Here is a 144179-nt window from a genome sequence, read left to right as displayed (position 1 = left end):
GAGGAAGTACTGATCATGGGGTTAGTGGTTCGCTAGTTAGGTCTCTAGTATAAATAAGTGTTTCCAAGTCGGAAAATGGGCCACAAATCATTTATAGAATTCTACAACACTCAAACTACTGGCGTCTAAGGAAACCAGTTATAAATAATGTATGTAAACTGATTTGTAGACCACCTTTATTTTTAATGCAATGCATTTTATCTTTTCCTTTGAGTTTATGTGCGTAAACTTTTTACCTTTTCTTTGTTTTATTTAACTTTATATTTCCTTTGCCTGCAATCTCAAACCTGTCGAGAGACAGTGCCCTTTTGATTCTAAACCTGTCCTACTCTTTAAGCAACCTGAGTGCATCTCGTGGCCCTTTTTTCAAACTCTTTTTTCGATAAAAAAAAAACCTTTGCACAACGTGTCCTGAGATTTCTAGTTCGATCTCGCTTGTAATAATCAGAACTAGCCCCCGTTTGCCGAAAACACAGGCAAATAAATTGGCACGCCCGGTGGGACCCAGTTTGTGCAATTGATTTTCAAAAACTTTTTCAAGATCAAAAAACCGTTTTCAAAAACTTTTTCAAAATCCATCTCCTTGAGAGATCCGTTGTTAGGATTTCGTTACTATTTCCTGGTAACATTATTGCTAAAAACACCAAGTTGTTTGTGTATTCATTTGAGATTTGGTAAATCTAAGGCTCGTGCCAGTTCATCTTCTTCACAATCATCTTCACAAGTACAACTTTTACAAGCGACCTCTCCTTTGGGAGATTTAAATGTGTCGACCCCTGTGGGGGCAACTATGGCTATGCCAGTTTCGACGGAAATGGGAGTAACCGCTTCCTCAACCGTTTCTACGTCCGTCCCAATGACACGACCAGAAATAGGAACCGTTATACCCCCATTCACTGCTGGTGTTCCTTCAACTACCAACATTTCAAGTTCTTCGTTAGTCAGGTCTAGGCTTGGTGATCGAAGTATAAACATGTAAAACATTTTTAGGGAACAATCGTATGGTATGCCAACTTCAATGATGGCAAATGTACATAATAGTGCGTCTGCTTTTGCAGATCAAGCAAATCCGTTCACAATGCACAATGCACATAGTCCCTTAAGTCCTAGCATATTTGGACAAAATAGTCTACCACAGTTGACAACATATTCGATGAATTTGTTAAAACAACAAATGGATGAGAGTAATCACGAAATGGTTAATTTGTTAACACAACAAATTGGTACTGTGTTTAATCCTTTAATAAGGGACACAACCCGGAGTTACCAAGCCTTAACCACTCAAATGGGGAGGATAGCAGATTTCTTTGCACCCCCATAATTGGTTTACCAACCGATTACACAAATCCAAAATCAACAACTGTTGCGGTTGATTAAACCAATGGTTCAGAGGCCAAATCATGTGCCTCAACCCGAACCAATCGAACTAGTAATTCAAGGTCAACTTGAGGGGATCTTAGTAAATCAAAATGATAATGCCGATGAAGTTGTTCGGAATGTCCAACAACAAAACGTAGGAGCAGATAACAATATAGCCAATTTGGTTGAAAATATAATGGCTCAAAATGGTTTAAATATTGGCCTACATAGGCCAAATATTGTTCCTAGGGATTATAAAATTCCTAAGTTCACCAAGTTTGCAGAAGATACCAGCGAGTCCACTGTCGAACATATCGCAAGGTATTTGACGGAGGCAGGAGATCTAGCAAATGATGTGAATTTGAGGTTGAAATACTTTCCAAATTCTCTAACAAGGAATGCCTTCACATGGTTTACTACTCTTACACCGCATTCGATCCAAAGTTGGACTGAATTAGAAAGGTTATTCCATGAACAATTCTACATGGGCCAATCTAAGATAAGTCTAAAAGAATTGACGAGTGTCAAGAGGAACTCCATTGAATCCATTGATGATTATCTCAGTAGATTCAGATTGTTAAAGGCAAGATGTTTCACTCAAGTGCCTGAACATGAGTTAGTCGAAATGGCCATTGGCGGCCTAGATTATTCCATCAGGAAGAAACTAGACACTCAACACTTGAGAGATATGGCCCAATTGGCCGACAGAGTTCGACATGTCGAAAGACTAAAGGCTGAAAAAGCCAGAACTCAGAAACATTACAAAAGAGAAAAGGTTGCTTATATCGGATCAGAGGAAAGCAACCAAGAATTCGGCATAGCTTTTGGAGATGTCGAAACAAAGGAGGTTGACATTGCTGAACTAAGACCAGGGCCCCCTTATACGTGTAAATCGTTAAAGCCGTCCTATGGGAATAATCCTGTCGAACAAAGCAATAAAAGATATGTCCCCAAGACTTATACGTTCGACGTAATCAAATACGACGAGATTTATGATCTCCTAGTTGTTGATGGTCAAGTGGTAGCACCTAAAAATGTAAAAATCCCACCGCTAGAGCAACGTCAAAAAAGAGGTTTTTGTAAATACCATAATTTTTTGGGACACAACACCTCACGATGTTCCCTTTTCAGGGATTTGGTTCAAAAAAGGTCTCAACGAAGGCATATTGAAATTTGGAAATAAGCCAAAGCTTCAAATGCAAGTAGACCCTGATCCTTTGAAAGATGCGAGTATGATGTACACTAACATTACAAGCTGCAATATGGTCGAAGAAATCATTGATGTTGTCAAAAATCTGTATGTTGAAGCAAAAGTGGAAGTAGAAGTTGATATTGCAGAATGTCAAATGATACACATCACCAAAGACGTGGAACACATCGAAGAGACTTTTCTAGAGCCTCAGTTCGACGAGAAGTTAAAGACAGCCTATCCTACAAGTGAAGAAGAATTGATTAACTTCCTCAATCGATGCAGGCTGAAGAATTCTGAGGTAATGCTCTGCCCTAGATGTAGCGCTGTATTTGACAAAGAGGCAACTAAAGGCATCAAAAGTGCTATCCCAAAACCTAAGAAAATAGGGAAACGGTCTGGTGATCGTAGACCTAAGTTTCCTTTTACAAAGAGTTATATTTCTTTCATCAATAACTCTTCAACCACCAATTATGTCAATGAAAGTTGTCAAGGAAAAGTTTTGGTTCCTTATGCACCCAACCAGAAATGGGTTCAATCGACCCATAAGAATGTACAATATGGGAAAAACAATGTTGTGAAAAGAAGCACCAATAATGTTGAGAACAACAAAGATGGTACTTCCTTTGAGTCGAAGAGGTATGCTTACAACAACAACTACAAGGGAAAGAATCCCATGACAAGAACTCAATGGAGAAGGTACAAGAGGTCTAAAAAAGGCATTGTTACAAGCCTTGAAAAAATATTGTTTTATCAAGCATACAAGTTTATTTCATAACTCTTTATTTCATGGTGATCTGAATTGAAGATATCAAGAATTTCAAAGTTTTATCTACTTTTCTTTTCTGGATCGTTTTTTCAAGCAATATATGTTTGTTTTCAAACTATTGGTTTTACTTCTTCATAATTAGATAATCGAGATATGCATTTAACCATTTTTCAGTAGGCGGAATTTTGAAAAACTTGAACATTTTGCAATTCTTGACTCAACAGATTTGAGAAAGGATTTTGGGAGAAGGAAGAAGATTCGATTTTGGAGTGAGATTCAGTGAAGATCTGTGTCGTGATAACATGAGCACTGTGAAGAATCTACAAATTGAACACATAAATTGGAAAATTTAGATTAAAATTCAGAAGAAATTGATGAGAGTGGGAAGAAATTTCAAACTGAAACCCTAAGGAATGGAAGAAATCACTAAAACTGCCCAAGAGAGCTTGGGATTCCGAGAGATGAGCTTGCGTTTCAGTTTTAAAGATGAGAGCTTGCGATTCCGTGAGAAGAGCTTGCAATTCAGTTTTAAGGGGATATGAATCGGTTTTAGAAATCAGCTTTGCGGAAAGAGCTTTTATCTGAGAGTGATCGAGGGATTGGAGAAAATTTTGGGTTAATTGTATTTTAGGGTTTGTGAGTTCATCTTGGGTTTGTGAGTATTGAGTTCATCTGCGGTTTGTGAGTATGGAGTTTGTGGAAAAATTATTTTAGAGTTTTGTGAGCCGAAAAAAAAAGGTGGAAACCTTTTAGTATGAGAGAAGGGAAACCAAAACATGAAAATAAACGAGGGGAAAATATTCAGTTTTCTCACTATTAGTAATTAATTAATCTATAAAATTTTTTTGTGATGGAATATTTCCCTACCAAACTATGTAATCGATATTAGTGAGGGTTTTTAGTGAGGGATACATTAGATAGAGATATGTAATTGATATTAGTGAGGGTTTTAGTGAGGGATATATTAGATAGAGCTATGTATTTGATATTAGTGGGTTTTTAGAGAGGGTTTTAGTGAGAGATACATTAGATAGAGATAAAGTTCGTGTCAAATTCCGTAACAAACATTCGGCTAATGATTTTAGTGAGGGATTTAGTCACAAAATTTTTGTGACGGAAATTTTATGAAGGATATTTAGACAATTCCATTACTAATCTTTGGTAACTCAACTTTTGTGGGAAATTCAAAAATCCATCCCTAAATCCATCACAATAAGTGAGAGATTATTTTCCCTCCCTAAAACCCGTCTCTGAATTCCATTTTTCTAGTAGTAACTCACAAGCAACTATGAAGCCGAAATGCTCCCTGTCAGAAATCTTAAACAAGATAGACTCGAAGATTCACTTGATACTGAGCTGCAAGAGTTTTCCTTGTTAGATGTCTTTAACAAGACCAACAAAAATAATTACTAGATCAACTAACGAGCATGAAAGGTTCGTGTCAGAAGTCTTCGACAAGACCGACAAGTAGACCAATAACAAACATTATAGCAAGAGGTGAAAAAATTTACTACCATGGTGGAGGTTACACTGTCAAATTGATTAAGTATGAAGAGTATTAATGGACGAGGAGATGATATATATTTGAGCAACTGCATTCTATGTTTGGAGTTTTCAAAATATATATGTATCAAGGAGGAGTGTTGAAAGAATAGCTTGAAGTTGTTACATGCTTTTTGATTGTTCTATTAATGTCTAGATTATGTTGTAGGCTAAAAACATCTATAATAATGTAATGTAGAAAAGACATAAAAAAGGCCTAGATTAATCTAGTTCTAGAAACATCTTCAAACACTTATAAATTGACTTATATAGGTGCAATTGTATTAAAGTCTTTGAGATAAAATGTCAATAATTTTGAAGGATTCTCTATAGAACATTCTCTACTCCTACAATGAGATATCTACCAATGTGTGTCCTCTTGTCCCATATTACTAAACACTCCACCACCACCACTAGCTCTCACACTATATTTTCTAACAAAACTAGTCGGACTATTTCAGAAAATTATATTTCTATGATGGATGTAAAAATCATTATTCCACTCAAAGGCTTAGGCTTTCTTATATCCCCTTCACTTACTACTATATTTTTGTCTCCCACTCATTACTCTCCATGCTCCAAGAAGTACAAAATTCATGATAAAAATGACCAGCCATATTCCTAAATTATTGATCACATGAAACATACAAAACCATGTGTCTTATAGGCCGGAAAAGTTAAAATACTGCTAAACACACAAGATAATTTTTTTTTGAAGGAAAAACACACAAGATAATTGTTATCAAATCATAACAGAGGGATTAATACTAAGTGCCAATACCACCAAGTTTTTTTTTTTTTATATTTTTTTTACTATGATCTTGGTGTTTTTTCAGAATTTAAAAAGAATTAATGATATCAAAAAATGAAACTATTTTCCTACAATTTACTGACCTTGCCTTATTTTTCTCACATGATAAACGGTTTTTATGCAAGTAATGCTGAATGTTTCAACAGCTGAATTTTTAAGGAAATATTAGAATAGGCATTTCCCTATATTTATGCTTTGAGTGACTCATTCAAAAGCAGCAGCAGGCATGCGCATAGTCACATAATTCGCGGTTCGTTCCGGTACGCGGTACGGGTACGGGTTCGCGGTACGCGACAGGAGAAGAATTCGGTACGTATAGGGGTATACAACTTCGGTACGCTTCGGTTCGTAGTACTAATAATACCTAAATAAATATAGTGAGTTATAAAAAAAAAAGTATTTTTTTACTAAAACTTTTAATTACAAAAAATATATTTATAGATTTTCTAAAAAAAAGTAGTTTAGTTAAAAAAAAGAAAAGAGTTTACTTCTTAAAGAAATCACTAGGTCATACACTTATATTATTATTTTCTGCAGAGTCAGCAATTCAAAATTCTTTGGGTCAAATGCAGCAAAGTCCAATATAAAAAAATGGTTCAACAAGAGAAAAGCCCAATTTCCACAATAACCCAAATTTTATCATCTTCCTCATCTGCTCAAACATGAAACAGCCGCAACCACTGTACCAGACCTAATTTCTTCTACCAAGTTTCTCACTCTCCACTCTTTGTTCCTGTTCTTCTCACTCAGTCCTCAACTCACGGTGATTCATTTTATATTTATTTCGTAGTCTAAACCTTTTTTTCAACCAATCAGCGGTAACCATGCTTTGGTACTCTTGGTTCGCTGGTTTGTGCGTACCAATACGCCGAAGTACCCGAATTCGGTACTCACGTACCAATTCGCAATTCTCCCTTGATTACAAGAATTATGTGACTATGGGCATGCGATAGGTGATTGATTTTTGTTTTTGTGGTTACCTGAGGAGAAGTGTGGTGGTTAGGTGTTGACTATGATTTTGGTGGTTAGATTACTTATTGGTGTTGGTGGTAGTCCTTAATTTAGGAGATGATTGTCGGTGTTGTTATGGTTTTGTTTTGGATTTTCCGCCTGTTTACGACGCCTTTGCTTGTAGTTTCCGTCTTCCGATCCTTGTTCGTTTTGTGCAGGGATCTGATTATTAATAAAATTTTGCTTTTTAAAAAAAAAACTGAATTGTGTATGCAAAAGACAAAATTTCCGAACCTTCCTTTATTTTTGTCACCTTCTTGTGCCTGTAAAAATAATATAAGCAACACATTCCAATTAGAGAAAAAAGATACACCCACAACAAACAAGAAAACTATTACCTCTTCAAATTTTCCATTCTTGGTTACATCTCCTATGATCTCTGAGATAAATTCGACTTGTTCTGTAATCTTAGGATTATGTGAGTGATTCATTATTTTGAATGTTTTATATTAGTTATTGCCGGTAGATCTTATTGGAGATGTTATTTCGTGCCCTAATTGCTAAAACAGTTTCTTTATGTGTCTTCTTCATCTAACAAAACGTGACTCATGGAACTTGTGGTAAAATTTATTAACAGATGCGGCAATTGTTGATTATTGGTCCTCAGAGTCAAGTTCGAAAGGGCTGTTCTTTACAAAGAGGTATAAATGCTACAATAACATAATATAAGGAGCCAAGTAAGTTATCTTTATATTTACTTTTATTTTAATGCTATAATTTGATGGAGTGTTGGCATCACATATTTGCATTTTTTCTGACAAAGAGTTTGATTTTAAAAGTCTTATGATATTGAACAATTAAAATAATGTTCTACATCAAAACCAAATTGAGAATTTAAAAAATAATTGTGTTAAGCGGAAATGAAGTATTTTGCACATGCATAAGTAGTAAAGATTTCGCATAAAGATTTCACATAGTATTTACACAATTTTCAAAAGTGTTTCCTTTTATAATTTCTTAATAGCGTCCCTGGGGTACTTGTTACCATTTTCCTTAATTTAATGTTGAACTACAATAATGTTTTATCCTTTCGATATCCATCCGGTGGGATTCCTAAAAATAATGGATTTGATACCTTTGGGATCAATGCAACAAAATATGAAATAAAGGATTTTGGCAATTTTCCATTAGATGACCTATGCCTTGAACACTTCCCAAAAGATTTGAAGAAATTCAAATCATATCCATTCTAACCCAGACTTTTATTTCCATCTGACAACATCACCACCTCCTTTATCTCTTCTATCAAAAAAGCTCTTGTAAGACAAGAATTTTGTTTTATGGATGGAGTAGGGAACACAATACCATCTAGTGTTGGCCTCTCTGAAGAAGTTTCTTGAAAATAATAGGAAAAGAAGAAACAAACCACCTCATTATGCACTTTCGTCGCTCTCGTAAGCCATCGTCCTATCTACATAGAGCCACCGAAGAATTTGAACTCCTCGTACTTTTCACATGTGCATGAAAATACCATGTATTCTCTCTTACCATCTTGATCGAGCTCTTTGTACCATTATGTTATCACTACTTTTTTGATGAATCCAAATCTCAAAAAAACTACTCTTTCGTTCTGTCTCCTCACCCCATGTCAACCCCCACATCCTCGCTCCTATCATCTAGCAAGAGCAACCAACCAATTAAAGACCTAAACATTTTCATATTGCCATAGAATTTTTTATTCCATCCTTTAAAACCCCATTTACTGCCTTCAAATTTTCTTCGGACATAAAATCTATCAAACCCGCCAAAGATCTACCTCTCCAAGTCCCCACCATCACCATGTATTAAAAACTCTAGTTGGAGAGCCAGTGGTTATTAAAACGAAAAGGTTTAGGGCCCCTATCCAAATCTTCATATCAAATGACATTATGAGAGTGGTATGAAACATCCCTATGGAGAGCCCACAAGCGACCTACTCCCCAAGTGCCTTCTTAATTATGTGATATAAGCATTTCCAAACGACACATGCATTTGTTATTTGGTTAGACCCAAATAAATTTCCATCCAAAAAGTGGTAAATCCATAATCCCTAGCATTTGAATAAAGAAGTTAAAAAGACACGCTTATTTTTTTCCATTAATAATGATAGCAAAGTCGACTAGTATAGGTTCAGATACTATCAACATTCAAAGAAATTATTGTAAAGCAAGTGTCAAAAACATATGGTTTTCTCACTAGTCATTGTTCATATAATTCTTTACGCTTATGTCTTGCTGTGTCTAAACTTCCTTTTTCAATACAATTTTCTCTTTCTTCAAAATTACATTCAACACCCAAAAAATGGTCACATTATTCATCCTTTGTATTCTGTATATATGTTTAGGAAACATATCATCACTTAACTGTTCAACCCAACAGTTTAGGGAATTCTACCCAAACTGTATTGACCTTACGACCTTTGATTCCTCGCTCCATTACAATTTAAACGCTAAAAACCCAACCTCTCGACCGTCTTTACAGCTGTACTGCCAGCTTCAACTGGTTAGATTTCCTAGGATATAAACTCTGCCGACCAAGGAATGGTCGGGGTGTAGGTCATCATGGCATTTAAAAATAAGAAAATTATGGTAACTAAAACATTTAATCTTAGATCTCCCACTGTTATTGTTCGTGGTTACAATAATAGTATGAGATCTAAGGTAAAATGTTTTGGTGACCAAAATTTTATTTTTTAAATGATGTGATGACCTACGCCTCAACCCTTCATTGACCGGTTTGGTTTATACCCTAGAAGATTCAACCAGGTAGAGTTGGCAGGGCCTATAAAGACAATTGTGAGGGGGGTGTTTTTAGGGTTTAAAGAGTAATGGAGCGTAGAATTGAATGTGGTATGTTCAATGCAGTTTGAGTAGACCTCCTCAAGCCAAATTGTAGGTTAGAACAATTAACTGATGATATGTTTCCTAAAAACGATATAATAAAAAGGATGAATAGTATATTGTAGCCATATTTAGGGTGTTGAATGTATTTTTAAAGAAAGAGTTAATTGTCCATGTGAGCTTAGCTCAGTTGGTAGGGATAATTAACATATACAAGGTCTGTTGTTCGAATCCCAGACACAAAAAAAAAAAGGGTTAATTGTATTGACAGAGAAAAATGACTAATTGACAGAGAAAAATGACTAACAAGGAAGAGACGAAAAGAATTTATACGAAAAAATACCTGTGAGAGTTCCTAATATTAGAGGAAGTAATTTTGGAAAATTAGAAAACGATTACATTTTTTGTTTACATTTTTTTAATAATAAGAGGAAACATACAACTTTTATGTACCTAAAAGTCACATGATTAGGGTAGGACCCAAAGAGAAGAATAATTAGCATAATAAAAATCAAACAAGTAGGGTAGAAAATAGGGAAGAAAATAAAACGCCAAAACTAAAACAAAAAATAGTGATGTCATGTGTTATTTTTAATAAGCCAAGAGAGATCAGGTGGGGCATCAAGGAGAGTCAGAAATATTCGAACTAGTTTGGCACCTAATCAGTGGCGGAGCCCTTCATGAGCTGAGGTGGGCCACGGTCCACCTCGAAAAATTAAAAAATCAATCATTATAAGTCTATTTTGCGGGATTTTATACAATTTTATGTCGGTTTTAGGTTTCGGTTGATCCAAATTCCCGCAAAGCGATGTAGTGGCCCACCCAAAAAATTTAAATAATTCAATTATAGGTCTATTTTGCTAGGCTTTGAACAATTTTTCAACGGTTAATTTTAATGGCCCACCCTAACTTTCTTTTTCTAGCTCCGCCGCTGCACCTAATTAAAACTCTCATCTTCTACCATCTACTCAATATATATTATTCAAAAAGAGAAATAATATATAAAAGAGGGGGATTAAGCGAAAACCTTAAAACAGCCAAAAAGAACAGCAAAGTGATGTCATGCGTGGTGTTGGAACCCAAGAGAGTGTCTTTCTAGATAAGATAGTGGGTGCTTATAGGTGTTGGATTGCTCTGTTGTTTTTGTTTTGTGGGGTTTAGGTGCTGCTGTTGCCGTGTTGTTCTGTTTAGGCTGGCTGGTTTTTCTTTTTTGGGGTGCTGGGGCAGCTGTAGCGCTCCCCTTGTAATTGTTCCGTGAGTTCTTTCGGAAAATACTTGGGTGACATAATGTCACCGTGACATTAAATCTAGGTCACACAAATGTACTCATGGATGTGTTGTGTGGCCCAGATGCAAATGGCAATGTGTGTTGTGTGGCCCAGATTTAATGTCACGGTGACATTATGTCACCCAAGTGTTGTCCGAGTTCTTTCCATGTTTTGTTGACAGCTCTCTTTCATACTCCCTCCGTCTCACAATAATTGTCTCTTTACCCATTTTTCTTTTTCTCAAAATAATTGTCACTTTAGAATACCAATGTAGCATTTATTATTTTTTTCCATTATAATACCCTTATTTATTGAACTTCATCCAACTTAACTACTCCACTAACTACAATTAATAAGGGTGTTTTAGTAAATGATACTAATTTTACCATCAAAATCAACACAATTAATCATTTCCTTAATAATCGTGCATCAACCTTAAACGACTATTATTTAGAGACGGAGGAAGTATATATTATTGCTGATTAAAAAAAAAAAGTGATGTCATGCGTTAGATAAAGTGGGTCCCCAAATAAATGCAAAGTGATTTCTTTTTTGATACACAAATGTAAAAGTGAATCGAGCAATTCATATTAGTTCAAGAAACACATTTAAAAAAAAAATACTCCCTCCATTTTTTATTATGGCTTAATTAATGATTTGGTCCCTTAAGTTATTTGTTGGTTACATTTTGGTCTCATAAGTTATTAACGTTACAATTTGGTCCCTTAAGTTAATATCTATTAGCCAAATAAATCTTCACCGTCAGTCTTTTGTCAAAATGTTAAATAAGCACATGTGAACGGTGACTTGACAACGGTGGAGATTTATTTGGATGCACGGAGATGACTTAATGGGTCCAAATCGTAACATTAATAACTTATGAGACTAAAATGTAACCACCAAATAACCATGTCATTAATTAAGCCTTTTTTTATTTATCACTTTTTTAATTTTTTACATATGCCAAACTTCATAAATATTTTTTCAAGAGAACAAATTGACACAACACTTTTCAAAAAAATCCAATCAATCGGATTTGTTGATTTTTCAAGTCTATGTTGATGATATCATATTTTTTCTCAACACATGAAAATAGTGTAAGGAATCTTCAAAAGTTATAAAAAATGAATCTTGTTTGCTCAACAAATGAAAATATGTGTAAGGAATCTTCTAACCTTATGAAAAATGAATTTGAAATTGGCATGATGGGATAATGAAGATTTTTTCTTGCCTTGCAAAATCAAGTAACAAACTTTTGGAATGTTCAAGAAAAATATGTCAAAGATATGCTTAAGAATTTCAAAATGAGTGAAGCAAAATCAAGACAACTCCCATGGACTTAACAACTAGTCTTGACAAAGATGAGAATGGGAAACATTTATCTCAAAAGGAATTTAGAGTCATGATTAGATCATAGCTATATTTGACTGCAGCTAGGCATGATATAGTCTCTACACTAGGGTTATGTTCAAGATTACAATCTTGTCCTAAAGAATCTTATCACACAACTATGAAGAGAATTTTCAGACGCTTGGTAGGTACGACTAATCTTGGCTTTGTGTATATCAAGGGTTCACTTGTTGATTTTGTAGCCTACTGTGATGCTAACTACGATGGGGATACTCCTGAATGAAATAGAACAAGTATAGCATTCCCATTTTTGGAAAATATGGTATAAGTTGTCATTCAGTGAGCAAAACATCATTGCTTTATCAATTACAAACATAAAATATGTGTCTGTTGCTAGTTGTTGTTCTTGAGTATTCTAGGTAAAAAGTCAGCTAGATGATTACTCCCTAAGGTACAATTCTATCCCTATCATATGTGATGATACAAGTTTCATCAATCTTTCTAATAATCCTATTCAGTATTCTAGGTCTAAATATATTGAGATTTAACATCACCTAATTTGAGATCATGTTAGAACAAAGATGTGAAATTAAAGTTTTTTGAAACCAAGCTTTATCGTCCAAAATCCTAACTTATGTAGACTGCCAAATCAATATCAAATTGAGTCTTAAGTATTAAGAGTCATTAGTTAGGAGTGAATCTCTTCCTAGAACTTTTCGGATATGCCTTTGAAGTTCCCAAAACAGGTCATTTTTCATGTGGATCGAATTTCCCCATTTTTCATTTAAATGAAAAATGATCCACAATGGCATAACTGGAGTTAAGAAAGGTAACAAATAGGTTTGCATATCTTCTTTCTCTCTCTCTTTACAACGGCTAGTAAAAAATTACTAGCAACATGGCTAACAAACTTCTTTTCAACTCATACGATCATCTCAATATCTACTCATCTCTTTCATCTTCTTATCTCTAATACTTCAATCTTTTTTTTCCTTTAACATTTCGATAACCATAAATGTCAAGAACAAAAGGTGTAAACATCAATACACGCCTAGTTAATTATGAACCATCTAATTCGAGTTCAAATATCTCAGAATCATCTAAAAAATCTAAGCCTTCACGTCACATTGAAAGTACCGTACAAAAACAACCATCTACAAAAACCAAACATTCTACTTCCATCTCCTCCAGAAAGTCATCTAGACTTCAAACATTAAAGTCTAAGGATCGTAAAGGTGTAGTTGTTCATATTTTTGTTGATTCGAATGATGACAAAGAGAAAGTCTCTCCTGCAAAGTCTTCGAAATCATCAAAAGACATTGCTTACGAAGATTCTAAAGCTAAGGTTAAACCTTCATCTTCCAAGAAGAGAAAGGTCCCTCAACATGCTTCTATTTAAGTTAAAAAGAAAAAACCATTTTCTTCAAGGCCAAAGAAAACATTTGCAATCCTATATTCTTAAGTTCAGAAGATGAAGCAAACATCAACACCTATTGGGCTAGCTAACAATGCCATAATTGTAGGAAAAGTCTATGACTTTTAGAGCTTTCTTATTGATGCAAATCAAGAAACCTTACTATCCAACACTTTTGAGAGTATTCTATGGGAATGTTGTGGTAAATGTAGAAGAAAATACACTCACAACAAACCTGAAAGGAATTGATATAGAAATTAATTTGGAGGTGCTAACCTAAATTTCAAAGCCTACCAAAAACCTAGAAGGAAAGAATAATTCCTCCAACCTTCAATATGTGCCAAAGATTCTTCACAACATGTACTTGCATTCTCGACTTCCAAGGTCAGGAAGCTTTGAGAACATTGTAGATGTTAATCTCTGCATTATTCACCATTTAATGAACAAGCTACCTCTGAGCCTCAACCACTTCATTATGTTGCGCACATGATTGAGGCTATAGCAAAGAAGAAGAGAAGCTCTTCTATTCCCTATAAAATGCTTCTAACTCTCATTTTCAAGCAACTTAACGTGCCTAAATGTAGGATTTGTGGAAGACTACAACGTGCTTGACAAAAGAAACCTCATAAGTCTGAGAATTTTTAATGTTGCACCTTTGAAGAATGTTTGAAATACTAAAGGAAAGAATGCAAGAAATAAATCCTCTACTCCTCCCCAACTTATCAAGAAAGAAACGAGAACCAGTTCAGAAGAGAAATATGAAAAATAAGTCGCCTTTTTTATCTTGTTGATAACAAATTGGCGATTGTTTTAGATATGTTCTCTTTAGGTTGGGGGTAGGGTGGTAAGGCATGGAAGTGTTATTCTCTTGTTGATGGCTTGGGAGGAATATATAGTTAGGGAGTGTTGTGTGTCTTTACATTCTATTGTTTTGCAGAAAGATATGAGTGACATATGAACTTGACAACTTCATGCATCTTTAAAATACAATGTTACTAGTGTTTACAACTATACCTGACATCGTTGCGTAATAATATAAACAATGAAGACACCATCTTTTCTTGGCACAAGGAGATACCATTTTAATCTTTTCTCTTGACATTTACTACAAAATCGTGAAAATCTTAGTCTTTCTGAACAAGAAGTGCCGAAAGAGAACTAAGAGATAAAATAAAAGATATGTTACAAAAACAATTCAAAAAAGATGATAAAGAGCCATAATACAAGTTCGCTGAAAAACATTAAATGAAACTAAATAGTAACTCCTAAACACAAAAAGGTTTAATTAAACAATAAAAAAAAAAAACGATAAGGAGTGTTTTTTTTTAGTCACCAAAATGATTGAAGCTTAATTTTCTCAAGAAAATGTTGTAGAGAATCCCCTTTTATTGAAAAACTATTGCATTCCTTTAACGCCAAACGATCCAAACACAAGACATCCAAATCAACTTATGGACGGAACAAATATTTTTTAGAAGCCACCCAAATATCCGGATGAACTAAAACCAAACCAAGGAAATTTTAAATATCAAACCAAATTCTACCGCATAATTCACAAAAAAAAAAAAAAAAAAGATGATCTATATCCTCCCGAAGGCCATAGCCACCCGAACAAAGTTGAATATTCGGCTGAAGCACCCTTCTCTTAATTAAATCATTAAATGGTTTCTCCACATGAATGAATGAAAAGCCATGAATGCAAGAAACATACGAGCGTGAGTTAACTCACGCGGCGTGACTTTTTTTTTAAGAGACATGCGGCGTAACTTAAGTCACGCATGTGCAAAAACTAAGTTACGTGTTTTTTACACTTGCGTTAGTTAATTAACGCAGGGGTATTTTAGTCAATTTGGCTGGGTGGGAGCGAAACTTACTGGGAGAAGAGCAGAAATCGAAATACATTGGTAATTAAATAAAATCGTATTTTGACTGAGTAACAAAAACAAAAGGTTTATTGAAATGACTTCTTCTCATGCCCTTTGTCACTACTAGAATAATATGAATTAGCGACATATTTTAAGGAGGGAATAGAATCTGTCATTAATAACGATGGAATTTTGTGTTCTGTGTTCATCACAAATATTGAGTGGAGACAATTTTTTGTGACGGGGAATTTGGTGTTCATCACAAATATTGAGTGGAGACAATTTTTTGTGACGGGAATTGTATAAAATCTCGGTTTTAGACCCACCAAAGATGGGCGACTAATCTGGCTCTTGCGTAGAGGCATGCGCACTGGCCAAGCGTTGTTCCCCCTGGGAATCGAACTCAGTATTCCCCGGGTACGTTCTCGGAAGGAGCTCCTTGCCATTGGAGCCCAAACAACTTGGTTTGTCACATACTATTTAGTTAAAAATTTGTTGCTTCACCATTAACTATCAATTATTTCAATAATGACTGAATAATTCATTACATTTGCAAAAGGGATTTGTTATTTTTCTCTCGTAACTATTTGATACATTTATAAAATGTGAGAATTTTCCGTTCACAGGAGAGCACGCTATATCAGCTCTTGGAAAATGTCTAGCTTCTTTCTTTTTGGTGGTATAAAGCACAATTTGTTGTTTATCATTATAAGTTTCACGAATGGTGTCAGAACCAATTTTTATGATGTTTTTACTTTCTGTTTGAAACTCTGATGTAATTATTGGCTATCCTCTTTGGCACACCTTGTGCTGGAGGGATAACCCGTTGGTTTCAATATATTTCATTTTGATTTGTTAAAAAAAAAAAAAAAAACTATTTGATACAATTTATGTGAGAGTTTGTGCACAATCCAGCTTTCCAATTTCTTCATCAATAATATATTCCTCCTCGCAAATGCAACATGGTTCATTATCTTTTTGAAGTCCCTTTAAATGTGACCACAAATATTTCACATGTTATACACTTTCTTATGTCCGTCTCAATAAGCATGCATTCACATTGCCTTTTCATAGCAATATGTAACAAAAGTTCGGTGACGACAACCATATCTCATAATCTTAATATTTGACTAGTTTGTAGATGTTCAAATGCATCTTGAATGGTAATTTTAATTATGAGTCTGCACCAATAGTGCTTTTATCATTTGAGGATCGTGAGTTGGTACAAAAAGTAGTTGTTTGTACCACCAACATGAAACGGGTTACCTATTGTAAACATCAGGAACTGTCCGATCTTTATCGATAGCCTGAATTCAATCTTTGAATTTAAAATTATAATATAAAAATCAAATCGGCCTTTCTTTAGAACTGTCCCATCAAGATCACAGATTGTTCCAAATGCGTGACTTCATGCTATTGTTGACAGTACAGTTTCACATGAAGCATAGTTGTTGCCCTTGAACTATGCTGGTTTTATGTTTTTGCCCTCGATTCTAAGAAAGTCATCTAAAGAGTGAGTAGTTGTACAACTTATATGGTATGTAATATTTCTTTGCAATATTGGCCACTATTATTTGATGTTTCAACGTTCAAAAAGTAATATTTTTTTTGATATTTGGTGTTTATAATTAGCTCGCTTTAACTCACTTACAAACGTAACAAAAGAAAATATATTTTTGAAGGGAAAATAAAGTTTCTTTTACTCCTGGAATTCAACGATCACAATCTAGTATATCTTAACAAATGATTCCTTTCTTCAATGATTTAAAATATTCAATAAATAAAATATCAAATAAAAATAATAATTGAACCTATAAATTCCAATGAAATATTAGATATTACACCTCAAGATAAAGATAATAATTTAAAATGAGTAACAATAGTAATTATACTAATGAATATATATTTTGCATAACAATTACCTTCTTCAATGCATCCAAAATCCTTTATTTTGAATCAAAAAATTACAATCATCAAAGATTTATACATAGTGTGTACAAAAGAGTTCATCAAACCTCAACTGATAGTCCATGAACCAAGTGTTTCTACCTGGTCGTGGATCTATTGGAAAGAATGTCACAAGATTAAATAGAAAAGAAAAAAAAAACAAGCATTTGTGAACGCAGTCACATCCCCAAAAGAATAGTGGTCTTAGTATTTTTTGGTGTCATGTGGCATTAATACCCACATAAACGTGACAAGTTTATTGAGTCTAAATTTTTGAATTTTCCTTATATCACATCTTATAAGGTGAGCTTGCTTCCTTGCATATATAGACACATAGGAGCCTTATTAACAATCAAATAAAGTGAACTTATTGTGACCACTACATTAAAATGGGAAAAACAACACATATTTACTAAAGAAGCTTCCTTTGAAATCTTCATATACCTTCTTGTTCAGCATTTCTAACACAAACCTAAAATCTAATACCTTGTAAGAAAACACCTGCGGATGACTATATATGCAGGCACTGAGCTATTTGAATGCGGAGATGTTGGTCATTCCATCAGCGCTACAAGTGCTCCGACGCGTTCCAAATATTTTATGTTTAATCAAAGAAATTACACTCGTTGGAGTTTTTTTGCATAGCAACATGGATAAAATATTTGATCCTGTCAAAAATCATGATCCATTTGCTAAGTTTTTCCACAACGTTAGCGGATCTAAAGAAGAAATATCACAAGATTTAACTGAGGAAAGGCAAAAAAAAAAAACAATTATTACCGATGATTTGCTATCTTTCTGGTATAACGGAGTTGTCGTTGATTAGAGTAAGATAAATCACAATGATTCCCGATCTCTAACATTAGATTATACTCAATCCAATCAAGCGCAAGATGAGTGTTATATATATATATATATATATATAGAGAGAGAGAGAGAGAGAGAGAGAGAGATAGAGAGAGAGAGAGAGAGAGAGAGAGAGAGAGTGAGAGAGAAAGAGAGAGAGATGTTTTTTCTGAAAGCGGCCGCGGCCGCCGATGGTACTTTCAGAATGATTTCCAACCCTGATTTATAAGCAAATCAAAATAGGTGATTTTTTTAGGTTAAGCTTTCAGTGGGGATGATAATATGGGTTGATCTGCACATTTAGGCCCATCTCACTATTAGCCCGCAAAAAATGAGGTGGGGACGGGCCAACCTGAGGTGGTGGACACAAAGGCAAATCCAGCCCATCCTAGAGGCGAGTTGGCTGCCCAATCCGCCTAACTTTTTTTTTCAAAATTAATTTTTTATAATTGTTATTAAAAAAAGATGTTGTCGTATTTTTTTCCTTAAAGATCACTGTATTCTAATTCTAATCATATATAAACGGAAAATTATATTAATATTATTGTTATTGCGACAAAAATAAGTATTGTATTTCTAAAACGTTATACATTCCATCCACAAAATAAGTCCCCTGCAAAGAAATACTAACTAGAGAAACAATTATGCAATTATGATATGAATATCCTGTTGTCTCTTACTTTTTAAATAAATCAATTACATATGGTGTTATTTCATACTAAAATTGAGTTATATTTTCTGTCAAAGGAAAATATTTAACTAGAAACTAATGGAATATATGTTTCGTGTCTTCAATTTTTGTATGAATAAAAGAAATCTCTTCCAACTATTTTTAAGTGAAAAAACAATAGTCCGAAAATAACATTCCAATCGTTGTGTGCCTCAAAGAATGATCTAAATATTTTTAGGAAAAAAATTAAATGTTGTGTCACTTGTTATTGAGTAGTACAATATAAGTAAAGAAACAATTTTTCATCAGCCTAATGGGCTAACTCACTTTGACATGTGCATAGGACCTCTTTCTCCGTGCAACCAAGTGATGTCGGCCACCTAGAGAGAGTTTACATAAAACCTCAACACAACCCGCGTAAAATGGAATATTAAACGGAGCAGCCCAATGGGTCGGGCTCGTTTTGCTACACGTAGGTTTCATGTAACCTACGTTTATAATATTAAAAATAAACATAAATATATATCAAAAAAATGACACAATATTATGAAAATTATATTTAATTGGTTCCTCTTTAAAATTATAGAGATAAATAAATATTACACTAATTTTAAAGTAATTAATTGAAATCACACACCCAAAAGGGCGTTTCTTCAACCGCCACTACCGGTGGTGACCTCTACACCGAGTTTTGCTTTCTTAGTTGGTTTCTTCAGAGGCTTCAGTTCTGTTCATGATGGGTTTGGTTGTTGGTGTCATTGTCGTTAATTTTTTTGGGAGATATTTCACATGTTATACACTTTCTTATGTCCGTCTCAATAAGCTTGCATTCACATTGCCTTTTCATAGCAATATGTAACAAAAGTTGGGTGACGACAACCACAATATCACGTAATCTTAGTATTTGACTAGTTTGTAGACGTTCCAGTGCATCTTGAATTGTAATTTAATGATGAGCCTGCACCAATAGTGCTTTTATCATTTGAGGATCGTGCGTTGGTCCAAAAAGTAGTTGTTGTTACCACCAACATGATACGGGTCGGGGTTACCTGATGTAAACATCAAGAACTGTTCGATCTTAATCGATAGTCCACGAACCATGTGTTGCTACCTGCTCGTGGATCTATTGGAAAGAACGTCTCAAGATTAAATAGAAAGAAAAAAAAACAAGCATTTGTGAACGCGGTCACATCCACAAAAGAATAGTGGTCTTAATATTTTTTGGTGTCATGTGGCATTAATACCCACATAAACATGACAAGTTTATTGAGTCTAAATTTTTGAAATTTCCTTATATCACATCTTATAAGGTGAGCTTGCTTCCTTGCATAGACACATAGGAGCCTTATTAACAATCAAATAAAGTGTACTTATTGTGACCACTACATTAAAATTGGAAAAACAACACATATTTTCTAAAGAAGCTTCCTTTGAAACCCCAAAAGTGGAATTATTAACCTTGGTCAATTCCTAATCTTCATATACCTTCTTGTTGAGCATTTCTGACACAAACATAAAATCTAATACCTTGTAAGAAAACACATGCGGATGAATATATATGCCGGCACTGAGCTATTTGAATGTGGAGATGCTGGTCATTCCATCAGCGCTACAAGTACTACAAACTAGGACTTCTTCTTTTGGATTTGAGCAAGTTGACATGAATACAAAAGAATTATTGATGAACAAAAATGTGGTGCAATTCGTCGTAGTGTTAAAAACAATTTGAAAGAGCATTTTCATAGAAAGCAAGCCGCTAAGGATTTGAGCATTTTCAACGCCGACTTCAACAAGTGCTCCAATGCGTTCCAAATATTTTATGTTTAATCAAAGAAATCACACTCGTTGGAGTTTTTTGCAGAGCAACATTGATAAAATATGTGATCCTGTCATAAATCATGATCCATTCACCAAGTTTTTCCACCACGCTAACGGATCTAAAGAAGAAATATCACAAGATTTAATTGAAAAAATCAATCAACAAAAAATAGCTGTAATTAAAAAGGCAAAAAAAAATTATTACCGATGATTTACTATGTCTCTAGTATAACGGAGTTGTCGTTGATTAAAGTAAGATAAATCTCAATGATTCCCGATCTCTAACATTAGATTATACTCAATCCAATCAAACGCAAGATGAGATATATATATATATATATATATATATATATATATATATATATATATATATATATATAGAGAGAGAGAGAGAGAGAGAGAGAGAGATGTTATTTTCTGAAAGCGGTCGCGGTCGCCGATGGTACTTGCCAAGTGATTCCTAACCCTGATTTATAAGCAAATCAAAATAGGAGAGTTTTTTTAGGTTAATATTTCAGTAGGGATGATAATATGGGCGGATCTGCATGTTTAGGCCCATCTCTCTATTAGCTCGCAAAATAAGAGGTGGGGACTGGCCAACTTGAGGTGGTGGACACAAAGGCAAATCCAGCCCAGCCAAGAGGCGAGTTGGCGGCCCGGCCCGCCTACCTTTTTTTCAAAATTAATTTTTTTATAATTGTTATTAAAAAAAGATGTTGTTTTAATTTTTTTCTGCAAAATCATTGTATTATAATTCTGATCCCATATAAACAAAAAATTATATTAATATTATTCTTGTTGCGTCAAAAATAAGTATTGTATTTCTAAAACGTTACACATTCCATCCACAAAATAAGTCCCCTGCAAAGAAATACTAACTAGAGAAACAATTATGCAATTATGATATGAATTTCATGTTGTCGTTTACTTTTTAAATTAATCAATTCCATATGATGTTCTTTTATACTAAAATTGAGTTAGATTTTCTATCAAAGAAAGAAACTTTTACATTCTTCTTAGATATGTACAAGAAAAGCTAAATATTTACATTCTCCATAAGAGTTTCCAACGCTGACTTCAACAAGTGCTCCAACGCGTTCCAAATATTTTATGTATAATCAAAGAAATCACACTCGTTGGTAATATTTCATCTCAAAACACAATAGACATACCTTCCTCGTCATCTTTTCAGCCTATTCTTGACCAAGAGTTATCACTTGCATCTCTAACCACAAATGTCTCATCCCCTACTACCCTTTTACTAGATTCTATTATATTAAAAGAGGTATGTAAAAACATATTTGAGGATCTGAACAAGATAGAGAAGGCTATAAATGATTTCATTGACACAGAGAAGTATGAAGATAAGTGGACTGCTCTAAGAGAAAGAGTAGACACATTTATGTGTGAACTTCAAAAGCTGTCAATTGAAGCTCAGAATCAATCTCTCAAGAACTGGTTCAAGGAAGTTGTTAACAACATGAAAGAAGTGGAAGTCAATAGAACCAACATCAGATTGTATATCTCAGACTCTCCTTTCTTTCTGGATGCTTCAACTATCATTACTTCTGGTGTTCAGGAGAATCTTAAATTATCTTGGTTAACAAGATTGAAGATTCAAGCTAAAACTCCAATTCTTGAGAAGCTGAAACATGATTCTGAACAAGAACAGAAGATCAAGAAGCTGGAAAGGGAACTCTTTGAGCAGAAGATGCTTGTTGAATCTTTGAAGAGAAATATGGTTGTTCAGAATGAAGAATTCAGAGCAAGAGAATAAGCTCAAGCCAGAAGATCAGATGGTTTAGAAGAAGCTTTGAAGAAGCAGTCTGAAGATATGACATCTATGATGAGAGAAATGATGGAGATGATGAAGAAACAAGCCCAACCATAGATTGCACAAACTTTAACTTGTTTTCAAATAATTTCTTATGTTTCTTATGTTTAGCTTCTGATATTTGTTTCTCTACATTGTTTCTCTGATACTTTGTTATATTGCTTCTGACAATCTAATGTTTGGTTATTATGTGTTGTTCTTAACCATATAGACTCTGATATACTTTTAAAATTATATCATGTTTTTCTTACTTCCCTATTTTTTTTGGTCTTTATTTTATCTATTTGTTGATGACAAAAGGGGGAGTAGATATAGTATTTAGGCTCTGAGCCCCTTTAATTTAATTCTAAAATTGAATTAGGAGAACCTGCTTCTCATCTCTTAGTCTTTAATTACATGTGAGATTATTCTGAGTGATTTTTTTATATTTTAAAATGAATTTAATTAACATTGGATAAAACTCAGGGGGAGCTTACAAAACTCACCTTAAAGAACTATCAGACTTGGGGGGAGCTTACAAACCTCAGACCCTAAAAGTCAACTTGTTAATTAGATTAACACCAATTGAGAATTTTAATACTAGTGTTTGTCATCATCAAAAAGGGGGAGATGGTTGGAACAAAATGTGTTTAACAATACCACTTTAAGTTTTGATGATAACAAGATATTAAAAATGTCAATTGGATATGCTAATATTTGTTCAAGTGTGCAGAACCATAGACAAAAATTTAAATCAAATATAGGTTCTGGATGAACAAATGAGAGCAATGGAATTTACAAAAAGGAAGCTTGTGTTGCAAGATAGCGTCTGAAGAAAAGAGCATCTGAAGATCATCAGAAGCTGTCTACCAGAAGTGGACGTCATCAGAGGCTGAAGATCATCAGAAGCTGAAGTTCATCAGAGGCTGAAGACTGAAATCTTTAGTTTGTTAGAAGTTGTTATTCTGAATGCTTATGATTGCATAAGGAATGGAAGCCTGGAGCAACGACTAATTCAGAGGAATTTGAAGGCATTGGATGCTTATCCACTGAAGAGCGCGAGAAAAGGACAATAGTACAATTGTACATCCACTACTCCACTCTTCATGTCTGCGATAGTACAAGAATACAGTTGCACCTACACTGGTTATTCTCTATGCAAGGAATGGATTTGAAATTTTTCCATCAAAGGACAATAACCAAATCAAGCAACAGATCATTGGTGATTTGATCAAGCTTCACAATGACTCTTTTGATGTGTTGACAATTTCCAACGTATCTTTCACACCTCTATATAAAGGAGTGAAGACCTGAAGATTGGCAAGACTCTTACAATAATTTTACAAGTGCCAAAAATCTTCTGAAATTGGTTCATATCAAAGTTCACTTAGAATTTCTTCACAACTTTCATATCTTAGAAATTCTAGAGTCTTAAGAGTCTTATCTGATATGTATTGTGAACACCACTGATTGTATATCAAGTGTTCAACCTCAAACATTTTCTTTGTAATTCTGTTTGATTAGAAGTATCTTGCTTTTGTGCTTGAGCATAGGAAATCTATTGCAGTTGGGCTTGAGCATAGGAAACCTCTTGCTTTTGTGCTTGAGTTAGTTTGAAGTCTCTTGCTTTTGTGCTTGAGCAATTGTAATCAGAAATTGATTTCAGTGAACTCTCCTTGGAAGTGCAAGGGGGACATGACTACTTCCGAATTGTGGATGGAACCTGTGTAATTGCTTTATGTCTCTCTCTCTCTCTCTCTCTCTCTCTCTCTCTCTCTCTCTCTCTCTACCTAACTGCTGCATTGAGACTCTGAAGATTGCATGAGAACCTGAACTCTGTTAGCTTCTGATCAGTGAATTCAGTTTTAGGAGAAGAAAAAGCTAACACAATTCAACCCCCACCCCCTTCTTGTGTTTTTCTCACCTTCAGTTTCGTTTTCAAATTCTAAAACCGCCTCCCACTTCTTATCCCACCTTTTCCACTTTCCATAAATTGTTATTTTCTCTCCCTTCTATCACACACATCATTTTTTGTTCTCAAATAGTTATTTTGGTGTGTTAATTGCTGTTAGAACTCTGGTTGCACCCCTCATTTCTTATCCCACCTTTTCCACTTCTTTTTAACCACTCCTTATACCACCTTTTCCATTGCTCAAAAACTGTCATTTTCTTTCCCTTTAGTTACGCGTATCGTTTTTGGTTCTTAAATATTTGTTCAAACAATTATTTTGATGAATTGAAATTAAATAGTTATTTTGGTGTATTAATTGTTGTTAGAACTTTGGTTGCACAGGTTGAATGACTTATGTGGAAATACATAATTTGAAGTGATCTGAAGATTCGCAATGATTTTTAGATTATTTTTATACTCTCTAAATTCTGTGAATTGATTTTTTTTTCTTTTTCTCTTTTTCTCTTTTTCTCTCCCTTCTATGTTACTGAATTTCAAATACATATGAATTAACAAAAAAACCCATGCACGGCACGGGTTATATATATGGTTTTGCTAAAAGACACCTTTTATGAAGGTGTCTTTTAGCAAGTTATAACTAAAAAGTGGATAATCATACCTCGAGGTGTGGATTGCTAAAAGACACCTTCATAAAAACTAAAGGGTGTCTTCTAGCAAAAGCCATATATATATATATATATATATATATATATATATATATATATATATATATATATATATAAAGATTGGAGAATAGAGTGAAGACCCTATTCTTATCCCTACTTGCCTAAAAGTACTATATTTCCCTCAATTTTTGTTAAAATATTGTTGCTTCCAAAAAACAGGCATGTAGGGAATGAAACTAGGAATCACATGACAATACTTCACAACTCTTGTCACTAGATCACTCATATTTATGTTGAAATAAATGTATCAAAATAAGTTGATGATGACTAATGATTTCTTTCAACAATTTGATACTTATATTATTATTGGTGTAAATGAAACGCCTAATTCACCTATCAAATTGAAACGACGCATAAAATTTAAATTGCTGATGGCACTACTTTAAAAAAAATATACCTCACCACAATCAAAATTAAAATGAAATGCATTGGAAAAGGTTGATGATTGCTTTCAATAATTTGAAACTCCTATTGATTCATCGTTAAAACTGAAAGGACGCATGAAATTCAGGTTGGTGATGGAAATGTTATAAAAAAACATACAATAAAAATTAATATGTAACGTACCAAATAAATTAATAATGGCTAATGAATGTTAAAATGAAACGCACCAAAAATAATAATAATGGCTAATGAATTCTTACAATAATTTTGCACACAAAGTCCTTCAGAAGCTGGAAAATTCTTACGCCTAATTCATATTATAATAGATCACTTCATCATTGATACTCCTCTTACAGAAGTTAAATTTTTCAACTTTGATATAACATTTAAATTACAATTCAATCATATCGTTTACTTCAATTTCTGATATAGTTGCAGGGAAACCAAATATGGAATTGAAGGTTCGCTTACTTCGTATGAGGGATGTGACACGAGAAAAAATCTTCAGAAGTTAGCTATATGAATATGTTGTTTGTTGATGAAAATGTACTACAATGTTAATTATACATCTTTCTAATTGGCCTTTACTTTTATGCATATTTTTTGCTATTCGCTATCATTTTCTTTCTTTCGTGTAAAAGTGTGACAGATTCATGCTACCGGGAGAAAAATTTGGTGCCAAAGATAACATAGGATGTTGAAGAAGGGTCGGCATATGTGGTTGAAAAGATACTAGCACCCAGAAATGATACTAAGACAAAATCATACCACACAAGTATAAGCTAAATTGCATGTTTTCTACAAACTTTATCAACATTAAAGATGATCATATTCCAATCAACCATTTTAATTTTGTGTCGTTCAAATAAAATCATCTTATCACCAAATGAGGATAGGATAATTCACTAACTGACACAATTATAAGTAATATTGGCCGATGTTTTAATTTAAAAAATTCAGATAATGTTTATTTCTTTCGATTGTAAATTTAAAGTTTTTAGTGTTCGTATGTTTTTAATGAAATATTTATTTATTTTAACAAATATTAAACCATAAAACCCGTGCGTCGCACGGGTCGACCGACTAGTTATTAATAAGTACTAGTACTGCTACTAGAGGGGACATTAATGTGTTCTTCCTTCCTCTTTTATTTTTTTTTGCTTTCTAAGGTCTTTCCTATTTTCCACAGTGTAACGCCCTCCATGTTATTTAATTATTTTCTTGAGATAGAGTCGAATTATATGATTTATTTAATTATGTGATATGTTGATATTTTATTCAGTGGCTTTATTTTATTATTTATTAGAGTATATTTAGTGGAAGAATATATTTAGTGGGAGAATATATTTAGTGGGAGAATATATTTATTTAGAATAATGAGGCTTTGGGGCAGAATTGGAAATAAGGGGAAATAAATAGGTTAAGGTTTATATAAAGAGGAGAATCAGAGTTAGAAAATAAGGATTACGTGCAAACTGTTTTTGGGAGAAAGAGGAGAAACCTAGAGAAAGAGGAGAAACCTAGAGAAGAGAAGAACCAGAGAAGAGAAGTCTGTAGAATCCTTGCAATCAATCAAAGGTAAGGGTGGGACTATCATCCAATAATCTTGAGTCTATGATTCTGAAAATTTCATTTAACATGTTGTAGGTTTAGTTTTTGAGAATTGGAGAATTAGGGTTAAGAGTGATAATTGATGATTTATGTTATGTTGTTGTTGATTTGTGGTTGTTGATGATTGTTGTTGTTAATGTCATATTATGAATTGAGTATGAATTATGTTGAGTTGTTGTTGTTGATTGTGATGATTTTGAATGAATGTAAAGTTTGAATAATATAAGTTGCTTTTCCTGATTTTTTCTTATCTCTGTCCCGAATTTTGAAATAAAAACTGGTATTGATCGGTACAGAATTGGTCTTAGGTGTAAACACGAAAGTTGTAGGTATGGATGTTAGTTTTCTATTGTCGTTGGTCTGATGTCAAAATGATTTATAGAACTTGAGTTATGGTTAAATTACTGCAAGTAGGTCACAGTGAATTTTTATGGACTTTCTGCACAACTTTTCCGAATTTGAAATGAAAACTGGTATTGATCGGTACAAAATTGGTCTTAGGTGTAAACACGAAAGTTGTAGGTATGGATGTCAGTTTTCTAATGTCGTTGGTCTGATGTCAAAATGATTTATAGAACTTGAGTTATGGTCGAATTACTGCACGTAGGTTGTAACACCCCGTTTTCCCAACATAAAAATTTCATTTAAAATCAGAGTATTTAATTCATAACGGAATGCCACACACTACTTTAACATCTCAAAACAGATAAAAATAATTATCCTTCAAAATCAACATCATGAAAAATATTAAACTGTTGCAGCGGAAAATAGTTCATCATTTAAAAGTCTTGGCACGCAGGCCTTATTGGAAAATCTCATAAATTAGTTCATAAAAGAGACACGTAAGGAATAGAAGTAAAAGCAAGCCCCCATCCCGTTACGTATCAGAGCACCTAGACACCAAGTGAGGAGTCCACTCACGAACGCCTCTAATCTTTATTACCTGCACATTACCCACGGTCGTGGCAACATATACGCAGAAGGGGTGAGATTTCATAATCAATACATTAAGCATATAATCCAATAAAATGCATTTAACAACTTAAACATTAGTAACATATCAACAATTAACAATTAGCATATTTTTCATTTCATAACAAATACAATCATCGAATATCATTACTAATTTTCATCACAAATCATAGTCAACTTAACACTCAACTTGACGACACAACTCATCTTTGACCATGCAACTCTATCAACTCAACAACAACTTGACAACACAACTCATCTTAGACCATGCAACTCTATCAACTCAACAACAACTTGACAACTTAAACATCATGAAACTTCTTGATATGCAAATGCATGTGGTACCAATCAACAACAAAATGAGCATAATAGGCTCCTCAACGTGTGAGCACAAAGGCTGCCGGGCCTAAAGCCCCCAACTTTAATGAGCACAAAGGCTGCCGGGCCTAAAGCCCCCAACTTTAATGAGCACAAAGGCTGCCGGGCCTATAGCCCCCAACTTTAATGAGCACAAAGGCTGCCGGGCCTAAAGCCCCCAACTTTAATGAGCACAAAGGCTGCCGGGCCTAAAGCCCCCAACTTTAACGAGTATGCAATGAACTCAACTTCTAACAACTTAGACAACAACATAAACAACTCATACGACTCATGATCATGGACCACTCCTTGAATTCTACAACATAGACTGACTCATGCAACTTCAAGACACTAACAGTCAAAAGCAGGGAACAGCAGCAAGATACAACACTTAATAACATTTGAATGCGTTAACATCATCTAAGGTATGAATTACATCAACATAAATACCATAAAGCATCAATATAACATTCATGCAACCACACTTCTAATCTCAGTCACCTGAACAGACTGCAGGGTCTATAAAAACATCCTAAACAGCTCTCTTACTTAATTCTAAGGTCAACTCAAGACTACGCGTGCGAAGGGATCGCATCGGGACAATTTTGGGCAACTAACAGCCTAACTCGCAGTGGCGAGTAACTCTGCTCGCAATGGCGAGCAAAGCGTGCATTCTGAGTTCCTAAGTCCTTACTCGCAGTGGCGAGTTATTCTGCTCGCAGTTGCGAGCATACGGGTTCTAGCTCGCCGTTGCGAGTGTTCTTGCTCGCAGATGCGAGCGATGAATGTCAGTACGGCCAGAAACCTAAAAATCACAACCTTTCACCTATATTCATGATTCCTTCATCCAAATAGCATCTAATTATCATCTTAAGTCATATCTAAGGTCTGTACACTAATTTTGCATCAATCTAACATCTGTTCTTGATTCATTCATCAAAATTGATCCTAAACCTAATTCTCAATTCTCACCAAAACTTAACCTAATCATGCTAAATTCATCCTATAGAATTATACCCTTAATAATATTGAAAATTAGTCTCACCCTTACCTGATAATAGCAGAATCGCAGCCCTCCTTTGGTTCTTCTCTCTTTTTGACTTTTCTCCCTTTTTCTCCAAAAACGTACGTACTACTTTTCCTAACTTATGTCTGTCTATTTATCTCTCCTTTTTACTCTTCTCACTACTAATTGCTCATCTCACCACGCAGCCCAATCTTTAATATTTTTATTTTATTTCTCATATCTTATTTTATTTAATAATAAAATAAGTCACACCAACATAACAACTTCACAACATCAATATACTTCACGTCATTCTAGAAAATCACATAATTTATCTATAAATCATGCAAACTACTTAAATTCTTAAATCATATAAATATATACATAAATAAATATATAAATCCTCATTAAATTAAGTAAATAATTAAGACGGGCGTTACAACTCTCCCCAACTTATAGAATTTTCGTCCTCGAAAATTTACCTCAAGCAAACAACTCTGGGTAAGACTCCATCATCTTACTCTCCAGCTCCCACGTCAAGCTTTCACCAGTAGTGCCGCTCCAAACAACTCTCACTAGAGGTATTTCTTTGCCTCTCAACGTCTTCATTTTGCGATCATCAATCCTCAAAGGTAAAGTCTCCACCGTAAGGTTGTCTCTAACTTGCACGTCATCACTCTGAATCACATGGGACAGGTCTGGAACATACTTCCTCAGCTGCGACACATGAAACACATCGTGCAAATTCGATAAATGCGGTGGTAAGCCAACTCTATAAGCCACCGTGCCAATTCTCTCAGATATCTAATAAGGACCAATAAACTTTGGAGTCAACTTCTTTGACTTCAATGCACGACCAACACCGGTCGTTGGGGTAACTCTCAAGAACACATGGTCTCCCTCTTGAAACTCAAGGTCTTTCTTACGCTTATCATGGTAACTCTTCTGTCGACTCTGCGACGCTTTCATCTTCTCTTGAATCATTTTCACCTTCTCAGTAGTCTGTTGAACAATTTCTGGTCCTAGAACCACACTTTCACCGGTCTCAAACCAACACAACGGAGTCCTACACCTCCGACCATACAAAGCCTCGAAAGGTGCCATCCCAATACTTGAATGATAGCTGTTATTATAAGTGAACTCTATCAACGGAAGATGACTATCCCAAGTTCCACCTTGCTCAAGTACACAAACTCTCAACAAGTCTTCGAGTGACTGAATTGTTCTTTCCGACTGACCATCTGTCTGAGGATGATAAGCCGAACTCAATCTCAACTTAGAGCCTAAAGCCTCTTGCAAACTCTTCCAAAATCTAGAAGTAAATCGTGGGTCTCTATCTAACACAATGCTCGAAGGAACACCATGCAGCTTCACAATGTCTCGAATATAAATATCTGCCAACTGAGCCACAGGAAAACTAATATTAATCGGAAGGAAATGTGCCGACTTCGTCAATCTGTCAACAATCACCCAAATTGCGTCATTCCCTTTAGGAGTATTTGGCAAACTCGTCACAAAATCCATGGATATACTATCCCATTTCCATTCTGGTACATCTAACTGTGTCATCAACCCAGCAGGTTTCTGATGCTCTACCTTCGACTTCTGACAAATCAAACAAGAGTACACAAATTGTGCCACATCACGTTTCAATCCTGACCACCAAAACAGCTTCTTTAAATCATGGTACATCTTTGTAGCTCCCAGATGAATGCTCAAGCTACTCCTATGACTCTCTTCCAGAATCATCCTTTTTATCTCATCATTGTCTGGAATACAAATCCTACCTCGGAACCTCAACACACCTTGATCATCGACTTTAAAGTGACCATCTTCAGTTTGATTACTAGCAACCAACAAGTCCACAAACTTAACATCAACCTTCTGTGCATCTCTAATACTTTTCAAGAAATCGTTATCAATTTTCAGCATTCCTAACTTAACGCTCCGAGACGACATTTCACAAACTAAGCTCATATCTCTAAACTGTTCAAGTAATTCAAATTCCTTCACCATCATAGCAGACATATGTAAACTCTTCCTACTTAAGGCATCCGCAACAACATTAGCTTTACCCGGATGGTAATTCAAACTAAAGTCATAATCCTTCAACAATTCGAGCCACCGTCGCTGTCGCATATTCAATTCTTTCTGATCAAACAAATACTTCAAGCTCTTGTGATCACTAAACACCTCGAATCTCGAACCATACAAGTAGTGTCTCCAAATCTTAAGGACAAATACGACTGCAGCTAATTCAAGGTCATGAGTAGGATAGTTTCGTTCATGAGTTCTCAACTGTCTTGATGCATAAGCAACAACTTTACCATCTTGCATAAACACACCGCCTAAACCCAATTTGGACGCGTCACAATACACCGCAAAAGGTTCATCAGGTTTTGGCAAAATCAAAACTGGAGCCGTCGTCAAACGTTTCTTCAATTCATTAAAACTGTTCTCACAATGAACATCCCACACAAAGGTTTTACTTTTACACGTCAACTGAGTTAACGGAAGTGCCAACTTAGAAAATCCTTCTATAAATCTTCGATAGTATCCTGCCAAACCCAAAAAGCTTCTAATCTCTGTAACTGACTTAGGAGTCTCCCATTGTGATACTGCTTTAACTTTAGATGGATCGACTGCAATACCACTACCGGAAATAACATGGCCCAGAAAACTTACCTCGTTCAACCAGAATTCACACTTAGACAATTTAGCATACAACTTCTTCTCTTTCAGCACTTGCAAAACGATTTTCAAATGTTCTGCATGTTCTTCTTCTGTCTTAGAGTAAATCAAAATATCATCGATGAACACAACCACAAAGCGATCCAAAAATGCATGGAAAATGCAATTCATATACTCCATAAACACGCCAGGCGCATTACTCACACCAAAAGGCATCACCTTATATTCATAATGACCATATCGCGTCCTAAAGGCCGTCTTCTGCATGTCTTCATCTTTTACTTTAATCTGATGATAACCCGACCTTAAATCAATCTTGCTGAACACACGTGCACCCACCAGCTGGTCCATCAAATCATCAATTCTAGGAAGTGGATATCTATTCTTTATAGTTACTTTATTCAGTTGTCGATAATCAATGCACAACCTCATACTTCCATCTTTCTTCTTAACCAACAATACCGGCGCTCCCCAAGGTGAAACACTCGGTCTAATGAACTTCTTATCTAGCAATTCCTCCAACTGTTTCTTCAACTCAGCCAACTCAGAAGCTGACATACGATAAGGTGTCATAGACACAGGCTTCGTTCCCGGAACAAGGTCAATAGAAAATTCAACTTCTCTCTCCGGTGGTACATCAGGGATTTCATCAGGGAAAACTTCAGGAAAATCACACACCACCTGCAACTTATCAATCACTGCTTGATTCTCCAAAGACAAGGATGCCATCAAGGAAAACATCAAGATCCCATCGCGTTCTAATTGCTTCAGCTGCTTAGTAGACAAAAATTCTGCTCCATTTTCCTCTTCAGCAGAAGAGAAATGCACCGACTTACTAAAACAATTAATGTGAACATGGTTGTACTCCAACCAGTTCATACTAAGGGTTAAACAACAAACAACAAACAAGACAACTTAAATACAGTACAAAACTGTAAAACGACACAACGCGACTCAACTACTTGGCCGGACGGACCGACCTGCTCTGATACCAATTGTAACACCCCGTTTTCCCAACATAAAAATTTCATTTAAAATCAGAGTATTTAATTCATAACGGAATGCCACACACTACTTTAACATCTCAAAACAGATAAAAATAATTATCCTTCAAAATCAACATCATGAAAAATATTAAACTGTTGCAGCGGAAAATAGTTCATCATTTAAAAGTCTTGGCACGCAGGTCTTATTGGAAAATCTCATAAATTAGTTCATAAAAGAGACACGTAAGGAATAGAAGTAAAAGCAAGCCCCCATCCCGTTACGTATCAGAGCACCTAGACACCAAGTGAGGAGTCCACTCACGAACGCCTCTAATCTTTATTACCTGCACATTACCCACGGTCGAGGCAACATATACGCAGAAGGGGTGAGATTTCATAATCAATACATTAAGCATATAATCCAATAAAATGCATTTAACAACTTAAACATTAGTAACATATCAACAATTAACAATTAGCATATTTTTCATTTCATAACAAATACAATCATCGAATATCATTACTAATTTTCATCACAAATCATAGTCAACTTAACACTCAACTTGACGACACACTCAACAACAACTTGACAACACAACTCATCTTAGACCATGCAACTCTATCAACTCAACAACAACTTGACAACTTAAACATCATGAAACTTCTTGATATGCAAATGCATATGGTACCAATCAACAACAAAATGAGCCTAATAGGCTCCTCAACGTGTGAGCACAAAGGCTGCCGGGCCTAAAGCCCCCAACTTTAATGAGCACAAAGACTGCCGAGCCTAAAGCCCCCAAATGAGCACAAAGGCTGCCGGGCCTAAAGCCCCCAACTTTAATGAGCACAAAGGCTGCCGGGCCTAAAGCCCCCAACTTTAATGAGTATGCAATGAACTCAACTTCTAACAACTTAGACAACAACATAAACAACTCATACGACTCATGATCATGGACCACTCCTTGAATTCTACAACATAGACCGACTCATGCAACTTCAAGACACTAACAGTCAAAAGCAGGGAACAGCAGCAAGATACAACACTTAATAACATTTGAATGCGTTAACATCATCTAAGGTATGAATTACATCAACATAAATACCATAAAGCATCATTATAACATTCATGCAACCACACTTCTAATCTCAGTCACCTGAACAGACTGCAGGGTCTATAAAAACAACCTAAACAGCTCTCTTACTTAATTCTAAGGTCAACTCAAGACTACGCGTGCGAAGGGATCGCATCGGGACAATTTTGGGCAACTAACAGCCTAACTCGCAGTGGCGAGTAACTCTGCTCGCAATGGCGAGCAAAGCGTGCATTCTGGGTTCCTAAGTCCTTACTCGCAGTGGCGAGTTATTCTGCTCGCAGTTGCGAGATTACGGGTTCTAGCTCGCCGTTGCGAGTGTTCTTGCTCGCAGATGCGAGCGATGAATGTCAGTACGGCCAGAAACCTAAAAATCACAACCTTTCACCTATATTCATGATTCCTTCATCCAAATAGCATCTAATTATCATCTTAAGTCATATCTAAGGTCTGTACACTAATTTTGCATCAATCTAACATCTGTTCTTGATTCATTCATCAAAATTGATCCTAAACCTAATTCTCAATTCTCACCAAAACTTAACCTAATCATGCTAAATTCATCCTATAGAATTATACCCTTAATAATATTGAAAATTAGTCTCACCCTTACTTGATAATAGCAGAATCGCAGCCCTCCTTTGGTTCTTCTCTCTTTCTGACTTTTCTCCCTTTTTCTCCAAAAACGTACGTACTACTTTTCCTAACTTATGTCTGTCTATTTATCTCTCCTTTTTACTCTTCTCACTACTAATTGCTCATCTCACCACGCAGCCCAATCTTTAATATTTTTATTTTATTTCTCATATCTTATTTTATTTAATAATAAAATAAGTCACACCAACATAACAACTTCACAACATCAATATACTTCACGTCATTCTAGAAAATCACATAATTTATCTATAAATCATGCAAACTACTTAAATTCTTAAATCATATAAATATATACATAAATAAATATATAAATCCTCATTAAATTAAGTAAATAATTAAGACGGGCGTTACATAGGTCACAGTGAATTTTTATGGACTTTCTGCACAACTTTTTCGAATTTGAAACGAAAACCGGTATTGATCGATACAGAATTGGCCTTGGGTTAGATAATTTTGTTAGCTTTCCAGTAGCTTTGGTTTGACGTGAAAATGACTTTTAGTTTTTGAGTTATGATGAAAATACTCCGAGGAGGTCTTAGCGAAATTGTACGGTGACAACATTCTCTGTTTCATGTTTTTGCATCTTTTTCACACGACTCTGTTTTAATTTGGTCTTTGGTATAAACATGAAAGTTGTTGATAATTGTGATATCTTTCTAGTAGCGTTGGTTTGACATGAAAATTTGTTGTGTATAATTTATTACGTTTTTACAAAGATGTTATATGATGAATTCTTGATGTTTGAATACGATGTTATATGATGAATTGTTGACGTTTAAATACGATGTTATATGACGTTGTTTATGATTGATGAATATGAAATTATGATGTGAAGTCGCTGTCGTTGTCGTTACCACAGTTGTCGTCAATGTTGTTTAAGTTGTAAGTTGTCTGTCAATGTCGTTGAAGTTGTTGGTCGTCAAAGTATTGTTGTTGAGTCCATGCATCATCATTAAAGAAGAGGGCTTATGCCCTGGAATGCATTGTCATTCACCCTAAAGACGAGGGCTTATGCCCTAGGAGCTTTTGCTTAATAAAGACAAGGGCTCATGCCCTAGGAACTTTTGCTCCATAGCGACGAGGGCTCATGCCCTAGGAGTATATTTATCCTCAAAAGCGACGAGGGCTTATGCCCTAGAATGGTACCACATGCATGAATAAAATGATAGAGTTGCATAGTCGAGTTAAGTTGCATTGTCGAGTCAAGTTGTTAAGTTGATTTATGAAGTTTATATTGATGTTGATTATGAAGATGATAATGATGCTACATGACTATTGTTATGATATGTTGATGATGTTTATGTTGTTAAATATAATTGTTGAATTATATGCTTAACATTATTGTTTGTGAATCTCACCCCTTCTGCTTAACTTCCAGGTGATCGAGAATAAGTAGTTGTTGATTGCTGTCGTGAGTGGCTATCTTTCATTGTGTCTTTAGGTGCTCTGATACATAACGGAATGAGAACTTTTGTGGCTATTTTCTATTCCTTACGTACTGCTTATGATTTTACATGACTATGATTTAGTATTTGGATTATTACGAGATGTTTTGATGAGACCTTTGTGCCAAGACTAATTATGTTGTTGAATTAAAATCCGCTGCGAAGTTTTTGAATATTTATGTTGACCAATTTATGAAGGATGAATTGTTATTTATTCCATTTATGATTTTTAAGAAGTGTAGCATTCCGTTTATATTGAATGACTCTGATTTATATGTGAAATTTTTATGTTGGGAAAACGGGGTGTTACACACAGTGCTTACTTTTTTCCTTATATTATTGTATATGCTTATATTATCATATATGGATTTCACATATATATTGTTGTTGTAGTGGAATTGTATATATTATAATGTGACCTTAACCCTTCGTATAACGATTTTTCCAATCAGGACCAATTGCTGAATTTAGAGACTTAGTCAAGGTCTGCTTTTTTTTATACACAAACATGCTTTGAGTTTTTTTACGCACAAACTAAAAATACATTTATTCTTTATTTCATTTGCATAATTTGTGTTAGGATACATACTGCATCCCTATCGGGAAAACAACTAAATTCAATCCTAACTAGTCTGGATGGTATTATGAGAGTTGCACCAAATGTCCCAAGGAATCAAAGTCAAATGGTGCTAGCTATAGATGTATATGCGGACAGGATGTTGATGCTCCATTGACTAGGTTACGTATTTAAAATTTCATGTGGTGGATTAGTGCTTTTTTGTTTGGCACATTTCTGATATGTTTTTAAATCTATCCATTTTATCAAATACAAGGTAGCTTGGCAAGTTGTTCATGATGGTCACAAGGCTGAATTTGTGTTTTTGGATAGTGAATGTTTTCAGGTTATTGGTATTACTACCCAAGCTCCTAGGAAAATTATGCAAGAGGTATCCCTAATTTAGTTTTTATCTTATTTTCCGCATGGTTGATAGGTATTATATAACTTGTGTAATTGCATAGATTGAATACATAGAAATCTAAATAAATTGTTATATGTTTACATAGGTTCAAATGTCGTAAAATGGTTAAGTTGGAAGTTTTTATATAAATATGTCGGTGAGGATGATCCTAAAATATATCCAAAACATCTAAATAAACTACTCGTCCTTGAGTTTGTGTTACGAGTCAAGTATCAGCCATACTATCATCACTCATCCATTTTAGGTGTTTCCCGTGATCCTGCTATCATCAAGAAAATTAAGTCTCATCTTCAGCCCAATGAAATTTAGCTAGAGGAGCAACAACTTGATGACGTTCTTTGTGCATGCCCTGTTCATTTTTTTATAATTGATTTGACTGTTTCTTTTTCTTTCACTTATATTTGGTTTTCAATTTTGTTATTGTTGAATATTATCTATGATAAACCAACCCAGTCATTCATTCTCGAGAAGAACAATGCTTCAACTGAGTGCTCAGATTCCCTTAACATTCCCACGGTATAATAAACGCGTTGAATTTCTGTGTGATTTTACCCTTATTGTGACAACAATCCTTCTCTGCTTGTGGTGAAAATGATTTGGAATAAGTTGGGAATTGTACTCCTGCAAAGCGTTCGTCCGTTGAGAAATACCAAGATGACATTGCATCTGATAAAAATGATGTTACAAACTGACATTGCATCTAATAAAGATTAAAATGTTTATAGCATTCCATAGAAGCATATTTGTAGAAACAATGATGTTACAAACTACATGATACAACTTTCATGCAATGGTGCCTAATCTTAATCATTGAAAAGCATGAGAATGTTTACCATATAGTTGCACCAGTTTCTCTTGATCAGAATGAAAGAGGCGCTTTTTATGCAGCAAAGCTTGCTTTGTGTCAACCCTTTAATGAGTAGAATAAAAAGGTGCTACATTGTCGTCGAGTGCAGTTTCAAAACATGTCTTTGGCAAAATCAGAAGTTTAGAATTCAAGCAATTATGCGTTTATAAGATATAGCGCATTGCATCTAAAAAAAATACACATTAGTAAACATACATTTGAATTAATCAATTGACAACATATTAACTTTATTAAAACATATAACAAAGATTTTCAATTCGCACGGGTTCTTAACTAGTTATAGAATGAAATATCGCACAGGTTTTTAACTAGTTATATAACGAAATAAAAATGGGTTGTTTAAGGAGACCATACGTGTCCTTGGGTAGGTGCACTCACGGTTTTGGATCTTAGTTTCCCTTGCATTTACCGTCTAAATGTGTTGTTTAAGGAGACAATTTCTAGCGTTTCAAATATATAATTAATAAATGCTATATCCCATATCTTTTACCGGCAACATGTGCAAGAAGATTAGTTGATTGCCTTAGTCATTCTTTACTATATACTAGTATGCCGACCCGTGCGCCGCACGGGTCTGATAAGCTGTGCGATTTCACATTAAATTGCATGATAACTAAATTGAATTTAGACAGAATGTAAGTCATACATGTTTAGTTAAAAATTGTACATTGGTTTAGTTAAAATGATCAAAACCACTTACTCCAAAAGACCATATTCATAAGAAGTTTGTAAATCATTACACATTCATAAAAATAAACTAACTTCAACATAACATCAATCAAAAGATGATTACAATCATGACAACATCAAGTATTAGCAAGTTAAATCTTAGGATACAAACTATCATTCGGCTGGTTAAATTCCACTGAGAACAACCACTGTATAGTCCTCCAAACCATTCACCATGGGAATAAATTAATCCTCCAAAGCATGTACTACAGAAATAAATTAATCCACTATGGGAATAAGTTACTTAAAAACTGAGGAAAAAAATTAAACACAACGTGAACTTTTTGAAGACTTTTATGACCTCTACCATTGTTGGCATCTTTAAACATAAAATCAGCCAACTCAAATATTTAGGTTTACGATGAAGAATTAGCAAGAAGAATTGTGATCAAGAGAGTGGTAGTAGGATGCTCAATATAGAGCCTATTTTAGAAATTTAGGACATGATGGGGTTGATATGCTATGTGTGGAGCCAATAATTAAACAATCTAACTAAAAAGCACCATTTCAATCATTTGAGAAAAGTAAGTAACAAACATTAACAATGAAAAATTATCTCTGCATTTCAGCAGTACTCTCTCTGGTCACATTTATAAGAAGAAAATTACTTTTTAGGTTAATTGAATAACTAATGTATCCGGTCATAATTATAGGCCAAATACATTAGTTGTTCAATGTACCTAAAAATTTGTTTTTTGCTTATAAATGTGACCGGAAGGAGTATATATACTTTGATGCTGTTTGTAAACTAAGTGCAGACAGTACTGAAGTTAACATTTGACCAGATAAGCACATTAATAGTCCATCAACTCATTTGTTTAATTTTATCAAAAAAAAAAAAAAACTTATTTGTCTAATTTGTATTCTTCACTATCTATCCATAATGTGTTATGATACAAAAGGTAAAGGGATAGCTCTAGTCGTAACCTTGATGGAAGAAAAAAGAAAAAACTATATTAGCCTCATTTACATATAGACCTTTCCTCTGAGGGAAATTCCTTAGTAGAAAAGCCAAACAAAAATCAGGGTTCGGTTGAGAGACGGAGAGAGGGTCGTAAAAGCAAGTGCTCGCTCTCCCTTACATGATGATTCCAGCGTGAATCACCATTTTCAGCCCTATGTTTCTAGAATTATCGAATTTACTCAAAGAAAAATGAGGAAGTTACTCTTAAAAAATAACCAATCCCTTGTCCCCTTACCTCCTTTTATCTTTCTTTATCCTCAGAACTGTCCCTTTCAATTCACTGCAGATCTATTTGCAATAATCAACGTAGCTTCCAATTAAGTCAATGTCTTCAATGTTTGTAACGTACTGTATGGTGCATAAGCTACCGTTACATCTTCTTTGTAGCTACATGTATGATGAAGTGCCAAGCATGTTTGCTGTCTGATATGTACAGTGATGTTTCACATTCTATACAAAAAAGGTTTGAGCTTATTGAACAATATCATATAATCAGGCCACATCAATTTGCTATAACGGGTTTCAGCTGAATCCAAATTAGTTAGAAATGCTCCTTGTGGAACTCAAATTTTGTTGGACCCTTTTCATTGAACTCGAAGCCTAGTTTATTAAGTTCTTCGGCCAAAACCAGCGCACCAAAATAAAATACACCTGATACGAATTAAGACAGCAATAATGTCAGAGCAAGGAAAACAGAAAAAAGTCTACCATACTACCATGTATGAAGTACCAACATATACTTGATGGAGACTAACCTATTCGTCCAGTATAGTGCTTGGAACACATTTTAGAGAAAACCTTTTTCCAATTAGGCCTAGCAAAATGTGTCCGTACCTGATAATTAGAATTTCAAAAGAAGCTATTTTAATTTACTCAATCCGGACTTAGAAATTAAAAGAGCATCAAGGATAGTGTACTCAAATGCATCGTATAAAACAAAAATAGAATGCTTACCCTGGTTCCAGAAACAATATCAACTCCATTTTTGGCATGGTTAAGTGCTTGAACTATGGTGATAAGGGCAGATCTAGCATCTCCTTCCTCGCTAGTTAAGTAGTTGTGCATCTCAATGACACCCTGAAGTCCATAATTTGACGATCAATATTAGCCAATTGCAAGTAATCCTTATTGCAGAAGGGAAAAGGAATACTTATAATTCTTAAGTAGCAAATATCTATAACATAAATAAATCTTCTGCGTTAACCAATGTACCCTTTGATCAAGCTCAGCTACTTCATTCATGACTCCTTTGAACCAATCAAAAGAGCCTTGCTCTCTTGTAACCCTATAAATCACACACAACTAAAGTAATGATCATAGAATTGCAAGCAGATGAAAAGAAATCTAAGTAGATTAAAAAAAATACATGAACCTTATAATAGAACCCTTATTGAATTTGATAAAAAGGAGCAGAAATCTTGTGCAATTTATCCAACTTGTGAGATCTTCATTGTCTGTCATCTTTGACTGCATGAAAAATCAATTGCTATTCAAAATAGAATCAAAACTAAAAATGAACAGAAAAAATAGGAGAATAAATGAATAAAAACCTATATGGAAAGTATAATCTGGCAGTGAGAGAGTGTAGATGGGTCAGTGATTATGATCATTGGAAATGCAAAATGGTTTCCATATGGCAAAGGAATTAATTATCTAGTATGGGAAATGTTTCTATTGGGACAGAGAATAAGAGGCAAATAAATTCATGGGAAAATGAGGTGCTTGCATGGGGAAGGCACACAGAGTATGGGGAAAATAACAATTGTCAAGCCAAAGTTTGAAATACAAATTTAACATGTAAAAGGAGGGAAATATTTTAGGGTTAAGTTGATTAGCAATTAATGACATGTAGGGCTGGCAATGAACCGAACCAACTCAACAATAATTCGGAACTCGATTCGACAAATAACTCGTTGAACTTGGTTCATGAACCAAATGAGCTGAACTTGAGCTGAAAATTAAGTTCGTTAAATAAATGAGCTGAACTTGAGCTGTATATAGTTCGACTCGGTTGGTTCACGAGTTGGCTCGATAATATATATATATATATATATATGTGTGTGTGTGTGTGTGTGTGTGTGTGTGTGTGTGTGTGTGTGTGTGCGCGCGCGTGCAATTGAGGAGTTTTTTGAATGCTAAAATATGCAAAAGGACGTAACATACTATCTCTAGTTTAAGTTTAAGCTCTCAAATTCACATTTTAATATGTCCCACATCGGACATTTCAAAAGAACCTAGAGGAACATCACTTTATAAATTAAGTTCATATGCGCGTTAATGAAGTCACCAATGCAAAGCAAATGTATAATGCAAATTAAGCATTAATTACAGCTTCCATTGGTTGGTAGTTTAAGCTTTAAGGTGTAATTAAAAACTTCTTTCTTTTTAATTTAATATCAGCCTTATAACAAATTAAAAAGGTAAAAAAAAAATCTAAAATTGAGTTTTGAATCATTTTATTTGAGCTAATGAACTGAACCTAACGAGCCGAACCGAATTGTTCGCGAACTTTAAACCAGCCGAACTCGAGCTACGATAAAGGTTCGTGTCGAACTCGAGTCGAGTTTCGAGCCGAATCAATTCTTATCGAGTCGAGTCGAGCTCAGACAAGTTCGACTCGGCTCGACTCATTTCCAGCCCTAATGACATGGATTTAGAGGGAAAAAATAAGGTTAACTAATAGCATGACCTAATAAGCTTTAATAGTAAGTGATTGAGAAAGTTGGATTTAACATATAATTATATCGCAGACTTATAAATGAATGTGTTGTTTAAGTAATGGTAGATTCTTTCACGGAGATGGATCTTAATCTCTCTTGCATTCATCTGTTTAAATCTAAACAAGTTGCAAATATAATGAAAGATTTTTGAAGTGTACATTATTAATACTAGCGAAAAGAAGGGTACGTACACTAACATTTAAAAATTAAAAACTTCTTTTTTTTTTATGAAATTTTGATTTTGATTAAAACTAAAAATATAAATGTTTGTTGTTTTCAAGTTATAGCAAAGCAAACTAATCATGATTATCTATTTCAATGACACCAACAATATAACAAAAAATATAATCTAAATTCTTTTTTTAATGACACCAACAAAAATCTTTATTATAGAAAAAGTTGTTTGAGGGTATAATTGGGATAATGAAAAAGTAAGTATAAATATACTCATCTAGTTTGTTACACTTATTAAATGATAAAGGAAAAATAACTAAACATATATATTCTTATCGTGTTTGTTACATTTTTTTTAATATTTAAATTTATTCTTATCTATTTGTTACATGTGTTATTTGTATTGAAAATTGAAGGTATTTTTGGAAAGAGAAAAAGTCAACCAAAAAAGAGCTGATAGGAGCTGTTTTCTTTATATATAATATAGAATATAGATAAGATTAAAATTAAAACTTTTATGAATATCATGAATACACTATTTTGTCATCGTAATTTTTCAAATATTCACATCATCAACTAATGAATTTGTAATCATTTACTCTCACTAATAAATACACTCGGTGGTGATGGCGCAACAGTTGCTTGCATTGCAAGCTAGGGTTTTCTAAGAAAAATAGAATTAAAAAGAAGAGTTTTTCTATCATGTACAAATTTGCACATGTTAAAAAGTTTAATGTAGTAATTTTGACTTGGAATTTGTGTTCTTTATATTAAATATGTAACTTTTTAATAAATAATTGTTGATTTTCAATGAAAGGTTACTACTTTTGGTTGCCCTAACTTGTGCAATATTGCACATGTTAGACAAACCCTTAAAGGAATTTAGAGAAGAATGAAAATATTAATTGTTGTAAATTGTGATTCTCATTAAGTGTCGAAAAAGTGTTAGCAACTAGCTTATAGACAGCTTATTCATATAACTTGCTTAATAAGCAATCAAACAAACTAACTAACTAATTTGCTAACAAATAGCGAAGTCTCTAACAAACTTTGTAACAACTTTCTAAACTTTGGTTAATCTCAACTAACTTGAATGAAAACTAACATCCTCCATTGCTTAAAGTTGTCTAACTTCACCATTCCAATTCTGCCTCTTAATTTAACAAATTTGCATTTCAGTGGAACAATGTATGACTTTGAGAACCTCTTAGTTCGCTCGGTCTTTGATAAAGTTGAATCTTGTTTCAATGTGCTTGCTTCTTCCATGCAACACTGGATTTTTAGTTAAATCTATAGCAGATTTATTGTTTATGAACAATGGAATAGGCTTGCAAACTTCTATCTGTAATATACTCAGTCACAAGTTGAGAGGGCTACCATAGGTAGATTCTTTGTACAAGTAGATGAGAGCTCTATTGACATCTTTAGGGAACAACAACATAAGAGCATCTAGCTTCACTCATGAACCTGCTGATTATACCAACAACATAAGCTATATATGGCCTGATATTGCATAGATATCTCAAGGATCCTACATTTTGCTTGAACAATGTATGATCAACTAGCTCCTCAACTTCATTCTTTACAAGTTTCATATTCACTTTCGCAGGTGAAGATGCAGGATTGCAGCTCATCATATTGAACATCTTCATAATATCAGTAGCATATTTCTTCTAATGCATCACTAAACCTTCGGAAGTTTCAGTAAATTCCATACCAAGGAAGTATGTTAACTTTCCTAGATCAAACATATTAAATTATCTTGTCATCTGACCTTTAAATGCTTATATCTCAGCTAGATTGCTACTAGTTACCATTAAATCATCAACATATAAGCAGAGGAGTATCAGATTACTACCTTTGCTATTAATCACATACATACCAATTCAGCTTTCCATTTGACAAATTCTTTTTTAACTATAAAGTTGTCACGCACGCCAATGATTTATGGTGAGGATTTAACCTGTCAAGAAAATCGAACAAAAGAGTGGTAAAATCATTAACTGTAAGGAGCATATCACCAATGGTTGTATCTATGAGTGTTTATTTTTAGGCCCCCCAATATAACTATGAGTGTTTATTTTTAGGCCCCCCAATATCATCTATAGGACCCCCTAATACACATCTGATAGTTATTTACTGTATGTACGTTTTTTCTTGTCAAACATACCACCGGGGGAATTAAGGCTCCAAACATACGCATACATTTGTTAAATAACTACATGTTGTGTATTTAGGTGGCTTTAGAAATATTATGGGTCTAAAGAGAAACATTCTATAGCTATCATAAAGCCCAATTTCTCGTAAAAAAAAATTAAGCCCAACTTTGTAAAAAGCGTCCAATGCTATCTTTCCAGAGACTTCCACATATTTTGTTAATAATAAGAAAATTGCTCTTCTCCCATCAAGTTTTTCTCATTCCCATAGAACTTTCAAGTATTGCTATCTATCTTTCTCATGTTGGGTTCTGTTATAAAAACAGAACAACACCATAGGATATCTTTCTCATGTTGGGTTCTGTTATAAAAACAGAACAACACCATAGGAATTTCCAAAACTTCATTGTTGCGCTTGTGATCTCTATTGTTGCGATTTTCTCAAAGCTTAAGTCATTCAATGCCAATTACAATCCCAAAATCAAGTATGTATTTATTATCCTATTGTATTGGCTTTTTTTTATTGAATTTGTTAGATTTTTTGGATAAACTCAAGTCAAAGAAAAAAGCTCTAAGAAGGATCTAGGTCAGATTCATTGTTGCGCTTTTGATGCAGGATCTAGGTCAGATTCTGTTGATGATGATGATGATGATGAGGTATTTTCTAAACTCACTCATGAAGAGTTCGTTGATACTATTAAAGAACTTCCTAGACATTGTCCGAGCAAATCAAAAGAATTTAGAAATTTGAAGAAAAAGTTTGATTTGCTGAAAAACAGTATCATGTTCATGGAGAAATAGAATGAAAGCCTTTCGATCAGAAATGATAAATGAAATCACAAATGAAATTAAGTTGTCTGAAAGCTGACTTGTATTGCAAGCCAAGTAACTTGTGCTTCAAGTATTGTTTGTTCTTCCTCTTTTCTATTTACTGTTGTACCTTTTATTATAATAATTTTCTAGTGTCAAAACATATCATGGTTTTGTAACCAAAATGCATGTGAACGGTACTGAAACCTTCCTGATTTGTCAAAACTTTCTTTATACCATTAACCCAGTTAAGATTTAGAGCATGAGTTCGTTAGTTTTCAATGCAATAAAAATGTTTGCAAATAATAACGTTTCAAATCAATTGAATAAAAAATTTTTTTAAAGGAATGAAACTTATTATATTATTAACGTTTAATATAATCATCAACTTGAGTTTTTCACCAAGTTTGCGAACCGTTCTCAACATGTCTTTTATTTGTGAAAATAAATGGAGGTTTTTTCTTTCACTTAGGTAGTCAAATAAATATGACTTAACATATACCAAGATAAAAAATAAAAAATAAAAATTATATGAATAACTATGGCAAAGAGTGAGATAAATTTTTTTATTATGACTATGGTCATGATTATGGCAATGACTGTGTTTGTTTTTGCAAAAAAAGATAAGTCACCTACAATGCTCGGCTGTGCTGCCAATTGTTTCATATTCAAATGTGATAATGGCGCCCTTCCATTGATAATTCCAATAAATTATGTGAAATGTCTTTCTTCGTGCAAGTGCCGTTAGTGTCTTTTGAATTAATAATATTTTTCTTCTTCTCCATTTTTAAAAAAATTTGTATTTATAACTTGTCTAGCGCCAATGTGAGGTACGAGTTACTTGACCAGAGGATAGGAAGATCTATTGTGAGGCGAAGTGATCCATGGATAAATGTCAGGCGCCGTTGGTAGGTCGCGATTGCATAAGGACTTGAAGGAAGGAAGCAAGACGTGTGATAGGAATGGGATTAGAGGAACAATAATGCTAACAACACTCTCTTTTGGACACTCTTCTTAATGTTGGTTTAAATCACAGTGAGTCTACACTTTGATAATTGAATCCACACAAAGAAGTGTGACATACATTGATTTCATCCTATAAAAGAGTGAGTGTTAGAGAGAATTGAAAAGTGAGTATCGCTAACATTCCTCTTAAAAGAAATACACCAACATAATGGGTTTAAAGGAATACTCCAACATAGGCCACGTGAAGATACATATGGGTGTGGAAATTTTCTACTTGATGTTGACATTGCATCAAGTACGTGGAATTCTTGTGGATGCTATACCTCACTCAGAATACACTAAGATTGTGGATAAATCTACTGTCAAGTCTATTTTTGAATCTTTGTGCTCTACCTATGAAGGAAACAACTGGTTAAAGAAGCTAAAGCTAACTAATTGGTTCATCAGTATAATCTTTATTAAGGAGGATAAAGATATTGAAACCATGTATTCAAGGCTTCAAACTCTATGTTGTTCTTGATCATGTAAAGAAGATTCTTAGGAGTCTCCTTGCCAGATTAAGACCAAAGGTTACAACCATTCAGAAAGCAAAGGACATGAACAAGCTAAGCTTGGAACATCTGATAAGTTCTCTCAAAAGACGTGAGATTAAGTTTGTTGGAGATAAACATGATAAGAAGTCCAAGTCTATTGCTATGACATCAAAGGGAAAATTTGTTGAAGTTCTTCAAGCTAATGAGTTCAGAAGAAGAAACTCCTGATGGAGGTTCTGACATTGATTCAGATGTTGAAGAGATGTCATATTTGACCAAGAGATACCCGACCAAGAAGAAAAGGTTTTCAGGTAGAATCAATGGTTCAAAAAGATCATGTTTCATGAACAAGAAGGAATATCATAATGGATGCTTCAACTGCAAGAAACCTGATCACTTTACTGTCCCGAGTAGCATAGGGACAATCAAAGAAAAAAAGCTCTAAGAAGGAGAGCTACAAAAGCAAGCTCAAGTAAAGTATTGTGTCAACATGGGACAAGTTTGATGAGGAGTCAGAATCTAACAATGATGATGAATAAGCTAATTTTGGTCTGATGACCACAACAACTTCTGATGCATAATCTATATCATATTCTGGTGATGATGATGATGTATTTTCTAAACTCACTCATGAAGAGTTAGTTGATGTTGTTAAAGAACTTGCTAGAAGTTGCCTGAGCAAATCAAAAGAATTTAGAAATTTAAAGAAAAAGTTTGATTTGCTGAAAAACAGTAGCATGTTCATGGAGAAATAGAATGAAAGCCTTTTGATCAAAAATGATAAATAACTACATTTAGGTTAAATGTAAATGAAATCACAAGAAATTAAGCTGTCTAAAAGTTGACTTGTAATGCAAACCAAGTAACTTGTGCTTTTTTTTATATAAACAATGAGAGTGGACATGCATCAAGAGGCGTCGACATCCCAACTAGGTTGGCACCCCGAGAGACATCCATCCTATGCCGCCAAACTCAAAATAGATTATTAAAAAAAGGGGGGAAATAATTACAAAAGGAGGGGAGACTAAACCGAAACCCTCAAAAAACAGAAAAGAAAGGAAACAATGAAACAACAGAAACCATCCAAAAAAAAAAAACAGATCCATCAAGGGAAGCTGTAGTTAGGAAGTCAACATCTATCCCGAAAGAAATCAAGCCTCAAATCATTAGGAAGATTGTCAAGCCAAACCGCACCAACAATGGAGTGACCCATAGAAGCCAATTTATCCGCGCAACAGTTGCCTTCATGGAAAATATGAGAAAAAATAACATGAATTCCAAGTCGTCGAGCGTTATGCCAACAGTTACGTAACATAATAGGAACCAACAGAGAGTTTGAAAAAATCGAAAGAGCACTGGTGGAGTCGCTCTCAAGCCATATGTGCTTCAAGTATTGTTTTTCTCCTCTTTTCTATTTACTGTTGTACCATTTATTCTAATAATTTTCTACTGTCAAAACATATCATGGTTTTGTAACCAAAATGCATGTGAACGGTAACTGAAACCTTCCTGATTTGTCAAAACTTTCTTTATACCATAAACCCAATTAAGATTTAGACCATGAGTTCGTTACTTTTCAATGCAATAAAAATGTTTGCAAATAATAACGTTTCAAATCAATTGAATAAAACTTTTTTTTTTAAAGGAATATGAAACTTATTATATTATTAACGTTTAATATAATCATCAACTTGAGTTTTTCACTAAGTTGGCGAACCGTTCTCAACATGTCTTTTATTTGTGAAAATAAATGGAGGTTGTTTCTTTCACTTAGATAGTCAAATAAATATGACTGAACATATACAAGATAAAAATAAATATATATTTATATGAATAACCATGGCAAAGAGTGAGATAAATTTTTTTATTATGACTATGGTCATGATTATGGCAATGACTGTGTTTGTTTTTGCAAAAAAAGATAACCCTCCTACAATGGTAGGCTGTGTTGTCAATTGTTTCATATACGAATGTGATAATGGCCCCTTTCCAATGGTAAATCCAATAAATTATGTGAAATGTCTTTCTTCGTGCAAGTGCCGTTAGTGTCTTTTGAATTAATTAATAATATTTTTCTTCTTCTTCTCCAATCTTTTCAAATTTTTATTTATAACTTGTCTAGCGCCAATGTGAGGCGTGTTAGGAATGGGGATTAAAGGAATACACCAACATAGATCACGTGAAGATACATAATGGCGTCGAAATTTTCTACTTGATGTTGGCACTATAGGTTGCCAAGATAATGGAAGTAGAATTGAGGAGGGGTTGTCAAAATTCGTGATGTTGATAATCTGGATAAAGCTCTTAATACTGTTTATTTTTGGGATCATCGGTTGTTTGCGAATGTGGCAAAAATTGACAGGTTTGATATGCTTGATGGAGGTAGGTTTGTTGACGGTGAGGGAGAACAAAAATGTAGAAGGAAAAAAAATGGTAGAGATGTGGAAGGAAAAAACCCGAGGGAGGAGGAGTTGAGAGAGATGGGAAGAGAGGAGAGGAGGAAGAATAATTGAAGATAGTGAAGGAGGAAGCTTTACGGAGTGAGGAGGAAAGGGCGAAGATGAGGGAGGTTAAGGTTTTTTTTTTTTTTTGGGGGGGGGGGGGGGGGGGGGGGGTATAGGTGAACGAGGAAAGGTAGATGCGGAGATTGGTGGCAAGGTGAAGGGGGTGGTGAACGATAAGTTGGTCATGAGAAAGGACAAGTCGAAGGTCACTTATATGGAAAAGTCGCAAAAAAATTATCCTTATGAGATAGGCCTTTTAGTGAAGCAACTGAATTTCTTGGAAAATCTTTGTATGACTATCGGCCTTTGGTTGAAGGATTGTATTATTACTTATGAGATAGGGACTTGGGTGAGATGTTATGTTATTCTTCTCATCCATGTATAGAATAGTGTTATCCTTGTGGAACTTGCTTCATTACAAAATAGGCCACTGGAAATTGATGAAGTGACACTCAACAAAGACAAATTGGATTAAGCGCAGTTGTTGCTTTCTACATCTAATTTGAAAGAATTGAATGTGGTTGAAGAGGTTTGGATTGATGTGAGGAAGTATCATATTCGAATTATTGAGGATCTTGAATTTGGCTTAGCTGATGATGCTTGTTTGACTAAGTATGAGGATGATAACAAGTCGGTTTGTTCAACACGAATGTGTATGCAGGATAATGAGCCCCTTGTGGAGTCACTCGTTAATCAACTGCATGATTGTTGGTCTATAGGGCAAGGTAAAACGCGCTAGAGAGGGGTGAATACCGATTTAAAAGTTTATCGAGTTATATATAGAGAAAGCGATTTTTGCAAACAATTAACGACATATTGGATTTATGCTTGATTCAATGGCAATGACAAAATTATTAAAACTATGTTCAAATAATAAGTGATGATAGTCTGTCATTTCATATCTTTAGAGTACTTTCAATTAAGATTTTGGTCTATTTTGATTAATTTAGTATTTAGTTTATAGTGGTTATTTGTCGTTTTTAATTTATTGAGTCAAGTAGTATATTGTTGTTATTAGTATTGTTTTTGTTATTGTAAGTGTGAATTATGACATGGAGGATAATGCAGCATGCATATGGCTTATGGATGACTCATTAGGAGAATTAGGTGTGGATGGATTAAAAATATAAAAGCAAAGGATGGTTAAAATAAGTAACCATGGGGAGTGGGAGTTAATAAATGAATTGGACTTTGACCAAACATTAACCCAAAAAGAAAAGATGCAAGTCTGATGCTTCCAATGAAGAAAGGAAAAGGTCCACACGAGGCAATTATAAGAAGAAGCCACACTAAGGGTGTGTTTGGTTGTGAGAAGAAATCGAGAAAAGAGAAATAGATGAGAGAAAATATAGTAATAGAGAAAGATAAGAGAAATAGAGTAGATTTGAGGTGTTGTTTGGTTTAAAAGAGAGAGAAGAGAAATAGAGGAGAGAGAAGTGTTGATTATGTTTAAAAATACTAAACTACCCTTTCATTAAAAAACTTATCAACCTCACATTTTTATTATACTTTAATTTTTTTTTGGTAGGGTCAAAAAAAAAATTTGGTAGGGATACTTTAATTAATTTGGGTTAATTAATTAAGTCATCGGTTTTTTTATTTGGTAATCTAAAATATAATCAAATTAATTAAGTTATTCAAAGGGATTTAGGTAATTTATTTTGTTAAAAAAATTAATTAATTAAGAGTTAAATTAATATTTAATTAACCAAAAATGGAGGATGTATACGAAGGAACAACTATTTATGTGTGTTACTCTCCGTGTTTGAAAATAAAATGTGAGTTACAATCCTTTAAAAAGAAACTATTTATGTGTTATTGAAGAAAACCATATTTACCGTAAAAAAAAAAAAAAAAACCATATATATGTGTGAAATAAGGAATGTCACTGATCACCAAAAAAAAAAAAAGGCATGTCACTATACACAGAACAAAAGTGTAGTAAGAAAAAATGAATACAATTATTTTGCAAAATGTTGTTAAAACAAAAAATATATTTTGCAAAATAAACAAAAATGAGGAAAGGGTGGGACAAGGGTATATAGTGGAAAGTCAAAATAAAATGAGTCTTCCCCTGGATCTCTTCTTCCCATTTCAGCGAAGAAAGGGAAAAGTGGTGGATCCCACCATAATTCTTTCTCTCTTCCTTATTTCTAGGCATTCCAAACAGGAGAAGTTTGATCTCTCTTTCCTATTTCTCTCTCAGCAATCTCTCCCTCCCTTATTTCACTGCAACCAAACACGGGCTTAGAAAAGCATCATGTTTTGGCACGATCACGGTTTTGGGAGTTGAAAGAAAAGGCTGCGCACAGTAACGGAAGGGCATCACGACACATGGGAACTCAACTGCAACTATTTGAATTAAATTGAGAAGCAACGCCGACATCGAAGGAATTCGATCGTTTTATTTTTTATTTACTAATTTCTATATTCCTTTGATCATGTGTAGCTAATTTCCTTTGATTAGGTCTGAGATGATTCTAATTTACTGTGAAACTTTATTATTTTTCATGAATATCAATCTCGTTTTGTTCAATTCAATTGTTTTCAATGCTTTTTATATATTAACATTATATAAGTTGATTTTATAAGATTGAATGACTACTGGCCCTAACTTTCGACTTATACCTAATTGAATTGTTCAAATAAACAGGGTTAATCTAGGAATGGATAATCGTTTATTTGTGATAATAGGTTAACGTTCTTAAAACCTTCAAATAATATTAATTCACCTAAGGAATTAGGGACAGTAATCTGACTAGAGGGTCTTAAGTCAAGGGATTGATTAAAGACTATTTTAGTTAATAACCATCGTGAAACTAGAGAAATATTCATAGGGAATAGGTGCAGTGTACCAAACGGAAGTAATCAGAGGATTTGAATGACCTAATCTCATCTCTCCTTATATTTTCTAAACAAATTTTACTTTCCGTTTATTTACTGTTTATGCAATCAAACTTACTGCCTAGTGCACTTATAAAATTTATACATCCTAATTAATAACCTTATTGTTAATTTCTTATTACTTCGATAGAATTCGTACACTTTCTAGAGAGAGAGAGAGAGAGAGAGGGAGAGGGGGAGATAAGCTTATCTCTCATGATGAGAGATATTTCATGTCAGGTGGAGGACAGTTCCAGTGAGCAGAGCACCTTCTATTGAGTAGAGCACCTTGCATGTGATCCTTCCTTAACCATAAAATTTGCCCACATATTTTGTTCCTAAAGAACATGCACCAATGTTGTATTTTCATTTCGTTGTAGAACATCTTTAATATGAAAGATGTCAGTAGCATGAGTGTGCAAGGGATGATCCCCGACAATAATCAGGATTAGCACAGATCTCTACACTAGTTGTTGTAATTTTTATAGTTAAGGCTATCCTCTTTTTAAAAAAAAAAAAGTGCAGTATAAAAAAAGTCAAGGCATTCCTCCTTAAAAAAAAAGTTAAGGCTATCAAAAAATGAATCTTTTACACGTTTTATTTTTTCCAAACTCTACGAACCTTGCCTCATTTTTCTCACCTAAAAAACGGTTTTTACGCAAGTTACTCGTTCAAAATCTGAATTTTTGAAAAGCTGAATTTTAACGAAATATTAGGATAAGCCTTTGCCCTATATTTATGCTTTTGAGTGACTCATTCAAAAGCATAATTTTTCACGTGTATGCAAAACACAAAATATCCAAACCTTCCTTTATTTCTATCACCTGCTTGTGCCTATAAAAGAAGGGTCCTGCTAACCGGTGCCCCGGGGCACTGGTTAAGCATACCATAAAAGGGAATTATTACCATAAAAGGAAATTGCTTTTGACTTTATTATAAATTAATTATACAATTTCAATGCATTAATTACTATATAATTTCCTTTTTCATATCCTTGACCAGTGCCCCGGGGCACCGGTTAGCATTTCCCATAAAAGAAATAAGCAACACACTGAGTAAAAAGATACACCCACAAAAAACAACAATACTATTTCCTCTTCCAATTTTCCTTTCTATGTTACATCTCCCATTATAAGATATGGATGGCTTATTTTGTTGTAAAACTACAGGGTGACAGGGCAAAATTCGCATTATAAGATCACATCTTCTTTTAATAAAGAAGTTAAATAAAAATATCACCTCGTTGATGATCAAATCAAATTGAAAATTGTTAAAGATAAACACTTTTCAACTTCATTTGATCATCAACGAGGTGATGATATATTGATTTAACTTCTATGTTGAAAGATGTAATCTTGATCTCCGAGATAAATTCGAGTTGTCCTATAATCTTAGGTTTATGTGATGATTTCTGTTGAGCACATATAAATTTACTAGATTTGTCTCTTATTTATTTTCATTATCATTCAATTGAAGTTTATATTTATGTGTTGATAATTATTTGAAGATAATTGTATGCCTAATTTCTACTATAATTTTAATGATTTATTCATTGTTTTTTGCGTTCATTATGTGTCTTGTTCATCTAACGAAATGTGACTTATCGAATTTGTGGTGTAGTTGCAATAATTTGATTATTGATCATGAGAATCAAGGTTCTGTCAAAAGGGCCCTTTTTAACAAAGAGGTATTTTAATGCTATAATTTGATGTGGCATTGGCATCATAAATTTAGTAAATTTTCATATTTGCAGGGAAAAAAGAAATGGTATCGGTGGATTTTGTTTATTTAAGTAAATTAGTACAAATTAGTGAAAAAACAATGGTTAATAAACTGACTCGTTTCTCCAAATTATACATGATTTGAATTTCTTTTCTCTCTTTTCAGCGTCACTTGTTGGACAACAACCATGAAATTCTTTGCTTCACCGCCTTTTTCGTTTCACGGATTTGTTATGTCACGTTGAATTAAGGTGACATAACAAGTTCGCAAAACAAAAAAGTTGGTGCGCCTAGCATTTTGTGGTCGTCCTCAACAAGCGAAGCCAAAGAGTGATGAGAGAAAATCAAAACATGTGACAAATTATCCATCTTGCATTATTAGCACATGGCATACAACAAGAAGAAACCAAATCTTAGTCCACTTAGTAGGGTTGGCTATTAGCACATGGCATAATGACAAATTAAACATCACTTCTCAAAAGAAAAAATAATATAGCTTCATTTTCTTAAAGAGAGAATAATAATAATAATAATAATAATAATAATAATAATAATAATAATAATAATAATAATAATAATAATAATAATAATAATAATAATAATAATAATAATAATAATAATAATAATAAGATTGGTTTGGGACCTGGGAGTGTGGTCCTCCTTGAGGTCTCAGTCTCAGGTTCGATTCTATCTGTGCCAATTTGAGTGGGCTAATTTAGCTTATTCAAAAAAAAAATTAATAATAATTCTTTAATTGAAAATAGAAATTAAGAAGAAAAGAAAACATGTGCAATCATATGAAGAAAAGAAAACATGTGCAATCATATGAAATCCAGCTGATATGAGTTTGTTAAATCTTTCTGTATAATATATTTTTTTTTCAAATAAGATTAGTGAATGTTTATGGCATATGGAAAATCAAAACCTCAACAATTATTCAAAGTTTAAACTCTAACAAATGAAATGATATAACTAGCACTTCTATGTTCTATTCCTTCACTCAATCCCAAAATCCAAATGAAAGGGGTTACAAAGATATAAATATTTTTTGTAAAGATAGTAAAAAAATTCCATCACACATTTTTAGTTATATATTCTTTACATATATACTCATGCCTCTTGATATCATTAACATATCAAGCTAAACTTTACTAAGAAACATATAAGATGTAATTATGCCAGTAAAGTAGGCTTCTTTAATTGGTATTGCTTAAACCTCTGCCTTGAGTACTCCTTGTAGTCAAAGTCAATTGTATTGACATAACTCTGCAACACACAAAGGAACAAAAAATTGAATTATGATTACCAAGTCATGATTTAAATCGTTAGTCGAATCTTATTATGAATCGTAGAATACATTACTGATAAAAATATAACAACCTAAGAAAAATAGTTAGTGACGGTAACATTATAAGTTTTTTTTTTTTTTTTTTTCTGAGGAAAGGTAACATTATAAGTTGATATGTTGTATACGAACTTCAAAATAATTCATGGCTCGTGTCATAAATCAATCAACAAAAGAAAAGTGCTATACAAAGTTGACAAAAAAAAAAGTAGTTAGCTACGCTAAATTTATGTAGTATTAGAATGAATCGAGATTCCAATAGGGTTCATCTCGATTAGATTCAATCTTTGTAAGGAATTGAGATACGACTCACATGTATCGTAATATACTGAACACATGCATTAAGCTGACATATGTGAGATCTAGAGTAACCATCAAAGTGAAAAAAAGAAAAGAAAAAAAAAACTTACTGAAATAAGTCCCTACAAGCCCCAAAATAGATGTTTTGCAAGAGTGTACTTCTCCACAAGATTCGCTAACTGGTCCACTTCAGCATCACTTGGCTTTTTTTCCTGTGTACAAATTTACAATTAAAAATTTTGAAGGCTTGAATGTGATCTAATTTTAATTAATTTAAAGAGTGCATAAACATCTTGGAAAAATTAGCATGTATTTTTTGAAGTGGCCATTTTCAAGAGTTTCCGAGGATATTTGAACTCAGTTCCTTGAAGTTACAAGGTCAAACTCTTACCGTTGAGCTATGAAGCACAGACACTACTCGGATTAGGTGTGTCATGTCCGACACCGACACATATAAAATTATGTGATTTTCTCAAATTATTAGTGGTGTCGGCGTGTCAGTGTCTGTGTTGAGTTATAAATTAGAATATAAATTGAACAGACGAATGCTAGCTAGCTTCACATCAGATAATAAGGAAGGATAATCGATAGTCTAAACTGTGTTACAATTCTGATTGTCTAGGCCAACCTAAATTTAAGGTAGCAGGGTTCTTACATTATTCGATCACATATATGCATGCTAGTGAAACAACTATTAGAAAAATGGCGTGAATTTTTGTGAGAATATATGAATATAAATTATAAAATATCCAATACCGGATCTCTAACAATCAAATAATGTATTGTCAGAGTGAATTTGTTAGTGAAATGGACTAACCTTCAGAACTCAAGTATGTATGTCTCAGCAATACAGAATGATCTCAAATTTTTTATTGAAAATAGAGGCTGTAAAATGTATGAGCAATTCATTTACCAGGATATTTACTGTAGTCAAGAACATGAGGCGTGTCAGTGTGGTAATTTGCGGCCATTTCACAGAAATGATTTGCAAGGTCATACGCAACAGGATTGTAACTCGAGTACTCGTTGTCCTATATCATTAATAAGTAGAAAAAACATGAATGAAAAGTAAGTTCTAGATCACTATGATGCATGGACACGGACACGGACGAGGGACACGACACGGACACGGGACACGGCTAATTTAGAAAAACGTAGGACACGGACACGGACACGGCTAATCTAATAAAATAAAGTATTTTGTGAGAATAATTTATAAAAAGTCTAAAACGAGAGGCATAATTCATGTTTATTTAAACTTTCAATCAACCAAACAAAGACAAAAATTAACCAAAATAATTTTCAGCCAACAAATACACTATTAGGCTATGTTTGGACGGTGAGAGGAAAGAAACTAAAAGGAAATAATGATTAAGGAATGAAAGTGAAAGGAAAGTAAGATGATTTTTAGGTTGTTTGGAATAAATGAAAAAGTGAAAGGAAAGAAAGATGTAAATTTAGTAAATGACATAAATACCCTTATATAAAGATGGTAATTTACATGCATATCAACATGTAGAAATATATGTTTATTTAATAAAATCAGATATAAAATTAGGTACTTTGAAGAATAACTATGACGGCATGTTAATTGCACAAAGGAATGTTTGTCATTTTCAGAAAAATAATAGTGTATATATTAGAAAAAATAACATGGGACTATACATGATAAAATAAGGGCTATATTGTCTTTTTGGGCTAAAAATTTGTCCACTCCTACTTTCTTCACAAATTTGAGCGGAAAGAATCTTTTTGTGGGGCCCATGTATAAGTTTCTTTCCTTTGTCATGTTCCTTTGTTCCAAACCAAGGAAACTCTTTCTTTCCCTCAACTTTCCCACCCCCTTCACTTTCTTTCCTTAGAAACAAACACCCCCTTAGTGTGCCCACAATAGTCTTTCATGACCAACTCATATAGGACATAAAGTTTGACATATGTATATATAATAAATCATATAGGACAAAACGTGTTGACCAGGTCTTGTGACTTGTGTAAAGGGAACATAGTATTAAATATATATCACCATGTGATAAAAGTTCATACTTGTGTTATTATTATTATATACTTTATACAGGAAAACTTGTGGTCATAAAGTTCAGACACAGTTTTCTATCAAAATGTGTGGTGGTCAAAATTTTAGCAAAACATGAAGCTGCTGACAGATAACGAAAACGATAACGATAGCGATAGAACTTGCATAGCAGCAAAGTGAAAAGTGAAAACCCATGAAATTATAAACAAGAAAATAAGAAAGCAAATTGATAGAAACCTGGAGTAGACGACGACGACATGGAGAGATGACGGGAAGGAAGCAGACGGCGGCGCCAGAAAAGGTGCGGTGGTGTACATGGAGCAGCGAAAACAGGATTAGAGATGTGTGAGTTGGGTTTTATAGTTTCTAAATTGATAGCCCATCCTTGAAACCTAGTTCTCTTCATTTTTTTTTGTTTTTTTTTATTTATTTTATTTTTGTCATGGGCCGTGTCGTACTCAACTGAGCGGTGTCGCATCCGCTGCAATTTTTTTTTGTTGGATACGGCTAGATCCGCGTTTGACGCGAATCGTACATGTGTCGTACAGGCGTCCGTGTCGAAACCGCGCCGGACACGGCGACACAGCGGATCTCAACCGCGTCTATGCATCAGAGGTTCTAGAAAATGATATGACAAATGAAAATTGAAAAGAGCATAGAATGTGGTACTGTAAATCGTTCACAATTTTCCCAACCAAGGTATCAACATTATTACAAGCTTCCAGATCAACATGAATATCCTCATTTTCAAACTGATCATTATGTCCCTCATGCTCCTAAAAAAGAAGGGCATCCTCCCCAATATTGAATCCCCATTCCTCTAAAAAATTACTTCGACCAACACACCGTCAATTACTAACTTGTCAACTAAGGAAACAATCTCCAGAGATGACGTCGCCACCAACACATAGGCATCTTCAAAACACTCTTTTTCCAAGGAACAGATGTCTGTACGTAAATAATGACCATAATCAAGCACACACACTGTTGAGACAAAATCCTTATTTGATGTTTTAAAGATTACAAACATATTATATTTATTTAATCTTGTTATCTACTAATTCATTTTGTGAGAATTTGTTTCATGAGAACAATCTGAGAACGTTCTGGCAAATACGATGAAAATGAAACAGTACATCAAAAGTGAACAAGTCTGCACAGCAAGAAAGCATGGCAAAATAGCATTTAATAAATGTCTCTTGGGCCTTAGGAAAAAGGTTCGACCCATTTGGATCCAAGAAGCCCATTAAAGAATAAATGCACATGGCTTAAAGCATGACATCACTAAAGCAAAGGACAATGACATCATCTGCATTGGGCAACAAGTTATACAGCTCATAACAGCTGGTTATCTCATGCGCAAGCAAGCAACAGTGCTGTAAAAGCCAAGTTGTTCATACAGAACATTCTGAGAACGTTCCGGCTATTTTAAAGAAGAAAAGAGAAATCAATTGAGTCTTTGGACAGCTATCAAAAACGTGTCCAACAGCTCTATTTTCTCCCTTGATCACCAAGACACTCCTCACCTATAAATACAAGGGCCTTTGAAGGTTATAAGCAAGAGTTTTGAAAGCTAATATCTCTCTAAGTGAAAATCATCACTACAAACAAAGCTCTTCGCAAACAAAGCAAATTCCAAGCTCTCTCACTATATCACTTGGATCTTCTCTTTTGAATTTGCTATTGTAAAACTCAAACTACGAGTTGAGTATTTTATTTGATCCACACAAATCTCATTATACAAAGTGTGTTGTATTCTTCTCAAGTCTATTGGGCTTAATAGTTTGAGGTAGAAAATTCCAACCTTTCTTTTGCTAGTGCGCAAAGAATTGTAGAAGCCTGCTGAGGTTGATAATACTGGTGTAAACGGACTGATCTGGTGTGATCAAGATCTTATAGTGCTAGTCAGAAGTTTCTGTTAGCAAGAAAACTATAGTGGATAATCTCACACGAGGTGTGGGGACTGGAAGTAGCCGGGTTTGGTGAACCAGGAAAACTCTCCTGTGTTATTCTTCTTTCTCTCTCTCTCTCTTTATTTAAAGTTACACAACACACACACACTTTATCACACTTACATTAATCTCCACAACATTCTGGTCCAAGATAAAACAATTACTTAAATATTTGACTAAGGTTTAAAATCAGCATATAATATTGTTTTATCATTCTGTCATCATTCTCCAGAACATTCTGGTCTTTGTTAAAATAAACTTATATTTTAACTGAACATCATTTTTCTCATTCTGCTTATAATCATTCTTTAGAACATTCTATTTTGATTAAATTGTTATATACTCTAAACTTGTTGAACTAACGTACACCAAGAACATTCTTGAGTATATAAATCTAAACTTAACTTTCAGGAATAATTTTTAAAAGGGTCACAATTCAAACCCCCCCTTTCTTGTGACGTTTATTGCTTACTTCAATTGGCATCAGAGCCCGGGCTCTACAAAAACACCTAACAAGTGTTGGAGGAAAAGATTCAGGAAGAAGGTAATGTCAAAAGAAAAGTATATACCAGAAGGTCTATCATGCACAAGGCCACCATTCTTCAATGGAAAAAACTATTATTTCTGGAAAGGAAAAATGGAACTATTCCTCAGATCCCAAGATGTGGATATGTGGAAAATAATCACAAATGGGAATCATGTACCCATGACAACTGATGCAACAACAAAGGTGGAAACAATTACACCAGAAGCATCATGGTCAAAAGAAGATAAAGAAAAAATACTCCTAAACTCTAAACCTCGACTCTTTCTATCATGCGCACTAAGCATGGAAGAAAGTGAAAGAGTTGATGAATGTGATACTGCAAAAAAGGTTTGGGACACTCTAAAAATCCATCATGAAGGAACTAGTCACGTAAAAGAAACAAGAATAGACATCGGTGTAAGAAAATTTGAAATCTTTGAAATGAACGAAGATGAGAACATTGATGAAATGTACTCCAGATTCACATCCATTGTGAATGAATTAAGATCACTTGGAAAAACTTATACCACTCATGATCGGATAAGAAAAATATTAAGATGTCTTCCAAGCACATGGAGACCCATGGTTACTGCAATCACACAAGCTAAAGACTTAAACTCTTTAGCCCTTGAAGATCTCATTGGATCATTAAAGGCTCATGAGACGTTACTTCAAGATGATAAACCATAAAGGAAAGGAAAGATGGTTGCTCTAAAAGCATCTCAAAGCGAACAAGAAGATGCCATTACACAAAGCGAAGGAATCAAAGAATCCAATGAAGAAGAAAACATCCAAGGAGAAGCAGAAGACGAACTAGCTCTCATCACAAAGAAGATTCAAAGAATGATGAGAAGAAGAGATCAGATAAAGAAATACTTTCCTAACAAGAAAGACAACTCAAAAGGAGAAATTGACAAAAGTCAAGTAACCTGCTTCGGATGCAGCAAACTAGGGCATTACAAAAATGAATATCCATTAAACAAGAAGACTCAGAAGAAATCTCCCTACTCAAAATCGATGTTTACATGGGATGATCTTGAAGAACCAAAAGATGAAGACACTGAAGCCAACATGGTTCTAATGGCGAATTCAGAAAACGAAGAGGTAATTCTTTTTGACCAACCTCAAGTATACAAAAAGTTAGAAAATAAATTTGATAGTCTTCTATTTGATTCAAACTTTTTAACAAACAAATGTCACTCTTTACAAAAAGAAATTTCTGATTTAAAGGAAGAAAAAGAAAAGCTTCAAACTTTGAATAATGATCAAAAGAAAACTATTCAAAGTCTACAAGATTCTTATTTTCAAGCAACTGAAAAAATAAAAGCCTTTGGAAAAACCAAACTTCCTGAAAACTCTAGGAATGAAAATATTGTTCTTAAAAGAGAAGTCAAAGAACTTAGAAATGATCTTTCACAATTTATAAAATCAACAGAAACATTTCAAAAAATTGTAGGTTCACAAATGGCAGAATTTGACAAAACTGGTTTAGGTTTTAATCAAATTTATGAAAAGTGTCTTATACCACAAAAATTAAAATGTTCATTCTGTAAGAAACAAGGACATCATGAATCTATTTGTTTTCATAAAAAGAGAAAACAAGAAATAAAAGTAGATCAGACTATCTCAGAACATTCTCAAGAACATTCTTTTTCATTAAAAAGAAAAGAATGCTCATATTGCAAAAGATTAGGTCATCTAGAAGTAAACTGTTTTCTCAAGATTAAACACCTTGAGATTTGTGAAGCTAACCAATAAGGACCCACATTTTCATGGGTACCTAAGGAACCACTAACTCAAAATGCAGGGATCCTCACAAGATGCAAGAACAAAGCCATGGTACTTGGACAGTGGCTGTTCTAGACACATGACTGGGGATAAACAATGCTTCATCTCCTTCGTAAAAAAGGAAGGAGGTCTAGTAACCTTTGGAAATAATGACAAAGGACAAATTAAAGGTAAAGGTATTATTGGTAAGAAAGACTCTGCAAAAATTGAGGATGTTCAATATGTTGAAGGTTTAAAACACAATCTATTAAGCATAAGTCAATTATGTGATAGTGGATTTGAAGTTGTTTTTAAACCTAACATATGTATAGTAAAACATACATCCTCAGGTAAGATTTTCTTTACTGCATCTAGAAAGAAAAACCTATATGCTTTATACTTAGATGATATTCCAGCTGAAACCTGTTTTATGACTCTTGAAAAAGATAAATGGATTTGGCACAAAAGAGCTGGACATATAAGTATGAAAACTATTTCTCTAAACTGGATCTTGTAAGAGGACTTCCAAAAATTGATTTTGAAAAAGATAGGATATGCGAAGCTTGTACATGAGGTAAACAAGTTAAAAGTAGTTTTAAAACAAATGATTTTATTTCAACCAAAAGACCTCTTGAACTACTTCACATAGATCTATTTGGTCCTGTTAGAACCGCCAGTTTAAGCGGAAAACAATATGGTTTTGTTATTGTTGATGATTTTTCCAGATATACTTGGGTTCTATTTTTAAAACATAAAGATGAAGCATTTGAAGCATTCAAAACTTTTTGTACATTAGTTCAAAATGAAAAAGAATCCAAAATCATTTCACTAAGAAGTGATCATGGAGGAGAATTTGAAAATGCATTCTTTAAAGACTTCTTTGATGAAAAAGGAATTTTTCATAATTTCTCATGTGCAAGAACTCCACAACAAAATGGAGTTGTTGAAAGAAAAAATAGAACTCTTCAGGAAATGGCAAGAACAATGCTAAATGAGTCCAACGTAGAAAAATACTTTTGAGCTGAAGCCATAAATACTTCTTGCTATATCATAAACAGGGTTTCAATTAGAAAAATTCTAAACAAAACCCCATATGAACTCTGGAAAAATATAAAACCTAACATTTCATATTTCCACATTTTTGGATGTTATTGTTATATTTTAAATGATAAAGAAAATCTAGGAAAGTTTGATTCAAAATCAGATAAAGGAATATTTTTGGGATATGCAACAAATTCCAAAGGATATAGAATTTATAATTTGAAAAATCAAACCATGGAAATTAGCATGCATGTTATTTTTGATGAGTTCGATGATTTAATAATCAACAAAGAAGATGAAGAAGAAATCTCTCAAAAGGAAGATGATAACATTCAAGAACATTCTCCACAAGTTCTTCCAAGAAGCTGGAGAACCATTGGTGATCACCCTCCTGAACAAATCATTGGAGATACATCTGATGGAATAAGAACAAGACGATCATTCATAAATAATGATGTCAACATGGCAATGATCTCTCACATTGAACCAAAGAATATACAAGAGGCAATATGTGAAGAATCATGGGTAAAAGCCATGGAAGAAGAACTCTCTCAATTTGAGAAAAATGAAGTATGGAACCTTGTTCCTAAACCTCAAAATCAATCCATCATTGGAACAAGATGGGTATTTAGAAATAAACTAAATGAAGAAGGAAAAGTTATCAGAAATAAAGCTAGATTGGTAGCACAAGGGTATAATCAACAAGAAGGTATTGATTACGATGAAACTTTTGCTCCGGTAGCCAGGTTAGAAGCAATTAGAATTCTTCTTGCATATGCATCTCATAAAAATATTAAGTTATTTCAAATGGATGTCAAAAGTGCCTTTTTAAATGGATTTTTAAATGAGGAAGTTTATGTTCATCAACCTCCTGGTTTTGAGAACGCAAATAAACCTAATCATGTGTTTAAACTCACAAAAGCACTATATGGTCTCAAACAAGCTCCTCGAGCTTGGTATGAAAGGTTAAGTACATTCTTAATCAAAAATAATTTTTCTAGAGGAAAAATAAATACAACTCTTTTTAGAAAAGATGACAACACAAATTTTTTAATTGTTCAAATTTATGTTGATGACATCATATTTGGTTCAACAAATGAAAAAAATATGCGATGATTTTTCCAATCTCATGCAAAGTGAATTTGAAATGAGTATGATGGGAGAATTAAGATTCTTTCTTGGCTTACAAATTAAGCAAGAATCAAATGGCATTTTTATTTGTCAAGAAAAATATATAAAAGATCTTCTCAAAAAATATAAAATGAATGAAGCCAAAATAATGGCAACTCCCATGCATCCAACATCTAACCTAGATAAGGATGAAAATGGAAAAACTATTTCTGAAAGAGAATACAGAGGAATGATTGAATCTCTGTTGTACTTAACTGCCAGTAGACCAGATATTGTTTTTGCTGTTGGTTTATGTGCACGTTTTCAAACTTCTCCAAGAGAATCCCATTTAACTGCTGTAAAAAGAATTTTTAGATACCTAGTAGGTACTACTGATCTTGGCCTTTGGTATAGCAAAGGTTCTTGTTTTGATCTTATAGCATACTGTGATGTTGACTATGCTGGAGACAAAATAGAAAGAAAAAGCACAAGTGGAGCATGTCAGTTTCTTGGGAATGCACTTATAAGTTGGTCATGCAGAAAGCAAAACACTATTGCTCTGTCAACTACAGAAGCAGAATATGTGTCAGCAGCCAACTGTTGTTCTCAAGTTCTTTGGATTAAAAATCAACTTGAGGATTTCTCTATAAGGTACACAAATATTCCAGTATTTTGTGACAATACAAGTGCAATAAATTTATCAAAGAATCCCATTCAACATTCAAGATCAAAACATATTGAAATTAAACATCATTTCATTAGAGATCATGTTAATAAAAAGGAACTTGAATTAATTTTTGTTGATACAAAAAATCAATTAGCTGATATCTTTACTAAACCTTTAGTTGAGGATCACTTTAATTTTATTAAAGAAAAATTACACATTATTCAAAATCCTTGCAAAAGGTCCAAATAGGAAGAGTCTTCTCTTCATCAGAATATTCTGAAAACATTCTTGAAAGAAACACCCTCCAAGACAGACTTGAGGGACACGTCTCAACCATGTCCTTTCAAAAAAGTTTCTTCTACTTAACCTAGTCTCTAGGTAGAAAAGAAATTACCAATATAAAGAAAAATTACAACTCATTAATGCTCTTGTTCCCTCTCTCATCATTAAACCACTAAAAGTCACTTCTCACCTTTTTCCTCTCCCAAAACCGGTTTCTACTTTCTCTCTCTAAAACTTCCCACTCTCTTCTTTCTCTGAACCGTCTCATCTTTTTCTCTCAAACCACCACTGTACACCACTTCCTTCACCACACATGGCTCGAACCAAAGGTGCCGGAAGCACTAACCATGACAACTCATCTCCACTTATACCATCTCCAACTCGTTCTCCTTCTCCACCGTCTCCTCCGACGAAACCACCATCATTCCCCACATCACCACGTTTCGATTTAACTCCACCACCAACCAAAGAAACTACTCCATTCGAAACTCCACCACAATCTCCGCTCAAAAACACTGTTGAACAGACCATGCAAGATGGTTATCTCACCACCGAAACCACACCAGAAAAAACTCCATCGAAGAATGATGAAGAACTTCCTTTCATCCCTGACCCAGAATCTTTCCATCCTCTTCCGATGGTTGTGTATGTTGAACCACAACCAACATTTGTCAACCTCAATCTCAACCCACCAACAGAAGCTGTTGATTGATGTAGTTTTTCTACATGTCATATAACTATGTACACATGAGTATATATAGGATCGTTTTCCACAGGGAGTTGCGGTATATCATAAGCGTGTTCACAATCTTTCACATTAAGGTATCATTTATAAAATGTTTGTTTGTAACACTATATCCATAGATGACAAAAGTAAAAACGAGAAGAGATCGAACTATTTCGCTTGCGGTATAAGATAACGAGCAAGCATAACAGCAGCAATCTCTCGATCGATTAACAGACTCTAGCTTTATAACCAATATTATTACAATCATTTCTACAACATCCTTCGTGTCCAAAGTGACATCGTTATTTCTAAGTTAGCGTTTAAACATTCGTGTCCAAATCCTTTAAACGATAACAAAGTCGATCGGATAACTTAATCGACCGTGTCCAGCCTGATTAAGTATCCGAAAGCATTAAAATCTTGATTAAAAGTAATTATCAAAGGTTTACAAACTTGTTAAGAGTGATATAACATAAGATAGATTATTATTCTAGTTCTAGATTCAAGAGTTCGTGTCCAAATCATCTTGAATCTCTTTGAAAGCATTATAAGCAAGAATAACAACAATATTGAATCATTAAGCTAGAACCTTATATATTAAAAGATCAAAAGATTACATAATAGCTTGATTGTTACCTCAATACTACAAAGAAGGTGATAGTTACACATAGACATGTAAACTAATGCAAGGAATGAAGGAAAGATGAAGATTCCATGCCAAGATCCTTGATGTCTCAATGAATCTAGGGTTGAATCTACTCCTTAATCACTTGCTTTGTGTTTCTCTCTTTGAAATAGCTCTAACCTCTCTCTAAAAATGTATAAAATGTTTCAATGGAATAGTGAATAGTCTAGAGAGAGGGAACACTTGTATTTAAATGGGCTGAAAACGTGTAATCTCGCTTAAGCGAGATACATCTCGCTTAAGCGAGAAGCCTAAATATCTAGCCATGGCCAATGAAGTCTTGCCACGTAGCCCTGATCCTTGATGAAGTTGCATCTCGCGTAAGCGAGTTAGAACTCGCGTAAGCGAGGTTGCTTCAAACTTAAACCGCCTTTGAATCCTGCTTGAGCGACTTGGAAGCGAGATGGGAGCGAAATTTACAATTGTTCCCTGGAGAAATCTCGCGTAAGCGAGATGATCTCGCGTAAGCGAGCTTCTAAAATCCACAAGCGACCCTGGAAGCGAGATGCAAGCGAAGGTTGAGCTTCTCCCTGGAGGAATCTCGCTTAAGCGAGATGACCTCGCGTAAGCGAGATTTGCTTGGTTCACACACTTGAGTTTTGGTCCTTGCTTGTCATTTCCTGCATAAATTGGGTAGAATTAGGCATATAAAGCATAAATGGTATAATTACAACAATTGATTGCTTTTCCGTAGATAACTTGCATAACAAGTCACTAAAAATGCCTCTTTTAACACATGAAATATTTTACTTTTGAGCACTTATCAAACTCTCCCCAACTTAGCTTTTTGTTTGTCCTCAAACAAAAGAATCAAAAGGAAACTCACAAGGCTTTGGACAAGCTTTCTAGCACAGTACCAAACAATTCAAATCAAATAAAAATTTTCAAGTGGTGATTCAAATGTGAAAGCATCGGCAAGCATGAAGTTCTCCATTATTCCTAGCACAGCTATAAATGTGAAACAAGTCCTAATCACAAAATACACATCATAAACTTCAAAACATAAACATAACTATCTATGAACCACACCTAACACACTTCTTTAGAAGTAAATGGAATACCAAGATAACAATAAGTAAGGTAATGAACACACATCCAACAATCATGCTAACATCCTATTTAAGTTAGGTGTCCATCCAAATATCGTTTCAAAAAGCATAAAAGCATGGATCAAAAGGTCTTGCAAGGGTTATAACTTGGCCGGGCTACAAAAGAAATGTCATATGTGGGGCAATTGATCAGAAAGCCTATCAAAGAGGAACATTCTTTGTAATACAACTTGAAATTCAATATCTTCCCTACCAATAATTACAACCTTTGATGATTAACAATCAAACCAATAACCTTGACAACTTATTCTATTTTTGATTTTTTTTTTCTTTTTCTTCTTTTTCTTTTCTTTTTCAAATGTACAACTTTTCTTTGATTCGATGTTGTCAGGTTATTTTACAATTTCACCAGAACTTAACATATAATGCCTCCTTTTTCTCCCCAACTTGAATACAACAAAACTCTAATTGAATGTTCCCCTATCCTAAGGCAAGGGACACAGTACAAAAAGGTTAAGGGTTCAACAAAGTAAAATTATCAAAGTCCTATAAGATTCAACCATGAACTGGATTTTTGAAAATTTTCAGGCAAATTCAACAAGCATTGTGCTTATGAATATTGACATTTCATGTTTGAGGACTTGATTCATTTGGCTCAGATTGGGGTATCAGATACTCGCTTTTCTCACAGGTAGGCTTTATGTGGTCAAGTAGGTTACTCTCAATTCAAAAAGTGCCTTGATCCTTTCCATGCTTTCAAACAGTTCAAAATAATTATCAGATTTAACATAACTAAAACAAGTTAGACGGTGATTATCGGTCTCCAGCATATATACAACAGATTGAAGCTACCTCGCATATATGTTAAGTACTAAGTGGTTCAAAAATATTTATGTTTATGAGAAAAAATTAAATGATATATATTTTGTGCAAAGTACAAATTTCACATTCATAGTAACACCTAGAACAACAAGAAACCAATACCTTGGCTTAGCGCTTTCTCACAATTCATATCATTACCACACACCTGCTTATGCTCAATAATTGGCTCCTTGGAGCACTTTAAACTTTGATGACTTGATTCATGAGCAATTTTTCTTTTAGCGAAACACAACCAAGATTAAACAAAAATTTTCATCCAAAGCAATAAGTTAAAAACCAAACAACAAGCTAAGCTATTTAACCCATAATAAAATTAAAATTAAACCAAAATATTGAACACCCAAAACCGTGCTCAAAAAGTATAAGTTCAAAAGCGATAAATTGTTCCAGCATAAAAATAAAAACATAAACTAAGGAGTCAAAGCAGAAGTCAAAACAACTAAACATCACTAAAATAACCAAGAGATGCAGTCAGTGTGCCGCATCATCATCCATGTCATCAGATGGATGGAAAGTGGCTGTCCTCTCTGGATCATCATCAACACCATGATCAGCACCTTCTCCACTGCCCCCTCCTGGGTAAATTGGCCTGTCCCCAGGCCACATGCAAGAGTCATGGTACTGTGCCGGAGTGAACATGAAACACCCAGGGTCCATGTGAGAATCATAAAGATGAGAATAGATGCCCTGGCTGCTGCGGAAGATAGCAGCCTGCTGATCCATTATGTGATTATCTCTCAACTCTTGCCTTAAGGCTCTATTCTGCGCATTCTGCTCATGCTGAGTCATCCAAGCCTGCAAAGAAGCAAAATCAAAAGTGTCGGGCTGCTGAGGTGGTGGCATAGTCTGGTGAGGATCATCATGCTCTGGAAAGTCCTCAGGTGGGGGTACTTGAGAAGAAGAAGCGGCACCTTTGGTTAGTGCTCTGGAAATGTAACCCCGAATGTACTTGTCATCAATGGGAGAAACCAGCTCTTCTGAAAAAGGTTCGGTGACTGGCACCTGATGATGCTTAAGCAATCCCATAATAAATCCAGGAAAAGCAAGTCTAGTCTCTGGGCCTGCTACACCACCGAGAGCTACATGCTTCAGCTCTCTTGAAATAATTGCAGCCAGATCCACCGGCCTTCCTTTGCAAATATGCCAAATCAGAGGAGGCATCACTTTCTTAGGAGTTGTGGTGACATGGCTTTTTGGCCAAACATTATGAACTAAGAACTTAAACAGAATCCCAGCTTTTGGCCTCATATCAGTGAAGGCTGCCAAATTACGGTTACCCGCTTTGGACTCAGTATATGTCCTACCCGGTAGCAAAATCTCCCTCTCAATCTTACCAAGATTCCAATCAGCAGCTCTCTCTCTTTCCCCATAAGGACACAAGGCAGGTGTGTCAGGGTCATCAGACTCAGGTAAGGTGTAAGGGTTGCCTAAGTATTCATTAATCGCATCCCTATCGAAGTGGATGGTCTTTCCTCTAACCATGGTGCTGTAAGAAAACGCAGCATGCATTTCCTTAGCATCACAATCTGGTAAAGAATTGGCATAGAACTCTCTTAAAAGGTCCAGGTTGATTTTTGGGTAGGGGTTAATGAGTTTCTCCCACTTTCTCTCAGTGAACACAGCTGCAATGTCCGCATACTCACCCTCAGGGTTAATCCGGAAAATTTTGTCATGCCAAGTTTTCTCTTTTTTCAGCTCGAGAAACCTGGCATAGGTTTTGTTTGAAGTGTAAATGGTACGGTCTGGGTTTCTGGGTAAGGGTGCAGGACGGTCTACAACACCGGATGAGGAAGCAGTGGTTTTTCGTTTCTTGGTTTGTTGATTTTTGGGTGCCATCTGCAAAACAACCAGGAAAAACCATATACAGTATAGAACAATGATTAGCACATGTATGGAATCAAAATGGGTTAAGGCAAATAGACTTTAAAGACATAGGTACAGACAATCTCGCTTGTGCCTCGCTTGAGCGAGTTGCAAGCGAGATTTTTCCAGATTTCACTTGAAGACTCGCTTACGCGAGATTTTTGGTAAAGAATCTCGCTTGCGCGAGATTGTTCTGCACCTGCGAAAAATGACCCATTTCCAGCATAACACAACCAAAAACACAAAATTTTCAACAGAATTCAACCTCAATCCTCTACTAACCAAACCAATTCATGAAAAGGAACCAAAATCAAGACTTGTGCTCAACATTCAATCAAAACCCTTATTTTTCAAATATTTCAAAATGGGTTAAAATATACAAAATTGAATGTTGAAAAAAAACAGTGATGATTTTGATTCATTTGCATTGTTATGAACCTAAAGAAACAGTCTCTAAACACATCAAAGTTACTAACCCTAATCCTAGCCAATTCTACACATGTTCAAGAACATGAAACTTTTAAAATAAAAACAGAGTAAAGGCATGGGTTCAAACCTGTTAGTGATGATGACTGCTGTAAAATGAATGGAACTAATGCAATGAATTGCTTGAATTGAAGTTTGTGTTAGTGTGTGTGAAAGAAGAGAGAAAAAGAAATTTGATGTGAAGAGAGAAAGAAACCGTAACAAATGGAAATGAGTGGGTGTGTGGTTAAGGGGAGTTATGGCATATGTTGGGAACCGTTTTAAACCATCTCGCTTGCGCGAGATTAACTCGCTTACGCGAGATTTCTCCCGTAACCAACAATTCAAAAATGCAACAATCTCGCTTAAGCGAGATTAACTTCGCTTGAGCGAGATTTACCCAGATATGCTTCTTGCTTTGCTTTGCAATGCTCATGAAATTATTCCTAAATGCATTAAAACATGAAAATACTTACAAAACTGGGTGTGACTCCCAGCAAGAGCTTGTTTTACGTCATGAGCTCGACGCATTTTGAAGAAATCACGGTTCGATTAGTGAAATCGTCGACAAACACCGATCAATTTCACCACCGAAATAGGGCTTAAGCCTTTGCCCATTAACGGTCCAGTTGGCTTTTGTGACTGGGTCCTCAAGCTCAACAGCTCCATATGGTTTGACCTCTTTAACCATGAAAGGTCCGGACCACTTAGACTTCAATTTGCCCGGAAACAGTTTTAGTCTTGAATTGAAAAGTAACACCATTTGCCCCGGCATGAATTGTCTCAGTATGATCTTCTTGTCATGATACTTCTTGGTCCTTTCTTTGTAGAGCTTTGAAGATTCATAAGCTTGATTTCTCAATTCTTCAAGCTCATGCATTTGAACTTTTCTTCTTTCACCGGCCTTATCTTGATCAAAGTTTAAGAACTTCAATGCCCAAAATGCTTTATGTTCGAGCTCGATCGGTAAGTGACAAGATTTGTCATAGACAATTTGGAAAGGAGTGAGGCCTATAGGAGACTTGTATGCAGTCCTATATGCCCACAAAGCTTCATCAAGTTTAGCCGACCAATCCTTCCGAGATGTAGAGACCGTCTTCTCAAGTATTCATTTGACCTCTCGGTTGGAAACTTCGGCTTGTCCATTCGTTTGCGGATGATACGGTGATGCTACCTTGTGCTTGACTCCATAATGATCTAGTGCTTTGGCAAGTTGTGCATTGCAAAAGTGTGACCCTCCATCACTAATGAGAACTCTTGGTGTACCAAACCGGGTGAAAATATTCTTCTTTAGGAACTTCACTACCGTCTTGCTATCTGCTTTAGGCGATGCTACGGCTTCCACCCACTTTGAAACATAATCAACAGCTACCAAGATGTACTCATTTGAATATGATGAAGGAAAAGGGCCAACAAAATCTATACCCCAACAATCAAACACTTCCACTTCAAGGATGAGTTGTAGAGGCATCTCATTTCTCTTTGACATTGATCCGGTTCTTTGGCATTCATCACAATGCTTGCAATGTAAATTGGCATCTTTGAAAAGAGTTGGCCAATAGAACCCGGATTGAAGTACCTTTGCGGCTGTTCTCTCCCCGTTGAAGTGACCCCCATAGGGTGAATTGTGACATTGCCATAGGATCTTCTTTGCCTCTTCATCATCCACACACTTACGCAAGAGATTGTCCGCTCCAATTTTGAACAAATAAGGCTCATCCCACACATAGTGGTTAGCATCATGGAGGAACTTCTTGCGTTGTTGCCATTCAAAATCTTCCGGAATGAACCCGGTTGCTTTGTAGTTCACCATGTCGGCAAACCACGGTCTCACATTGATTGCAAGCAACTTTTCGTCGGGAAATTCTTCACGAACTTCCGGTTCATTCTTGGTTACCTCATTGTTTGTCAACCTTGAAAGGTGATCAGCTACAAGATTCTCCGTGCCTTTCTTATCTTTGATCTCTAAGTCAAACTCTTGAAGCAACAACATCCAACGGATGAGCCTTGGCTTTGAGTCGGACTTAGTAAGGAGATACTTGATAGCTGCATGGTCAGTATAAACAACAATTTTGGAACCTGCAAGGTAAGAACGAAATTTCTCCATTGCATAAACTATTGCAAGTAACTCTTTTTCAGTTGTGGCATAATTGATTTGTGCCTCATTTAAAACCTTCCTTGCATAGTGAATAGCATGAAAAATTTTGTCCTTGCGTTGACCCAAGACCGCACCAACAGCATAATCACTTGCATCACACATTAATTCAAAATTTAAATTCCAATTAGGAGCAATGATTATTGGTGCAGTGGTCAATCTTTCTTTCAAAGATTCAAATGCATCAAGACATTCATTATCAAAAACAAAAGACTTATCTTTGTTGAGCAAGTTGCTCATAGGCTTTGCTATCTTTGAGAAGTCTTTAATGAATTTCCGGTAAAATCCGGCATGACCAAGAAAACTCCGAACACCTTTGACATTCACCGGTGGTGGAAGCTTTCCAATAACATCGACCTTTGCTTGGTCTACCTCAATACCCTTAGCAGAAATCTTATGACCAAGGACAATACCCTCGGTAACCATGAAGTGACATTTCTCCCAATTGAGCACCAAGCTAGTTTCAATACACCGCTTCAGGACAGTATCCAAGCTATTCAAACACATATCAAATGACTAACCGAAAACTGAGAAATCGTCCATGAACACCTCCATGCATTTACCAATAAAGTTGGAGAAGATTGCTTGAACACACCGTTGAAAAGTTGCGGGTGCATTACACAAGCCAAATGACATTCATCGATAAGCAAAAATACCAAAGGGGCAAGTGAAAGCCGTCTTCTCATGATCATCTGGGTTCATTGCGATTTGATTGTAACCGGAGTAACCATCTAGGAAGCAATAAAAGGATTGACCGGAGAGTCTTTCAAGCATTTGATCCATGAAGGGCAAGGGGAAGTGATCCTTCCTTGTTGCTTGATTGAGTCTTCTATAATCTATACACATCCTCCATCCGGTGACGGTTCTAGTTGGGATCAACTCATCTTTATCATTAGTGATCACCGTCATACCTCCTTTCTTGGGAACTACTTGAACCAGGCTTACCCAAGCACTATCCGAGATAGGATAGATCATGCCGGCTTCAAGCAACTTCACTACTTCCTTTCGCACCACCTCTTTCATGTTTGGATTTAAGCGGCGTTGTGGTTGTGCTACCGGCTTGAAGTTTTCTTCCACCATAATCTTGTGCATACAATAAGATGGACTTATCCCTTTCAAGTCGGATAATTTCCACCCTATCGCTTCCTTGTTGGCCTTGAGGACCTCTACCAACTTTGTTTCTTCATCGATGGACAAGGAGCTACTAATGATCACCGGTTTTGTACCATCTTTCTCAAGAAAAACATATTTCAAATTAGATGGTAAAACATTTAATTCTACCTTGGTGTCATCAACTTTTGCTTCTTCCTTGGATTCTTCTTTCAAATCTTCAAGTATGGCTTGATTAGGAAGAACCTCCTTCAAGGAATCTAGCTCCTTCAAACACTCTTCAATGGCACTTGCTTCATCTTCATCAATAGCATTGAGTGCATCCACCAAAGCACTCTCAAGGGGTGTTCTATTGTGCAATTGCTTCCGCGTAGTCAAGATGACTTCTTCGGTTGCATCCATTTTGAAACATGAACCCTTGTCTTTCGAGTACTTCAAAGCTTCTCGGATGTTGAAGGTAACCTCTTCATCATTTACCTTGACCTTCATGATATTATCATCAAGATCAATCATCATCCAAGCCGTTTGCATGAAATTCCTTCCCATTAAGATAGGCACATCCTCATCTTCTTCGACATCCATAACCACAAAGTCAGTCGGAAAAATAAATTTGTCCACTTTTACAAGAACATCTTCGGCCATACCTAGTGGTTTTGCAAAGGATTTGTCGGCCAATTGCAACATCATCCTAGTCCGCTTTATACAAAGGTCACCAACTCTTTTGGCAACGGACAAAGGCATGAGATTGATGCTTGATCCAAGATCAAGTAGTGCTTTACCTACATGTGTTGTGCCAATAGCTACCGGTAGAGTGACTCTTCCCGGATCTTGCTCTTTCTTAGGCAACGTTCTTTGAATAATAGCACTACAATTGGCATCAATTTGGATCGTCTCTTCATCGTTGACTCTTCTTTTCTTGGAAAGGATATCTGTCATGAACTTCGCATAGACCGGCATTTGCTCCAAGGCTTCTGAGAATGGTATATCAATTTGCAACTTCTTGAAGAGTTCAAGAAACCTTGCGTATTGCCGCTCTTTGTCTTTCTTCGATGGAGCATGTGGGTATGGTAAGCGTTGAGCCACCACTTGCTTCTCAACTTCTTGTTTCTTCCCTTTATCTTTCCCCACATCTTTATTCTTCCTCTCCATCTCCTCTTGTTCCACTAGATCTCTTTTTTGATTTTTTTTGTTTTTCAACTAATTCTTCTTTATTCTTTATATACACTTCCTTCTCTATCTCTTCCTTATCCTCCTCGAACTTCTCTTTTACCTCCTCATTGACAACTTCATCATCCTTCTCTTCAACAACAATATCTACACCTACCCCTTTACCTACTACTCTACCACTCCTTGTAGCAATAGCTTTTGACTGCTATGCCTTGTGATGCTCCTTAGGATTTGGTTGAGTGTTAGCGGTGAAAGTTCCCACTTGCAGAGGACCTTGAGCCATTTGTTGTGCTAACTGACCAACTTGCGTTTCAAGACCTTTGATGGACGCGTCGGTGTATTTCTGGTTAGCCATGGACATTTGCATGAATTGCTTCAAGGTTTCTTCGGTGCTTTGGGAATTGTTAGGTTGTTGGGGGTTATTTGGTGGTGGAAATTGGTATTGATTATTGAATGGTTGTTGGAATTGAGGGAAAGGTTGTTGGTAGAAGTTTGATTGCGGATATTGGTAGTTATTATTGTAAGGTGTTCTCCAAGGTCTTTGTTGGTTTTGATTGGCCGGATATCTTCCTTGGAAATTGGAAGTACCCGAATTTTGAGCTTGTTGTGAAGTTCCGGCTTGTTGTGGTTGGTTTGGTCTTTGTTGGTTTCCCACATAATTTACCTCTTCTTCGAAAGAACCGGGTGTGGGACAAAAGCCGGTGGGATGATCTCCCGTGCAAAGCTCACAAGCATTTACCTGAGATGTTCCTCCTTCTTGTTTGAGAGATTCAAGAATTTGTTTTGGCATAGCTCTCATCTCCTTTTGCATGGCTTCTATTTGTTGAGTGAGAAGCTTATTTTGAGCCAAAACTGCATCGTTTGCTTCTAGTTCAAGGATACCGGCTTTCCTTTGATTAGGATTCCGGTTGTGAGAAGATTTTCTTGTGTTGAGAGCCATTTGGTTAATGATTTTGACAGCATCAGCTGGACTTTTCAAAGCAATAGATCCTCCAGCACTTGCATCTAGCATCGTCTTGGACATGTCTTGCAGCCCTTGACGAAATAGGTAGATTTGCATCTGGCTATCATAACCATGCTTAGGACAGCTCCTAAGCAAAGACTTGTATCGCTCCCAAGCATCACATAGAGACTCACTTTGGCCTTGAGAAAAAGTTGTGAGTGATGTTTTAGCTTCAAGATGCCTATCCTCCTGAAAGAACCTCTCTTGAAACATTTTCTCCAATGCAGGCCAATCTTTCATAAAAGAAGTAGGTTGATCTAAGTACCACTCCTTAGCCTTACCAATCAAAGAGTGAGGAAATAATTTGCAAAACATTGGTTCTTCCTCATCTTCCTTCATACCAAGAGTGTTGGAACAAAATGTGTTTAACAATGAACCTTAAAGGGTTTTGATGATAACAAGGTATTAAAAATTGTAAATTGGACTAGCTAATATTTGTTCAAGTGTACAGGACCATAATTATAAAGTTACATCATCATTGGTTCTGAATGAGCAAATAAAGAGCTATGGAAACAACAAAAATTTGAAGCTTGGACGCTCCTGAAGGCATCTTGCTACTGAAGAGAAAAAGCGTTCCTGAAGAAATAGCGCTCCTGAAGTAAGCTGCTCCTGAAGAATAGTGCTTCTGAAGACAAGAGGTCCAGAAGCCACATCATCAGAAGCTGCGTCATCAGAAGCTGCAGAAGTCATATCATCAGAAGCTGCATCATCAGAAGCTGCCTCATCAGAAGCCATTTCACCAGAAGCTGAATATCAACTGGATTTGCAAAGAATCAAGAATTGAAGAATTATCAATGCAAAAGCTGTCTATTGGATTCGAAAACACAAACAAAGGATTAGTGGAGTTTTGCAACGGTCATTTCAAAGGTGTTTGAAGGCTTGTGCTTGCAATTTGGACGAAAGCGTTGACATTGTACTTTGTACGAATTGTACAACCACGTTCTCCACTACTCTGTTTTGTGTCCACGCTACAAGACAAGAAAACAGCTCCAGAATACGGTTTCGCCTGCATAGATGTTCCTTTGGATAAGGAATGGATTTCAAATTTGTTCTTCATAGGACAACAGCCAAATCAGGCAAAAGATTATTGGTGAAAGATCAAGCTTCAACAACGACTCTTTGGTGTGCTGGCAATTTCACAACGTCTCTCTCACACCTCTATATAAAGGAGTGAAGACCTAGAGAATTGGTAATGCAAGAACGCTGAACGAAAGACTCACAAGGTTTTCACAAGTACCAAACCTCTGCTGAAATTGTTCTGCATTCACTTAGAATTTCTGTGTCTCAAAGTCATATCTGAGAAATTCTTAAGTCCATTGAGTCTGTATCTGATTTGTATTGTGAGCACCTCTGATTGTATATCAAGTGTTCAACCTTAAACAATTTTCTGTGTAATTTTGTTTAGTTAGGAAGTCTCTTGCAGTTGTGCTTGAGCAGGAAGTCTCTTGATTGTGTTCTTGAGCAAAGGAAGTCTCTTGCTTGTGTGCTTGAGCATCGGAAGTCTCTTGCTTGTGTGCTTGAGCATTTGTAATCAGATATTACTCATAGTGAAATCTCCTTGGAAGTGCAAGGGGGACTGGACTACTTCCGGATTGTGGAAGGAACCAGTATAATTGTTTTGTGTCGTTCTTCTTCTCTCTCTCTCTGTTTTATTCCGCTGCATTTAGATTCTGATTATCACTTCAGAAGCTGTCTCACTTAGCTTCTGATCAGTGTGTTCAGTTTTTAGGAGAAACGAAGAATTTTTCAAAAACACAATTCAACCCCCCTTCTTGTGTTTTTCTCACCTTCAATTGGTATCTAGAGCCTTGGTCTGTTGTGTATCACTTAACCGTGCAACAGTCAAAGATCTGAGAAAAACATGACTACTCCTCCTCCTGATGGTGATACTAGCTATAAAAATGTCTCACATGATTATAGTGATAGTAAGAAAACCAGTGTTGGAAAAGTTCCAAAGTTCAATGGAGATGCTGAAGAGTTCTCTTGGTGGAAGACCAATTTTTACAGTTACATCATGAGCCTAGATGAAGAATTGTGGGATATTCTGGAAGACGGCGTTGGTGGTTTAGTCCTTGATGAAGAAGGAGCTGCTGTGGATAGAAAGAAACATACTCCAGAACTGAGGAAACTCTACAAGAAGCATCATATTATCAGAGGAGCTCTTGTCACGGCCATACCCAAAGAAGAATACATGAAGATGAGTGACAAATCCACTGCTAAAGCTATGTTTGCTTCTCTCTGTTCAAATTATGAAGGGAGCAAGAAGGTCAAAGAAGCAAAGGCTCTCCTGCTTGTACATCAGTATGAGTTATTCAAAATGAAGGATGATGAAACTATTGAGGAGATGTACTCAAGGTTTCAAACCTTAGTTTCTGGTCTACAGATTCTAAAGAAGAGCTATGTTGCTTCTGATCATGTAAGCAAGATTCTCAGAAGCTTACCTGCCAGATGGAGACCGAAGGTGACTGCCATTGAGGAAGCTAAAGATTTAAACACTTTAAGTGTCGAAGATCTTGTTAGTTCTCTCAAAGTTCATGAGTTAAGTCTTAATGAACATGAGTCTACTAAGAAGAGTAAATCAATAGCTCTTCCATCCAAAGGCAAGTCATCAAAAGCTCTCAAAGTGGTTGAATCTGAAGAGGAAGAACAGTCAAGTTCAGATTCTGAACCAGATGCTGCAGAAATGGCCATGCTCTCAAACAGACTTCAATATCTGGCCAAGAAGAACAGAAAGTTTCTCTCCAAAAGGGGTAACTCCAGAAGCTCAAGGAAAGAAGATCAGAAGGGATGCTTCAACTGTAAGAAGCCTGGACATTTCATTGCTGAATGCCCTGATCTTCAAAGAGAAAAGTCAAAGGATAAGTCAAAGAGGTCTACATTCAAACCAAGCAAACTCAAGAAGCAGATTAAGCAGAGTTTAATGGCAACCTGGGATGATTTGGGTAGTGAATCTGGATCTGATAAAGAGGAAGCTGATGAAGATGCAAAGGTAGCTGTTGGGTTGGTAGCAACAGCAACTTCAGAAGCTGGATCAGATTCAGACTCAGAAGATGAAAACGAGGTATATTCCAAAATTCCCAGAGATGAACTTGTTGAGTCACTTAAAGAACTTCTTACACATTTTGAAGTAAGAACCAATGAGTTGAAGGATTTAAAAGAAAAATATGCTGATTTGGTACAACAGCAAAAATCAACTCTATTGGATCTGAAAGCTTCTGAACAAGGACTTAGGGGCTTTGACTTCATGTGTAAAACATATGAAGATCAGCTCAGGTTCTTATGTCAGAAGCTACAAGAAAAGTGTAATGAAAAACCTTTAAGTAACCATGAAATTGCTCTTGAAGATTTTAGTATATCTGGCATTGACAGAAGCAGAGTAGCTTCTATGATTTATAGCATTTACAAGAACAATGGCAGAGGAATTGGTTTTCCAGAAGTGAAACTTGATAAAACCAATCTAAAGTCTTGTTGTGAATGCATCAAGGAAGGTCTGAAAACATTCTTTGTACCAGAAGGGGCTGAGTTGGAAACTGTTGTTCAATCAGAACCTGAAGCTTCTAGTTCTAAGGCTAAGATTACTTCAAAGCCAAAGAACTCTAAGTCAAAGGCTATGATCAAATCTGATTCCAAAACTTCAAAGGTTAGGATCCTGAAAAGATCAGAACCTATTCCTCAGAGTCTGGTGAAACCAAAATCTGGGGTTCTGAAGTCTAAGTTTCAGAAGAAGACAGTTACTGCTTCTGAAGTACCAAAACCTAAGGTGATGGTTAATCAGAAGCAACCCAACTCACAGCACAAGGTACAAGAAGTGAAGAGTAAAGCCTTAAGTACTAACCTTCCAGGACCCATAGAACAATGGGTACCTAAATCTAAAAATGTCAATGATGCAGGTATGTCTAAGAGCAGTGCCAAAGCAAAGATCATGGTACCTAGACAGTGGTTGCTCAAGACACATGACAGGAGACAAGTCCATGTTCCTCAGCCTAACAATGAAAGAGGGAGGAAATGTGAAATTTGGAGGCAACCAGTCAGGCAAGATCATAGGTACAGGAACTATTGGTAACTCCTCTACCTCAATTAATAATGTATGGTTGGTAGATGGTCTTGAACATAACCTTTTGAGCATTAGTCAATTTTGTGATAATGGTTATGATGTGCTTTTTGAAAAACCCAACTGTACAGTAATCAACAAGGAAGACAAATCCATTGTGTTTAAGGGAAAGAGAGTTGACAATGTCTATAAAATCAATTTTTCTGAACTGGCTGATCAGAAGGTGGTTTGCCTACTATCAGTGAATGATAAGAAATGGATGTGGCACAGAAGGTTGGGACATGCTAACTGGAGGTTAATCTCTAAGCTTAGTAAGTTACAACTTGTGAAAGGGCTACCAGACATTGACTATCATTCAGATGCACTCTGTGGTGCATGTCAGAGAGGGAAAATTGTGAAATCATCTTTTAAAACAAAAGATATTGTTTCAACCTCAAGACCTTTAGAATTACTCCATATTGATTTATTTGGACCAGTAAGTACTGCATCCTTATATGGAAGTAGATATGGATTAGTCATTGTTGATGATTACAGCAGATGGACTTGGGTGAAATTCATAAAGAGTAAAGATGTTGCGTGTGATGTATTCAGTAGCTTCTGCACTCAAATTCAATCTGAAAAAGAATCAAAAATTTTGAAAGTCAGAAGTGATCATGGTGGAGAATTTGAAAATGAGCCATTTGAAGCTTTTTGTGAAAAACATGGAATTTTCCATGAATTCTCTTCTCCTAGAACACCACAACAAAATGGGGTTGTAGAGAGAAAGAATAGAACTTTACAAGAAATGGCCAGAACCATGATTCATGAAAACAATTTACCAAAACATTTTTGGGCAGAAGCAGTGAATACTGCATGCTATGTTCAAAACAGGATCTATATTAGACCTATTTTGGAGAAAACAGCATATGAACTCTTTAAAGGAAGAAAACCCAATATCTCTTACTTTCATCAATTTGGATGTACATGTTACATTCTGAACAACAAGCTCTACCTAAAGAAATTTGATGCCAAGGCCCAAAGAGGAATCTTTTTAGGTTACTCTGAAAGGTCAAAGGCATACAGAGTGTATAATTCAGAAACACTTTGTGTTGAAGAATCTATGCACGTTAAATTTGATGACAAGGAGCTTGAAGATAAAACTTCAAAGCAAGGTGAAAGTTCTGCAGAGATACAGGTTCCTGAAGCTACTCCAGAACCTGATCAGATAGCTGAATCTGAAGATAGTTCAGAAGCTGAACCCACATCAGAAGCACAAGATGAAGCTGCTTCTGATGAAGCACAAGATGACTCACATCAAGAAGATCCTCCCAGAAACACATTCAAACACAAGTCTTCACATCCTGAAGAGCTAATCATTGGAAACAAAGATAGTCCAAGAAGAACAAGATCACATTTCAGACAAGAAGAGTCAATGATTGGACTAATCTCAATGATTGAACCTACAACAGTTGATGAAGCACTTTCAGATGATGGATGGATCCTAGCTATGCAAGAAGAGTTGAATCAATTTCAAAGAAATGATGTGTGGGATCTGGTACCCAAACCTCAGCACAAGAACATTATTGGAACAAAATGGGTATTCAGAAACAAGCTGAACGAGCAAGGTGAAGTAACAAGAAACAAAGCCAGGCTTGTTGCACAAGGGTATAGTCAACAAGAAGGCATTGATTACACTGAAACCTTTGCTCCAGTTGCAAGATTGGAAGCAATCAGGTTACTTCTTTCCTATGCAGTTAATCATGGCATAATATTATATCAGATGGATGTCAAGAGTGCATTTCTCAATGGTGTCATAGAAGAAGAAGTGTATGTTAAGCAACCTCCTGGATTTGAGGATATTAAATATCCTGACCATGTTTTTAAATTAAAGAAATCACTATATGGCTTGAAACAAGCTCCCAGAGCTTGGTATGATAGACTAAGTAATTTCTTAATCAAAAATGATTTTAAGAGAGGACAGGTTGACACTACACTCTTCAGAAGGACCCTTGGGAAAGATATTCTTGTTGTGCAAATATATGTTGATGATATAATATTTGGTTCTACTAATGCATCTCTTTGCAAGGAATTTTCTGAGTTAATGCAGGATGAATTTGAAATGAGCATGATGGGAGAGCTGAAGTTCTTCCTTGGCATTCAAATCAATCAATGCAAAGATGGAGTCTATGTTCATCAATCAAAGTACACAAAGGAGCTTCTGAAGAAGTTCAAACTTGAAGATTGTAAAGTGATGAACACTCCAATGCATCCTACGTGCAACCTGAGCAAAGAAGATGAAGGAACTAAAGTAGATCAGAAGCTGTATAGAGGTATGATTGGTTCTTTGTTATACCTCACTGCATCTAGGCCAGATATTTTATTCAGTGTATGCTTGTGTGCAAGATTCCAATCAGATCCTAGAGAATCTCATATGACTGCTGTCAAGAGAATCTTCAGGTATTTGAAAGGAACGACCAATCTTGGACTCCTTTATAGGAAATCCTTAGATTATAAGCTAATTGGATTCTGTGATGCTGATTATGCTGGTGATAGGATTGAAAGAAAGTCAACCAGTGGCAATTGTCAATTTCTGGGTGATAATCTTATATCCTGGGCTAGCAAAAGACAAACAACTATTGCTATGTCTACAGCAGAAGCAGAATACATTTCAGCTGCAAGTTGTTGTACACAACTACTTTGGATGAAACATCAGTTGGAAGATTATCAGATAACTGCTAACAGTATTCCCATTTATTGTGATAATACTGCTGCTATTTGTTTGTCTAAAAATCCAATTTTGCATTCAAGAGCGAAGCACATTGAAATCAAACACCATTTTATCAGAGATTATGTTCAAAAAGGAATTTTAGATATACAATTCATTGATACTGAAAATCAATGGGCTGATATATTTACTAAGCCTTTAACTGTTGAAAGATTTGATTTTATAAAGAAAAATTTGAACATGCACTTTGTATCTGATTAAATGCTTGCTTGCTCCTGAATAGGATTTTAGGTTCTGAAGTTAGTTCAGAAGCGGTAGTCCATCAGAAGCTCTTTATTGAGGTTCTGAGGAAAACTCGCTTCTGATGATGACGTCAGCATCTGAAGTCCAGAAGCTGGATTTGTTGCTTCTGAATAGTTGAATTAGTGGAAACGTTGGAAGTTACCTTTTAAAAAGTAACTTCTGGCCCACTAACTTGGTAGTTACTCTGTGAACTTCTTACGTGGCCTATATGTGTTGGTGTATAACTAAAAGGGCAATGATGATTTAAACACTTTAAGATTCTCAGAAGCTTACCTGCCAGATGGAGACCGAAGGTGACTGCCATTGAGGAAGCTAAAGATTTAAACACTTTAAGTGTCGAAGATCTTGTTAGTTCTCTCAAAGTTCATGAGTTAAGTCTTAATGAACATGAGTCTACTAAGAAGAGTAAATCAATAGCTCTTCCATCCAAAGGCAAGTCATCAAAAGCTCTCAAAGTGGTTGAATCTGAAGAGGAAGAACAGTCAAGTTCAGATTCTGAACCAGATGCTGCAGAAATGGCCATGCTCTCAAACAGACTTCAATATCTGGCCAAGAAGAACAGAAAGTTTCTCTCCAAAAGGGGTAACTCCAGAAGCTCAAGGAAAGAAGATCAGAAGGGATGCTTCAACTGTAAGAAGCCTGGACATTTCATTGCTGAATGCCCTGATCTTCAAAGAGAAAAGTCAAAGGATAAGTCAAAGAGGTCTACATTCAAACCAAGCAAACTCAAGAAGCAGATTAAGCAGAGTTTAATGGCAACCTGGGATGATTTGGGTAGTGAATCTGGATCTGATAAAGAGGAAGCTGATGAAGATGCAAAGGTAGCTGTTGGGTTGGTAGCAACAGCAACTTCAGAAGCTGGATCAGATTCAGACTCAGAAGATGAAAACGAGGTATATTCCAAAATTCCCAGAGATGAACTTGTTGAGTCACTTAAAGAACTTCTTACACATTTTGAAGTAAGAACCAATGAGTTGAAGGATTTAAAAGAAAAATATGCTGATTTGGTACAACAGCAAAAATCAACTCTATTGGATCTGAAAGCTTCTGAACAAGGACTTAGGGGCTTTGACTTCATGTGTAAAACATATGAAGATCAGCTCAGGTTCTTATGTCAGAAGCTACAAGAAAAGTGTAATGAAAAACCTTTAAGTAACCATGAAATTGCTCTTGAAGATTTTAGTATATCTGGCATTGACAGAAGCAGAGTAGCTTCTATGATTTATAGCATTTACAAGAACAATGGCAGAGGAATTGGTTTTCCAGAAGTGAAACTTGATAAAACCAATCTAAAGTCTTGTTGTGAATGCATCAAGGAAGGTCTGAAAACATTCTTTGTACCAGAAGGGGCTGAGTTGGAAACTGTTGTTCAATCAGAACCTGAAGCTTCTAGTTCTAAGGCTAAGATTACTTCAAAGCCAAAGAACTCTAAGTCAAAGGCTATGATCAAATCTGATTCCAAAACTTCAAAGGTTAGGATCCTGAAAAGATCAGAACCTATTCCTCAGAGTCTGGTGAAACCAAAATCTGGGGTTCTGAAGTCTAAGTTTCAGAAGAAGACAGTTACTGCTTCTGAAGTACCAAAACCTAAGGTGATGGTTAATCAGAAGCAACCCAACTCACAGCACAAGGTACAAGAAGTGAAGAGTAAAGCCTTAAGTACTAACCTTCCAGGACCCATAGAACAATGGGTACCTAAATCTAAAAATGTCAATGATGCAGGTATGTCTAAGAGCAGTGCCAAAGCAAAGATCATGGTACCTAGACAGTGGTTGCTCAAGACACATGACAGGAGACAAGTCCATGTTCCTCAGCCTAACAATGAAAGAGGGAGGAAATGTGAAATTTGGAGGCAACCAGTCAGGCAAGATCATAGGTACAGGAACTATTGGTAACTCCTCTACCTCAATTAATAATGTATGGTTGGTAGATGGTCTTGAACATAACCTTTTGAGCATTAGTCAATTTTGTGATAATGGTTATGATGTGCTTTTTGAAAAACCCAACTGTACAGTAATCAACAAGGAAGACAAATCCATTGTGTTTAAGGGAAAGAGAGTTGACAATGTCTATAAAATCAATTTTTCTGAACTGGCTGATCAGAAGGTGGTTTGCCTACTATCAGTGAATGATAAGAAATGGATGTGGCACAGAAGGTTGGGACATGCTAACTGGAGGTTAATCTCTAAGCTTAGTAAGTTACAACTTGTGAAAGGGCTACCAGACATTGACTATCATTCAGATGCACTCTGTGGTGCATGTCAGAGAGGGAAAATTGTGAAATCATCTTTTAAAACAAAAGATATTGTTTCAACCTCAAGACCTTTAGAATTACTCCATATTGATTTATTTGGACCAGTAAGTACTGCATCCTTATATGGAAGTAGATATGGATTAGTCATTGTTGATGATTACAGCAGATGGACTTGGGTGAAATTCATAAAGAGTAAAGATGTTGCGTGTGATGTATTCAGTAGCTTCTGCACTCAAATTCAATCTGAAAAAGAATCAAAAATTTTGAAAGTCAGAAGTGATCATGGTGGAGAATTTGAAAATGAGCCATTTGAAGCTTTTTGTGAAAAACATGGAATTTTCCATGAATTCTCTTCTCCTAGAACACCACAACAAAATGGGGTTGTAGAGAGAAAGAATAGAACTTTACAAGAAATGGCCAGAACCATGATTCATGAAAACAATTTACCAAAACATTTTTGGGCAGAAGCAGTGAATACTGCATGCTATGTTCAAAACAGGATCTATATTAGACCTATTTTGGAGAAAACAGCATATGAACTCTTTAAAGGAAGAAAACCCAATATCTCTTACTTTCATCAATTTGGATGTACATGTTACATTCTGAACAACAAGCTCTACCTAAAGAAATTTGATGCCAAGGCCCAAAGAGGAATCTTTTTAGGTTACTCTGAAAGGTCAAAGGCATACAGAGTGTATAATTCAGAAACACTTTGTGTTGAAGAATCTATGCACGTTAAATTTGATGACAAGGAGCTTGAAGATAAAACTTCAAAGCAAGGTGAAAGTTCTGCAGAGATACAGGTTCCTGAAGCTACTCCAGAACCTGATCAGATAGCTGAATCTGAAGATAGTTCAGAAGCTGAACCCACATCAGAAGCACAAGATGAAGCTGCTTCTGATGAAGCACAAGATGACTCACATCAAGAAGATCCTCCCAGAAACACATTCAAACACAAGTCTTCACATCCTGAAGAGCTAATCATTGGAAACAAAGATAGTCCAAGAAGAACAAGATCACATTTCAGACAAGAAGAGTCAATGATTGGACTAATCTCAATGATTGAACCTACAACAGTTGATGAAGCACTTTCAGATGATGGATGGATCCTAGCTATGCAAGAAGAGTTGAATCAATTTCAAAGAAATGATGTGTGGGATCTGGTACCCAAACCTCAGCACAAGAACATTATTGGAACAAAATGGGTATTCAGAAACAAGCTGAACGAGCAAGGTGAAGTAACAAGAAACAAAGCCAGGCTTGTTGCACAAGGGTATAGTCAACAAGAAGGCATTGATTACACTGAAACCTTTGCTCCAGTTGCAAGATTGGAAGCAATCAGGTTACTTCTTTCCTATGCAGTTAATCATGGCATAATATTATATCAGATGGATGTCAAGAGTGCATTTCTCAATGGTGTCATAGAAGAAGAAGTGTATGTTAAGCAACCTCCTGGATTTGAGGATATTAAATATCCTGACCATGTTTTTAAATTAAAGAAATCACTATATGGCTTGAAACAAGCTCCCAGAGCTTGGTATGATAGACTAAGTAATTTCTTAATCAAAAATGATTTTAAGAGAGGACAGGTTGACACTACACTCTTCAGAAGGACCCTTGGGAAAGATATTCTTGTTGTGCAAATATATGTTGATGATATAATATTTGGTTCTACTAATGCATCTCTTTGCAAGGAATTTTCTGAGTTAATGCAGGATGAATTTGAAATGAGCATGATGGGAGAGCTGAAGTTCTTCCTTGGCATTCAAATCAATCAATGCAAAGATGGAGTCTATGTTCATCAATCAAAGTACACAAAGGAGCTTCTGAAGAAGTTCAAACTTGAAGATTGTAAAGTGATGAACACTCCAATGCATCCTACGTGCAACCTGAGCAAAGAAGATGAAGGAACTAAAGTAGATCAGAAGCTGTATAGAGGTATGATTGGTTCTTTGTTATACCTCACTGCATCTAGGCCAGATATTTTATTCAGTGTATGCTTGTGTGCAAGATTCCAATCAGATCCTAGAGAATCTCATATGACTGCTGTCAAGAGAATCTTCAGGTATTTGAAAGGAACGACCAATCTTGGACTCCTTTATAGGAAATCCTTAGATTATAAGCTAATTGGATTCTGTGATGCTGATTATGCTGGTGATAGGATTGAAAGAAAGTCAACCAGTGGCAATTGTCAATTTCTGGGTGATAATCTTATATCCTGGGCTAGCAAAAGACAAACAACTATTGCTATGTCTACAGCAGAAGCAGAATACATTTCAGCTGCAAGTTGTTGTACACAACTACTTTGGATGAAACATCAGTTGGAAGATTATCAGATAACTGCTAACAGTATTCCCATTTATTGTGATAATACTGCTGCTATTTGTTTGTCTAAAAATCCAATTTTGCATTCAAGAGCGAAGCACATTGAAATCAAACACCATTTTATCAGAGATTATGTTCAAAAAGGAATTTTAGATATACAATTCATTGATACTGAAAATCAATGGGCTGATATATTTACTAAGCCTTTAACTGTTGAAAGATTTGATTTTATAAAGAAAAATTTGAACATGCACTTTGTATCTGATTAAATGCTTGCTTGCTCCTGAATAGGATTTTAGGTTCTGAAGTTAGTTCAGAAGCGGTAGTCCATCAGAAGCTCTTTATTGAGGTTCTGAGGAAAACTCGCTTCTGATGATGACGTCAGCATCTGAAGTCCAGAAGCTGGATTTGTTGCTTCTGAATAGTTGAATTAGTGGAAACGTTGGAAGTTACCTTTTAAAAAGTAACTTCTGGCCCACTAACTTGGTAGTTACTCTGTGAACTTCTTACGTGGCCTATATGTGTTGGTGTATAACTAAAAGGGCAATGATGATTTAATAGCTTTGAAAGTACTTTTCACGCGCCCCCAATTTTGTCATTAATGTTATGTTTGTTTGTCTCTTTTGAATTGCAATCGTTTTACTTTTAACACTTTGACAATTCACACACTACTCACTCACAACAAACACATTTGCTCTCAAACCTCTTGCGAAGTAAGCGCATTCTCTCAACCTTAGAACCCTAAAATCTTCATCTTCTTCAAATCTTCGTAAATCATCAAATGGCATCATCAAGCTCGCAACGAGAAGATTCAGTGTCTACTTCACGAATGGTCCCTGAATATGACTACAGAGGAAGAAGCATGAAATTGGAAGAATGGGATTTGCAGGTTCAGATAGAGAATCCAGTGGACTTTGATTCTCTGAATTTTCATAGGTGTTCAATCAGAAGCTACTATGAAGAGCAAGGACTCATGGATTATTTCAAAATGTTGAATGGACCAACATATGAAGCTCTGGTTAGACACTTCTGGGTAAGAGCAAAATTCTACAACAAAGCGGCATCCTTAGCTGAGGAAAGTCAGATGGTGCTAATGTATCCTGAATTAGAAGGGAAAACAAGAGAAGAAATGGGTCTTGCGCCATTTGTGGAAGATGAAATCAGGTCCAGCATCTGTGGTATTCCAATAAGACTTGCACAATGGCACATAGAGTATGTTCTCAAGGCTGCAGCCTCTGGATACTACTCTGGAATTGATCTTTCAGATGCTGCTGAAAAACGCATTTGGAAAAAGCAAGCCAACTTGGTGATATACAATTCTGAGAAGGAGAAGAAATATGCTGAATTGAGCATGGAAACTAAGATGCTTCTGAAGATTCAGAATGAGAACCTGTTTCCAAGTGGTGACTGTGTGAAACCAAATCTAGCTCAGAAGGTCCTTCTCCAGCACTTCATCAAGAAGGAAAAGGTGAATGTGCCCAAATACATGTTCAAGTACTTAGTAGAGTGTTTGAAACAGAGTCAGCTACTGGATAAACCCTTGGTTCCTTATGGAAGACTCCTCTCAGAGATATTCTATCAAGGAGGTATCTTGGACAGTCTCAGTCAATCTCAAGGCTTCACAGATCAGCTACTTGACACAAAAACTGGAAAATTCATTAATGCTCATACTCTCTTGAATATGAAGCTAATCAGTGAAGTCACCAAACTTCAAACTGATTTAAGTGAATCATTTGTTAAGTCTGATCTTATGAAGGACTTTCCACCCATCTGCAAGAAGGATCCCATTGAAGTGCAGATGTACTATATCAAGGAACATTTTGAGGCAACCAATGAGAGAATCAGATTGGAAGATATTCCAGAGGAAATGTATGGTGGTGCTCTGCCACGAGCCAGAGGCAGAAAGTCAAAAAGGAAGATAACTGCAGAGCAATATCTAGAGGTTGAACAACCTGCTAAAAAGGCAAAAGTTGCTACTGACAAGCTCAAAATTGGTAGTTCATCAGTACCTTCTATTGAAGAAGCCATTGAAGACATGGATTCCAGGTTGATCATGGGTGTTGGCATTTCTCTTGATCAACCTGCTATACCAAAGAGGAAGAGGAAGCCAGCCTTGAGGAGGACCAAGGATTTTCCTCATATCACCTCTACAGCTCAAGATGCTTCTGATTTGGAGTTAAAGGAGTTACAAGAGAAGAAGGCAGCAGCTGAAAAAGTCTTGGAAATTGCTGCTGAGCTACAAGAGTCTGTAGTCTCAGAAGCCAAGAAAATGTTGCAGATGACCAGTGAGTTTGCTCAAGAGGATTCTGATCCTGAACCAGAGAAGGTAATTAATATATCATCAGATTCCGCATCCAAATCATTATCAGACTCTGATGATTCTGATGATGATATACCCTTAGCTCAACTGTTTCGAAAACCAGTAAAAAGCCAATCAACATCATCCAAAACCAACGATAAGCCCTCTCAGTCAACTACTTATGAACCAGTTGGTCACATAATTATTGAGAAGTTGGCTGAACTGGCTGAGCAGAGAGAAAGAGTCATTGATACTATTTTTCGCCTTCACCCTCAACCTCTTAACATTCAACCTCTCAACATGATTCCTCCAGAAAATGTTGAGTCTACAACAGAAAAGGCCTCTGAAACAACTCCAGAAGCAGCTGCTTCTGAAAATGTTGTTTCAGAAAACCCCCATCAACAAACACCTGAACCACAAAAACCCACAACACCCCCACAATCACCAATAGCCATCATTGACCCCCAACTCAACAATCAAACAACAACTTCACCACAACAACCACCAACTGAAACTGAATTTCAACCTTTACCTGAACACTCTCCAGAACCAACTCCCATGGATGTTGACATCTCTCTAGTCAATGTTCAAGACTCAACCTCCACCACACACATTGATTCTGACCAGCCTTCATCTTCAAACACACAAACACACTTTACCATTCCAGTTCCTAACCCTGTTCAAGATTTGGAAATCAGTGATTCTGATCTTGAAATCCTTGAACAACCACCCTCAAACATCCTGGAATCTGGATATATTAATTCTGAGCTTCTCTCAATCTTGAGTCAGTTGCATAATCTTGTGGATCAACGAAGGACAATTGATCTCACAAGTGCATATGATGACTCCTGGGCATCTCTTCAGAACCGGGCAACTGAGCTAATTGAAAGCATAAGGGCTAAATGCATCAGAGTCAAGCAAGCTTCAGTCAGAAGGCTAATGGAAAATCTGAATCAGAGTCTTAGAGTAAGAAGTTCTACACTGCTCCTGGCAAACCAGCCTTTCTTCTTTGAAACGGATTACTTGACCAGAGAAGCCAGGTTGTGTAAGCTTCTGAAGAAACAGATGGCACAGCAGCAGCAAGAAGCTAGAGAAAGGGAACAAGCTCTTCTCCAGAGGCAACAACAGCTTGAAGAACTGTTGCAGAAGAAAATTGAAGAAATGGAGGAGATGAAGAAACAACAACAAACCAACCCTTAGTTGCACACCCTTGTGTTTTTCTTTTTGTTTGTTGTTTGTTTTAAATTCCTAGTCCTTGCTTCTGAAACCATCGTGTTTTATTTCTCTATGCTTCTGAATGCTTACTGATTCTGACTGTTTAGCTGCTTCTGATATCTTAGATATTCATGTTCATTTATTTTTGATCTGATTAATTTCTTGTATACTCTCTTTTGTTTGAGTTTTTTTTTCTCATATCTTTTTGTCTTTTATGCTTAAATTTATTTTAATTTTTTTTGATAATGACAAAAGGGGGAGTATATGTGACAAGTATTTAAAGGCTCTGAGCCCCATTAATGGCATTTGAAATTTTTGAAAACCTTCTATCATTTTTTTTACCTTATTGGTATAAGCTATGAACGAACGAAGGAGTATCAAAATTCAAGTAAAATTAATTGAACCATTCTTCTTATCTATAAATTAATTCTTTCAATGATTCAATTTTGTTTTTAAGCTCTGATAATATTATTGTGCGAAAAATGAATTTAATTAACCTGGATAGAACTTAGGGGGAGCTTACAAACCTCACCTTAAAGACTATCAGACTCAGGGGGAGTTTGAGCTTACAAACCTCAGATTCTGAGCTTACAAACCTCAGAACCCCAAAGTCAACTTGTTAATTAGATTAACAACAATTGATCAATTTTAAATACTTTTGTTTGTCATCATCAAAAAGGGGGAGATTGTTGGAACAAAATGTGTTTAACAATGAACCTTAAAGGGTTTTGATGATAACAAGGTATTAAAAATTGTAAATTGGACTAGCTAATATTTGTTCAAGTGTACAGGACCATAATTATAAAGTTACATCATCATTGGTTCTGAATGAGCAAATAAAGAGCTATGGAAACAACAAAAATTTGAAGCTTGGACGCTCCTGAAGGCATCTTGCTACTGAAGAGAAAAAGCGCTCCTGAAGAAATAGCGCTCCTGAAGTAAGCTGCTCCTGAAGAATAGTGCTTCTGAAGACAAGAGGTCCAGAAGCCACATCATCAGAAGCTGCGTCATCAGAAGCTACAGAAGTCATATCATCAGAAGCTGCATCATCAGAAGCTGCCTCATCAGAAGCCATTTCACCAGAAGCTGAATATCAACTGGATTTGCAAAGAATCAAGAATTGAAGAATTATCAATGCAAAAGCTGTCTATTGGATTCGAAAACACAAACAAAGGATTAGTGGAGTTTTGCAACGGTCATTTCAAAGGTGTTTGAAGGCTTGTGCTTGCAATTTGGACGAAAGCGTTGACATTGTACTTTGTACGAATTGTACAACCACGTTCTCCACTACTCTGTTTTGTGTCCACGCTACAAGACAAGAAAACAGCTCCAGAATACGGTTTCGCCTGCATAGATGTTCCTTTGGATAAGGAATGGATTTCAAATTTGTTCTTCATAGGACAACAGCCAAATCAGGCAAAAGATTATTGGTGAAAGATCAAGCTTCAACAACGACTCTTTGGTGTGCTGGCAATTTCACAACGTCTCTCTCACACCTCTATATAAAGGAGTGAAGACCTAGAGAATTGGTAATGCAAGAACGCTGAACGAAAGACTCACAAGGTTTTCACAAGTACCAAACCTCTGCTGAAATTGTTCTGCATTCACTTAGAATTTCTGTGTCTCAAAGTCATATCTGAGAAATTCTTAAGTCCATTGAGTCTGTATCTGATTTGTATTGTGAGCACCTCTGATTGTATATCAAGTGTTCAACCTTAAACAATTTTCTGTGTAATTTTGTTTAGTTAGGAAGTCTCTTGCAGTTGTGCTTGAGCAGGAAGTCTCTTGATTGTGTTCTTGAGCAAAGGAAGTCTCTTGCTTGTGTGCTTGAGCATCGGAAGTCTCTTGCTTGTGTGCTTGAGCATTTGTAATCAGATATTACTCATAGTGAAATCTCCTTGGAAGTGCAAGGGGGACTGGACTACTTCCGGATTGTGGAAGGAACCAGTATAATTGCTTTGTGTCGTTCTTCTTCTCTCTCTCTCTGTTTTATTCCGCTGCATTTAGATTCTGATTATCACTTCAGAAGCTGTCTCACTTAGCTTCTGATCAGTGTGTTCAGTTTTTAGGAGAAACGAAGAATTTTTCAAAAACACAATTCAACCCCCCTTCTTGTGTTTTTCTCACCTTCAAAGAGTACCGGCGGTAACATAGAAATTTGTGAGATGCTTGTAAGGGTCTTCATGATCCATTCCAGTGAATTGATTCTGAGTTATCAAATTTATCAACCCCGATTTCAACTCGACTTGCTTGGCATTTTGATTACCAAGGTTAGCAAGCCTTCTTGGACTAACCCAACTTGGAAGAGCATTCTCATCTTCATTCGCCATAGTTACAATAGTTTCCCTTTCCGGTGATGATGGTGGAGTTATGTGTAGAGAACCACCCGGAGTAAGTGTATGAACCAAACCCGAAGGAGAGTGAATAGAACTAGATGATCCCGGCTGAGCCAGCCTGGCTAATCTCTTAGCTTCCTTTGCTTGCTTCTTAAGTAACCTAGCAGTTTTCTCTATTTCTGGATCAAATTGAAGGTCTTCTTTAGAAACGGTACCTCGCATATACAAAGTTTACCAAGACTATACCAGGTGGTTAGCATCAAAACTAATGAATGATATAAGTGTATAAGTATATGCATGAAAGAATTTTGTGCAAAATTGACTTAACATGACAAAATTGTTTCAAAACTTATAATATAAAATACGCTACTCCCCGGCAACGGCGCCATTTTGATGTAGTTTTTCTACATGTCATATAACTATGTACACGTGAGTATATATAGGATCGTTTTCCACAGGGAGTTGCGGTATATCATAAGCGTGTTCACAATCTTTCACATTAAGGTATCATTTATAAAATGTTTGTTTGTAACACTATATCCATAGATGACAAAAGTAAAAACGAGAAGAGATCGAACTATTTCGCTTGCGGTATAAGATAACGAGCAAGCATAACAGCAGCAATCTCTCGATCGATTAACAGACTCTAGCTTTATAACCAATATTATTACAATCATTTCTACAACATCCTTCGTGTTCAAAGTGACATCGTTATTTCTAAGTTAGCGTTTAAACATTCGTGTCCAAATCCTTTAAACGATAACAAAGTCGATCGGATAACTTAATCGACCGTGTCCAGCCTGATTAAGTATCCGAAAGCATTAAAATCTTGATTAAAAGTAATTATCAAAGGTTTACAAACTTGTCAAGAGTTATATAACATAAGATAGATTATTATTCTAGTTCTAGATTCAAGAGTTCGTGTCCAAATCATCTTGAATCTCTTTGAAAGCATTATAAGCAAGAATAACAACGATATTGAATCATTAAGCTAGAACCTTATATATTAAAAGATCAAAAGATTACATAATAACTTGATTGTTACCTCAATACTACAAAGAAGGTGATAGTTACACATAGACATGTAAACTAATGCAAGGAATGAAGGAAAGATGAAGATTCCATGCCAAGATCCTTGATGTCTCAATGAATCTAGGGTTGAATCTACTCCTTAATCACTTGCTTTGTGTTTCTCTCTTTGAAATAGCTCTAACCTCTCTCTAAAAATGTATAAAATGTTTCAATGGAATAGTGAATAGTCTAGAGAGAGGGAAAACTTGTATTTAAATGGGCTGAAAACGTGTAATCTCGCTTAAGCGAGATACATCTCGCTTAAGCGAGAAGCCTAAATATCTAGCCATGGCCAATGAAGTCTTGCCACGTAGCCCTGATCCTTGATGAAGTTGCATCTCGCGTAAGTGAGTTAGAACTCGCGTAAGCGAGGTTGCTTCAAACTTAAACCGCCTTTGAATCCTGCTTGAGCGACTTGGAAGCGAGATGGGAGCGAAATTTACAAGAGATGGGAGTAAAATATTTCATGTGTTAAAAGAGTTATAAGAGATGGGAGCGTAAGCGAGATGATCTAGCGTAAGCGAGCTTCTAAAATCCACAAGCGACCCTGGAAGCGAGATGCAAGCGAAGGTTGAGCTTCTCCCTGGAGGAATCTCGCTTAAGCGAGATGACCTCGCGTAAGCGAGATTTGCTTGGTTCACACACTTGAGTTTTGGTCCTTGCTTGTCATTTCCTGCATAAATTGGGTAGAATTAGGCATATAAAGCATAAATGGTATAATTACAACAATTGATTGCTTTTCCGTAGATAACTTGCATAACAAGTCACTAAAAATGCCTCTTTTAACACATGAAATATTTTACTTTTGAGCACTTATCATTGATGAACAACAAACCACTCCTCAGGAACCTCCAAACCTGAACAAAATGGCTCCTCATCTCAGGAACGCCACCAAAAGGAAGATGCCTCCAATGAAGGCTAAATCTGCTCCTAATCCAAGACCTAGGAAATCTCTAAGGCTTCGAACAAGGAAAACCAACAGTGTGGACACAACTGTCCATGAAATCTCTGATTCAGATGAAGAAACTGAACCACCTACTCCTTTGGTTGAGAAAACTCCTTCTCCTCTTAAGCCTAAACCTAAGAGTAGCAAAAAGGTCTCAAAACCTTCTGTCAAGGCTTTTGTACCAAAACCAAAGCCTAAACCAACTGTGAAGGACAAAGGAAAACAGAAGCAAACTGTTGAACCAGATCGTTCTCCAGAAGGTTCTTCAGAAAGCTCTTCAGATGAAGATGACAAACTGTCTTCAGATTATTCTCCAGAATGTTCTCCAAAGCGCAAAACTGCCTCAAAACCAAAGAACATTAAAATCTCTCAAGGAAAGAAGGTACCTCTGTTTGATCCAACATTGAAAAAGGATTTCAAGAAGAAATGGGAAAACAGATCTATTGGAATTGGAAGGTATTATGACTTTGTCAAACTTGAAAAAGACAAAGTTGATCTTAAGGAATATGTGGATGAGCAAGGCTGGACCAAATTTCTTCAACTTCGTGAGAGACACTACCCAAAGCTTATTCAAGCTTTCTACTTCATGGCAGAAGTCTACCTTGAGGAAAGCCTAATAGTGTCTAGGATCAAGGAAGTTGAGATTCGTCTCACTCTACAGGTAATCTCTGACATTCTTGGTATCTCTAATACTGGTCGTACTGTCTTTGGTGATGATTGGTTTGAAAAACTCGAAGTAGATTCTGATAATGTTCTCAAACTCCTTTTCAAACCAAATGTCACTGAGTTTGTTTCTTCGAACCTTCTGCCTAAACCAAAAATGTTCCATGGTATAAGTCAACACTGTGTCTTACCTAGGAATGGCAATTTTCAAAATGTAAGTCCAAATGATCTTTTAGTCATGTATCATCTCTACATGAAAGAGAAATTGAGTCTGCCTCATATCTGATGACAGTCAATTATTCACTATTTTTAGTGTCATTTTCATCACATTTTGGAGTTCAAAAGCAAGCTTAAGCAGCAAGAAGAGCAAGAAAAGCATGAAAAGTTGAAGATTTCGAAGAAAGTAATTTTATGAAGAATATTGGAGTTCACAGTTATTTTGAGCATGATAAAGTGCGAAAAACAGGAAAAGTTGAAAATGCTGGAAAAACGCTAAAAACGTGTCACGATTTGCCAAAACGTGACACGATTTTACCAGACCAGAAAAACATGCTTTCGACATTGGAGCAAAACGTGCCACGATTGCAAAAACGTGACACGATTTCTTCAGCTGTTTGCAAAAACGTGTCACGATTTATTTAAAACGTGACACGATTTGGGCGAAATTCTGAGCCTATTTAAGCTGAAGTCTATTCCAAAAACAAGGGTTACGAATTGGAGAGAGCAAAGTGCGATTTTGAGACTTAAAGACGGCTAGGAGGGCGATTTCTTCAACCTTCTACTGGTTCATGTATGTTTTAAATCCATTATTGATTATGCTATTTGTAAACTCAATTATGAGTAGCTAAATATCTTAGAGATTAGGTCTGAGATGATTCTTTGTAACCCTAATTGAACCATGTTGCTGTGAAACTCTATTTATTGTGAATGACAATCTAGTTTTTATTCAATTCAATTGTTCTTAATGCTTTTTATATATTGACACCATATAAACATGATTTCGTGAGAACAAATGACTACTGACCATAACTTTCAACTTAGACCTAATTGAATTGTTCTAATAAACATGGTTAGTCTAGGAATGGATAATCGTTTGTTAGTGATATTAGGTTAACGTGCTTAAACCTTCAAAGATTATTAGACCACCTAAGGGATTAGGGGCTGTAGTTTGAGAAGAGGGTCCTAACTCAAGGGATTGATTAGGACTATTTTGTTAACTATCGTGGAACTAGAAAATCATTCATAAGAATAGGTACAGTATACCAATTAGGGGAACATAGATGATTCGAAAGACCTGATCTCATCTCTCTCTCCTTATCTATCCAAAACTATCTTTATTTTCTGTTTATTTAATTTTATGCAATCAAAACTACTGCCTTGGGCACTAAAATAATTTACACATCCTAGATATTAACCTTATTACTAAATTGAGATTAACACAGTCCCTGTGGATACGAACTTATAAATTTTATTACTTCGATAATTTTAGTACACTTGCTAAAATATCTATCAAGTTTTTGGCGCCGTTGCCGGGGACTGTTGAATCATTTCAATTTGGTAATTTTGTTATTATTTAGGATTTCTGTCATTTATATTTTTGTTTATATTTATAAAAAAAAAACATTACTCTTGTTGCTTTTATTTTATCTTGTGCGGTGCTATGATGGTATTTGTTTCTCTGTGTTGTTTCTGTGAGGTCAAGCAAAATACTATTTGATTTAGGATGGGAGATATGTCATCTAGACGCACCTTAGGGGACTATGGTATAGGAACATACCAAAGTCTTATCACTCACGGGTTTCAACCGGCGAACCCAGTTGCCTTCAACATAAAAAATTCAATTCTTGTGGGTCTTAGAGAAAATCAATATGATGGAGGATCACTTCAAGACCCATATGAACACTTGAGTATATTTTATGAGTCTTGTTTGTTCTGCTGCCCATATGGAGTGACTGAAGATCAAAAGAAGTTGCAATTGTTCGCTTTAACATTAACTGGAAGAGCAAAAGATTGGTTGCATGCTCTGCCTAATGGTACAATTCAAAAATGTGATGAGTTAGAAGAGAAGTTTTTGAAGCGGTTCTTCCCATTATCAAAGTTGTTGAAGAAGAGAGCAGAAATTAGTGGGTTCAAACAAGGTGATAGAGAATCTCTCTATGATGCTTGGGAGCGGTTTAGACTGTTATTAAAGAGGTGTCCACCACATGGTTTTGATATACTGGATCAGATGCAAATATTTACACACGGGATGAATGTTCAAACTAGGATGCTCCTTGATGCCTCAGCTGGGGGTAGTATAAGAGAGAAAACAGACCTTGAGGTTCAAACCTTAATTGAGATCATGGCTCAGAATGAGTGTTGTGTTGAGATTGAGCAAAATGAGATAGGAGTGCTTGGAGTGAATGAGAATAGTATTATCTTAGCTAGTCAGGCCTTGATGAGTAAACAAATAGAAGCACTTTCCAAACAGGTACAAGACATAAGTATAAGACAAGTTCAACAGACTCAACAAGTGCAAGTTTTGAGGTGCGAATTTTGTGGTGAAGGACATGCTAATGGTGAGTGTGTACCCGAGGGAGTGAATGAGGAAGCCATCGATATGAGAATTTATCAAGAAGAGAACCCTTACTCAAACACATATAATATGGGGTGGACACAAAATCCTGACCTCAAATATTCAAACAACAACACCTTAAACCCAATTACCTACCCATCCCAACAACAACCACAAATAAAACCAACCGCACTTGAAGAAGCCTTGACTAGTTTCATCAAATTAACCCAAACCAACTTCCAAGAGATAAAGTCATATCAAGAAAGTGTGCAAAGGGACAATGAAGCTTACTTTAAGAACCTTGAAACTCAAATTGGGCAGTTGTCAAAGCTAATGGCAACACAATCAAGGGGAGGTTTTGGTGGCAATACTTCCAACAATCAAAAGAATGATGCATGCAATATGATTGGAATGAGCGATGGGAGAGTAGAAGCTATCCTTATGGGAGTGGATAAGAGTAATAAAAAGAAAGTTGAGTGTGAATCCAAGAAGGAGGGAGATATAATAGAGAAACTCATAGATGCAAGCTCCAATTTGAGAAAGTCTGAAAGTCAGCTCCTCGAGGATGGTGATAAGCCTCAAGTGATTCCATACTATGCGAAGTTGCCTTATCCCCATTTCAGTAAAAATAAGGAGAATGTTGAATATTTAAAGAATAAAAATGGCAAAGGCATTGAATTGAGAACCAGAAAAGTGCTCAAGCCGGTGAATCTTGAGAGTACCAACAGAAAGGTTGACGAAGTGGATAGTGAAGATAAAGTTGGAAATGAACAACAAGAAAAAAATAAAAGTGGAAAGAGAATGCTTGTTGAATCAAAGTGGAAATATCCACCTTGACTTAGGTGTTGAAGCGTCAAGCTCAATGACGTAAAAGAAAGCGCTTGGTGGGAGGCAACCCATCCTTTTTATTATGTTTTTGTTTTTAGTATTTTATTTTTATTGTTGAGTCAAACAATTTGTCTTTAATTTTCATTTTGGTTTAACTCAGTTGTATCCCCATGTGATGTAATTGTTCTTGCACTTGTTTATTATTGATGAATTTCCTTGTTTATTGACTTTTTACAGTTTAGTAACAAATATTTGTTCAAGTGGTATTCCAAAAGTTCAAAAGGAGGAGTGACTTGTGATTCAAAGGCGAAGTGTACGGCAGTTAAAGATAGGTAGTCACAACTCCCAGAAATCTAAACACTGTAAGGTTCATGGCCAAATTTTATTTTTCCAATTTACTTATATAGAGTGTTCCATGCTTTTACATTTCTAGAACTTGCATTGTTTCTCTACTGTCGATTGATCTTTGTCATTAGCACACTGAGGCAAAAGTGCTTGGTCCTGTGAGCCTTTTTGAAGCCTACCCTGATTTTAATTGTTAATTTTTATCCTTTTCTTAGCCAATTTGAGCCGGTAGGATTAGAACTTTTTGTTCGGTGACAAACTACATTACAAGCTTAGAGATTTTTAGGACTTTCCCCATATTGTTTTTCTGAGTTAGGCATTGTAGAATGTTGCTAAAGAATAAGTTTGGGATTGCTATTGGAATTTGCAACCAACTAAGTTTGGGGCTGGGGGTACTAGAGAACAATGAACATTATCATGAAAAAAATACACACAAAAATGGTGTATAAAAAAAAGAGAAAAAAAAAAAGAAGTAGAAGAAGAATATAGAATGAAAAAGGGACAAAACATTGAAAATCCGAGTAATTTTAAACTCGATTGTCCCAATAGTTACAAGTGTTCTCTAGTACCTTTGCAAGAATTGTTGTTCCATAAGGTGAATGAATGATGCATCGAATTTTGTGCTTAACTTCCGTAGGAATGCCTAACTCAAATTTTGTGTAGCCTACTTATCTAAATATTATCCCACCTTCACCTAAGCCCCGTTATAACCCTTAAAGACCTCAAAGTGTGTATTGACATTGATTTTGATTGACGTTTAGAAACTTTTCAAGCATATGGTAATATGTAGATTGCATGTCGACTGTGTGTGAACCCTTTTCATATTGTTGCGTGGAGTTGTGAATTGGTGGTTGCATTTAAGTCAAACTAGCTCACTTTTAGCTAGTAAAGAGATGAACTTTTGGGTACTACTGCTTGATAAGGTAATTGTTATTTTACTATCGATTGTCAATATTGCAAGTAGATTCCTTGAGGACAAGGAATGGTTCAAGTTTGGGGTTGTGATGACAGTCTATTATTCGCTATTTTTAGTGTCATTTTCATCACATTTTGGAGTTCAAAAGCAAGCTTAAGCAGCAAGAAAAGCAAGAAAAGCATGAAAAGTTGAAGATTTCGAAGAAAGTAATTTTCTGAAGAATATTGGAGTTCACAGTTATTTTGAGCATGATAAAGTGCGAAAAACAGGAAAAGTTCAAGATGCTGGAAAAACACTAAAAACGTGTCACGATTTGCCAAAACGTGACACGATTTTACCAGACCAGAAAAACATGCTTTCGACATTGGAGCAAAACGTGCCACGATTGCAAAAACGTGACACGATTTCTTCAGCTGTTTGCAAAAACGTGTCACGATTTATTTAAAACGTGACACGATTTGGGCGAAATTCTGAGCCTATTTAAGCTGAAGTCTATTCCAAAAACAAGGGTTACGAATTGGAGAGAGCAAAGTACGATTTTGAGACCTAAAGACGGCTAGGAGGGCGATTTCTTCAACCTTCTACCAGTTCATGTATGTTTTAATTCCATTATTGATTATGCTATTTGTAAACTCAATTATGAATAGCTAAATCTCTTAGAGATTAGGTCTGAGATGATTCTTTGTAACCCTAATTGAACCATGTTGCTGTGAAACTCTATTTATTGTGAATGACAATCTAGTTTTTATTCAATTCAATTGTTCTTAATGCTTTTTATATATTGACACCATATAAACATGATTTTGTGAGAACAAATGACTACTGACCATAGCTTTCAACTTAGACCTAATTGAATTGTTCTAATAAACATGGTTAGTCTAGGAATGGATAATCGTTTGTTAGTGATATTAGGTTAACGTGCTTAAACCTTCAAAGATTATTAGACCACCTAAGGGATTAGGGGCTGTAGTTTGAGAAGAGGGTCCTAACTCAAGGGATTGATTAGGACTATTTTGTTAACTATCGTGGAACTAGAAAATCATTCATAAGAATAGGTACAGTATACCAATTAGGGGAACATAGATGATTCGAAAGACCTGATCTCATCTGTCTCTCCTTATCTTTTCCAAAACTATCTTTATTTTCTGTTTATTTAATTTTATGCAATCAAAACTACTGCCTCGGGCACTAAAATAATTTAGACATCCTAGATATTAACCTTATTACTAAATTGAGATTAACACAGTCCCTGTGGATACGAACTTATAAATTTTATTACTTCGATAATTTTAGTACACTTGCTAAAATATCTATCAATATCATAATTCATAACATGATTAATGTCATTCAATCTCGAAACAAAAAGTCATGTCTGCCATATGGAATGGCTCTCACTAAAATCTTCATAAAAAATCATGTTCCTTTTGAGGGTGAACAATCTCTATTTGAGTATTCTCAATTCACCCCAAAGAATCTGAGTCACATGAAGCAGGAACCTGATGTTGAGCCTCAAACTGACCTCAAAAGAAAGAGGGAAGATGAGTCTGCTCTGCAAAATCCTGTTCCAGAAAATGCTTCTGATGAACACTGCATCCCTCCAGAACGTTCTCCAGAACGTTCTCCTGTGATGGAGGAGGATCAGGAATTGCTTGCTAATTTTGGCAACAATGCATCTTTCTCAAATGTCAAGGCTTCTGAGATCCTTCAAAGCTTCACAGAAAAACCCCCGATCACAAAATCATCAAACTTGTTTATCTCTCCACAAAAGCATGAATATTCTGCTTTATTCCAACCTGACTCAGTGGACAAACTCTTTGCTCCACAAGGTTTTGATACATCTGTCCAGAGGGATTCTTTCAAATCTCTTCAAACCAATCTCACTTTTCCTTCAAGGTTTACTGAGTCTCCTTCTATGGCGCAAAAGATTGTTGAGAACAATGAAAGGCCAACCAAAAGGTCTAAATTTGAGAAAGATTGCAGCAAGACACGTAATGATCTGACTAGGGTTATTGAAGGGAATAATGCTATTTTGCATTATCTGTCTTGGCTAACTTATGAAGCTACTCTGTCAAGGAAATGGAAGAACACCATGAGTGACAAGAATGAGGTACCTAGACCAGAACAGAATCCCTTTCATGTTCCCATGTATCCCATGTTCATGCCTACTATCTCTTCTTCTTCTTCTGATGCTTCCTCAACAACCATTCCACCTGCTGCTACTACTCCTGTTGCTGCTGCCCCTTTCCATGATGACAAAGGGGGAGATGATTTAGGGGAGTTAGGGGAATATGAGTTAGGAGGACCAGGAAAACAGCTAGGATCTAGGGAAGAATAGATTAATGCTAGGCTGTTTTATTATGCTATTTTGATGTTTAAAAACTCTGTTTTTAATTCTCTATTTATGTCTTTAATTATGTATATTGATCGTGATTGATTAAGGATCAAATTGCTGCTAGTATGTGCGCATATGAACAATGCTTTTTGATGTTTAGAAATGCTAGGTTTGATACCTTGTAATGATTTTCATGATTAATGAATATGTTGTTTATGTTTATATTCTCATTTTGCATATGAATCTTGAATGCATGAATTGAGGGGGAGTTCTTTGATAAAATTATCAAACTCAATTGCCATAAACATATTCTGGAAATACTCTCAAAATGACACAAAATTTTAGTTGCTAAAATTGAGGGGGAGTTTTTAACAAATTTTCAAAAAACTCAAATCAAAATCAAAATAAATTATAAATGTTTGTCATCATCAAAAAGGGGGAGATTGTTGAGACAAAATCCTTATTTGATGTTTTAAAGATTACAAACATATTATATTTATTTAATCTTGTTATCTACTAATTCATTTTGTGAGAATTTGTTTCATGAGAACAATCTGAGAACGTTCTGGCAAATACGATGAAAATGAAACAGTACATCAAAAGTGAACAAGTCTGCACGGCAAGAAAGCATGGCAAAATAGCATTTAATAAATGTCTCTTGGGCCTTAGGAAAAAGGTTCGACCCATTTGGATCCAAGAAGCCCATTAAAGAATAAATGCACATGGCTTAAAGCATGACATCACTAAAGCAAAGGACAATGACATCATCTGCATTGGGCAACAAGTTATACAGCTCATAACAGCTGGTTATCTCATGCGCAAGCAAGCAACAGTGCTGTAAAAGCCAGGCTGTTCATACAGAACATTCTGAGAACGTTCTGGCTATTTTAAAGAAGAAAAGAGAAATCAATTGAGTCTTTGGACAGCTATCAAAAACGTGTCCAACAGCTCTATTTTCTCCCTTGATCACCAAGACACTCCTCACCTATAAATACAAGGGCCTTTGAAGGTTATAAGCAAGAGTTTTGAAAGCTAATATCTCTCTAAGTGAAAATCATCACTACAAACAAAGCTCTTCGCAAACAAAGCAAATTCCAAGCTCTCTCACTATATCACTTGGATCTTCTCTTTTGAATTTGCTATTGTAAAACTCAAACTACGAGTTGAGTATTTTATTTGATCCACACAAATCTCATTATACAAAGTGTGTTGTATTCTTCTCAAGTCTATTGGGCTTAATAGTTTGAGGTAGAAAATTCCAACCTTTCTTTTGCTAGTGCGCAAAGAATTGTAGAAGCCTGCTGAGGTTGATAATACAGGTGTAAACGGACTGATCTGGTGTGATCAAGATCTTATAGTGCTAGTCAGAAGTTTCTGTTAGCAAGAAAACTATAGTGGATAATCTCACACGAGGTGTGGGGACTGGAAGTAGCCGGGTTTGGTGAACCAGGATAACTCTCCTGTGTTATTCTTCTTTCTCTCTCTCTCTCTCTCTTTATTTAAAGTTACACAACACACACACACTTTATCACACTTACATTAATCTCCACAACATTCTGGTCCAAGATAAAACAATTACTTAAATATTTGACTAAGGTTTAAAATCAGCATATAATATTGTTTTATCATTCTGTCATAATTCTCCAGAACATTCTGATCTTTGTTAAAATAAACTTATATTTTAACTTAACTTCATTTTTCTCATTCTTCTTATAATCATTCTTTAGAACATTCTGTTTTGATTAAATTGTTATATACTCTAAACTTGTTGAACTAACGTACACCAAGAACATTCTTGAGTATATAAATCTAAACTTAACTTTCAGGAATAATTTTTAAAAGGGTCACAATTCAAACCCCCCCTTTCTTGTGACGTTTATTGCTACTTCACACACAGCTTGAAAAAAGATTCATTCCACGCATGTAATAGAATACCATATAATCTCAACCAAGCGCCCCTTTGAAAAGGCACCACCGTCTTGTCCCATTTCACAAAATTAGAAAGAAAAAAAACATATCAACTAAAAAAATCAGATGCTTCCCCAACCGTTGGCATAACATCGTTGTCAGATTTGCTCCGTATAAACACTTTGTCGGCACCCATAGGAATAATATCTAAATCTGAAAATCCAGCATCCTCTGTTTTGTCATTAATCGCTTCCCCATTAATCATCGCCGCTACCACCCCATTTCGCGCCCACTTCAAGTCTTCCCTTGGGACCTATACATTCGCACCAATTTCTGAACATGTTGTGTGCTATTCAGTGCTCGGCCACTTTCATAAGCTTTTACTCCCTCACCCACAAACTTACTCCCAACTCCCTCCACCGCACCCCCTTTTCGGCCTTCGACCCCTCACCACCCCTCACCCAGACCACCACATCCCCCACCCTCATCTCACCCTCACTGGCCACCCCACCTCCATCCTTTACATCCTCCGAACTCCCTCCCGTCGCATCAGGCAAACCCAAGCTCACATTTTTTCTCCCTCCCCCGCTTGCTTCACCTTTACGACATCTTCCTCCCCCGCCTTGACCCCCTCCCTCTTTTTTGACTCACCCTTCTTCCCCGCAACCTCACGTCCTCCCACTTCCTCCTCCACATATTCCCCCTTCACCACAAGAGCAACCGATCGATCGAAACGAGACACTTTTTCATTAACACGGAAATTACCAAAACAAACAGCATTCACCGCTTTCAAAACCTTACAAACATCTCTCACTTTTGAAAAACGCACAAATCCGTAAAGCTCCCCATGCACATTCCACTTACTAGGAACCACAACGTCCTAAAGAATACCACACACCTCAAATCCTTTCTTGAATAAAAATTTGATAACTGAGCCAGAAAATTCGTAAAATATAATGTAACAAACCGTTTAAGCTGAGATTTTGAGTGCTCCTCCTCCCTAACAAAACGATTAGCACGTGACTGCCCATGTGGTGCAGCAGCCGTGCGACTACCATCCTGCTACCAATTTCGGCGTGGTTGCCTTGAAACTGATCGCCGCCAACTCCTTTCCAAATTTGTTGATGATTGGTTCATAACCCTAGAAGCTGCTGTCTGCGAACCTACCCTCCCTTGACCTAGACTGCCGATTACCATTACCAATAGAACCATCGTGCCGCTTTCTCTCCCGCTGTCTGTCCTGACCTTGCTACTCCTGTCGCAACGCTTTCCCACGTCACAGTCTCACATCATGCCAATCATCCCCATCCCTCCCCGTTTGTGGCACCCTGCTTGGAACCCTACCCCTTGTTGGACCTCACCTCCGGCGACAATGAATATCGGCGCAAAGACCCTCGGTGATGCCAAGGGCCATCGCCTCTCACTCTCTCTAGTTCTCATTTTTTTTCTGATCCGAATATTATTCTACACCCTTCATTGTTGCTTCCTCGTTGATGTACATTCTTAAGTGATTTCAATCAAATAAAGCTCAAAACACAAATGATGGAATGTCTTACAAAAGACATAATAGATTATCATGATGCAGAAGGTAATTAAAGTGAAATATATGCAAAGGAGAAATATCAAATGCCAAATGTAACTATTCAAATCCAGTTCACAAACTACAACTACATTCTTGACTATTGGGAAGACAAAAACATGTGCTTCATTCTTTAGAGCAAGCTTGGCATGATTGACATCTACTTCAGCTTGAGGGGGGATGTTAAAGATAGTAAAGATTAAGTTGGTTACTATTACTTGAGCAGCAAGTTTCATTGTGTAACTAATTAGTAGCTTAACAAATTAGTAGTAGTTAGTTATTGATTAGTTACTTGAGAGTTAAGTAACCATAGTTGAGTTAGTTTATTTGAATACTCTATATGTACATATGAGTAGCTCAATTGTAATGACAGTTTTTGATATGAATAATACACAAAGTTTTCAGTTTTTGCTCTTTCTTCTTCAGCTTGCACCTTGTAAGCTTGATTTGCATTTTCATGGAGTTTGAGATTATCCTTTAACATATATAGACACACAAAAACACCCTTATAGCCTTAAGTGAGTTCAAAGATAGGATTACTCCTCCACAATGTTATTTATTTCCCTCCACTCACTACTATGTTTTCCTATATTTTTGTCTCCCACTCATTATTCCCCACCAGCCTCGTAATTAACTCAACTGGCTGCCCGACAATCTACGATGGACTCCAAGAAGCACAAATTTCATGATAAAAATGACAAGCAATATTTCCTAAAGTATGAAACATACAAAACTATGTGTATTAGAGAATAAGAATGACACAAAATAATCTATTTCAAATTATAGGCCGAAAAAATTGAAATAACTGCTATACAAATATGATAATTGTCATCAAATTAAACAGAATGATTAATACTAAGTGCAAGTGTAAATCAAGTAAAGAAACGTAAGAAAAAGGTGATAAGTTTCAATAGCACCAACTTATGTTTTTACTATGATCTTGGTATTGTAATTTTTGAGTTATTTTACTTCAAAAGTTAATAAAAATTAAGGCTATCCAAAAATGAATTTTGTACAAGTTTTATTTTTTCCAAAATTTACTAACCTTACCTCATTTTTCTCACCTAAAAAAGGGTTTTTATGTAAGTGACTTATTCAAAATCAAAAGTTTTCAAAAGCTGAATTTTCACGAAATATTAGGATAAGCCTTGCCCTATATTTATGCTTTGAGTGACTCATTCAAAAGCTTAATTTTTCACGTGTATGCAAAACACAAAATATCCAAAACCTTCCTTTGTTTCTATCACCTGCTTGTGCCTATAAGATATGGATGGTTTATTTCCCATATTATAAGATATGGATGGTTTATTTGTTGAAAAACTACAAGGTGAAGAAAAATATAATATCACATCTTTCAATAAAGAAGTTAAATAAAAATATCACCTCGTTGATGATCAAATCAAGTTAAAAACCGTTAAAGATAAACACTTTTTAACTTTATTTGATCATCAACGAGGTGATGATATATTGATTTAACTTCTATGTTGAAAGATTTCTATGTTGAAAGATGTAATCTTATCTTGCCTCTTGATCTTGATCTCTAAGATAAATTTGAGTTGTTCTATAATCTCATGTTTATGTGACGATTTCTGTTGAGCAAAGATAAGTTTACGTGATTTGTCTCTAATTTATTCTCATTATCATTCAATTTAAGCTTATATTTATATGTTGATTATTAGTTGGAGATAATTTTATGCATAATTTCTACTACAATCTTAATGATTTATTCATTGTTTTATGTGCCTTCTTCATCTAACGAAATGTAACTCATGAAAGTTGCGGTGTAGTTTATTGACGGATGTGGCAATGTTTGATTATTGGTCATAGGATTCAAAATTCTGTCAAAAGGGCACTTCTGAACAAAGAGGTATTTTAATGCTATAATTTGATGTGGTATTGGCATCATAAATTTAGTAAATTTTCGTATTTGCAAATTTGCAAATTTTCATATTTTCTGGAAAAAAGAAATGGTATCAGTGGATTTTGTTTATTTAAGTAATCTAGTACAAATTAGTGAAAAAACAATGGTTAATAAACATACTTTGACTCTCCAAATTATACACGATTCGAATTTCTCTCCCCTCTTTTCAGCGTCACGTGTTGGACCAGTGGCGTATCCAGGACCCTGTGTCAGGGGTGCAAAGAATTTTAACTCGTTAATTGTTATTATAATTTTGTCATCTAAAACTGATTAACAATGCAACTTGTTGTCAGTTTGTCCTTCATTTCTATGTAATTTTCTATATATATTATTTGAGAAAAATCAAGATCTTCAAAGATTTCTATAAATAAAAATGTTCATGATAAAATTATAAACACATAAATTCACACTTTTGTTACTTTTACCCAAATAATCACATTAATTTTTATAGCTTATTATTTTTGACAAATTATAAATTCAAATATTTATCTTTAGGAATTTGAAAGAATAATGTCATTTAATTTAAATTATACACAGTTAATCATAATCATAGTCTTTATAGCCAAAGGAAAAAGAATTGCCCAAAAGAAAAGGACAAGAAGTTAGAGAAGGAACTTTTTTTATTGGAGTAGTATACAATATATAATTTACTTGCAAAATGCTTAGGCATTTATGATTTTGGCATTTAAGATCCTACCAAATTAAATAACAGCACCTAATAATCAAAAGTCAATTGAACTAAGGCGGTGCAAATATCAATAGAGAATATGTCTGCACAGTATGTGCTTCAGTCTTTTAAAGTCTTGAGCTAGGTGCAAAAGGAAAAACTGAGGGTGTGCAAATAGCAACATCAGTATGATAATAGGCATAAATAGGAAAATTTCAGGGTGTGCAGGTGCACACCCTCAAACCCACCTGGCTCCGCCCCTGCTGTTGGACAACAACCATGAAATTCTTTGCTTCACCGCCTTTTTCGTTTCACGGATTTGTTATGTCACGTCAAATTTAGGTGACATAACAAGTTCGCAAAACAATTGGTGACGCCTAACATTTTGTGGTCATTGTCAACAAGCGAAGCCAAAGAGTGTTGAGAGAAAATCGAAACATGTGACTAATTGTCCATCTTGTATTATTTAGCACATGGCATAATGACAATTAAACATCACTTCACAATCATTGTTCCTATCACCAACTTTGCTTTCATAATCTTCTCACAAGAAAACTTTGCTTCCTTTCCTTAAAGTGTGGACAATTAGGTCTTATGTTTATGATTTGAAGAAAAATAAGAAGTAATAATAATAATTTTTCTTTAATTGAAAATAGGAATTAAAAAGAAACGAAGCCATGTGCAATCATATGAAATCCAGCTGGTATTAGTTTGTTAAATCTATGTATTTTTTTTAAAAAAAAATTTGACATCATCAATAAGATTATAGTAAATGTTTATGGCATATGGCAAATAAAAACCTCAACAATTATTTAAAGTTTAAGCTTTAAGAAATGAAATGATATAACTAGCACTTCTGTTCTATGTTCTATTCCTTAACTCAATCCCAAAATCCAAATGAAAGGGGATTACAAAGATATAAATATTTTTAGTTATATGTTATATACATATATGCTCATGCTTCTTGATATCATTAATATATCAATCTAAACTTTACTAAGAAACCAATAAGAAGTAATTATGCCAATAAAGTAGGCTTCTTTAACTGGTATTGCTTAAACCTCTGCCTTGAGAACTCCTTGTAGTCAAAGTCAATTGTATTGACATAACTCTGCAACACACAAAGGAACAAAAATTTTAATTATGATTATCAAGTCATGATTTAAATCGTGAGTCGAATCTTATTATGAATCGTAAAATACATTATTGATAAAAATATGATAAAAAAATTAGTGACAATAAAATTATAAGTTGATATGTGGTATCCGAATCTCAAAATAATTCAAGGCTCAGGTCATAAATCAAAGAAAATTGACTTGTATACGAAGTTGACAAAAAGAAATGGTTAGCTACGCTAAATTTGTGTAGTATTAGAATGAATGGGATTCATGTTCAAAATAGATACACAGCAGGGTTTCATATCGATTAGATTCAATTTTGTATCGATTCGAGATACGAATCGCATGTATTGTAGCATACCGAACACATGCATTTAGCTAACATAAGTAAGATCTAGAGTAACCATAAAAGTGAAAAGAAAAAGCTTACTGAAATAAGTCCCCACAAGCCCCAAAATAGATGGTTTGCAAGAGTGTACTTCTCCACAAGATTCGCTAACTGATCCACTTCAGCATCACTTGGCTTTTTACCTGTGTACAAGTTTACAGTTAAACATTTCGAAGGCTTGAATATGATCTAATTTTAGTTAATTTAAAGAGTACATAAACAACTTGGAAAAATAAGCATATATTTTTTGAAGTGGCCATTTTCAACCGTTTCCGAGGATATTTGAACTCCATTTGTTGAAGTTACAAGGTCAAACTCTTATCGTTGAGTTATAAATTGCATATAAATTGAATAGACGAATGCTAGCTAGCTTCACATCAGATAAGGAAGGATAACTGTGTTGCAATTCTGATTGTCTAGCTAACCGAAATTGAAGAGACATATGAATTTCCTTATTAACTTTTAGTTCACTTATGTGCTTGAAATTTGAGGGTGACAGGGTTCGTACATTATTTAGTCACATATGTATGCTTGTGAAACAACTATTAGAAAAATGGAGTGAATTCAGTACCACATAAAATCAAGCAAACTATAGAGAAAAAAAAATCCAAATCAGGATCTCTAACAATAAAATTTATTGTCGGCGTGAATTTGTCAGTGAAATGGACTAACCTTCAGAACTCAAGTATGTATAAATAAACCTTCGACGCTCCTCAAGATCTGGTAGACCATTAACAAGTTTATGTCTCAATAATACAGAATGATCGAAAATTTTCATTGAAAATAAATGTAATTGAGGATGTAAAATGTATGAGCAATTCATTTACCGGGATATTTACTGTAGTCAAGAACATGAGGCGTGTCGGTGTGGTAATTTGCCGCCATTTCACAGAAATGATTCGCAAGGTCAAATGCAACTGGGTTGTAACTCGAGTACTCGTAGTCCTGTATCATTGATAAGTAGAAACACATGAATGAAAAGTAAGCTTAAAAATATAATGGTACGTTAGTGATGGTATAAACTATAACGGCACCTACAAGATTAATTTCGACTACGGATTATAAAAGTTAAACAGTATAAACATATTAAATAAGCACAATTTAGAGTGATTAATCTTGATAACTTACAATTAAAGTGATTGATCTTGTTTCTTCATCCATCATGATGTTACCATATTGTAGATCATTGTGACAAAAACCAATCTCTTGATTTTCTTCCGATAACAACGCCCGCAGCATACTTAACTCAACATCTAGATTCTCCAAGCCAAAATTCTTTATATCCTTTTGCGAGCATAAACTTTTAGCATGATTAAGCCATTTCCTAGTAAAATATGCAAAGCATAAATAATTCTGTATAGTATATAATAATTTTTTAATATTGTTCTGATTGGTATTGCGAGTACCTCATTCTCTGCCAAATCTGAGCCTTCTTTGCACCAGGCATATGAAGATTGTGAAATTCTTTCATCTTTGATGCTATCAAAGAAGATATTTCAGGGTCGCGGAGGTCGGAAGCTGAAAGTGTCTGAAATTCCAAAAACAAGAAGAAAAAAATGTTATGTACATAATCATAGCACCGACACTTCAAATTGAAAATGTGTTTAGAGTCTGACAACGACTGGTGTGATTACATTCAATTATTATACTTACTCAAATTTTCCACAACTTTTTAATTTATTTTTACCCTTAAGTAACTGAAAAGGAACATGAACTTGGATTTCTCTCATGTCACTTACAAGTTACAACTGTCATGATTTGATATAAAGGCAACAAATAAACGATAACAATTGTAGGGCCTGTTTTTTTTTGTCTCTTTCTAAGAATATGACATTGTCACAGCTGCTATGATCTATTGTCATGTTATCATGGCTGAAATTGATTTCAATATACTATCAAATTATATATATATATCAACATTATTAAACAGGAGAAAGACTTGATTGGGCATAAGCTTTTGGGCACATGACTTAGGCACATAGACAAAATAAATTTTATTATTTCACTATTTAGAAAAATAAATGTTATTTAATTATTTTCTCTCTCTACCTTTTCTCAATTATCTATGTATGTTTAAATTTAGTGTTTAAACACTTGTGCTCAAGTAAGTATTTTCTATTAAACAGAGAGGAAAATGTTTGTTCTGAGTTTCTGTCTATCAATATGAGGTCTTCCACAACTCAATAGTGTTTGGTATTGTTTGGATTTAATAAAAGTATAACTATCATTTCTTTTATACAACATACATATAAAACCTTTTATTTGTATATAAAACAAAGACAAATAATTGATTGCAAGAGTGATACATTAAAATATTTGTATATAAACCATCTATGAAATAAAATAAAGAATGGAATAAGTATTTCCAGAAGCCTTTCAAAGCTAAGCATTTTTCTATTACATCTTTTTTTCTGAGTGACTTCTATTTGTCAAAGATGTCTCTTAAATAATGTAAAGTGTCACTAAAATACAATAAAGCAAAGTGGAAAAGAATATATAATATAAAAAGAGAAGAACCAAAGAAAAGCTTTTTGGACTAAAATTCAATAAAGCAAAAGGGAAAAGAAAGATCTTAGAGACTTCAAAATTAGCACAAATTCTCCCAACCATAGAAACCATTCTAATCATCACTGCAACTATCATAACATTTACTTATCAAACATTAATGATGTCCAAAAAATATTTTCTATTATTTTGTTTCAAGTTTATTTTTTGAGCAAATTTTGTTTCAAGTTGTTAAAGATTTACACAAGAAAAAATGAACCACACTTTATTATTAGAATTAATTGATCTGAATAAAAACTCAATATTTTTGTATTTTAATCCACACATCGAAAAACCGAACCAAACATTACTAATGGAATTAAATTTGCATTCTAATGCATCCAAATAAACTAACAATCATCTGCAACATACCAATGAATAGAAAAACACAAGATTTTTATTTTATCAACATAGATCGCCTTCTATCGAAGCATAAACTTTTCTTATACCAGAATCTTGTACCGGAATTAAAATGATGTTTCACGATTATGAGAGACTAGTTCTTTCTGCTAGACCCAACTTAACTACCTTTGACTTATTAAAGAAAACACAAGATGGTATTAATCACATACCCGAGCATGAATGAACTCTTCAACTCGACCAGTAGTGAACCGACCAAGAAGTCGCGGACCCTGTCCATTCTTCGACATACACTCAAAGGTTTGGATTTCATCATCCCTATCGAAGAAAACCTCAACTCCTTCGCCATATAATCGAACCAAAACCCTTCTAACATGACCGTCACTTTTCGTCGGCCAATTCACCTCAAAAACCTGATTTGTCATTGCACCCTTTAAGGGATTCACCTCCACAGTAGTTACATCATCAATTACATCACCTAAATCTACAGCCACAGCTGCAAGAACTTTCATTATCTCTTCATGAGTTTCACACCCTTTCAATAATTCAAATGTCTTTAAAGTCATCACTTTCTGCATGTGGATAAAAACATGTCAAATTAATGTTATGTAATGATTATTTTCCATGCAACATAATTAAGAACAAAAAAATAAAAAAATCTTGATGACCCTATTAAAAAAAACATTATAATTGATTATCATTTATCATGTTTAATTTTTTTTAATCAAAAAGTGGATTAAAGTTATAAGAGAAAATTTAAAAATAACCCTTTTGAAGAAAAAGATAAAAAATGAAAAAAAGTTGCAATTTTTTTTAGATTAAGTGAATGATAAAATGGTTTGAATTTGTTACAATGGAATCAAAACAGAGTAGTTAATTAAGATATATATTGAAAACACAGAAAATTGTTGCAAATGGAATCAAAAATGAAACATGCAAACAAATAAATAAGTATATAGTTTCAAGAAAAAACATTATAAATTAAAAATTTTAATTGGAATTAGAAGAAATGATAGTTCAGAAAGACTAACCTTTGAAGCAGAACAAAAATATGAATATTTGAGTCTTAAAGAGGAAAATCAAGCAAAACAGAAACCACTGCAATGAAGAATACATGAAAAAAGTTATATATATATATTATCTTCAAGACCAAGTTTCAGAATGACATCATAAAATAATAAATGAAACACATGAAGAAGGATTAAAAAAAGTATAAAGCAAAAAAAAAAAATTGTTTGAGAGAACAGACCAAAGAAGTAGAGGGGAGAGAGAGAGAAGTGTTGATAGTTTGACAGAGAGAGATACCGACACAAATTATCTTTATATTAGTATTGTGAATGAATAAGTCAAAGTAAAGTATGAAAATAACTAAGAAAAGTTGCAAAGAAGCAATCTTTAGTCAACACCAATAATAATCACCTAACAACCAATTTCGGTTATCTCTGATGTCAATTTTGGTGGTTATATTCAGATAGAGTTATGCTTTAAATGGATCTCTATAAGTGAGCAATGAGATTGGTTCTCTCGAGTTAGTTGATTTTTTATCGGATATCAGAAATCAAGTTTTGAAAAAAAAAAAAGTATTATCTATGAACCAAGTACAATTTTATTGATATTTTTTGTAAATCATTGAATTGTGTGCATTAACTATTATCTAAATATATTATATTATTATTATATGGAAAATACAGCATGTCAAAGAAATTTTCAAAGTTTTTTTTTTTTTTTTTTTTGAGGAAATTTTCAAAGCTTTCTATAAAATGTGATTTTTTAATGTATGTTTTGGACTTTGTGTATTTTGGACGGTTGGAGATTCTTGTGTGGGGACCATTTTTGTGGAAGATGATAACTGATCATGTAGAGATTCTGTTCTGGTGGTTGAATATGACTTTCATATTTAAGACTTATGTTTCTTCATCTATATACATATTTGGAGAAAAAATTTCTACGAGTTGGATTCACTAAAGTTATGGTAAATTTACCTCCACATAGTCATTTTTTTTTTCTTGAAGGAACTTCCACATAGTCATTTAATCTTAGTCTGAGTTTGGAAAGTCTTGAAGCTCAGCATTGTAGGCATGGCCGCGGGACGAAATGGAGTGGTTTTTGTCTACCCTACTTTTGTCCTCAACTCGTTGTAAAGGGTCTCTTTAATTTGGACCAGTGCATATTTAGGTCCAACTTGAACCAGTGCATATAATATTTTAAATGTACGTATTAAATAAAAATGTCTGAACATACGTATATGTAATCCCCTCAAAAAAAAAATATACGTATATATAAAGTAAAAGAGTAATAAATTTCTATGAGTTTAGTTTAGTCGGAAGGGATGTTGCATATTATATACAAGGGTCAAGTAGATATTGGTGTGAGTTATCAAAGTCAAGCAAGATTTGAGTGAATTCATACTTGTGTGAGTTAAATCCCCGTGAACTTAGATCAGTTGGTAAGGATATCGCATTTTATATGCAGGGGCCGGGGTTCGAACCCCGGACACTCCACTTCTCCACAATTAAATTGTGTGAGCTCTAGCCACTACGTGACGGAAAAAAAAATTGACGTGCTACAACTTTGAACTGAATCTTCATCAATTGGAGCACATTTGTTGGTCAATTATTATGATCTTAGTCAAGAGGCTAGACGTAATGCTTGTGTGCGTGAGTGAGAACAATTGAGAAAAACATATAATAGTTTTTCATAATTCAGCAGACTAATTAAATTTGGGCATACTTACTTTTGCAATGTTATATGGGTAAACATGCATTCTAAATATATATATATATATATATATATATATATATATATATATATATATATATATATATTTATATATATATATTTAATTTTTTAAAAAAAAACTAAGTGAATATATATATATATATATATATATATATATATATATATATTAAAATATATATTTAATTAGTGAAATGATTATTTATATATTCCGTTGTCGAAATTAAATATTAATTCTGTTATGTGAAAATTTATTTATAACATTAAAATTCTGATGCATGTGAATCAGTAGTGCCTAAATGCCTTAAATATACAAATGCATGTGATCAGTATTCAAATATTGCGGTAATTTATTTATCGGATTTTCTAACATGTGTAATATAGCACATTTTTTTTTTGGTTACATGAGAATATAGCACATTTTAAAACAATTAAAAGTAGTAACTTTTTATTAAAAACACTAATTATTTATTAAAAAGTGATATATTTAATATTAAATACACAAATTTCAAAACAAATTTATCATTTTAAATTTTTTAACATGTGCAAAGTTGCAGATGAAAGAAAAGCCCTTATCAGTATCATGTTTCTAAGACCTAATTTAATTGAAACACCAATATTGTTAAGTTTGATATCTTCATTTGAATTCAAACCTAAAATCGAATAGTGAGTGAGAATTTTTGTGGTGTTTGCTACTTCATCTACTGATAAGAAAAACGAATATTATTAGTATTATGACGTGATGATCAACTTTGATCTTCTTATCACCTTACTTTTTGTGTGCCAAAAAAAAATTACCTCACATTTTGAATCTTAACTCTTTCACCTTTAACCACCAAGTCAACTTTTTAACCCTTTGATCATGTCAAGATTGTTTAAAACTTTTTAAAATATCAATCTGTAATTATTAATTAGCCTAGTGTAATTATCATATCTCATCATAAAAAATAATAATAATTTGTTGAATTGTACTTCGGTCGTGGCCAATTTAAACGGTCATTAGTTATCTAATGGTGGAAAATGGAAAATTAGAGTAAGTCTTCCGTGGTCACAAGATTTAAACATATATATAATATATAGACCCGAAAAGAAGTAAAATGGTAGAGTTAGAAAGAATTAAATAATTAATGTGTTTTTAAAATAATTAAATAATATATGTTTTATGTGTGTCTAAATAATATTTAGTTGTCCTCGTGAGTTTAACTCAGTTGGTAGAACAATGCATAATATATATGCAAGATCTGGAGTTTAAACCCCAACAAAAAAAAGTAATTTTTTTTTTGACAAGAAAAAAAGTAATATTTAGTTGGATTATGACTAAGTAAGTATTTCTTGTAGAATAATGATGTATATATCATTTGGAACAGCCAAAACAAAACTGCAAATCATTAGTATTTGAGCACTAAAAGCACCCACATCGATTCAAAGGTACCATGTTTTCATATTACCTCGTTACCTACATTATCACAATAAACAACAACACTTTTGGTTTGAACTGGATTAAACTAATATGTAGAATTGAAAGTAAACGAAAATCATAGTTGGAAGGTAGAATGTGAGGTCCCTTCCGATTAATGTTAGCATTTTGAAAAAGTTAGACTAGTCTATCCAAATTGATATTAGAAATAATTGAAATTGAGATCTTTTAAAGTCTAAAGTCAACACAACCGAACCAATCCAAATAGGTTCAACCACATGTAAATTAGTCAATAATTTTTTCCATTTTAAATTATTAAACATGTTACTATCTACCAAAAACAAAAATATTAAACACATTTCCTCATTTAATTGAAAAAAAATTCTTCTTTTAGGGAATAATTAAAATAAAATTCTTATTAAATAAATTTAATAAAATTTTGATTATTTAACTAAATCGACAAGAAATTTTTTGTACACATATCAAATCAAATCACATAAAAATGTCACTTTTACAGGTTAGTTTCTTAAATATCTTAAAAATCATCTATCCAACAAATTTGATCGAATGCATGTGGCAGCTTAGAATCATCTGTGTGGCAGTGGCAGCTTTGATTGAATGCATGTGAAAAAAAATTAGAAATCAATGATAAATAGATATAAAATATAAAAAAAAAAAAAATGAAAGTTGGTCAAGAAAATATCAAAATGTGATTAACCTTAAAAATTAAGCAACCTGCTATAGCTATCACATTTCATGATTCACCATAAAGACGTGTTTTATACGTGTCTGTATTACTTAGGCATCCTTTATTATCACCCACTATTGTGCCTAAGAATGTTAAATATCTAACCTAATCCCACTACACTAGACCTTGCACAAAGTCAATGAATACCAAAACCACATGTTTAATCCTAAACCATAAAATTAACCAAATGCTAACAAATCCTTAAAAAGACCAACTACAATTTCTAGTTAACAACTACAAATCATGAAACTATAAATAGTCATAAACCCATTTCATGTTTTGTATCATATCTCATTTTTAGGTATCAATCACTATCCCTAATGGCTAGACCACTTTTATTGAACCAACCTTCACTAAGCACATCAAATATTGGTTTTGCTGGTATGAGCCTTATGATGTGTGCCGTTGCGTTGCTCATGTGCGCTTCTCATTCGCGCAAATGGCGCCATTGGCTCACTTGCAACGCATTTGCGGAGGAGCCTGTTATAGAGCTAAACAATGAAGTTGTGATGATCAATGGTAGTGAACAAGAACAAGAAGAGGATTCGATTTGGCAGAAGAATATACTTATGGGTGGGAAGTGTCAGCTCCCTGATTTCTCTGGTGTCATAATCTATGATTCTGATGGCAATGTTGTAAACCCTGCTAGAACTTCTCTTCCATTACTAACATGGAAGTAGGGATGTGAGGAACCACAACAAGCTTCTTCACTTGAAGAACTAGATCGAAATTAGAGTTCCTTGAGCGGTGTGAAATATAAGGCCTATTTGGATTGACTTATTTATGTTTTTCTACTAGCATAAGCACATGTGATGACAGTTTGACTTCATTTTATCTTCAGATAGTAGTAGCTTTCATATAAACACTTATATGATAAGTGTTTATCTTGTAAGCAGTTAATTAAGTTTATCCAAACATGTTCAGAATATAATTTAACGTCCTTTCATTGTGGAAATTAAAGCATCATGAATCATTAGTTTGAAAGTATCTTTTTCATAGGACAGCGCAGTGCACTAAAGTCCGCATACACAGGGTTTGAAAAGGAGTCCCGGCAATTGGTGTGTTGTACACAACTTTACCCTGTTTTTTATTTTTCATAAATAAAAAATTAACTTGGATTATTCATGTATCATATCTGCAAAAAAAAAAAAAAAAATCATAAATTATCACACTATTCTTGCTATAGATAAAATTGAATCTGTATGTCAAAAAGAACCAATCTAGTACAAAACAAAAGCCCTTTGCTTACTACTGTGGTATAACATGACTCCAATCTACTTCACTAAAATGTTTGTCTCTTATCTGAGGATGATGCATTCCGCCCCCTAAATCCGACAACACTAAGTTTAGAACGTGTAGATTTGGAGGCAGTGGTTTTTTTACCCGTTCGCTTATTATCTGAAGAAGTTTTCTTGAAGCTACTTGTACTGGAAGATTTTACAGATTTTGAAACGGTAAATCCTTTCTTTGTAAACTTTGATGGCGTTGATTGTTTACCTGATTTTGTACCTGACCTGGCATTCTCAGATCTGTTGCGAGAATCGGATTTGTCCCTAGTACTTGACCTGGTATTCTCAGATCTGCTGCGAGAATCGGATTTGTCCCTAGTACCTGACCTGGTATTCTCAGATCTTCTGCGGGAATCGGATTTGTCCCTAGTACCTGACCTGGTATTCACAGAATCGGTGCGAGAATCAGATTTGTCCCTAACTTTTGAAGGTTTAACCACATTTTTGTTCTTTCTTCTCTGCTCAGTGATTTGGTTCCTGGTTACATCCATTCGGACACTTTCTTTAGTGATAGCCTCCAAATTCTCGTTCTTTTTTATTGCCTCCTCTATTTTGGTTGCCAAACTATAGTCCTTTTTAGTAACCAAACTTGTTATTTTCCCTGAAACAGAAAGAATGTGTTTTTATTCTTCCCAATACATCAACAGCAAAGTTGTACAGTCACAATTGCAATGACGGAAATACAATTGTAAGCTAAAATATGACAAAAGACACGAAGCAGCATGAATTTTTTTTGCTTGTTAAAGAAAACTTGCACAATCCATGCAGGTACAATGTTGTACATAACCCGTGTTATCTTCTAATTTAAAAACAAAATTGTGGTCACTATAATGTGAGTGTTTATGATAGAACATTATGGCGTAATTTGATCCATGTAGCCGACCCACTTAGTGGGACAAGGCTTGGTTGTTGTTGTTGATAATGTGAGTAAAAGTCTGGTTGCAAAGTAAATATGCAAGAGCATTGGTTACTGGCTTGTTGATACCGTTTATTACAAAATTAAAATAAAAAATAGAAGATAAATTTTTTCTATATTTGGTTAAAGATATGAATACATAAGAAATTGTTACCTTTTGCACCCATACGGGCAGTTCTACCTGTGCGATGGAGGTAGTCAATCTAAAATTGAATGGGAAAGTAAAGTAAGTAACCTATTAATATTAAAAAAAGAAGGTAGAATGAAGGGAGGGGGAGCTCACTGAATTCAAAGGGAAGTCAAACATGATAACATGATCAACATCCAAGTCCAGACCCCTAGCAGCCAAATCTGTGCAAACCAATGTGGGGCAATCATCGTTGTTACTCTTGAACTTGTTGAGGTTCTCAACCCTGCGTTTAAATGAAAAAGTAATACAGGTAAGTAGGAATAACAGGAAGTGAAGCATCTGATCTGATGAGAGAATGTCAATCAAAGCACTAGCACTCAAATGGCACCATGTGCTCAAATGTTGTTAAAGCAAACTTGTATGTATTCTGCCCATCCAGCGTTATCAAATAGCAGGTATTGCGTAGCGGAAATTGAACAAATCGCGATTGTTCTATGATACGTTAGTTTGTATAAAGTGTTGTCAAATAGAGGCTATACTAATACTATAGAACTGCAGCATAGCAGAATTTGAACAAAACACTATTTTCTACAATCCACGATAGATGACAATGTGCCCATCTTCCTCCATTTTCTATGTGCATTAATTCTATAAGACATAAACTATTATTAATTACTATTAATCATATACATATGCACGTGAACAAAACATTTTCACAACACTTTTTAAGAAGTAGTGTTCACTCATGTGAATTAGCATCAGAGGCAATGCCAGGACATGCATGAATCAAGGATTAAACAACACCATAATGCTCTGTTATGAATAAAGATCGGGCACTTAACTCTGAATTTATCATAATAGTTTGATCTATAGTATTCCTTGGTCTATCTACGACTAACTACTAGAATAAACTCCGATAATGTTTCCACAGGTATTCCCCACACATGCCTAAACCACCTAAGATGAGACTTAAAAAAAAATTCTACAATGTGGGCGAGTTGAATTCCAGATGATAAACTCATTCTGAGCAAGTGACAGACAATTTGATCCGCTAACAGTAGCCGCTATTTGACAACACTTTTAACTAAATCGTGTATCGCGAAACAATAGTGGTTTGTTGAATTTTCTCTATCCTATAGCTAATATTTGACAACACTGGATTAAGTTTGTGGCTGCTTGTGATGCTCCCAAAGCAGGGAATATTGTTGCTTTTTCCGTAAGTGTCAAAGTGAGCTAAAACAGCTAACATGGGTTGGCACCACAAGTTGAACCCACTTTGACACCACAGATAAAATAAGCTGTGTCATTTTGATCCATGAAAATGTAAGCCTGTGTTTTACAAATCCACCAGGGAGCCGGATAGGCTCGCGGCTTAGGACTCATTGGTACCTGAATTTCTCCATAGCCATAGATTTAGTGGCATAAAGAAAATCAGTGAGTTGTAACACAATTATTGAGTATCGATAGTAAAACATATCATTCACTTTTCACTCTGAATTATTCCTTTTCCAGCCAATCCCTAAAATTTCAACAGTTGACGGTGCTATTTCCTGGAGGCATAACAACTCATTTAAGCACACAGACTATAACTACAACTGCATCACAAGTTCAGTACAGTATTTGGTGTGAGAAGTATCCAAACAAACTTATAAATATTACCTTTGCGCTGCCGGTACCTCCCCATGGTAATTCACAGTAGATATCTGATTTTCTTCAAGAAAGTGATCCACGGCACGACTAGAATTCAATGTGTTGCAGAAAACCATTACCCTGTTACCCTTTGCAAGACTTGGCTCTAACACCTGCAATCAGATGATCACATATTACATAATATAAACCAAGGTAAATCAAAACAACATCCAATCCAACTAATAATCTGATAGTGAATGGCATATATGGAAAAATACACCCTAGGTTTCATTATATAACAGGCAAAACTAACGAAAATGTTGAGTATTTGAATATGAGCAGAATAATAGAAAAAGTGCAATAAAGTGCATGTTACTGGCATGGAAAAACGGGGATGTTTTGCATTTTGCTTATCAAATAACATGGCGTCATAGTTTGGAGACCCTTTCCAAAGGAAAACCTTGGTGGGAAGTGGGAACTAAAAATGTAATAATGCACCAGTTGAAAATATAAAAGCATCTCCAATGCAATGTTCTAAAATTTTAAGAACAGCTAAAATCAACTTTTGATTTTTCTAGCATTGGAGTCGAGTGGCATGGCAATAATATGTAAGTAGAGTTTCCAACTACCATTAAGAACACAACTACGATTTTTGCATTGGAGTAATAAAAATAGGTGAATGTTCTTAAATAACACATGGCAACTTGGGGCCCACTAAAAGTAACTCAAGAACATAAAGCATTGTTCGTAATTAATTTCCTTGCATTGGTTTTGGTGCTGCTCTAAAGTATCGAAGAATTGGCCATACAAACCACTCACCATCAGTTCCACAAGAAAACAATTCAATTAGCTATATACCAAAACTCATTGGTGAAATAGTGCATCAGCAAGCAGTTAGACTTCTTATTATGGCAGTTATGGGCAGTAATTATGTCAGTCATCGGTGAAATTGAGTATGAAATAGTTTTTGAATGGTTTTGGGATGGAGAGACCAAGCTCTCTAATTTCTTGGATAATATTTATGTATACTATCTCTTTTCTTAGTTTATGTGTGAATTCTACATTAACTATAACGTGTGGTGCAATTGTGTTTGCTGTAAATGCTTCTGCCATCAATAAAGTCAGTGTCTACAATTAAATGTATTTTGGTGATGGTTTCTATCATAAGCCTTACATATTTATGGTCTCATTACATCGCATCTCAACTCAACCACTCAAAATGATCATTAGTTAATATGTATAATGCAGATCATAAAATTACATATACCTGAAGTAATGAATCCAGTTTGTTCTCGGTACCAGCAAGTTTGATAAAATCATGACGAGCATTAGAAATCTTCTTATGTAATGAGGATGTGCGCAGATGTACAATGCCTTGAAACTCCTCATCAACCAGATTTTGCACAGCCTGCAAGATTAAAAGAAGTCAACACTTTGCATCTTCGGTATCAAATATTAACCTAAATATTTTTCACTAGACTTGTGTATAATAGAGATTGTGTTAGTGTTCAGAAGAGCAAAGAGCACTGAACTGTGCATTTAGTTACCAGGTTACACTAGAGCAATAGGTGGTTTAATTTGCTAGGATGTTCTACTAAAGACGCTTCTCACATCAGGTATTTTTGATAATATTATCGGTGTAGAAAACAGAGGTGCTTACGATAATTAAAACTAGTTCAAATGAAGAATTAACATAAAGCTTATGAAATCTGACTATTCCACTACATATCTGCATTAACAGAGCTAAAATATTTAAAACACGAAGCTTATGTTTTGCAAATCATTTGAAAATAAATAAGCATGTGAAGGGCAATAATACTAGACCCGATTGTTTTATACATAACAAGGGATAAAAGGATTGAGAAAGTCCGTATCGAATCAAAATAAACTACTATGATCATTTTACGCATAATCTTCTAAGTTAGTAATATTTAATTTGCATGTAAGTGACCAACAAGGTTTTTTAGTACTTCGTAAAAAAAAAAAAAAACCAAGATTTTAGAACAAATCAGCATACCTTTGTCATGGTTGCAGTTACCAAAACAGTCTGGAAACCTAGGCTGTCAGGTTTTGAAGCGCGATGTTTTAATGGGGCCAGGAATTTTTTAATATCAGGACCAAAGCCCCGGTCAAACATTGTGTCTGCCTCATCTAATACCTGCAAAACAAAGACTATTGTCAAGCAAGTGTAGATAGTAGCTCATTGTCGACATTCAAATTATCAGTTGAAGGACACTTACCACATATTGGATGTCACCATATACCATATTTCCTTCCTCGATATGTTGAAGAATCCTGCCGGGGGTACCAACTACCATATCAATGGGGTTACTAAGTGACTCTTCTTGAGGCCTAAGACGGCCACCACCACTTACCATGGTACACCTGAATCGTGCATGATGACTTATCGATTTTGCAACTCGAAAAACCTATAAAGCCCGTTTTACATCAATTTGTGCAATTCAACACAACAGAAGCGATCTCTAAAACATGTACATACAAATACCTGTTCAGACAACTCCCTCGTAGGACATAACACAACAGCTCGGGGACGCTTGGGCTTCAACACTAGTCCATTCAATTGCTCATCCCGTCTTAGCAACTACAGAAACAAAATAGTGTCTCAATAGTCCCCAATACATGCCTATACATTTACTGGAAAAATAAAAAATAAAACAAGTTTGATCAATCTGTAAAACATTCGACACATCAAGTAATCGACAACATTTGTCATACAAATTAGAATAGAACAAAACCATGTGTCCAATTTCATGTTTGTTTTGTATTAAAAATTGATCAGTGCATGACATAAAAGCTAAAAAAGTGGTACATTTCGATTCTACAAAAAGACTGGAACCAAAGAGATCATAACAAACCAAAGAACTTGTTCCATGCTCTGTAGTCCATAAACCAAAAGCTACCTCAATTTGATTACTTTCATTCAAATACGTAAAATAAGAAAAAGTGAATCAATCCTGTGTAAAAATCACGGTGTTGAGAATCCACTTTACTTGGATAGCGATATGGACTCAATAGTAAAAGCAATGGAGAGTTTAGTTAGACCCAACACAAACTCTATGACATACACAGAAAATGCAAGTTTCTTCCTTGAAACCAGTGTTTGCGCTACACCAGTATAGCATAACAGAATTTGGACAAACCAATATTGTTCATGTTGTCAAATAGCTGCTATAGTGGTGCTATTCTATAGCCCTATTGCATAGCGGAGTTTTAATAAATCACTATTTTCTGCTATCGGCTATTGACAACATTGCTTGAAACCAACACCCAATCAAAATTAGAAGTTCAAACATGATTGGATTTGAAAAACCATGCAAGCTAAAAAGTTGATACATTTAGGTTCTACAAAAAAGTGGAACAGAAGGGAACAGGACAAAGCCAACAGTTAGTTCCATTCTCTCCAAATATCAAAAGAAACCTAAATTTTATTAATTCCACATCTGTCTTGAACTCAGCAACAACCCATCATAGCGCAAAACAAAATCCAAACCTCAAACATCATCATAAGGCTCTATTTCCTTCTCTAGTGTTTCTTGTTTCCAATTCCACCGATAAAATAAGCAACAGTGAAGACGTTATGAAAATTTTAAAAAACCCTTTTAAAAAAAGATCAAATATTTTTAGAAAGTCTGAAAAATTTCATAACAGTAATTTCAATACTTCTAGAAATGCATTCTCTCTAGCTAGTTTCCATCTAATCATAACGAAATATCACTTAACCGCCCAAAATTAAAAATGAAAATGATGTAAGAAAGCTACGGAGACCCGACACAAACACAGTCACCAGACACCACAACCACACTAGTGATATGTAAACACTGATAATAATTTTTTTTTAATAAAAAATAGCAAGTGATTGAGTGTAACGGCATATGTCAATATCATGTTCGTGTCTAGCATCAGTGTCGAACATCTGACACAAGACACGTCTTCAATCCAAGGTGTCGTGCCAAACAATTCCTAAAGATTTCTGAAATTACACTCTTCTAAGCTTACCTTGCTTTCTCTCTATTACAATTGTTACCAATCTAATACGTACATAAATTTTAGAAAAAGAAAACTGAAAATGCATTCTAGAGTTAGTTTTTGTCTACTCTTCTCTCTATCACAAAGAAAAATTAAAATCCATAATAAAATGTCATTCCACTCACCCACATACAAAGTAAAAATTAGAATTGAAAAGGTTGTTAGAAAGCTATGAAGCATTGACACTAATACAGACACCATATACATCACACTAACACATCGACACCAGTAATAATTCAAAAAAAAAAAAGTAAGTGATTAAATGCAACCACATTTAATCAATATTGTGCCTCGAATACAAGTTGTCGGTGCTATGAAGCACCAACACATACACAAACAACATACACTGACACATGTGTGGTTACATTCAATCTGCTATGAAGCACTGATAGATACAGATAGACAAACGAAAATAACACAGACACCGGTAATAATTTAGAAGTAAAAAATGTAATTAACTGAATATAACTACACTTGTCGATGTCGTGTTAGTGTCCTACATCAGACACCAGACACACCTTCAAACCAACGTGCCAATCATACACACAATCCTAAGTGTTTTCCAAAACCAACCAACCCATTGTCATTACCTGAACAGCCCTATGCATAACCACATGTGTCAATATCGTCTCAGTGTCATACATCAGAAACTAGACACGCCTTCAATACAAGGCGCCCATCCTATGCACAACCCTAAACATTTCGAAAACCAACCATTGTCTATCACATTCTAGAGTTAGCTTCTATCTTCTCTCTCTAACATTTAAAAGGGAAAATCCATAACCAAATGCCATTCAAGCCACCCACATAAAAAGTATAAATTTAAAATTCAAATTGTCAATGTTGTGAGAAAACTATAAAATCCCCTGACACAAAAGCGAACACACAATACCACAGTGACACATAGACAACAAAAAATAATTTAAAAAAATGTACGTAATTGAATGTAACTACATATGTCAACATCATGTCAGTGTCCAACATCTAACACCAAACACGCCTTCAATGCAAAGTGTCACTGCTACACAGCTAGAAACAAACAAACCCTGAAATTTTCAAAACCAACCATTGAAAAATTAAAGTGATTAAACATAACCACATGTGTCAATATCGTGTCAGTATCCTATATCATATCCTACATGAGTCACCAGACACACCTTCAATACATGTGTCTGTCTTACACATAAGCCCTAAAGATTTTCAAAACCAAACATCATATCCTACATCAGTCACCAGACACACCTTCAATACATGTGTCGGTCCTACACATAAGCCCTAAAGATTTTCAAAACCAAACACATAGACACCAAACACACCACAATGACACGTAGACACCGGCAATAATTTAGAAAATATAAACAATTAAATGTAACCACATGTCTCAATATCGTGTCAGTATCCTACATCAGACACTAGACACGCCTTCAATCCACTGTGTCAATCCTAAACACAACCCTAAACATTATCAAAACCAAAACATTCCCATTACCTGAACAAGCGGCAACAAATAAGCAAGTGTCTTCCCAGACCCAGTATGAGACCCTAACACAACACTCTTCCCATCCAAAACAGCCGGAACACCAATACACTGAATCTCAGTAGGAACTTCAATACCCATTTCTCTAACAGCCCCCATAACCTCATCCCCTAATCCCAACCCTTCAAAACTCCTAACAACACCACCACCACCATCCTCCTCCTCAAACACCCCCTCTTTCTTCTTCTTCACCCCCTCAACCTTCCTCACCACCCTTTCATCATTCCTACTCCCACTTCCACTTCCACCTTTCAAATGTCTTATCCTCAACCTCTCAAGGAGAACCGAGTGTTTTTCTTGATCAGGGTCAGATAGCAATGATGGTGAGGATTGTGCTGTGGTGGTGAGAGAGGAGAATGGTGTGAAGCGTTTTGGGAAAAGGGATGATGGGTTTTGGGAGAGTTTGAAGAGAGAGAAACGGGATGGGAAGGTGATTGAGGAAGAGAGAGTGAAGAGGGTTTTTCTTGTTGCAACCGCCATTGATGAAGGTTTTGTGGAAAGGTTTGGTTTTGTTTGGGGTTTTGGGGTTAGAAGAAGAAGATAGTGAATATGACAGTGTGAAGAAGAAGAAAACATTTTATTTTATTTTATTTTTTTAAGATATAGTATGATATAAATAAATGGCTTAATTACACCACAGGTCCTTTAAGTTTGACGTTTGTAACATATAGGTCCTTTAAGTTTGTTTTGTAACAGATAGGTCCTTTAAGTTTGATGTTTGTAACATATAGGTCCTTTAAGTTTGTTTTGTAACAGATAGGTCCTTTAAGTTTGACGTTTGTAATATACATGTATATGAAATACCCAAAATACCCTTAATGCCAAATTTAAAATCCCAATTTATTTTCAAAAATAAAAAAAATCTAAAAAATTGTAAAATTAATTTTCAACAATAAAAAAAAAATTCTAAAAAATTGAAAAATTAATTTTCAAAAATAAAAAAAATTCTAAAAAATTGTAAAATTAATTTTCAAAAATAAAAAAAATCTAAAAAATTGGAAAATTAATTTTCAAAAATAAAAAAAATTCTAAAAAATTGTAAAATTAATTTTCAAAAATAAAAAAAATCTAAAAAATTGGAAAATTAATTTTCAAAAATAAAAAAAATTCTAAAAAATTTGAAAAAAAATCAGGAATTTTTTTTTTAAAATCTGGAAATGTTTTTTACGGATTTAGTCAAAATGGATTTTTGTTAATTATAATTCAGATTTTTTTTGTTATTAAAAAGATTTTACAAAATTCAGGAATTTAATATTCAAAATACAAAAAAAGCAAAAATTCAAAATTTTACAAAAAAGGTCAGATTTTTGTATTTTGAATATTAAATTCCTGAATTTTGTAAAATCTTTTTAATATTGAAAAAAATCTGAATTATAATTAACAAAAATCCATTTTGACTAAATCCGTAAAAAACATTTCCAGATTTTAAAAAAAAAATTCCTGATTTTTTTTCAAATTTTTTAGAATTTTTTTTATTTTTGAAAATTAATTTTCCAATTTTTTAGATTTTTTTTATTTTTGAAAATTAATTTTACAATTTTTTAGAATTTTTTTTATTTTTGAAAATTAATTTTTCAATTTTTTAGAATTTTTTTTTTATTGTTGAAAATTAATTTTTTAGATTTTTTTTATTTTTGAAAATAAATTGGGATTTTAAATTTGGCATTAAGGGTATTTTGGGTATTTCATATACATGTATATTACAAACGTCAAACTTAAAGGACCTATCTGTTACAAAACAAACTTAAAGGACCTATATGTTACAAACCTCAAACTTAAAGGACCTATCTGTTACAAAACAAACTTAAAGGACCTATATGTTACAAACGTCAAACTTAAAGGACCTGTGGTGTAATTAAGCCTAAATAAATTTATTTATTTTGTCAAAAAAAAAAATTATTTATATCTAGATAGACATTGTAAATTGAGTTATGTTTCTTGAGCATTTGTATTTTAACTAGGATACCGTTACCCGTGCGTTGCACGGCTAAGACTACGCTTGATTGAATTATACGAATCAATGTCAAAATCAAAAATATTTATGTAATGTTTTAATTTATTAATACAAGAATGAAAATAAGATCGATATACATTAAGGTTTGGGTAATAAAACAAAGGCATATCATTTGATGAAATTATACGAAGATTGAAAATAAGATTTAGAAGAATTAAAGTTTGAGTGATTAGACAAAAGATGAAAAAGATGCAAATTAATTATTAAGATGAAAAAGATGCCCTCTAAAGTCGTAATTAGGAAAAATACATAAGAAATACATGGAATACGACATTGATCCACTTGATAAGCAGATGCAGATCACATAGTCTAAAATGGCTAAATCCGGAGTCGAAAATACTAAATAGGTGCACTTCCTTCTAATGTCACACATAATATTGAATTGTTAAAGGAAATAAGTTAATAAGTAAAGCAACATTTGTCCTTAATACGATAACTCAATACCCGCAACATAGCAAAAGAATCAATACAACAATACCTCTTTTTTTTATCCAATCTAAACAACTTGGAAGAAATTCCATCATTAGAATAATCAAGATCTTCAAAAACATCCAACAAGTTTCTTTTAGATTACTTGTCCTTTCACTTAAACTACTCAAATGTTTTCCATGAATAGAGGCACCCGAACAAATACTCTCATGACCAAATATATCAACATGAGATTTAAAACTATTATCAAAGTCAGCAAGTAGGTTAAAAACGTCATTCTTAATGACCTACATAGAAGGTTAAGAAATGGATGAAATAAAATTAAAATAACCAAAAAAATAAAGTAAACTTCAATGACCAAAAGGAACTACCTTAGTAGAAGTAAAGTTCTTTCCAAAATCTACAAATGCCCTGATAACGTCCACCTCTTTGCATATTCTCATCACATTAAAAAATGGATCAATGGAAGAGTTGTAGTTAGCCTTTCGTTCAACCCTGAAAAGGATTTTTTTTACCTACCAATGCTTCAAGCTCAGGAGGATAACCAACGCAACTGTTTACCTAAAGTATGAAGGTGAGAAAAACACAAGAAGGGGGGTTGAATTGTGTTTTTAAAAAATTCTTCGTTTCTCCTAAAAACTGAACACACTGATCAGAAGCTAGGTGAGACAGCTTCTGAAGTGATAATCAGAATCTAAATGCAGCGGAATAAAACAGAGAGAGAGAGAAGAAGAACGACACAAAGCAATTATACTGGTTCCTTCCACAATCCGGAAGTAGTCCAGTCCCCCTTGCACTTCCAAGGAGATTTCACTATGAGTAATATCTGATTACAAATGCTCAAGCACACAAGCAAGAGACTTCCAATGCTCAAGCACACAAGCAAGAGACTTCCTTTGCTCAAGAACACAATCAAGAGACTCCCTGCTCAAGCACAACTGCAAGAGACTTCCTAACTAAACAAAATTACACAGAAAATTGTTTAAGGTTGAACACTTGATATACAATCAGAGGTGCTCACAATACAAATCAGATACAGACTCAATGGACTTAAGAATTTCTAAGATATGACTTTGAGACACAGAAATTCTAAGTGAATGCAGAACAATTTCAGCAGAGGTTTGGTACTTGTGAAAATCTTGTGAGTCTTTCGTTCAGCGTTCTTGCATTACCAAATCTCTAGGTCTTCACTCCTTTATATAGAGGTGTGAAAGAGACGTTGTGAAATTGCCAGCGCACCAAAGAGTCGTTATTGAAGCTTGATCTTTCACTGATGATCTTTTGCCTGATTTGGTTGTTGTCCTATGAAGAACCAATTTGAAATCCATTCCTTATCCAAAGGAACATATATGCAGGCGAGACCGTATTCTGGAGCTGTTTTCTTGTCTTGAAGCGTGGACACAAAACAGAGTAGTGGAGAACGTGGTTGTACAATTCGTACAAAGTACAATGTCAACGCTTTCGTCCAAATTGCAAGCACAAGCCTTCAAACACCTTTGAAATGACCGTTGCAAAACTCCACTAATCCTTTGTTTGTGTTTTCGAATCCAATAGACAGCTTTTGCATTGATAATTCTTCAATTCTTGAATCTTTTGCAAATCCAGTTGAGATTCAGCTTCTGGTGAAATGACTTCTGATGAGGCAGCTTCTGATGATGCAGCTTCTGATGAAGCAACTTCTGCAGCTTCTGATGGTGCAGCTTCTGATGATGTGGCTTCTGGACCTCTTGTCTTCAGAAGCACTGTTCTTCAGGAGCAGCTTTACTTCAGGAGCGCCATTTCTTTCAGGAGCAGCTTGACTTCAGGAGCGCTTTGCCTTCAAAATCATCTAAGCTTCATTTTCTTTTGCTCTTTATTTGCTCATTCAGAACCAATGATGATGTAACTTTATAATTATGGTCCTGTACACTTGAACAAATATTAGCTAGTCCAATTTACAATTTTTAATACCTTGTTATCATCAAAACTCTTTAAGGTTCATTGTTAAACACATTTTGTTCCAACAATCTCCCCCTTTTTGATGATGACAAACAAAAGTATTTAAAATTGATCAATTGTTGTTAATCTAATTAACAAGTTGACTTTGGGGTTCTGAGGTTTGTAAGCTCAAAGTCTGAGGTTTGTAAGCTCAAACTCCCCCTGAGTCTAATAGTCTTTAAGGTGAGGTTTGTAAGCTCCCCCTAAGTTCTATCCAGGTTAATTAAATTCATTTTTCGCACAATAAAAATATCAGAGCTTTTTTTAAAAAAAATTGAATCATTGAAAGAATTAACTTATAGAAAAGAAGAATGGTTCAATTAATTTTACTTGAATTTTGATACTTCTTCGTTCGTTCATAGCTTATACCAATAAGGTCAAAATGATAGAAGTTTTTCAAAAATTTCAAATGCCATTAATGGGGCTCAGAGCCTTTAAATACTTGTCACATATACTCCCCCTTTTGTCATTATCAAAAAAAAATGAGATGAACAAATAAGCATAAAAGACAAAAAGATTTGAGAAAAAACTCAAACAAGAGAGAGTATACAAGAAATAAATTAAATAAAACAGATCAAAATATATGAGCATGAATATCCAATTATCAGAAGCAGCTAAGCAGTCAGAAGCAGTAAGCATTCAGAAGCATAAAAAAATAAAACAAGATGGTTTCAGAAGCAAAGACTAAAAATTTAAAACAAACAACAAACAAAAGATAACACTAAGGTGTGCAACTAATGGTTGGTTTGTTGTTGTTTCTTCATCTCCTCCATTTCTTCAATTTTCTTCTGCAACATTTCTTCAAGCTGTTGTTGCCTCTGGAGAAGAGCCTGTTCCCTTTCTCTAGCCTCTTGCTGCTGTTGTGCCATCTGTTTCTTTAGAAGCTTACACAACCTTGCTTCTCTGGTCAAGTAATCCGTTTCTAAGAAGAAAGGCTGGTTTGCCAGGAGCAGTGTAGAACTTCTTACTCTAAGACTCTGATTCAAATGCTCCATTAGCCTTCTGACTGAAGCTTGCTTGACTCTGATGCATTTAGCCTTGATATCTTCAATAAGCTCAGCTGCCCGGTTCTGAAGAGATGCCCAGGAGTCTTCATATGCACTTGTGAGATCAATTGTCCTTCTTTGATCCACCAGATTATGCAATTGACTAAGGATTGTCAGAAGCTCAGAATTAATATATCCAGATTCCAGGATGTTTGTGGGTGGTTGTTCAAGGGTTTCAAGATCAGAATCACTGATTTCCAGGTCTTGAACAGGGTTAGGAACTGGAATGGTAAGGTGTGTTTGTGTGTTTGAAGATGAAGGCTGGTTAGAAGCAATGTGTGTGGTAGAGGTTGAGGCTTGAACATTGACTTGAGAGATGTCAACATCCATAGGAGTTGGTTCTGGGGAGTGTTCAATTTCAGTTGGTGGTTGTTGTGGTGAAGTTGATGTTTGAGTGTTGAGTTGGGGGTCAATGGTAGCTATTGGTGATTGTGGGGGTGATGTGGGTTTATGTGGTTCAGGTGTGTGTTGATGGGGGTTTTCTGAAACAACATTTTCAGAAGCAGCTGCTTCTGGAGTTGTTTCAGAGGCCTTTTCTGAGGTAAATTCAACATTTTCTGGAGGAATCATGTTGAGGGGTTGAATGTTAAGGGGTTGAGGGTTAAGGCGAAAGATAGTATCAATGACTCTTTCTCTCTGCTCAGCCATTTCAGCCAACTTCTCATTAATTATGTGACCAACTGGTTCATAAGTAGTTGACTGAGAGGGCTTTGTGTTGGTTTTGGTTGATGTTGACTGGCTTTTTACTGGTTTTTGAAAAAGTTGGGCTAAGGGTATATCATCATCAGAATCTGAAGATGGTGATGAGGATTTTGAAGAAGGTGAAGGAGAGTCACTGGATATCTCATGTACTACAGGTTCTGAGTGTGTGAAAATATTACCTGTAGTAGAGGGTTCTGAGCAATCATCTTTAGTAGTGTCAGGAATTTTAAGAAGTTGTGATGCTTCTGTTATTACCCTCTCTTGAAGTTCAGAAGCAATCTCCATAGCTTTTCCAATAGCTTCTGACCCAACACTCATGGAAGGCGAGTGATTCAAAATCCACCGGATTTTCTATTTGAACCTGTAGTTCCCATTCTTCCAATTTCATGCTTCTTCCTTTGTAGTCATATTCAGGGATCATCCGTGAAGTAGATACTGAAACTTCTCGTTGCGAGCTTGATGATGCCATTTGATGATTGACGAAGATTTGAAGAAGATGAAGATTTTAGGGTTCTAAGGTTGAGAGAATGCGCTTACTTCGCAAGAGGTTTGAGAGCAAATGTGTTTGTTGTGAGTGAGTAGTGTGTAAATTGTCAAAGTGTTAAAAGTAAAACGATTGCAATTCAAAAGAGACAAACAAACATAACATTAATGACAAAATTGGGGGCGCGTGAAAAGTACTTTCAAAGCTATTAAATCATCATTGCCCTTTTAGTTATACACCAACACATACAGGCCACGTAAGAAGTTCACAGAGTAACTACCAAGTTAGTGGGCCAGAAGTTACTTTTTAAAAGGTAACTTCCAACGTTTCCACTAATTCAACTATTCAGAAGCAACAAATCCAGCTTCTGGACTTCAGATGCTGACGTCATCATCAGAAGCGAGTTTTCCTCAGAACCTCAATAAAGAGCTTCTGATGGACTACCGCTTCTGAACTAACTTCAGAACCTAAAACCCTATTCAGGAGCAAGCAAGCATTTTAATCAGATACAAAGTGCATGTTCAAATTTTTCTTTATAAAATCAAATCTTTCAACAGTTAAAGGCTTAGTAAATATATCAGCCCATTGATTTTCAGTATCAATGAATTGTATATCTAAAATTCCTTTTTGAACATAATCTCTGATAAAATGGTGTTTGATTTCAATGTGCTTCGCTCTTGAATGCAAAATTGGATTTTTAGACAAACAAATAGCAGCAGTATTATCACAATAAATGGGAATACTGTTAGCAGTTATCTGATAATCTTCCAACTGATGTTTCATCCAGAGTAGTTGTGTACAACAACTTGCAGCTGAAATGTATTCTGCTTCTGCTGTAGACATAGCAATAGTTGTTTGTCTTTTGCTAGCCCATGATATAAGATTATCACCCAGAAATTGACAATTGCCACTGGTTGACTTTCTTTCAATCCTATCACCAGCATAATCAGCATCACAGAATCCAATTAGCTTATAATCTAAGGATTTCCTATAAAGGAGTCCAAGATTAGTTGTTCCTTTCAAATACCTGAAGATTCTCTTGACAGCAGTCATATGAGATTCTCTAGGATCTGATTGGAATCTTGCACACAAGCATACACTGAATAAAATATTTGGCCTAGATGCAGTGAGGTATAACAAAGAACCAATCATACCTCTATACAGCTTCTGATCTACTTTAGCTCCTTCATCTTCTTTGCTTAAGTTGCACGTAGGGTGCATTGGACTGTTCATCACTTTACAATCTTCAAGTTTGAACTTCTTCAGAAGCTCCTTTGTGTACTTTGATTGATGAACATAGACTCCATCTTTGCTTTGATTGATTTGAATGCCCAGGAAGAACTTCAGCTCTCCCATCATGCTCATTTCAAATTCATCCTGCATTAACTCAGAAAATTCCTTGCAAAGAGATGCATTAGTAGAACCAAATATTATATCATCAACATATATTTGCACAACAAGAATATCTTTCTCAAGGGTCCTTCTGAAGAGTGTAGTATCAACCTGTCCTCTTTTAAAATCATTAAGAAATTACTTAGTCTATCATACCAAGCTCTGGGAGCTTGTTTCAAGCCATATAGTGATTTCTTCAGTTTAAAAACATGGTCAGGATATTTAATATCCTCAAATCCAGGAGGTTGCTTGACATACACTTCTTCTTCTATGACACCATTTAGAAATGCACTCTTGACATCCATTTGATATAATATTATGCCATGATTAACTGCATAGGAAAGAAGTAACCTGATTGCTTCCAATCTTGCAACTGGAGCAAACGTTTCAGTGTAATCAATGCCTTCTTGTTGACTATACCCTTGTGCAACAAGCCTGGCTTTGTTTCTTGTTACTTCACCTTGCTCATTCAGCTTGTTTCTGAATACCCATTTTGTTCCAATAATGTTCTTGTGCTGAGGTTTGGGTACCAGATCCCACACATCATTTCGTTGAAATTGATTCAACTCTTCTTGCATAGCTAGGATCCATCCATCATCTGAAAGTGCTTCATCAACTGTTGTAGGTTCAATCATTGAGATTAGTCCAATCATTGACTCTTCTTGTCTGAAATGTGATCTTGTTCTTCTTGGACTATCTTTGTTTCCAATGATTAGCTCCTCAGGATGTGAAGACTTGTGTTTGAATGTGTTTCTGGGAGGATCTGCTTGATGTGAGCCATCTTGTGCTTCATCAGAAGCAGCTTCATCTTGTGCTTCTGATGTGGGTTCAGCTTCTGGACTATCTTCAGACTCAGCTATCTGATCAGGTTCTGGAGTAGCTTCAGGAACCTGTATCTCTGCAAAACTTTCACCTTGCTTTGAAGTTTTATCTTCAAGCTCCTTGTCATCAAATTTAACGTGCATAGATTCTTCAACACAGAGTGTTTCTGAATTATACACTCTGTATGCCTTTGACCTTTCAGAGTAACCTAAAAAGATTCCTCTTTGGGCCTTGGCATCAAATTTCTTTAGGTAGAGCTTGTTGTTCAGAATGTAACATGTACATCCAAATTGATGAAAGTAAGAGATATTGGGTTTTCTTCCTTTAAAGAGTTCATATGCTGTTTTCTCCAAAATAGGTCTAATATAGATCCTGTTTTGAACATAGCATGCTGTATTCACTGCTTCTGCCCAAAAATGTTTTGGTAAATTGTTTTCATGAATCATGGTTCTGGCCATTTCTTGTAAAGTTCTATTCTTTCTCTCTACAACCCCATTTTGTTGTGGTGTTCTAGGAGAAGAGAATTCATGGAAAATTCCATGTTTTTCACAAAAAGCTTCAAATGGCTCATTTTCAAATTCTCCACCATGATCACTTCTGATTTTCAAAATTTTTGATTCTTTTTCAGATTGAATTTGAGTGCAGAAGCTACTGAATACATCACACGCAACATCTTTACTCTTTATGAATTTCACCCAAGTCCATCTGCTGTAATCATCAACAATGACTAATCCATATCTACTTCCATATAAGGATGCAGTACTCACTGGTCCAAATAAATCAATATGGAGTAATTCTAAAGGTCTTGAGGTTGAAACAATGTCTTTGGTTTTGAAAGATGATTTCACAATTTTCCCTCTCTGACATGCACCACAGAGTGCATCTGAATGATAGTCAATGTCTGGTAGCCCTTTCACAAGTTGTAACTTACTAAGCTTAGAGATTAACCTCCAGTTAGCATGTCCCAACCTTCTGTGCCACATCCATTTCTTATCATTCACTGATAGTAGGCAAACCACCTTCTGATCAGCCAGTTCAGAAAAATTGATTTTATAGACATTGTCAACTCTCTTTCCCTTGAACACAATGGATTTGTCTTCCTTGTTGATTACTGTACAGTTGGGTTTTTCAAAAAGCACATCATAACCATTATCACAAAATTGACTAATGCTCAAAAGGTTATGTTCAAGACCATCTACCAACCATACATTATTAATTGAGGTAGAGGAATTACCAATAGTTCATGTACCTATGATCTTGCCTGACTGGTTACCTCCAAATTTCACATTTCCTCCCTCTTTCATTGTTAGGCTGAGGAACATGGACTTGTCTCCTGTCATGTGTCTTAAGCAACCGCTGTCTAGGTACCATGATCTTTGCTTTGGCACTGCTCTTAGACATACCTGCATCATTGACATTTTTAGATTTAGGTACCCATTGTTCTATGGGTCCTGGAAGGTTAGTACTTAAGGCTTTACTCTTCACTTCTTGTACCTTGTGCTGTGAGTTGGGTTGCTTCTGATTAACCATCACCTTAGGTTTTGGTACTTCAGAAGCAGTAACTATCTTCTTCTGAAACTTAGACTTCAGAACCCCAGATTTTGGTTTCACCAGACTCTGAGGAATAGGTTCTGATCTTTTCAGGATCCTGACCTTTGAAGTCTTGGAATCAGATTTGATCATAGCCTTTGACTTAGAGTTCTTTGGCGTTGAAGTAATCTTAGCCTTAGGACTAGAAGCTTCAGGTTCTGATTGAACAACAGTTTCCAACTCAGCCCCTTCTGGTACAAAGAATGTTTTCAGACCTTCCTTGATGCATTCACAACAAGATTTTAGATTGGTTTTCTCAAGTTTCACTTCTGGAAAACCAATTCCTCTGCCATTGTTCTTGTAAATGCTATAAATCATAGAAGCTACTCTGCTTCTGTCAATGCCAGATATAATAAAATCTTCAAGAGCAATTTCATGGTTACTTAAAGGTTTTTCATTACACTTTTCTTGTAGCTTCTGACATAAGAACCTGAGCTGATCTTCATATGTTTTACACATGAAGTCAAAGCCCCTAAGTCCTTGTTCAGAAGCTTTCAGATCCAATAGAGTTGATTTTTGCTGTTGTACCAAATCAGCATATTTTTCTTTTAAATCCTTCAACTCATTGGTTCTTACTTCAAAATGTGTAAGAAGTTCTTTAAGTGACTCAACAAGTTCATCTCTGGGAATTTTGGAATATACCTCGTTTTCATCTTCTGAGTCTGAATCTGATCCAGCTTCTGAAGTTGCTGTTGCTACCAACCCAACAGCTACCTTTGCATCTTCATCAGCTTCCTCTTTATCAGATCCAGATTCACTACCCAAATCATCCCAGGTTGCCATTAAACTCTGCTTAATCTGCTTCTTGAGTTTGCTTGGTTTGAATGTAGACCTCTTTGACTTGTCCTTTGACTTTTCTCTTTGAAGATCAGGGCATTCAGCAATGAAGTGTCCAGGCTTCTTACAGTTGAAGCATCCCTTCTGATCTTCTTTCTTTGAGCTTCTGGAGTTACCCCTTCTGGAGAGAAACTTTCTGTTCTTCTTGGCCAGATATTGAAGTCTGTTTGAGAGCATGGCCATTTCAGCAGCATCTGGTTCAGAATCTGAACTTGACTGTTCTTCCTCTTCAGATTCAACTACTTTGAGAGCTTTTGATGACTTGCCTTTGGATGGAAGAGCTATTGATTTACTCTTCTTAGTAGACTCATGTTCATTAAGACTTAACTCATGAACTTTGAGAGAACTAACAAGATCTTCGACACTTAAAGTGTTTAAATCTTTAGCTTCCTCAATGGCAGTCACCTTTGGTCTCCATCTGGCAGGTAAGCTTCTGAGTATCTTGCTTACATGATCAGAAGCAACATAGCTCTTCTTTAGAATCTGTAGCCCAGAAACTAAGGTTTGAAACCTTGAGTACATTTCCTCAATAGTTTCATCATCCTTCATCTTGAATAACTCATACTGATGTACAAGCAGGAGAGCCTTTGCTTCTTTGACCTTCTTGCTCCCTTCATAATTTGAACAGAGAGAAGCAAACATAGCTTTAGTAGTGGATTTGTCACTCATCTTCATGTATTCTGCTTTGGGTATGGCAGTGACAAGAGCTCCTCTGATAATATGATGCTTCTTGTAAAGTTTCCTCAGTTCTGGAGTATGTTTCTTTCTATCCACAGCAGCTCCTTCTTCATCAAGGACTAAATCACCAACACCATCTTCCAGAATATCCCATAATTCTTCAGCTAGGCTCATGATGTAACTGTAAAAGTTGGTCTTCCACCAAGAGAACTCTTCAGCATCTCCATTGAACTTTGGAACTTTTCCAACACTGGATTTCTTACTATCACTATAATCATGTGAGACATGTTTATAGCTAGTATCACTAGGACCAGTAGGAGGAGGAGTAGACATGTTTTTCTCAGATCTTTGACTGTTGCACGGTTAAGTGATACACAACAGACCAAGGCTCTAGATACCAATTGAAGGTGAGAAAAACACAAGAAGGGGGGTTGAATTGTGTTTTTAAAAAATTCTTCGTTTCTCCTAAAAACTGAACACACTGATCAGAAGCTAGGTGAGACAGCTTCTGAAGTGATAATCAGAATCTAAATGCAGCGGAATAAAACAGAGAGAGAGAAGAAGAACGACACAAAGCAATTATACTGGTTCCTTCCACAATCCGGAAGTAGTCCAGTCCCCCTTGCACTTCCAAGGAGATTTCACTATGAGTAATATCTGATTACAAATGCTCAAGCACACAAGCAAGAGACTTCCAATGCTCAAGCACACAAGCAAGAGACTTCCTTTGCTCAAGAACACAATCAAGAGACTTCCTGCTCAAGCACAACTGCAAGAGACTTCCTAACTAAACAAAATTACACATAAAATTGTTTAAGGTTGAACACTTTATATACAATCAGAGGTGCTCACAATACAAATCAGATACAGACTCAATGGACTTAAGAATTTCTAAGATATGACTTTGAGACACAGAAATTCTAAGTGAATGCAGAACAATTTCAGCAGAGGTTTGGTACTTGTGAAAATCTTGTGAGTCTTTCGTTCAGCGTTCTTGCATTACCAAATCTCTAGGTCTTCACTCCTTTATATAGAGGTGTGAAAGAGACGTTGTGAAATTGCCAGCGCACCAAAGAGTCGTTATTGAAGCTTGATCTTTCACCAATGATCTTTTGCCTGATTTGGTTGTTGTCCTATGAAGAACCAATTTGAAATCCATTCCTTATCCAAAGGAACATATATGCAGGCGAGACCGTATTCTGGAGCTGTTTTCTTGTCTTGAAGCGTGGACACAAAACAGAGTAGTGGAGAACGTGGTTGTACAATTCGTACAAAGTACAATGTCAACGCTTTCGTCCAAATTGCAAGCACAAGCCTTCAAACACCTTTGAAATGACCGTTGCAAAACTCCACTAATCCTTTGTTTGTGTTTTCGAATCCAATAGACAGCTTTTGCATTGATAATTCTTCAATTCTTGAATCTTTTGCAAATCCAGTTGAGATTCAGCTTCTGGTGAAATGACTTCTGATGAGGCAGCTTCTGATGATGCAGCTTCTGATGAAGCAACTTCTGCAGCTTCTGATGGTGCAGCTTCTGATGATGTGGCTTCTGGACCTCTTGTCTTCAGAAGCACTGTTCTTCAGGAGCAGCTTTACTTCAGGAGCGCCATTTCTTTCAGGAGCAGCTTGACTTCAGGAGCGCTTTGCCTTCAGAATCATCTAAGCTTCATTTTCTTTTGCTCTTTATTTGCTCATTCAGAACCAATGATGATGTAACTTTATAATTATGGTCCTGTACACTTGAACAAATATTAGCTAGTCCAATTTACAATTTTTAATACCTTGTTATCATCAAAACTCTTTAAGGTTCATTGTTAAACACATTTTGTTCCAACAAAGTATACAAACGACGATAGGTCATTTCATAATAGAGTAAAGGACCCGAACAAAAAAATGATAACTAAAGTGTAGTAAAAAACCTTGGAATCTTTAATTAGCCGAGCACATGTCTTTCCAACAAGATAACGAACATCATGATCAAACAAAATAAAGAGACCTTCCTCACAATCATCTTTAACTCTAACCTTCACCTCAAACCTAACGTTAATTTACACATTTAAAATTAAACTTCGAGAAATAAAGACAATTTTAAATAATATGATGGAATTATCGGTGATAAACACTTGTCCCGTGCGTTTTTATACTTTTTTTTTGGTACAAACTTATTGTTGACACAAAATTATTTCATTCTATAAACGACAAATACTTGTCTTGTGATTATATCTATATCTATATATATATATATATATATATATATATAGGGAGCGTATTTATTGTGGGACATGAGAACTATTAATTATAACCATCAGATTCAATTTATCGGCAAAGATTAAAAACTATAACATGAATTTGCATCCACCCCATAACTCCCTCGTCCCTCCTTTTCCCAATTCATACGTTGATATTCCTTTTGGATTTTCATTAAATAAAATTAAATTGCAACATAATTTTCCGGCTGAATTATCATTGACTTTTGGGTTTTTATTAAATTAGATTAAATTGCCTTATAATTTTCCGGCGGAATTATCACTGATTAACCTAACAAATTGAAGAAATTCTTTCTTCAAAGAATCCTGATCAACCCCATAAACCCTTGATCGCTTAGAAGGTCTCACATCACTGGGACCCGGAGGAAACTCACCACCACCAAGAACCCTATTAGCAAACCCATTAGTATTAGGTAAAAGTTGTTCCCTTTATTTTTCAAATTCATCCCTACCATGCTCCCCCGTACTTTCTCTTCGTCGAGGCAAGGATGTCGAGCAAAACCTAGCTGTTTTGATATGTTGTTACCAGAAATTATGAGGCAATTTAATTTAATTTAATAAAAATTCAAAAGGAATATCAACGATTGAATTGGGAGTGAGGGGGAGTTATTGGGTGGATGCAAATATATGTTATAGCTTTTAATCCTTGCCGTTAAATTGAATCTGATGGTTATAATTAATAGTTCTCATTTCTCACAATAGATAAGAGTTCTCACTGGATACGCTCCTTATATATATATATATATATATATATATATATATATATATATATATATATATATATATAGAGAGAGAGAGAGAGAGAGAGAGAACATATACTATGAGAATGACATCCTTATATGAGAATGGTGAGAATGAATTACAACCATCAGATTAAAATAAAGGGATGAGATTAAAACATCACTTAAGTTATTGTCATGTGCCATTCTCATTTCCCATTCAACTTTCTCTCTCTCCCCCCACAATCGGTGCTCATTACGGTTTTTGCAGATCTTTTCTTTTCTTCCGTCATCTCTATTTCCGGCGACCACATTAATCTCCGGCGGCCATCTCTCTCTCTATCTCTCCCAATCTTTCCGTCATCTCTTTTTTGCTTTTTATGGCTGTATCATTTGGGCTGGACGTAAACAAAATGAGTTTGTAACTTGTTATTAAATCACGGGTTATGGCTGTTATGATTCTGTAACTTGTTGTCCAGACAGGTGAATAACAAGTCCAGAAAGGGTCTTTGAGTTAGTTTTTTTTTTTTATCAATTCAAGATTTAAAAAAACGGAAGTTACCGAGATTTCAAAAATTAGGTTTTTATCAGATACGACTTAGAATGATAAAGTTCATGTCCTTGATATCTTCAAATCAATAACTTCCAATCAAAAAAGATGTATTTGTGACACAACTTA

The 144179-nt window shown here is 35.1% G+C and overlaps 3 protein-coding genes and 2 long non-coding RNA genes across 7 annotated transcripts in view; 2 read left to right on the top strand and 3 right to left on the bottom strand.

Annotated features, from left to right (window-relative positions):
• Positions 1 to 213, top strand: part of LOC146914699 (uncharacterized) — a 1092-nt gene extending 879 nt beyond the window's left edge. Inside the window, exon 2 of the long non-coding RNA XR_015014363.1 lies at positions 1 to 213. This exon is cut by the window's left edge and continues 196 nt beyond it. This is a non-coding gene — a long non-coding RNA (uncharacterized LOC146914699).
• A 40427-nt stretch (positions 214 to 40640) lies between these two features.
• On the bottom strand, positions 40641 to 41247 carry LOC146914698 (uncharacterized). Its single transcript, XR_015016891.1, has 3 exons — positions 41085 to 41247; positions 40827 to 40949; positions 40641 to 40706 (listed from the first exon to the last, which is right to left on the bottom strand). It is a non-coding gene; the product is annotated as an uncharacterized LOC146914698 (long non-coding RNA).
• A 14056-nt stretch (positions 41248 to 55303) lies between these two features.
• Positions 55304 to 115387, bottom strand: LOC146914697 (putative choline kinase 2). Of its 3 annotated transcripts, none has more exons than XR_015014358.1 (9): positions 115344 to 115387; positions 115126 to 115192; positions 114307 to 114666; positions 112597 to 112718; positions 112319 to 112514; positions 112018 to 112135; positions 111863 to 111910; positions 56095 to 56196; positions 55304 to 55605 (listed from the first exon to the last, which is right to left on the bottom strand). XR_015014358.1 is itself a non-coding variant. In XM_085717474.1 (9 exons), exons 3-9 carry the CDS (start codon positions 114658 to 114660, stop codon positions 110703 to 110705), a joined length of 1032 nt encoding a protein of 343 aa, XP_085573600.1. In that variant the 5' UTR covers positions 114661 to 114666; positions 115126 to 115192; positions 115344 to 115387; the 3' UTR covers positions 110524 to 110702. The 3 variants fall into 3 exon arrangements, 2 of the variants coding, with proteins under 2 accessions (XP_085573600.1, XP_085573601.1); XM_085717474.1 differs by lacking the exons at positions 55304 to 55605; positions 56095 to 56196 and adding exons at positions 110524 to 110795; positions 111233 to 111333; XM_085717475.1 differs by lacking the exons at positions 55304 to 55605; positions 56095 to 56196 and adding an exon at positions 110524 to 110795.
• Positions 115388 to 119224: 3837 nt separating this feature from the next.
• Positions 119225 to 119998, top strand: LOC146914696 (nucleolar protein). Its single transcript, XM_085717471.1, has one exon. It carries the CDS (start codon positions 119316 to 119318, stop codon positions 119673 to 119675), a length of 360 nt encoding a protein of 119 aa, XP_085573597.1. The 5' UTR covers positions 119225 to 119315; the 3' UTR covers positions 119676 to 119998.
• On the bottom strand, positions 119969 to 129092 carry RH39. Its single transcript, XM_085717470.1, has 9 exons — positions 128496 to 129092; positions 125466 to 125561; positions 125200 to 125388; positions 124977 to 125117; positions 124227 to 124367; positions 122990 to 123132; positions 121484 to 121613; positions 121355 to 121403; positions 119969 to 120885 (listed from the first exon to the last, which is right to left on the bottom strand). Exons 1-9 carry the CDS (start codon positions 129021 to 129023, stop codon positions 120278 to 120280), a joined length of 2025 nt encoding a protein of 674 aa, XP_085573596.1. The 5' UTR covers positions 129024 to 129092; the 3' UTR covers positions 119969 to 120277.
• Between the last annotated feature and the right edge of the window lie 15087 nt (positions 129093 to 144179).

This window comes from Medicago sativa, chromosome 6 (genome assembly GCF_051527215.1).
Source record: "Medicago sativa cultivar Bolivia chromosome 6, Bolivia_mono, whole genome shotgun sequence".
NCBI lineage: Eukaryota > Viridiplantae > Streptophyta > Magnoliopsida > Fabales > Fabaceae > Medicago > Medicago sativa.
The sequence above is the reverse complement of the archived record's forward strand: the minus strand, read 5'-3'. Positions and strand labels throughout refer to the sequence as shown.

What these genes read in the sequence shown, in the direction of transcription:
- LOC146914697 (XM_085717474.1), bottom strand. Translation starts at nt 114,660, where the DNA reads ATGACTTTAAAGACATTTGAATTATTGAAAGGGTGTGAAACTCATGAA. An exon ending in CAAGATCAATCACTTTAATT is followed by an intron (nt 112,136 to 112,318) that starts GTAAGTTATCAA and finishes TCAATGATACAG; the next exon opens with GACTACGAGTACTCGAGTTA. An exon ending in GCTTGTGGGGACTTATTTCA is followed by an intron (nt 110,796 to 111,232) that starts GTAAGCTTTTTC and finishes TGTGTGTTGCAG; the next exon opens with AGTTATGTCAATACAATTGA.
- LOC146914696 (XM_085717471.1), top strand. Translation starts at nt 119,316, where the DNA reads ATGGCTAGACCACTTTTATTGAACCAACCTTCACTAAGCACATCAAAT.
- RH39 (XM_085717470.1), bottom strand. Translation starts at nt 129,023, where the DNA reads ATGGCGGTTGCAACAAGAAAAACCCTCTTCACTCTCTCTTCCTCAATC. An exon ending in ATGGTGACATCCAATATGTG is followed by an intron (nt 125,118 to 125,199) that starts GTAAGTGTCCTT and finishes TTTGTTTTGCAG; the next exon opens with GTATTAGATGAGGCAGACAC. An exon ending in TTGACTTCCCTTTGAATTCA is followed by an intron (nt 121,404 to 121,483) that starts GTGAGCTCCCCC and finishes ATTCAATTTTAG; the next exon opens with ATTGACTACCTCCATCGCAC.